General features: G+C 45.9%; 3 protein-coding genes across 4 annotated transcripts; 2 read left to right on the forward strand and 1 right to left on the reverse strand.

The window, feature by feature from the left end:
• Window positions 1-15,191: 15,191 nt before the first annotated feature.
• On the forward strand, window positions 15,192-22,203 carry LOC146198870 (uncharacterized). Of its 2 annotated transcripts, none has more exons than XM_084594339.1 (4): window positions 15,192-15,527; window positions 16,716-17,208; window positions 17,835-17,920; window positions 18,735-22,203. In XM_084594339.1, the coding sequence occupies exons 2-4, from the start codon at window positions 16,769-16,771 to the stop codon at window positions 18,953-18,955; spliced, it is 747 nt and encodes a 248-aa protein (XP_084450465.1). In that variant the 5' UTR covers window positions 15,192-15,527; window positions 16,716-16,768; the 3' UTR covers window positions 18,956-22,203. The 2 variants fall into 2 exon arrangements, with proteins under 2 accessions (XP_084450465.1, XP_084450467.1); XM_084594341.1 differs by lacking the exon at window positions 15,192-15,527 and adding an exon at window positions 16,131-16,376.
• On the reverse strand, window positions 22,174-78,437 carry LOC146198871 (uncharacterized). The gene is made up of 18 exons (XM_084594338.1): window positions 78,107-78,437; window positions 77,933-78,018; window positions 77,776-77,849; window positions 76,489-76,655; window positions 58,939-59,018; window positions 58,530-58,603; window positions 58,224-58,339; window positions 55,743-56,378; window positions 53,464-53,525; window positions 52,431-52,501; window positions 50,739-50,881; window positions 43,307-43,380; window positions 41,463-41,533; window positions 38,556-38,734; window positions 35,429-35,514; window positions 35,099-35,181; window positions 30,106-30,221; window positions 22,174-24,296 (listed from the first exon to the last, which is right to left on the reverse strand). The coding sequence occupies exons 1-18, from the start codon at window positions 78,153-78,155 to the stop codon at window positions 24,283-24,285; spliced, it is 2,181 nt and encodes a 726-aa protein (XP_084450464.1). The 5' UTR covers window positions 78,156-78,437; the 3' UTR covers window positions 22,174-24,282.
• A 57,802-nt stretch (window positions 78,438-136,239) lies between these two features.
• Window positions 136,240-137,354, forward strand: fd102C (forkhead domain 102C). Its single transcript, XM_084592670.1, has one exon. It carries the CDS (start codon window positions 136,240-136,242, stop codon window positions 137,347-137,349), a length of 1,110 nt encoding a protein of 369 aa, XP_084448796.1. The 3' UTR covers window positions 137,350-137,354.
• Window positions 137,355-144,179: the final 6,825 nt, after the last annotated feature.

Below are 144,179 nucleotides of genomic sequence, written 5' to 3' on the forward strand. Positions count from 1 at the left end.
CCGGGGTCGACCTTGGGCGTGCGAGATACTTCGACCGTAGCGCCAAAGCACAGCCTTAATTTAATTACTATCCTTCTTTCCCATTCATTTGCAACTGCTCCCCCCTACATTTGGCCAACACCAATTAGTCTAGGCGGTACAGCAGTGACACAGAACCAATGTATGATGCTGCTTGCTAATTATCGACGATGATTTCACAGGCTGCACCTATACCAATGATAACAGAACAGAACTACGGAAAAATAATTCGAGGAAAGTCGTAATTTAACACGACCCCGCCGGGGTGGCGCTGTGGTTACGGCGCCCGACTACAGTTCCCAAGGACGCGGGATCGAATCCCGGCCTCGGTGGCCGCTTTTCGATGGAGGCGAAAAGCGAGGTGCCCGTGTGCTATATGCGATGTCAGTGCACGTTAAAGAACCCCAGGTGGTCGAAATTTCCGGAGTCCTCCACTACGGCGTCTCTTATAGCCTGAGTCGCTTTGGGACGTTAAACCCCACAAACCAAGCCAACCGTAATTTAACACGGCCGCAGTTCTTCGGCCGTTACCGTCGTTACATCGTAACAGAGACGAGGGTATCGCAGAGCCAACTATGCCAAATCGAAGGCAGAAGCTGCGTCCAATAGAGGACATGCGCCAAGGCGTATCATGCGGCTTCCTCGAAAGCAAGATGCGGTGCGTGCGATACGACTGCCGAAGGATGAAAACGAAGTCGTTTCTTTGCCTTTCTTACCACTTTCGCCTGATTTGGTTCACCTTCACTTCCTGCGCAGATAAGGCTTCCGTTCAACTTATAGGCGGCCCAGACATCGCGACATCGCACCATAGACTAAAACAGTATTCAGGACAGCCATTTTTGTTCGCTCGTGACTCGGGAAAGCACATCGCGAGATTACACAGTTACACCGTTTCAAGTCGAAAACAATTCACTTGCCTCAGAGTGGCGTGAGCAGGAAGTGTGGACGTGATTTCTTGTCAAAACTGTGACGCAACCGTTGTTTGTGCAGATTTCAGGGTGGTGTTCAATTCATTTAGCGTATCATTTAGTCTACCTGCTAGCGAAGTTAGAGACTAGATTGAAAGAAAACGTTTGGCCGCAGGTTTGGCTCTCTGCCCGACATTCAGCGTGGAAATCTAGGTGCATGTTCCGGTGTATCGGTAGAATGACCAAAAGCTCTCGAATATGTTTGGGAAGGTCAGTTGTCGTTAGTAATTTATGCCTGGTGTGGACAGAATGTATCTGCAAGTTGATGCGCCTGATAGCCGCTCGTACTGCGAGATGGTGACAATTTTAATAATCTCACTTAGGGTGAACACCGAAGCCTAAGACTATCTCTGTCGCCGCGTGAATGGGAAACCAAACTGCTTGTTTGACACATTTTATTATTACGGCTATCACTTTCTTTTTCAGCCGACTTAAGATCTAAGCAAAGACATATGTAGGCTATGCGACTGATCACAAAAGCTTGTGCTAAGCGGATAGTAGTCTCTTCCCTCAAGCCGGAGTGGCGGTTAATAACGTGGCGAATAAGTCGCATAATTTGCTCCGAAATTCAACTGCATCGCCATTGAAGCCGTGTTCTTGTAAGGTACCCAGGATTTTAATTTTGGATACTTGAGAAATGAAGACTCCGCGAATATTGAGTTCGATGGCCGCTTGTAGTTGCGCAAGAAATCTGGTATTTTGCGCCAAACCAGTTTTTACGATCTTGCATTGTCCGGCATAAATGTCATACCTTTGTGACTAGTCCTAGGACTGGTCACAAGCTCCTTACAGCTATAAGGAGCTTAAACAGGTTTGTACCGGACCAGTATAATGCTTGAACTGGACAGATCGGTCCGGTATGGAGCTAACACCGGACTGCCTTTTCAGATATGCATGATCTGGAACCGGTCGGACCAGTCAGATATGGAGCTTATATACCGGACAGATATTGTCCGGTTTAACTCAAACCGTATGAACCCCTCATTTATGCGGTCACAAATAGGGCGGCGAAAAATTTGGACTACTTCGTGTACAAACCCGCAAACTTTATCAACAAATGATGAAGAGAAGTACCGAGAAAGTGGAAACCGCGAAGAAGGTACTCATCATAAAACGCGGCCAAGCTTCTAGGTTAGAGAATCTGACTCCAATCTCGCTTACTTCAGGCGTGGGCAAAGTAGGAACATGCATTCCTCAATCGGGTAAACACCCACCTCGAAGAAACAGGTACCATCTTTGCCAAGTAACCAGGCTGCACGGTTTGCTCCATAGCCCTGTAGTGCAGCGTTTATGGTGTATCACCAATTCTCAATGGCTTGTACGAGAAGAAAAATAGTCACCTCTATCTTGGAAGACTATTTTTTCCTTAAAAGCGTTAATTGCTGGGCTAGTTGGTGATCAGTCTTAAAATTCGTCTTGTTAGCGCAAAAGGACAGGACACACAGAAGGAAGACACGTACACCACGTAATCCATTTTGGGAAATATCAAGTGCTCTAAACATGGCTCAGAAGCAAACCCTGCAGCTTGGTTAATTTTGGCAAAGACGATACCTACTCACACACAGTCATCGGGTTTCGGCCTCGCCTCTCGATTCAGCACGCTGTGCTCCAGCTGAAACATCACATCGTGGATAGCAAGGCCCGCTTCATCAAAGCCACCCTTGGACTCGATCTGGGAAGCGCATTCGACAGGGCCGCCCATTCGGCGATCCTGGTCCAAATATCGCTCATGAATCTCGAAAGAGCCTATAATTACGTAAAAGACTATCTCCGACAGAAGGGTGCTCCTAACATCAGATTTGAGGTGTAAACGCTGGCAAGCATCGGCATCCTGCAAGGATCGGTCAGTTCACCAATGCTCTTCAACCTGGTAATGATTGGCCTTGCGTACAAGCTCGAAAACGTCCGTCACACGATCTACGCCTGAGACATCACGATCTCGGTCAACCGCGGGAGCGGCAGCCAGCTCGAATCTTCGCTGAAGGATAATGTCATGGAAGAATATCTGAGAAGTACGGGTCTCCGCTACTCGTCCAAGAAGCCAGAGCTCCTGCTGTACCGCCACATGAATCCAAGCAGAAATCAGAATGAAATCAGGTCAAACACGAGTGTAGCGGAACCATCTTCATCGTGGAAAAAAAAAAAAATCCTAGGCCTGATCATCCAATCCAACGGCGTAAACGGCGAAACTGTCAAACTCATTCACAGGACTGTCAATGCAATGAGATTACTGAAGAGAGTCATCAATAGGAGAAGTGGCAAGCGGGAGGAGAGCCTGACAAGACTCCTGCACTCCTGCACTCCTTCGCCACATGCCACATAACCTACGTGGCCACTTTTCACAATTTGTACAGGGCGGAGAAGAATAAAATAGACATGATTATGCGCCGGACGTACAAGACGGCTCTTGCATGGAACGCCAGCCTAGACTGCACAGAGATCCTGCTACAGTTAGGAATCCACAACACGCTGGATGAACTTGCAGAAGCGCGGCACGTATCGCAGCGATAAAAAGACTGGCGACCACCGCAACTGGACGACATATACTCGAGAGGCTTGGCATCGCCTTCCCGCACAAGCGCCGAGAAGCATAAGCCCCACGCGTAATCAAGGCAGAAGACAGGCCCGAACCGCGGCCCTGCTGTGCGGCTATACGGAGAAGCGTGGAAAGTGCGCTTCGTGGACGTTGCCGAGTGTCAAGGCTATCGACGATAAGCCGATCAACGATAACGCGTCTTCCGAGGCATTACAATGAAAGCTATACGAGCGCAAGAACTCAGCTTCCAGCACCTCGTGGCCGTCTTGTGAGCGTGTGAGAAGGGACGCTTCTGGACGTCGGCGCCAAGTGCTCGTTACGGCTACTGCAAGGCTGCAGATAAAAGCAAAAAGGAAGCTGTCAGGCTGTTCAGTACGCTGAGCGCGGTATTACTGGTATTACTAATTATTGGTAATAACAGTAGCAGTGCCAAATATAGTGCAATTGCATATAACGCAATAATTACACATTGCAAGACGAGTTAACGGCTCTTATCAATGATGCCAACGTCGACCTCCTCAGTCTACTCCTAAATGAAAAAGATGGCCACCACAACAAAAATCCAAGGAGGTAGCAATGCATCCGCCCTTGCTCTCATCCGACGTTGTCTAGAATGTCAGGTCTGCCCTATTTGTGCGTACTGGAAAAACAGGGGTCTCTCTTTGGAAGTGTTAAACTCTCCGTCTGTCCCTCTAATCAGCTAATCCTATGAAAAATACACCTACTATCTGTCTAAGCCGGTTTATAGTTTATCACAGAAAGCTTTCCAAAAACGCTATCGCCCCTCCCCCCTCTCCCTTCCCTACCCCCATAATCGACTTGGACGGACCTGTCTGCCTCAAAACGCATCTTTCCTGTCAGATCATCACATAATGACAAAAAAAAAAAAAAAGAAGTAAGAAACGAAAGCAAGAGATGGGTTCCAATGAATGAAAGGCTGCATTGATGCACGGGCGTCCGCAATACACCTGCTGTACAAGCCGCCGAAATGTAACGTTGACCCAGAAACAGCCACCACTGCTCTTGGCGGAGATAAGGAAACTGGTTTCCTCCGGAAAACACAAGAAAACCGCCTGCCCTCACCGCAACGTTGTCCATCTGCGTTGGAAAGCAAGAAAGACACCTGCAGAAAGAACATTAGGAGAATGGGGCGAGGAGGAAGCCGTGGTGCGGAGCGTGATATCGAACGCCATCGTCGACGCCGGTCGTCCGCGCGGAGCATCTTCCTTGGGACGCTTTCCCTCTCCCTCTCAGCTCTTCGCGGTGTCAAGACGCGCACGCGGGAACTGGCGGTGAGGTGCTCTCCCGCGCCGCGGCGTACAAGCACGACGCTGCACTGTGCCGTTTCCGCAATGGACTCCCGTGCGGCGCATAATACGAGAAGTAGGGGTCGAAGCACCTGCCGGATGCGTGAGAAGCCTTGCCGGCGACCACGTTGCACACGGGGCCAAGTTCGCTTTTGCTTGTTATTCGCGCGTGCATTCTGCACAGAGCTGGGGAATGGCGGCCGCCGGTATGGAGCCGTGACTGCCCGTCTTCTCGTGGACGCTGCAGGCCCGTATGCTGCAACGAAGAACATCATGGACAACCGGAAAGGCCGAACATTGCGACCTGTACCGGATTCGGATCGAGGCTTGGGTGTCGGTCGAATGTAACGCGTACTTGATAGTTCTTCATTTCCTTTATCCGCATGTCCCGCTAAGTACATGAGGTTGCGGCGTTCAACACATATGTGCCGCCACAGCCGCATTTTTATGGACTCTGCAAATATAACTGTGCTCGAGTGATGCATTTTTTTTTTAAATCTGTATTAAGAACTGCCTACCCCCAACCCTCTTTTGCTGCGCGCTAGCCTGTTTGTGCTTGCGCGCGAAACTGGTAACCCTTCGATACTTTCCAGGCCTCTTTGTTGGGCCAGTGAACTTAACTGAGCCGGCCGAGGCTTTCCACCGAGCATGGTCTAGTTCGCGAGTGTTCCACACACACACACACACACACACACACACACACACACACACACACACACACACACACACACACACACACACACACACACACACACACACACACACACACACACACACACACACACACACACACACACACACACACACACACACACACACACACACACACACACACACACACACACACACACACACACACACACACACACACACACACACACACACACACACACACACACACACACACACACACACACACACACACACACACACACACACACACACACACACACACACACACACACACACACACACACACACACACACACACACACACACACACACACACACACACACACACACACACACACACACACACACACACACACACACACACACACACACACACACACACACACACACACACACACACACACACACACACACACACACACACACACACACACACACACACACACACACACACACACACACACACACACACACACACACACACACACACACACACACACACACACACACACACACACACACACACACACACACACACACACACACACACACACACACACACACACACACACACACACACACACACACACACACACACACACACACACACACACACACACACACACACACACACACACACACACACACACACACACACACACACACGCACGCACGCACGCACGCACGCACGCGCGCGCGCGGTTTTTTTCTCTCACTGCGCCAGGCAGGAGTGGGGTACAGCAAAAAATACAAACAGAGCACTGCCGACGCCCTCGTATATATATATATATATATATATATATATAAGGAAAAACACTTTTTGCTCAAGAGAAGTATAAACGCTGTAGAGGTGCCGCGTGCACTCATCTATCCGGGTGACTCGAATATTCAAGCAAGAACCCTTTTAGCGATGTTCGAAGCGAAATAGAGATAAACGTTGATCAGCGTAATTAGCATGTGATTCTTCACTTCACATCCGCGAATGTCATTCAGGCATTGCGGAATCAAGGTGTAGGTGAGCTGTATTTGAAAGTACTGAAAGATATCTATAGTGGATGCACAGCAACCATAGCTCTGCATAAGGAAAGTAAAAATTGGAAAGGTGTGTGTTAGGCAGGGAGACACGATTTCCCCAGTACTATTCACAACTTGGTTAGAAGTATTCAGGGACTTAAAATGGGAATAGTTAGGGATAAGTGTTGATGGAGACTACTTCAGTAATCTGCGATTCGCTGATAACATTCAACTCAGGGGATGAACTACAAAGAATGATTGATGACCTATACAGGCAAAGAAAAAAAGGTAGGCCTAGAAAAACATGCAGAAGACTAATGTTCAATAGCTTTGGGGAGGAACAGCAGTTTACAATAGGTAGCGTGAAGTACTGGAAGTGGTAGGCGAATGTATACTTAGGACAGGTAGCAACCGCAGATCCGGACCATGAAAGGAAAATATCCAGGCTAATAAGATTAGGATGAAGCGCATTTGGAAAGTACTCGCAGGTTATGACTAGCAGCTTGCCGGTATCGTTTAAAAGGAAAGTACAGTTGCGTCTTGTACTCACCTATGGGGCTGAAACGTGGAGGCTAACGAAAAGGGTTCTAAGTTGAGAACAGCGCAGAGAGCTATGGAACGCAAAATGGTAGGCGTAACTTCCAAGAAAAAGGAAACGTGCAGAGTGGGTCAGACAAACAACGTGAGTTAATGGCATTCTAGTGGAAATCAAGAAAAAGAAGAAATGGGCATGGTCAGGGCATGTAGCGCAAAAAGAGGACACCGATGGTCGTTAAGGGCAGCGAATTGGATTCCAAGGGAAGGGAAACGTAGCTTGGGCGGCGAAAAGTTAGAGGGGCAGATGAGGTTAATGTTCGCAGGGGTCAAGTGGATGCAGCTAGCACAGGGCCGGATTAATTAGAGTAATAGGGAGAGGTCTGCGCCATGCAGTGGGTATAGCCCGGTTGATTATGATGATGATGATGATGATGATGATGATGATGACGAATCCTTTATAGCCAAGGAGAACGAGTCGACTGATGTATTCGCAGTCTCGGGCCGCAATGCGTTCCAATGCGTGGATCAGGAAAAGACGGAAGAGCGACGTACTAGTGCTCCCAAAATAAAACGGAGCACGTGCCCGCGTGGAAAAGTTGCTCTCATTCGTCCGGACTGTTTATCAAGCGAACACCAAGAGTGTCGAGCTGAACATCTGGGTTTCCCACACGCTCCCAAGCTATGCACATGCGCATCCGCTTACCAGGCGCGCCGCGAAATGAATAGTTTTCCATTCTTGTACTCCGTTTTATTTTGGGTGCACTAGTACTATACACCATTTGGATTCAAAGGCACCGTCACTTTTTATCATGTTTCCATCAGTCTGGCTCTGCTGAACCTCATGAAAGTGCCGAAACCAATTTTTGTTGTGTTATTGCTTATACTTCCAGTATTTGAATGGATGAATTAATGAAACGCTAATGCAGAGCAATAAATTGTGAGTAGGATCCTTAGTCAAGGGACCCATGCTCTGTACTTTCAGGCGTAGGCTGGTTGGCATGCACCCTCTGCTCATCTGAGATTATTTGTGTCCTGTTGTTTCAAACATTTTAATGAAGAACGCGGAGTTCTAACGGACTTGAGAAATCCAGCAGGCTTGAGAATATAAATATGGCAGGCGTTTCAGGGAAGCCGATTACTATCTAAAAAGAAAATAGGGTTGTTGAGGCAGAAAGATGTTTGCGACAGAATAGTACCAATGTAGTCGTACACATCGCATTATCAGATCCTAAAAGCTGATATGGCTATTACTAAAGGAATGCTGGACCGGATCCCGACAACCGCGGCCTCTTTTCTATGAAGGCGAAATGCAAGGCGCCCGTGTGCTGTGCGATTTCAGTGAACTTAAAGAACCCCAGGTGGTCAAACTTTCCGGAGCCCTCCACTACTAGACGTTTTTCATAATCTGAGTTTTTTTGGGACTTTACACCCCACAACCCAAACCAAACAGATAGACCGAATATATCTCATCAACACAGAGTACCAGCGAACGCCACAACCTGAACAGTTTCGGCATTCTCATCCCGGCTAAAGACCCCGCGATCCTCTCCATCCTACGCCCTGTCAGTTCAGCCTCCTAGTCAAACCTTTTCCCTGAAATGCCCATCTGCAACAACACAAGCCCCGCCGCCAAACCTGGGCAAAGAAGCATACCGTATGCCGTATGCGTAGAGGCTGGAGCGAGGAAACGGCAGCAGCCGCAGTGGACAATTCCCTTCAATCTATTTTTTACTCTCCGCATTCCCTCGATCACCTCATCAGAAATGGCCGAGTGCAGCTGTCACCCTTGCGATTGTCGAAACCGAAGCTCGAGTAAACTCACAAATCCAAAAATTCCACTAATAAATTTCGCACGCAGGTGAGTATGCCTGTTTTATTATTATATATATATTTTTTTTTCTGCAAGCTTACCTCGCCTGCTGTCATCATGCCCCGCCACGTGGGGCTTGTTTGGGTGCCTGCGCATTCGGAGAATCAGTGCGCCTGCTTATTTGAATTTTCTACAAAAGAAAAATATAGATATAATAAAGCTTACTAAATACAACTGGCAGAAATACCTTATTCTAGAAGACATATGGGTTTAATTATGGTTGGTTGGTTGGTTGGTTGGTTTGTGGGGTTTAACGTCCCAAAGCAACTCAGGCTATGAGAGACGCCGTAGTGGAGGACTCCGGAAATTTCGACCACCTGGGGTTCTTTTAACCTGCACTGACATCGCACAGCACACGGGCGCCTTGCTTTTCGCCTGCATCGAAAGACTGTCGCCGAGGCCGGTATTCTATCCCGCGTCCTTGGGAACATAATTAAACCACCCCGGCGGGTGGTGTAATTATGTTAATTTCTCCAACATCAATTGCTTTTGTACTGCGGATGTATTGTAACCTTTTGTCATCGTCTACTTTCCTGGTACTAGTACGTGAACTTCTGTGCATTCGATTGTATCAGGCTCTTTGGAGCTGCTGGCGCGAGTTTCGTTTTCCTGCAAAATATGTTTCCTTCGTTTTCTGACAGTTTAAATGTATTCGAAAAATGTATATCATAGTCTGTGACGAGTTAATACAAATACATGCGCATTTCTTGCATCAAAATTATTTTAGACATAGCACCCGTTTATACTTTACATTCTTTTGCATACTTTTTTCGTTTGTTCTAAGTGCATATATGTAATAACGTGACAGTCTGTTAGCCATGTCAATCAGGGGTAGGAGCCTTGTCAAGCTACTGCGTTTGTAGCTTTTTGCTCCTACCCTAGCATTTCTTTTCTGTTCATTGGGACAGAAAAAAAAATTCTGAATAAAGTTGATTTGATTTGTTTGATTCTGGCGGCGAGGCTGCCAAAAGCTTAGCCTGCGGGGCCTGATACGCCGGACACAGGCGGCCCTCGCGTCCGATTTCTCTTATGCGCATAGGCACATGTTCAGTGAGTTGACTCGGGCTTACATGGTCGAGAGACTGCTCCATTCCCCCCTCCCTCCCCCCCCCTTCCCCCTAGACAGTAGCCTATGGCTCCAAGCGCTATGGCTCCACCTCCAGAGCTAACCCTCCAGTCGGCACATATTAGGTCCTACTGCCACCAGACCCTCAGCAGAGTCCTTCATTCCCCCACCAAACCCTTCTGCAGCCTCTGCCACCACCCCACAGCAACCCTCGCTGCCCAGCGGATCACCCCCCGCGTGATCTGGAGCACTTCACCACCTGAGGAGAGTGGGAGACATAGGATCTGAGGACCCGGTTTGACAGGAGACGGATGGCAGAGCGCTGACGTCACAGAACATGAACCTCTGAGTGCAGTGGGTCATGTGGGGACTCAGCGGACTGCGTGCCCCAAACTACTACTGTTTCTGGAAAAACAAATAGCCGTCATAAGCTGTGCGATGTGAATGCATGCTTAAATATCTCCAGATGGAAAAATATTCCGGAGCCCATCACGACGGCGCCTTTTAACTCTTTCTTTCTTCCACCCCTCCTGTATCCCCTCCCTCAGGGAGCGGTTGAAATGTCCGCTAAGGATCGAAACACTTTCATTTTGTCACGTCAATCTATAAACTCCGAGAAGCAGCAAAAAGCAATTATAATCAACCTTAGGCCACCGAACGTATGCATGAGTGTAGGCCCGGCTATCGAAGCTCCGACAAAAGCAAAAATATGAATAAGAAAACAATCACTCGCATCCGGCATCGTTCGAGCACCAGCGCAAGAAATGAAAAACAGAGCGAGAGAAAGGAAGCGAGGTAATGCAGACAACAACAAAAAAGAAGAAAGATATCCGGCCTTCCTGTCGTCCGCGAGGCTAGACGATCTCCAATACGCCGCCAGCTGCATGCTCCGAGCTATTCATAGCACGACGCCAACTGCTCTAGCGACCTACCGACGACAGCCCGGAGTAAGTGTGCTTCTAACTCGATCTCTCGGTAAGATTTCGGGCGTTACGCAACCGTACCTCTCTCTCTCCCCCCCCCCCCCCCCCCCCCTTCCGACGTTCCTGTGAATTCCGCAGTGGCGCTATCCCTCCCTTTCCGCCGCCCCAGTTCAGGTGCTCGTTTCGATGCAGGATAGCCGGGCTTGCAAATATCTTTTTACTTACATCTTTGTTGTCTTTAAAAATAAACCACATACATATAAAAATCTGGCGGCCTATCTAGGTTGTCTACGTTTATAATGTTGCTTAGCTGCGTCGCTCACCTGCAGCATTAATCTACTAACAATTGACAAAGCTCTTCGCCGACTGTCGTTCGGGTCTATTAGCTATTGAAAAAGAAAACTGTCACCTAGTGTGGTCGATTTCAACAGGCCGTGGTTCTTTCATTTTGGCCCCGCCGTGGTGGCGCAGTGGTTGCGGGGCTCGACTACGGTTCCCAAGGACGCGGGATCGAATCCCGGCCTCGGCGGCCGCTTTCCGGTGGAGGCGAAAAGCAAGGCGCCCGTGTGCTCTGCGATGTTAGTGCACGTTAAAGAACCCCAGGTGGTAGAAATTTCCGGAGTCCTTCACTACGGCGTCTCTCATAGCCCAAGTCGCTTTGGGAAGTTAAACCCCACAAACCAACATTTTTCATTTTGCCTCCTCCGAAAAGCGCAACGTCAAGAAAAGGAAGGCAGATATATGCGTGAAAACAAAACAAAACATAGTATCTTAGATGTCTCCTAAGAGGCGAATGGCAAAAGCCTATCCTTCCTCTCTTATCATTTGCCTCTCATCGTCTGCCTTTTATCTGCGTTCGTTGCTTTACAGGAAAGGAAAGGTGCAGTATCTGTCCAACTTTCTCCGGCAAGTGTGAGTTTGGACGGTGCACCATCGTTCCTGTCGCATGGTGTTCCTTGGCGCGCGTTCATGTGTGGCATTGCAGATGGCAGGAACGCTAGACAAGAACACACCTCGCGGAATCTTGCGGAATATGACAGATCTCGCGCACTACTCTCGCGCACGGGATTTCGTTCCATGAGCCGAGAAAGAATTTCGCCTTAAAAATTAAATTCAGTGCGCCTACTGCTACACTATATCCTAACCTGGTGGTATGAGTGCGTTTTGTTGCCCACACCACGATGTGGAGCAGCATCTTCGCCATCGAATGGGGTCCGGTACGTTGCACCTGTATGCATTAGGAATTCAGAGACCAACACAAACCCAATGTTTCATCCCCCTCTCCCCCCTTTTTGTTTTACTCAGCGGTAGGCCCCAGCACTAAATTTAAGAAAACGCTGTGCTGTGCGATGTCAATGCACGTTAAAGATCCCCAGGTGGTCGTTGTTGTTGTAGCTGTAGGAAGAAGGAAAAGAAAATGCATGGGCCTGCTACTGGCTCTGTAGCTGAGCCACCTCCGCTGCCTCGTGCGGACAGAAGAGAAAATAAAGAAAAAAATTGGAAGTGGCTTACCTTGGTTAAGCCTGGTAATTGCAAAAGCAATAGCTATGGCTACGCCTAGGTTCAGCTGGTGGTGTAGCTGGTTGTGGTGATTGCGCATCTCAGACCCCTGACAAAATCCGCTTTTCTCTGGAGCACACTCCCCGCTGAAGCGTTGTGTGTGCACTAGGTGTGAGTGTCGATCGATGCGAGCGAGCATCACGCGATAGCTTTCTTTGAAGGCCATTAAATAACGCTATGAAATCATACCTCATTGAAACAGCGCTGCTAGCCATTTTATTGCGAAAGCAAACTACTTTCACTTTTCAGCCCTTCGCGTAGCGAGGCGGTAGCTACCATTAACCTTTAGCGTGACTAAATTTTATTTGTATTTATACATTTCGGGAAGCGATGCGATGACTGAGGTCTCGGCTAATCTATACGCAGAGCAAGAAGGAGCTGAAAAGCTTAAGAAACACGCAAAATATCATGCATTACAAGCGCTGTGTGTTGTTTTTTTTTCTCTCACGGGCCTATCGCTCGGTAAACTACTCTCTTCCTTGTCTCCTTTTGAGTGATTACTTTGTAAACATAGCATGTGTGAAAGGAAATTAAACGCACATTCCTGTAAAATGATCAATTTAATGCTCAGTTTTGAGTTCAATCATTTCAGGCCACCTTCCTGTCTTGTAGTAATGCAAGGACATGTAGCAATCATTATACTGTTTTAAATTAAAATATGTTGTTCCTCATTATGTGTACATCCTCCAAAATCATCAAGCAGTAATAGTAACGCACATGTAGTGATGGTCGATAATTTCTTTCTATACTGAACTGCTCAGATTGCACTGGGCACCGTGTCCTCTCATTGAGTGGTCGCAATGACCGAGAAAATACACATCATACTTCCCGTTGACTTTTCACATTCTGTGCATACACTATTAGCAGTTCACAAAAAAACAACAAAAAACTTTGATTTTCAAAACAAGAAAAAATAATGTGAAATGTCAGCTGAAAATCTGGTTTAAGGCTGTTGCTAAAACACAGAAGGTATTGAATGTCTGTTGAGTTCCTTTGTACTCATTAAGAAAACATTAAGACCAAACCAGAAACTCAAAACCCATTTTCGTAAGGGCGCGTGATGCGCTCAAGTGGCACCGCTGAAGCCCTGTTTCTTTTTTATTATTGTGCGAGGTTTTGTTTAATACCGGTAAAGAGCTAGTTTGCATAAACGCTAGCTCTGTGCAGACATTTCAGTCCGCTGTTTTTTAAGACGTTCTTCAACTTTTGTACTGCCACTTAGTTCCTCAAGCCAATAATTACAGCTAACAGGAGTCTGTACTAAATGTTAAATTTTTAAGAGCGAAAAAAAAAATACTGCAGACTCGGTCACGTGAGTCATTAGCCTTCCGATGATTGCGCTATATATACGTTAGGGGACAGTGCCTTTTTTTCAAAGCCTTGGTTACATTTAGCTGGGACGCCTGGTGTATGAATGCGACAGTGGAGCTGGACTTGTGTTATACTCTTCATGAATCATGCCAGCCTCCGCTTAGTTATCACGCAACCATGCTGAGAACAGCTGCGGCAACAGCAGATATAAAACCGCTCCTTTTGCCTGAATGGCATTTATTTCCTAATGTACAGGGTGATCCACTTCTAGCTATAACACGGTTACTGCTTTCAAAGCAGCATTGCGTCGGATGCAGGCGCTTATCGATATATGCACAGTGGAACGCGGAGGTGATGCTTCGCATGGCCTGCCGCCTAGCTTTATGGAATGGCCGGGTCAGACGCACTGATCCTTTGAAAGCAGTGGCCGCGTTATAGCTAGAAGTGGATCACCCTGCACATCATGTTGCATTCTTCCGACTCATCTTATTTCCGTAACAGCATGAAAATGGCACAAAAAGCTCTCAAATGAGAGCACAATCCACAGTACTCTGTACAGTACGACCGATGTCTATCCTGAAACTGTAACCAAACCGGAACCAAACCAGGAACGGTATTACAGAACTGCGTTCAGTTCGGAACGCTCTGCGATTGGCTGGGAGCACTTCCGCTCAAAGCCTCTCGGAAGGTGCCGTGACGTAAAAGCGTTCAATTCAGCGGCAGCGCTTCTAACCAATCACAAAGCGTTCCGAAATTGAACGCCAATAATAATAATTGGGTCAAAGGAAGGGAAAGGCGCAGAATCTGTCACACTTGTGCCTGTGGACACCTGAACCGCGCCGTAAGGGAAGGGAGTAATATGGGAGTTAAAGTGGAAAGAGAGAAAGAGGAGCCGTAGTGGAGGGCTACGGAGTAATTTCGACCACCTGGGGATCTTTAACGTGCGCTGACATCGCACAGCACACGGACGCCTCTTCGTTTCGCCTCCATCGAAACGCAGCCGCCGAGGTCGGGTTCGAACCCGGGAATTCCGGACAGTAGTCGGGCGTCTTACCACTGTACCACCCCGGCGGGGCAAAAAACTGAACGCCAACTGAACGCAGTTCTGTAATACCGCCCCAGGCTACACCAGAGGCGCGAATTCTACACGCGTTTGCGTAAACAAATGACACTTCATCTGTTCGTTTTCACCTGTTCGCATTTAGACTTCGAATCGTACAGAACACACAGTTCTGCAGCAACTCCACCTACGATATCAGGTGATATACCGATAAGGTAAGCAACCTAAAGGTTATTTCAGCTCCAACACCGCCACCGTAACACCGCGGAGCGGTTAACGAAAAGCAGCAGCAGCGCCACTTTTTCTGAAGGCCGCCGCTGCAGTGGCCGCTCCCCAGTTCGCAGCCAGTGAGTGCGAGTCAGGAGAGTGGAGAAAGGTAAGGAAGGGAGTGAGTGAGAGGGAGGCAGCAAGAGAGGGCACGCGCAACGGCGGGCCCCTCAAGAGCTCCAATCGAACCGAGTGGCCCGTGTGGGGCTCTGATGAGGCCCCCCCCACCTTCGGCCCCCCGACAACCCAACGGCTGCCTCTGGCCGTTGTCTCGACGTCGCGTAGTCCACGAATGCAAGAAACTCGAACTCAGTGAACCAGTCCATTAACCATCGGAAGCGCACCGTTGGGGATACGCACACAACAACGGAAACGACGGTCACCGCGCTGCGCTCAGGTGAGTTGCCACAGCCGCTGCGCCCGCCATGAGTCCACGCGTGCGTGCAACGGTCGCCTTTGAAATGCCGCCGCCACTGTTTTGGGGTGAGAGTGCGTATTGCTGCCGCTGCTCATTCTGAAGTCTGAGGAGCGCTCGCCACCTACGTCCTTCGCCGTCAGCGCCCTACTCGCGTACGAAATCTACGCGCCGTTGCGTCACTAAAATACGTTATCGCCATCGGTAGCCCGCTGCCATGGAGTTAATATACTGCCCGCTGAAAACAAGTAGTAGTCAATGCCGTTGTCGCGCCCGGGCGCCTATTGATTTCGACGGACGGTGACTACACCGTGCCGATGCGCGCTTTTCGACATAATAAAGTACAGTGTTTATGTATGGTCTAGCTGTAACTGAGAAAAACACAGAGGCGCATTTTTGTCAGTGTTCTGTCATTTTAACGCGTTTTGTACTAAATAAGAAGTTCACGCGCACCGTTTTTTTACCTCATCATCACATGACATACATTTTAATTCCAGTAAGTACAACTGGGGCGTTACAGACATTTTATCAGAATCACAGTGTGTGACGATCGGTCCGTATCCGGGACCATACAACGTGTGCGTTCTCTAGCGCAGCAAGAGCTGCACGACGGTTCCCTTTAAGCCCCCTGATCGCCTGGCGGTCGGCGGGCTGGTAGCATACCTGTACGCTTCGCTGAACACCGTGTACTCTACATACTCCGCGCACAGATGGACTCGCGCAACGTCTTTCCGGTGCCGTTCCATTTCCGCAAGAACGGACGCTGCGAACAACCGACGGCGAGCCGGTTGGTCGATCAGGCGAGAACGAGCTGCTGCACCGATCGCCAAGGTAAACAAAGTCCGTATTTAGAAAAGCGTAAACACAGGTCGCTGCAGGCGCACACCGCCCGTTCGCAAAACGATGGGAAAGAAAGCACAGCCACGAGTGGGAGCTTTAGTCAGTGTGCGCCCCGAGTTTAGCCCCTCGAGGAGCGTGCAGCTCGGAGGGCCCGTCACGCCGGACGGCCGATCAAGAGCCGTGTACGGCGAGCGCCGTTCTGCCCTCTGGCGTGACGGCCGACGCATTCCGCGGGAGCCGTTGACCCGCCGACCGAGGCTGCGCAGGCAGCGGCGGCGGCCGGCTGACCGGTGTGTGTGCGTGTGTGCAAGCCGCCTGTGCCCTGCGCAGGATACCGGCCTTGAGCCCTGGGCCATGGCCGGGACCTCCCGGGCGGCGCCGTGATGTCGAGCTCGGCGAGCCTCGAGGCGTCCGCCACGCCGCCAACGCTCAAGATGTCCAGCCGGCAGCTGCTTAACGTCAGCTCGCTCAGCAAGCACTCAGCCCCGGGCGGAGGCACACCGCTGCTCGTGGCTGACGCGCGCAGGCGCCTACAGCTAGCATCTGCGTCGCGCCTGGCCGTGCACCAGCTACTGGGCTCGCTGGCGCTACTCTGCCTCCTCTCGCTACTCATGGCGTTCCTCGCGCTCTTCTTTCTGCAACGCGTGGCCAGCGCAGGCCCGCAAAATTCGAACAACAGCCCGGAGGAGCATCTGGCCCTCTACCAGGTGGCCGTGGCCATGAGCACGCTCACCATCTCGCTCAACTTGTGCTGCCTCTTCGTCTGTTGCATCCAGTTCCTGCTCGGTGTCAAGCTGCTACGCACGCCGAACGGACTGGACAGGTCGGAACACAACTAAATTAGTTGCCCTCATAATTACGTCAACTTCTCTGTAGTGCAGTGTCCATACATTGCTCAGGTTATTAAATTTCAAACATAAGTGCCTCCTTCCCACCTGTCTGTCCCCTTTCAGCTTGACTCATATTTTACCTTCTTAAAAGTCATTAACCAGCTCATGTCACTGAACCTCGGAGGCCTCCATAAACAAATGCTACGCTTGTTGAAAGGTGCAATGGCTACTCTCCAAAGGTTTCTTTTCTCGTAAAATGCCACCACAGGTTACTATAACCCAAGTTTTTAGACTGGTCAAAATTTTGAGGACAGTGCCACTGTCCTGTGGAATCGTATTTCTGCTTACCTATTACCAATGCTTATACCTAATGATTAAGAAATATGCCCAGCTTTTGGCATATCAATCTGCAGCTGTTGCCAGCTAATCTGAAACTCAATGGAGAATGCATAGGGTACTGTGCTGAAAATGCGCAGACCAGTTTCGGGAATGCATTTAGGCACATGACCATGCAAAAATATTGTTACCGAAACTGGTGGTTTGTATAGTTCCATCTGAAACAGCATAACTTAAATTTTCTTAGCGTTCTACTCAGCATCGTTTTGCTATCTTGATGCAGGACAAACATGTTCATCAAGAGGAGTTCACATACTCGAGTGCTGGCTATTGCTGGCTTCTTCTTGTCAATACCAGTCTTTTTCACAGGTGGGTAAACCTTGGTATACTTATACATATCGAAGATTGTGCACGCTCTTGTTTCAGCAGAAGTTATCATACAAGGTGTACAAGTTGATTCGAAACTGCGCAAATATAACACAAGGCAGCAAACATCACAGGTACTTTTGCCAACTTCTTGACAGGGCTTTGTTCCATTAAAAACTTCGTGAGCTGTTTGTTCTCTCTGCACTACTAAAGTTCTAATCATGTTGTGCAGCCTCTTATAGCAATACTTGGTGCATCAAATTCAAAATTTTGTGGTTTAAAGTGCTTATATCAGTCTTGCTGGTAGTTTTTGAAAGGTGAATCGATGCAAGGTGCCTGGTACTTGCCATCGATGCTGTTTTTGTGGCTGGCATGCCTAGTCTTGCACCTGTTCAGTCCCATGTTGCCCAATCATTGCCTTTCTAGCTCTGCTTTACTTCCCAAGCTGTCTGATGCAAACAAACCTCCTGGATGCTCTTTTAGTTTATTTTCATGCATTTCTTTCATGCACTGAATGTAAAAGATTCCTGAGCTATGGTCAGAGAAGAAAGAAAACCCGAATAAACTTGCCATCTTTATAGCTATTGCACTTGAAAACACTTTCTGGCACATTAGAAATGAAACTGATTTGCTAAATGCCATACTCTCAGTTCAGATTACGATACATTTACTTCTCACCAGCACCTTAATTGGAGCCTACTGAAAACATTTAATGGGTTTACTGGAGGGATATAGCAGATAATGTTTGTTCGCTATTGGCCGCATTGCGGCTGCCGTTGCCACTGATGATGATGGAGACATTTGCTCTGTCTTGCAGGAGTAATCCTCTTCACATTCATCCACTTCCATGAGCTGCCAGCCATTGTGACCAGTGTTGTGATTGGACTGGGCATTGTCTTCTGTGGTGTGGCTTCGGTTCATAACGTCTACCTCTGGCAATGGGAGAAGACCTGTGCCACTCGAGAACTGGTCGAGAGCCGAGCGTTGGGTGTACAGCCGGACTTGACCCACACCCTCGAGCTGTCGACACTGGTGTGAATGTGGCCGTGTGAGACATTCCATGAGAGGCAGTGAACACCACTTGGGATAGAAATCAGTGGACAGAGCAAGACCCATCATTGCCAGTGAACGCCTCTTCAGACGGTGATGTGTGTGTTTGTTTGCCTGGAATCTTTTTAGCGTGTGATAAGGGAAGCTGATCAGTACAGGCCTCTCCTAAGGAAAGCAAGCCATCATCAGCCTTTGCAGGCAGTCTACACATGATGCAGTTACTGTGCAGACCTTCCATGGCCGAGATAAGACATAATTAGTTACACGAAAAGAGAAAAAGTTATTTCAGTCCCGAATTTAAGGCTACTAAGTACTTGACCATGGAAGTGTTGCATGCTGCTTTAAACTCATTTAACTTCTTTTGCAACGAGTCACACTTATTTATTCCGATCTTCCAGCCATGCTGCAACATTTGTATGTAAAAGTGAATTGTGCTAATTACCCGAGGCAGCCAAAGCAATGAAGCTTGGCATCAACAAAGCTACGGCTAAAAGCATTTTTTCAGTCATCCTTGAATGCTCATGAAAAGACTAGCTTAGATAAAGTATGCCACGTGTATGCAGGAATTAGCTTTTCTATAGAAGACTGGGCACAACAACCAGTACTGTTGTCAAGCTGCTGAACACTAAAAGAACTTGTGCTGAAGGATCACTAGCAAATTTTACTTACTGCTGCAAGCTGCACACTAAGCCCCATAAGTTACTATTTGGCCTTTCATACAAATTCTGGTGTCAATCATTTATTCGTAAAGTGGAAAAGACATCTGGTAATGCAGGCAGACAAAGATAAGCATCACATAACTAGTGCCATGATGTGCTGCTGCATCTCATGCACAGTTCACACTACAAATATTTTAGTCCTAGAGGGTTGTTCTTGAGATATACATTTTGCTATTTTCACACATCTCACTTACAAGAGCCTCTTGGTGTGAAAACCAAGTCAAAGTATCACTTTTCTTATTCAGCCTTGATGCAACTTCATTCAAAATGATGCTGTGATGTTATGAACAAAATCATCTATTTTATGTGTGCGAGAAATGCTAATGACCTGGTTGTGGGAATGCTTTTCTGGGAAAAAAAGAATTAAGCCACACTTGCAAGGATGCATCGAAAGAGGCCTGAAGGCACAAAATATCATTTTCACAGTCATCGCAAATGAAACTACTATATATACCAACTCAACCAGTTTGTAGCGCCCCCTCAAAACTAGACAGCATACTTTGCCATTAAAATTCATAACTTGCCAAACAGACAATAATACCTTACCCTGGAGTACAAGCAGTTAAAATATTAGCTCATGCTACTTAGCTGATAGATCAGTGGAATGCAAATATGAAAGAAAAACAAGAGCAGTCTTCTCTCCCCCTCCCCCATCCTTTTTGGCCTTTAGGGAAGAATTAAGCTGAAGTAGGTCTGTACAATTACTTGCTTGGTGGCCAACTTAATAACCGAAGTTATTGTGGGAGTTGCATGTACTGATTTGCTTTGCTTCGACCTCTAGCATTCTTCTAGGCCTGTATAGCTGTACTTGTAACACATGGAAGCTTGCAGATGCAGGCACTTTCAACAGGGTGTGTGAAATGCTGTGTGAGAGACGTGCTCATGCTAAAGGACAAGAGATTATGGAATAGCTTGCGTGTCATAAACACAGTAAACGCGATGTAAATGTTGGTATTTATGCACACACACCAAATTAATGAATTGTAGCCCCTCTGGTACTGTACATCAAATATGCTTTACGGGGGGGAACACAAACAAATTATCAGCCCAAAAATCGAAAATTGTTTATTCTGTCATCACAACATATAAGGTTTGCCTTCATAATTTTCCTTTTAAGGCTCCTCACTCTCATTTGTTGCATGATGAAACAATGAATCTTATCCCCTTAGGTAAGCACCTGAACGAATGCCAGACACAGTTAATGCCACTGCTGTTTCTACATTCACGAGCTGAAAGTGCTCGTCAGATGTGACCTATTGTGCTATTGTTGGTTGACTTGCGAGCGCAGAAGCTTCACATTTGCAGAATCATGTATCAGTCAGGTGCAGTATGGAAAGGGTGCCTATTCATTCAGCAAAAGATCTGTGCTGTTTCAGATGCAGTCACTGAAGATCCACTTAGGTAAACTTAACACCTATCTTTGATTACTTATTGCAAATGTTCCATTCTTTCACACAATGAATGCACTGAGAACAACTAAGTTTGGGGAAACATAATTATGTCTACAAAAGATGCTACACTAAACAAAATGTGAATGCAAATGAAAAACAAGCATGTTGCATGCATACCGACTATTGCATTACTACCTAATCGAGATGGGTGTTAACGTTTCTCCCTGTCCCACTCTACCCCTGCACAACTTGGACCTGCTTGTACAGAAATTTTACTTAGCAGTAGTATTCCGCAAACTGTTCTGCATACAATGTTTGGCTGTGGTACTTGCCCAATTTGTCAAAAGAAGAGCATTGTGTTGTTTACTGTGCCATACAGGAAGTGTACAATATCGCAGCTCAAAAAGTAAAGTGCCCTCTGTACATAGGCTAAATGCAAAGCATCTGTTGCTCCCCGCTTTGTTTTCTGGCAGGGCTTAGTGCTGTTCACAACTGCATTACAGTCGTTTCTTATGCAGTAGTGTGTATATTGTTGATAAAGGCCACTTGAATGCAGTGGCAAGTGTTTGTTCGTTTGACTCAAAGAGGCAAGTACCCCATACAAAGTTTGTGTAGTCAAAATGCAATGCAGGTGCGGTAGAATGCCGTAATCCTATTCTAATTCTATCCCATTTTCCTTACTTTAGAAGTTTGGGTGCATCCTTTACACTGGGTCAGGCAAGGGTACTTGTGCCGGTCTCCATTACCAGCTCAGCAGTGTGTATGTTGTTGAGTAGCATGAACTAAGTGAGTTGGGTGGCTAGGTTGGTGTTGATAAAACATGGCTCACTGCTGCACGTCCATACCTCTTGCCTTTGGGACCTATTATATTGCCTGAAGGTCGCCTTACATTTGTTGTAAATTATGCATTGTGTGCCTTTGTGAAAGGCCGGCTTGTTGCCATGTTGTGTGTGCCTGTTGGTAGCGCTGCTGTTGTTGCAAAGCTATAATAGTCAAATCACATTGTGCCCTGTACAGAAGCGACTCTGTTCGCTTGCAAAGTATTTTATTTTGAGGTATCAACCACACAAGTCAGTGCAGTGAAAAAACAAATGAAAAAAAAAAAAAAAAAAGTGTTCTGTGAAAACTTCAACACACCATGCAAGAAAAATGGGTGATGCGTGTGTACACAAATGGCGTCTTCTCTGCACTCCTTTTGGTGCCGCTTCGACACATCTGTTGCAAGTACAAAAAAATGTTGCACTGCCTGCAGTGTTTGTCTTGAGAGCAAACACATGTACATACAAAGTGAATATAATATTTCCTGCACTTTGTCTGCTTGGTCTCCTGAGTGCAATGTGTCTAAAGCGAGAGTTCTTGTCTCAGACACAGGTTTTGTTTGCTGCCATTTTCCAAGAAGGCATACTAATTAATCAAACACTATGCACTACTTGTCATGGCAATTTCGAGTATCACATATATTTCAAAACACACAGCTTTATGCTCAAATGAGGCTGAACAACACCTAAACTTTCATCTTCTTAGAGATGAGGCATTTGAATTATGCTGTTTACCAGTGCGTTTACTGTTCCTTTCTCTATCAATTCAGACAGTGAAACAAATACTGCCAGTAGAACACACATGACAGTGTATACAAGTGTGAAGGAAAACAAATAAACACTCTACTGACTAAACAATCTAGGCTGAACTTGTGCAACACCAATGTTGCCAGCCATCACAAGTTAGATCCCTTTTCTTACAGTCCTAACAAAGCCAGCATCTAATGCCCTTTTATTGTTAGTTCCACAAGCTAGCTGTATAGAGTGTACACAACATGTTAGGAACTGCACTTCCATTCTTCTGCTTAAATTCAATTACCATGTGGCAATATATTGGGGGAAAAAAAATCTTAGCACCAAGGTATTCTGTCCTGAAAACTGAATGCCTATGCACGTTCTACCTGAGTTGTTTTGGCAAATACTACCAGCCAAGTTCAGCTAACACCCCCCTAGAATATTTAGAGTGTTGGCAAGATGACTACACCTCAGAAAAGAGTTGCATATTAGGCACCTTATTTACAACGGTAGCCACGACGAAAAATTACTTGTTCTCTTTGTTTTCACAGCACTTCTAAAACCAGGCTCTTGCCCTCATGTTTCCATTGAGCAAGACCACAAATGCACAGAACTACATGAAGCACTGTGCATCAATAATGTTATAAAAAAAATGGTTCTATTGACAGCCACCACCACAGGGCACCTCCAATGCAGAAAACACCATGCAAAACAGGTGTCATACATGATCAGAACTACTGTAGCGTCACTGAAGCTACTCACTAGCCTTCCAAGAAGCACTCTCTAACATTCCAAAAAATAAAAGGACATTGCGACTGTAATAAAAAAGGGTAGTTTCTATAGAGAAATCTTGCAGCTAACTTATACACATCTGTAGAGTGTGAAGGTTCACGGCTGCTACACATGATGCCAAAGGCATACACGCAACACATACTGAGGAAAGACATCTGCTTGTGATGCCACTTCACTATGGACATAAGCTGCTCATGAAATGGCACACTTTTGCAAGGAAACAGCTTGCAGTGGCTTTCAAGGAGCCTTTATGACTCTCTTCTTATAATCCAGAAAATAAATCTAGGTGCATCACACACTGAAGGCAATTGCCTCACAATACAAACTAAGTAAAATTCACCTGACAAACAGCATCTGCAGCTAGCATGTGCAGTAGACCAAGTTGTCACTGCATTTTTCACAAAGAGAAAGTCTAAGCAGTAGGCAAGAGGAGGCTCCCATATGAAAGTACAAGAAGAACACAAAAGACCGAACTATTGCTTTTGTGCCGGTGTCCATACTACCTGCCGATCCTTTGCAAACATTGTGTGTGTCAACTGGCACAAGAGGCAACATAACTGCAGAACACACTGTGCCCAACAAAAAAGACACAGCAAAGCTAACTACACAGTATCTTCTCCAGCAACAAGCATAGGGCACAATACAAACAGTCAACTTCAAACTTAGCAGTTGGCTAAGAAGAAGCCACACAATGGCCCTAAGGACACATCAACAAGGAAATTGGAATGTCTTCAGACGCACTCACAACACCAAGCACTAGGGCAGGAACGTCGAAATCGGATTTCAACAGAAGCACGCACTGATATGGCCCGGTGTCAAGGAATAAGAACGCAGACTTTGGTGGTGGCAGAACCCGTGGATCACTTTGCTTTACCTGAAAGAAATACGAATGAAAAGCAGGCACGGAGAAATATGGGGAAAATTTTTAAGCAATGCAGGTAACGCAAAGATAACCAGAAATACAACAGCTACGATACGTGACCTAGTGAGTTTTGGTGCAGTCGTATCCTAAAAACCCTGTACATGAGAAATGAAACAGCATACAAAATTAAAATTCATAGTATTAACTGCAAACAACCCACAAAACGTACATTTAGCTCCTATAAGATGGTGCATCATTCTCAGGGTCATTAATAATATCCTTTAGCCACTGTTATGTCCTAAAGATGATGTTTCCTTGCAGTGCAATGACTATGGCTGTTGTCCACCACCAATACACCCACATAAAGTGATGTGACTTGAAGATAGAATGGTGCGTGTTTGGTGTCACTCAATTGCAGTGGTGGAACCAAACAGGAGCCTTGTAGCAGCGTTTGTAACAGAAGAAAATGAAATCTGCAGCGGAAACTTTCAGGTTTTGTACAATAAAATACAATACACTTTAGTCAACAGTTCCTTTTCATAAAAATAACCTGCTGGTCAGCATAGCCACATTGCTTTTGTTAGGAGGAAAAATCACATTTTGTAGCAGAGATAATTGCACTTCAAGGCAAAATTTTGCCCTTTGAAAAAGAAGTGCCAACAAAACGCAAGCTATTGGAGGTAGAAAATTCCAAATTTCACTACGTCCGTCAGCAAAATAAAAATAAATATTCATAAACAAGTTTTGCCCTTGCAGTGCTCTTTAAAACCCTCAGGGTGAAAAATAAATCTATGGAAAAACCTGTACAATGCAAGCACGACATCCTTGAAGCTAAAGTCCCCCGGTTATACAGTCGAACCCGGTTATATCGAACCCGGATATATCGAATTTTGGTTATATCGAACTCACGAAATATCCCCTTGAAAATCCCATGTAAAAGTATAGGAAAGCCGCGTCATATATCGAACTCAATTTCACCGGTCGTTCGATATATCGAACTCCGCACCACGCACTGGAAGTGTGCCTTCCCCAAAGACGATCGCATTACCCTTGGCCGTTTGCCGCGTGACGTTTTCAAGCCACGCGCGGAAGGAATGAGAGGACAGTTCGGCGACGGCTGGTCTGGGCAGCGCCGCGCCCATTCGCCAAAGGCGCGCGCATCTGCAGTTGTCGTTTCCCGCGCGCCAACACATGACGTTTGCAAGCCATGTGCGTGGGTGTGCCCATTCTTTTGCTGAGCTTTCTCTCTCCTTCAGCACGCGCAACGCATGCGCCAAGCCAGTTCAGCCCGTTTTCAGACAGACGTCGGACGCTTACTCCAGCGTGTGTTGCGAACCCTCTGCGTGCGGCGCGGCGGCGAACCTATCTATGGCGCCTGCGGATTTTAACAAGCGGCAGTTTTTTTTCTTTTCTTTTTTTTTTTGCGAGAGATCCTTTCTTATCGTTGTGCTGTACGCGCGGCGTAGCGTAAGATATGGCGGCTGCGGACGTTAAGAAGCGGCAGGGTTTCTTTTCTTTTTTTTTTTTTTTTTGCGGGGATGTTTATTTTATTTTATTTTTTTATCGTTTATCCTTGCATGTATGAATCAGCGAAAGCCCGCGGTCAGCTGCTGCGATCATGACGCCCGCCCCAAGCGCGGCCTGATAAATCGAACCAAGCTTGCGCAATCAAGCCATCATGGGCACTCTGCCAAGTTCGCTCCCCGCCACCGCAGGAGCTATAAAAAGATAACGCGCCCTGACGTTATCGCTGCGCAGCATCTTGGCACGCTGCCAATGAGCTGTGGATGAGACGACCGAAACGAACTGACGCGCGCCATCAACATGCAAGCGAAAATGCTCGCGATTTCTGCCGCCGTGGCGACACAGAAACCTTGTTTTGAGCTGCCGCGGTGGCTCGAGCGGCGAGAGGGACGCAGTTCCAACAAGTTGGAAAATTTTCGCTCTGTCGCTGCCACTCGTCGCTGAGATCGCTCAGTCGCTAGCATGTGAGCGAACTGGCCTTAACGTTTTTTTTTTTTTTTTTAAATTCTCGGATGCAAAAGTGGAGGGTGGGTTCGTTATGCGAGTGGGTTGATTACGCGATAAATACGGTATCGCTTTTTCGCATCGTAAGTACCGTCACAAGCCGATTTCTGTATATCGAATTATCGATATATCTAACTATTTCGCGATCCCCTTCGAGTTCGATATATCCGGGTTCGACTGTATATATATTTTTTAATGATTCTGAAGGACTACGAAGTTCTTTAAAGTTGCGCAAGAAAATGTTTATGATGGTTTCACTAATTCAGTCACAAAGCTCCATACATATCTACAATACGTTTGAAACTTTTCACAAGAATGCCGGACAGCTTCAGTTACAGAAACCGTCGAGATATTTCAAAATGGTGCTGCCTGAATTTTACTGCTAGAGCTGATGCAGTTCCATCCTTGTACTAGTGACATGAGCGCGCACAGCCGGACACGCGAAAATGAAACTATGGTGACTGGGCTCTACGGCAGGCACAAGGGTGATCAGAAGTTACCCCCATTACTGAAATGTAAATCATTCACATCGTTTAGGTTTCGCCACAACTTCATGCCATCCAGCGGCTGTTATCGGACACACGTGCTGGCCAGTCGCGGCACTTCGGACGCTGCTTAATTGGCGCGTCGCTGTTCTTCATGCATCCACGTGTTGCTTCCAGTACACTGAGATCACTGAAACTGCGCATGTCCAACGCGCAGTTTTATCGCGCGACAAGGCACTGCTTCACCATGTGAACTGTGCAATGAAGCACTGTAGGAAAGCGATGGGGCTGCACTTCTTCAACATTCCCGGCAGTGTGCACAAAGTAAAGCACTTGAAGAAACCAGAAAAAAAAACCATCGCTCTTCGCACTTGGGTTTCATCTCAAACGCAGACGTGCATCATACGCGTGTTCACTAGAAACAATTACTGAGAAGCGAGTACTTTTCGGCAGTTTTTCAGGTCCATTTGATAATTCAAACTTTTTTTTTTCTTGTCCCTATATGGCGAAATTAATGGCAGTCTAGTATGCACCATCTCTCCCTCCGTATATGTAGCTTAAAGGTTGTTTGCTATGGCGATGCCGCGGCCATACCATATAAACCGGAATGTAAGTAGAGACCCCCCCCCTTTTTTTTTATTTCGCCCCTCGACTCATATAGCGGTCTTTAGCAGGATGGGAGGCATGGCACAGTCTGGCAACACGTGGTGAGCCTGCTTGTGAACGGAAAGCCAAAGTCATATTGACATCCTGCAGCTCCTTGCATTTTTATGTCTGGCACATGCGTCTTTGCGTGCTCTCTTTCGTTCAACCTACATATATGATTCCTTGATAGAAATGAAGAGCGGCATGCGGAGGGAGTTTACTGCGGGTTTCCAGTGACAATTTGGCGTATCAGAAAACAGAGTGCAGTATTGGCGTGGATAACACCAGCTCTTCGCATGGAACCTTTCACGAAATGCTGCGCGAGTAGCACGCTTGATAGAACTAGATAACGCACTGTGGGAGGTGGCGAGCGACAATGAGTCGTTTTCCGATGACGATGCTGAAAGTCTGGAGTGAGATCGTGGCTCCAGTGATGCAGGGACACAACCGATACTGTAAATACGTGCAGAAGCTTTTTTTTTTTTTTGACTGCAAGGTGAAAGGGTCGACCTATATTCCCACTCAACCAATAGAGTGAAATCTCGTTACTACAAACACCACATTAACAAATTTTACAAATTAACGAATTTTTTAAGAATCCCCGGCAAATTTCCTATGTTTTCAATGTAAAACTATTTCAGAATTACGAATTTCAAAATAGCGAATATTTCAAAATAACATACATACTTTATTTTTTCTTCTATGATCTAGGAACATCAGTATTACGAACTCTGGTAAAATTCGGGTAAGCTTGCAACTCTCGCGTGAAACGAAAACCGCAGTTTCTGTGTGTACGATCTATGGGCTGGAGCTATCATCATCAGCATATCTAGTACCAGCTCCTAGCACCACCACGAAGCTGTGGTTTACTACGCAGTAGCCAGCAGGCCTAGCCGCCTGCGTGCCATTAGCGTGCTGGACGGTATTTTTATTTACTTTTTGTCGCAGATTAATAACTGCGAAGTTTGTGCGAGATCTGACGATGATTGCAGTCAGCAAAGGTGCCAAGAAGATAGGAGAGCGGCTTTCGCTGCAAGAAATCGACGTAGGGAAAAACCTAATCGGCCTCTACAGACAGCTAGCATTGCCCCATCGACCGCCGCAATCATTTTGAAAGACCAAGACAAGGTTTTCAAGCTTCAGGGGGCACTGAAGATGGTCATATCGAATTCTGATGTTTTTTGCACATGGACAAAGTCCGTACTTTCCCTCGGTGCAATCACGCACCCGATCAGGTGTTGAGCAAAGTGAAATGTGGATGTACTGCAGTGGTGTAATATAGTGCGAGGTCGTGTTTGCTGCACGCAGCAGAAGGAAATAACTGAATTATTAAAATAAATCAGCTTTGAAGTTAGTGCAACATTTTCATTTGAGGTTTTGCTTGTCTGCACATATGCCTACTGCCAAGGTACGTCATTTTCATACCTAGGTTTGATCACTGTCTTATATTCGCAGATTTTTCATTACAACGATATTTCAAAATAATGAATAATTTTTTGTGGTACCGCAAGATTTGTTATATCGAGATTTGACTATATATACGATTTATACGGTATGCGGTAGTTTGCTACAGCTAGCGGAATGACTACTTTGCTCTGTACATGCAAAGTGCTCATGCCATGATCTGACTGAGATGCCATATCACCTGGCTCCTTTAAAATGTAGAAGCACCAAAACGCAGCCGTAAGTTACCCAACAAAGCATTTTTTTTTACCAAAACAAAGACTACAAGCCAGACAAAAGAAGGCTGGAATTCATGGAGCCAGCATATCCATTCATGACATCGTCCACACGTTTTGGTTGTCATTTTCTTTCCACTTACATTTGAGCTAGTTGCAACTGGTGCCTATTTAAGCACGCTGACTTCAATTAAAGGGACTCCGAGGGCTAACCGAACTTTGCCTGTATCAAAAGACTACCATATTCCAACTACAAACATGGCACCTCCACTGAAAATGGATATTTTATAAGCTAGAAAAGGTTAATGAATACGAAACACGGGTGCCACTACCTGCTTTTTTCAAGCAAGCTGCAATGACATCAGGACAGTTTTCACAAGCAGCTCCCCGAGGTTGTGCTACAGCACAGTTCAGCTTGAAATGGTGATCACAGAGCGTGTTTTGGTGCAAACACTATGAATTTGGATTGGTGTCAGAACATTTTTTAACAGCAATTCTTTCAGCTATATATAAATGCACCTTTCAACACTGAACGAGCATACACATCCCTGGAAGAGTCACAAGTTTATCGAGGACAAATATTGAATGAAATTGTCCTTGGGGTCCCTTCCATGTGTAAGCATGCATGAGCTGTCCAAGTTAAAATCATTAAAAACTCACTGCTTTTCTCGGCTAGCACAAGACACAATAGACATGCTCCGATTTGCGACACAAAGTACGCTAATAGCATCACTGTTCATACCAAATTGACATAAAAAAACATGCTGCTGGCAAGGTACACATAAGAAAAAAAATGATTAAATGTAGTTTTGCAGTCTTCAGAAACATAGTCACTGTTACTATGACGTCTATCTGATGGCTGGAGAATTCAGTAACACACTATTCATAACATCTTATCACATCTACCCTTCATGCAAATCCTATCGCGAAAATTAGCCACAGCAATTGGAAGGGTGTGAGTCGGGCTTACAAATGCCGTCTTACATTTTTCAGGCACAGGAAGAACTATGAGGACTCGTCCGCGGAAGTATGTTTCGTTAAGGTCGAGCACCGCTGCCTCTGCCATGTCTCTGTTTGCCAAAGTCACATAAGCATGTGGGCTGGAAGGCAAGAAAAAAAGACGGTTGCAAACATGAGTAAAAGCAGCCAAGCAAGAATTGCATGAATCAAAGAGCAAGCAGGATACAGTATACTGAAGAAAGTAGAAGGTCCGACAGCCGTCGCTGTAACTCAATAAGAGCACGCAACGGATGCGATATTGGGATGTCTCGAGTTCGGATCCCACCAGCAGCACATTGCTGCTTCTACTCTGTATTTAATTTATCTTTCTCCCTAAAATGATTACAGTACTAAACCAGGTCAAGAGCGAAAATATATTTTAAAAATGTCAGTCAAATCCCTGCTACACATAGGTCATTCCACCGCAGGAATGCATGTGTGCTGACCCATGTTCTGTTGCCATAATCAATTGGTACAGTTTTTTGAGGAAACTTACTTTTAATCACGCGTGTGCTCTGTGTTGTCGTGCAGGAAAGCAAGTAACGGCATGTGGTTACTGAACCAAGAGGCACACTGAAGCGAAAGCTTCACAACGCTAGGTAAAGCGGGTGTTCACATGGCACTAAATTTCACCTTTACCGAGTTAGAGGCAATCGCGTTCTTGGTGACCGGTAGCAGCACTCGAAGTTTCCACCCATGACAATGCCATTATGTGAGGCCATGGCGTCTTAGCAACGTAAGTGAAATATTCTAAACGAAAATGGTCGTTCAAGCACAAGCCACGTGCTGGGCAATTCAAAACATAAATCATGGTATTGGCGCCATATGACACCATTTGTCCGAAAGGTGGCCAAAAACTTCCGTGTATCACTCGGCGGCGGCAATCCTTTGCACCAGGGCATAAGCACTAGAAACTCTCCCAGACTAACAATCTCGTGCCTTCGCAACATCGTTCTAGCAGGTAGTAAACAAAATAAATTTTAAAAAAAGACGGTCTGCATTTAGTGCTACTTCACTTGACTCATTGCAATAACATTTCGAAAAACTCCTCTGAGAGTTTCTGGGCAGCTACGGAGGTCCTATAATTTTGGAGGACGGAACTGCGATGGACCATGGGGCTGTAAATATAGCTGTTTAATGCATTCCTGCATTTGAAAAAACTCCCCTATACTTGGCGTGGCCTTGCAGACTGTTTCAGGAGTGGAAGCAAACTCTAGCATTTTGGAGCAGGTCAGGCAGCAGTAATAAGGCCGTTTTGGAACATCTTTGGAGCAATAAAACAAGATTTTTGGCGTATGTTTCTAATGGCGATTTCCACTGGTCGCTCCGGAGCACATTTTCTTGCTCCGGGATGACGATTTCGAACTCTACTGGTTGGTCAAGATTGGTTACGCATATTCCGCTGGTCGTTTGGAGCAACGCAGGATCGTTTGGAGCAACGCGGTTCTTAAGTTTTTTGCCTGCAGCCATCAATATGTGCCGTGAATCCCCTCCCGCCTTTCCCTACCCACCATACACTTAAGCATGTGTCGCTTACCTCCAAGGCAGGTTCACAAGGCTCATGCCTACTTGTCATAAAACATGGGCTGTCGCAGGAATGGGGCACACATAACTGACGTTCCTCTGATATTCTAGCGAGAACTGAATGGCTTTTCCTTTAATTAGTAAACAACTTCCTACACGATCAAGGCTTTTGAATCTTTGTCATGTCTTTCTTTTTGCTAATCTGGTTATAACAATTACCGGTTAAAGAAATTAAGGGGGACACTTCAAGGGCAACTCCGGAGGTTTTTCAAGATTTGAATATTCTGATTAAAAATTTGGCTGAAGGCTTAGCTTGGTTAAGCCTGAAGATTGCGAAAGCAATACCGTAGCTAAGCTTAGTTCAGCTGGTAGTGTTGCTGGTGGTGGTGCTTGTGATTGAACTTGTGGTTATGCAGTGATATTACCTGGTTATTCTGTGTACAACTAGTAGCGATGCGAGAATTGCTGTGGCTGCAAACTTGGTTATAGGCGAGGTTAATGCAGAATGCATAACTGCTGCTCCGGCACCGGCTGCAATGGCATTCTTTACACCATAGAGAGCACGTTAGAAACACTCTTAGTAGCTGTACTGCCCCTGGTGGGTTCACCTCCTATAGACTGCAAGGCTACACCGCCTACAGAAGTAGCAACCGAAGTGCCGACAATTTTGTTGAACCCACCTCTACTACATGCATGAGGATGTGTCAAACCTCCAGTTCCAAGTGCGCTCGGCTGAACACTAAGCGAGGTCGGCCTTACTCTAGGTGTGTAAGGCTGTACTCGAACCGGTGCTTTAAATGTAGGTTTAAGGGGCAATTTTAAGATTTGGCCATTCTGTTTTGCAAATGAAAGATGCGTTGTATTTACTATAACTTCAAAATACACTGAGTAGTCAGTTAATCAATAGCAGATTCCTACTGGCCAGTGTTTCAAATGGTGCATGCCTGTTATTCTTATAAAAGGCTCCTCAGTTCAATAAGAGTTTCCCGAGTATTTACAAGCGCCACTTTAACTAAATGAACAGCTCTTCAAATTGTGGTGGGCCTTCAACACATAACCAAGTCCAAACTGTCCCCCAATGAGTTGTTGACGCTGGTTGTCATTGGCATAGTTCGCATTCTCTTCGAATTCTGCCGAGCGGCTTTCGTGGTCGGCGGCATCGCAACGTCTGGCCGGCGGCGCGCCGCGCGCCCGGTTTTACAGCAGATGGCGTGACGTCACACCGCTAGGCGCACCGCGAGTGACGGGCGCAGGAGTTAGGCAGCAGCCACCACGCACGGCCTCGCCTCGCAACGGCACAAGTTGGAGCCCTGCTCTTGCAGCTGTGACGTCACACCGCTAGGCATGCCGCGCGCGGCGGGCGCAAGAGTTAGGCAGCAGCCACCACGCGTGGCCTTGCCTCGCGACGGCACAAGTTGGAGCCCTGCTCTTGCAGCTGTGACGTCACACCGCTAGGCGCACCGCGCGCGGCAGGCGCAGGAGTTAGGCAGCAGCCAACATGCACGGCCTCACCTAGCGACTGCTCAAGTTGGGCCCCTGGTTTTGGCGGCAGATGGTATGACGTCCTAGCAGAGGTCAAGCTAAAGGTCAATGGTAGCTACCGTGGCCTCGCCACGAGAGGAGCTGAAAGTGAAAGTAGTATTGCTTTCGCAATAAAGTTTTACTATGGGTCGTCCTCTCCACCCTGACGTAGTCTACCAAATTTGAGCGCCGTGTGATAATTCGTTTGCGTGCAGCACGATTTTAAAATGTGCAGTTTTTGTGACTTCTTTTGAGACGATTTCTGTGGGCAACACTGTGTTTTTGAAGTCACAACAGTACAGCCGCGTTACTGCCCACTCCCTGCATGATCATGAAGTTTTGGGGCCTGTATCGGGCTACCTCAAACATATTAAGTACTCCCTCATGATTTCCATACCTTAATTCCACCACCCAAAGCGCTTGCGAGTGTTCTTCCAATACTGTATGTGACATCATTGTTTCGTTCACTGGAACGTCGTTTCTGGCCATGAAAGCAGTTTCTGTTTCGGCTTGCTGTTTTTCCTTTTTAAAAATAGCTCTACTTGGAATTTTGAAAAATGGTTTTTTGCATTGGAGTCAGGACACACTGAAGAAAGTAATTCAACTAAAAACTCAAAATGACGAAAAAATTCACTGGAATTGCCCTTTAAGCTCCATCCTTTAAGGGTATAACACAATAGCGCAGGCTAGCACCCTGCATATGAAGCCCTCCTTTAAACAAGCCGTATGAATGTGCCTGCATGACCTAGGGGTAACATGATTGCAAGGGTCCTCCTTCCAGGCCGATTCCAATATCACCCTCCCATACGAAAGGAAAGGCCCGAATTGGCAGCTCCTGCCAAACTAACGTCAGGCAACCCTATAGCCAGTCACTGCGTAGCCATGTTGACTGCCAGCTACCGCCTGCCAGCGTCATGCTTGTGTTTTTTCACTTACTACCCCAACGCCGCCACTGTATTTTCTAGTAACAGGGTCTTTAACGTTATCGTGTTAAAAAGTGACATTTCCTTAGCAATTTCCTTAGTAGTGTTTAAGTGGGCTCAACTGTAAACTCTATTGCAGTCCGTTTCGGGTGCAGGTGAACTTGGTGTCACAACTGCATGTGAAAAAGTGCTCATGGAGATTTTTCGTTATTATTGACACCTCACACACTTTTCAGCGACTCAGACCTCACTTGCTGTTGCCTTGCTCTGCACCCTGTGTATGCCTGATGGCAGTTGCTGGAAGGAGCAAAAAGGCAAGGCGCCTGTGTACTGTGCGATGTCGGTGCACGTTAAGAACCCCAGGTAGTCGAAATTTTCCGGAGCCCTCCACTAAGGCATCCCTCATGTCCAAGTTGCTTTGGGACATTACTGTGCAATTTTCCAATTAGCTCCAAACACAAGATGACTCACTTAATACGTTGCAGACAATTGCCATCAACATCAAAGAGGCATGACAATATATGCAAGTTTCGCTTTTATGAGGATGTTTTTAAAGTATATGGTAGAACATGCCAACAGCGCAGCAGGATTTTGTGATTATCGGTCTTACTTTAAAGTGATAAACCTCTGTACAGCTTTTCTTGAAAAAAAAAAAAAAAATGCCTATGAAACCTTCATTATTTAGGTATCATCTATCTATATACTGTGGCCTCCTTCCTTTCATTAAATTCATACTCCTTTATCTTTTCTTTTTCTTTCCACACTAGCAAAGCCAATCTTCCCGTTACAATGGTGGCTGTTACATTAAGGCAGATAAGGTTAACAGTTAACAGTTCTGCCTATTAATGACTGTCATGTAAAGATTGCGTGCAAAATTACAAAACAATGTCAGAAGAACAAGGTCTTAAAATCCAAATAGCCATTTTCTCTTTCTTTTCTTATTTTCTGCATGCTTAATTAGATTCCACAGGCTCTATCTATTGTCATAAAAGAAGAATACAATTACTTACTATGGCCCCAAACCTGATGACTCAGTTTTCCCCATGACAACTTCAAGGGGGTCCCAGCTTGAGAACAGCTCTACAATGTCACCCTGTAAAAAATACACAGACTAATGGTAAACAAACAGTCTAAGCTGAGAAAATGAAGGGTACTCATCTTACCTCGACCTTTTCATATGAACAATAAAAAGTGTCCTTTGTTACTCTTATTTGCAAATCTGTTGTATACATCCTCTATATGAACAGTTACTCTGTTACAAATCTGCATTATCCATTTTGAGTCGCATAAAATGCAACACAGATCTGGCAACTCTCTCCTCGGAAGAATGATGCACATACCATTTTTGTTTCCGGTGGAAAGTTTGCAATACACAGCACCACTGGCGATGATTCAAGAGGTTGGTTAGGAGCTGGTTGGTTAGGTACTGCAATAAATAAAGAGCCAATTTCATCATCAAGCAAAATTGACTGGAGCCTTCCTCAACACACACAGATAACATGTTTGCTTGCAGTCGCAGAGACCTTTCTGTGGCTACGCAGTGGAAGCTGCAAGCGTGAGATGCCAGCATTCCTAAGACAGGGACACAGGCATATAAGCTGGTGAAGCGTGCCTGAGCTTCGGCTTCATAGCCGCAGAAAGGTGTTCGCCACTATAATGACAAGCACACCACTAAATAAAAGACTGTGCATACAACTTAAAAGAGCAAGGCTATAGAGTGCACAGATTCCTCATGAAAATCGCCAGGCTGAAGTTTGCCTTCTACCAAGTGGTACAGCATTTTAATTTACACAACACAGCACAAAGCAAAGAAGGCAAAATGGTGCCACGGTGCTGACTGCGCTCGATGGCTTCAGGGTCGAGCCGCTGGTACTGCCCCTCCAAGGAAACAGGGAAAGAGAAATGAAAGGCCCAGGGAAAGAAGTGCCCCTGCTGCACACAAAAAGCTACAAGTTGTCAAGGAAACAATGCACTTTCCAACAGTTTTCGATTTAACATCAATTGTTTTTTTTTCTTCACGTTTGTTTCTAAAAAGAAAAGAAGACAGCCTAGGGAAGCAAAAAAAATACACACAGAAAAGAAAGAATGTGAAAAAGGGCTGCAAAAAGCACGTTTTCAAGGATTTACGGCCTGTCAGAGAGAGAAGGTGGCACATTTGTTGCCATGATGCAGCCAGGTGTTGCATTGTTGCTTTGGGTTTTGTCCATCCTCTCCCCGTTCCTCACAGCTCCCTTCAAGAGGCGCTTCTATAGTAGCTACGTAGCCTTGCCTTTCAGAAATAAACCAGACTGACCATAATATATCAAGGAATTTGAGAACGACATCCAAATTCAAGTAGTTTCAAGTCTCCCTGAAGCATATTTTGGATATCACAGGTGCTCCAAGGGTTTCAAGGATCCACGAAATGAAGGGAAGTGGGGAGAACAAACACTGGAAATTTTTCGCTCAATGAGGAAAACAGTTCTACCAGAATGTGGAGTGCAGAATTTGAAGAAGTGGTTACAAGGAACCTGATATTAGTTGTCTTGCATGGGAACACTCCCATATGCAGTACTTGGATGGGCACCACCCTAATGCAGGCAGGGTCATCCTTTATACAGCCTGTGCATGTGTGTACTAGGAGGTCTAAATGTAAGCTTATATGCAGCTTAATGACAAGCCACTTTCACTCCTTAGGGAGGATTAGGGAGGAGTAGAAGTGGTGTTGCAGCTGCCTGAATAAAGCTGCCTTCTCTCTCTGCATGACTGAGTTGATTTCAAAAGAAATAACAGTTACAGACGAAAATTTCACCCAATACTGTATACTGCGGTGTATACATTCATTCATTACAAATAAGAGCTGATGCCCTATAAACTCAAAACTCGCAAAAGGAATTTGGCTTCAAATGAGTGCCTCCCTAAAATTCTTTATGTACTAATACCTGGGGTCTTGATTAGCAATGAGGCAAAGCGTTGACAAAATGCGACAAGACTGCTTGCGAAACTGAAGAAGAGCGGTAACCTCAGCAACAACACTAGTGGGACCATTCCTTTCGCGCTCTGTCATGCCTGAAAACCAAGTGCAGTTGTGTAATGTTGTATGAAACGCAGTGCTCACGAGGACGCACACTCCGCTCTCTCTGGTATCAGTTCCACCAGAATGCAAGCACCGTGATGGGCCTCAACCACTCGAACACCGTCGTGAAAACGACTGTGTTCGAGTGGTTACAGTGCCCCGGAGCATGCACTGCATGGTTTGCGATGTGGCCGCGCAGATTGGCTTTGAGCCCAACGCTTTTGCCGCAGGCTTTTCTTTTTTTTTTTTTTTCTTGAACACTGTGGCCTAACATGGGTGGCTTTTAGACTTCTGACTAAAATTGGGGACGATATAAGCAATCGCAGTGCAAGAACTGCAGTAGCACATGAGCGCCACAACTTCGACCGGGCCCCTTACGCCTTCCTTCACAAGCCAGGCCACTTCTGTGCTCGTGCATACGGTGATGTGCATATGGGTGCCACTCGAGATCACAGCCAGCTGTCAACTGCACCATGGCTAGACACACGGATGCGCCGCGTGGTGCTGCACTTTGTTTCAGAGTGAGTTCGCAGCAGCCACGCAGTGGTGGCTCTCAGTCATCGGTGTATTACCACGTGAGCTTTTGCCACATGCTAGCAGTTGCTTCGAGGAGGAAGCAGCAAGCTAAGTTGTGTAGCAAGTGCAAACTTCCTAATGTCATCCACCCACCTAACTTTCTGCCACCACCTGCTACGCTTCCCTCCCTCTGAACACATTCTGTGACTTTTGACGACCAACGGTTACCTTGCCTTCGCATTACATTGTCCTTCCTGCCTGTGACCATTTCTTCTGCTCGATTTCTACTAGAATGTCACTAGCTCCCATTTGCTCCCTGACCGGTTTAGCATGCTTCCTGCCTCGTAATGTTATACCCATTTTTTCGTTCCATAGCTCTCTGCATGGTCCTCAATCTAAGTTCAACATTTTTTCTTGGCCTTCATGTTTCTGCCTACAGGTTAGTACAGGTAAGTCCCTGGGTAAAGTGTCTTATTCTGTGTTGCGCCCTGCTTTGCATAACTGCGGTGCCCCCATAGAAACGGCCTCACAATCTCACAATAGCACACACGTGGTGTGTACAACTGTAGGCTTGCAGTTTGCAGTTTAGACCCCAAAATAAGGTTCAAAGAGATGTTAAGAACTTTTCACAAGTTATACTGCAGATAGTATGATATCTTTTTCTACATAGAATTTAGCTAGAGCAGCAAAGCTGCAATGCTGTGACAGTTGGTTAGAATAGTCCAAGCACTGGTATAAAAGACATGTTCATACACTTAAGAGTGATTGCTTTCCTTGTCAACTTGGCCTGTGTAGAACTGTTCTGTTGCTGTAATATGGCAAAAAATAAAGTTGGGGAGAGAATTTGTGCCACCCCAACACAATGGTTCCAAAGATATATAAGGTTTGGAACACACCATTGCAACCACCACCAGTGCTGGGGGTCTTTGAAGAACTGTAGGGCTGAGGGGTGCCAGTACCATCCTTAGATGCTGGCAGGCCAATGAACAGCTTGTGGTCTTGATACATAAAGCCCTGCATCTCTTTTTGAGCCCTGTTGAAGCTTTCCTCTGATGTCAGAGTGACAAAAGCATATCTACCAGAAGAAAAAAAAAAAAAAAAAAGCATCAATACAGGTTTAGCAGCTTCCTCCACACAGAGTTCCCACTTACACCAGGACTTAATATGCGTGGTGTACCATGCGAGAAAAGGGCGGGGGAGGGTTGAAGGGAAGAGGCGCATGTGGAATAGCAGAAGCGGTAGAGAAGGAAGGCCAAGCTGAGTTTGGAGCTTTGAGTTCCAAGCAATTTCCTCAATTTTTATCAGGTAGGTACCGCTTTTCTGGTTCGGTGCAATTTGGCACGCAAGGGTGGCATCATAGTATGCAGCATACTCCTGAGAAACAGTGGTTTTTAATGTAGCATCACATTTAAACACAGTTGATTACAGATATACTTAATCACTGCGTCTATCAAACTGTCTGAATATGCCCTTAAAAATCCCGAGCAAAAGTATAGCAGTGTTGCATGCATTTATGGAACGATCGTTAATGAAACATTCCTTATACTGAACTGTGCACCGTGCCCTACAAGGGCTACAAGTGGCTCTTTTCCTAATGGCACTTCCAAGATACTTTGCGCTGGCAGTGTTAATGCTGCAAAACCATGTGAAGAGGAGCAGGTTGAGTCCTCTTGAAAGTGGTCTTCCGCCTGGCGTGTTGCTCTCAATGCGACGCTACCGCTATGCAGAGAAACCAGCGTTTGGTGCATTAGCGTTGTGTGGTGCCTGTTTCACTGCTGAAGGCTAAGTAGAAATCAATTTTATCCTATTTTAATTAAGGTATACCTGCGTTTGGAGTGCACCAGTAACAAATTTCGAGCTCTTATGACCGACGATGGCTTTTTTTGAAGCACCATCCACTGCAGCTTTGATGCGAGCCCCACTCAACGCACTTGTGCCGCGCGGTGCAAGGCACAAGCAGCATGAGAAACGAAGCTCTGATCTGGATCATACGACGGCACATCATGAGCGTCCTCCTTTGCGAGGCCTAGCGAGAGGTCTACCTGATGCACATACGCCTCTAGGCGAACGGTTTGCTGCCAGCATGCCCGCATGCAGCACGTCGCCGCATTATATGCAGCGCAGCACTAACACGGGTGCATTGTATTTACGCTTCCAGGTTAAAGAGAAGCTTATTTGTTGGCACATTTTATATAAAGAATTATCAATATACTAAACTAGTTCATGATTCTCTTTGAGTACGATATATCCAGGTTGGACTGTACAAACAAGAGTACTTCTTCCTTCTTTCGTGTTATATTCGGAACTAAAGTATGAGTGTAACACAAATGTTTTCCTCATCGATTTATGAGATAGCTGCAGCAAGCTGGAGGATAGCAGCATCCGAGCAAATGCACACACCGGTGTGGGGTGGAGGAGGAGGCTAGTTTCTGCACCACAAATGCGCGTGCCACCGAAGACAGCCCACCGAGTGGAGTAGGAAAGCGTCTGCCAGCACCGCATGCGCAAGGCATGAAAGTAGGTCCGGCATAGAACGCCAGCGCACTCTGATGCATTCAATGGAACACTAATTCTGTTCAATGTACCACTTAGTCACCCATAGCCAAAGCTTTCGTTCCACATTCGGCTCAGCAGCGTTGAACACCCCCCCCCCCCCCCCCTTTTTTTTTAAGGGGGGATGCCATGCATGGGCAAAGGAAATGGTGGCTATGAGCGTCAAAAAGAGGCATCGCAGGCTGTTGTGAAAAACAAGGCATCAAAGAATCATTGATCAGGGTTAGGGAAGCGAAAGAAGTGCAAACAAGCATAGGATTGGACAGCATAAAACTAAAAGCAGTGGCCCTAGCACGGTTACTGTTGCGCGGAAATGATTATGCACTAATGCATCAAAACTTTTTCCACGCATCGGGATCGCCACACATTTCAGAAGCTCTGTACCTAAAGTAATATCAACTTATCTGTTGCATTTATCCCTTGTTTACAAGTTACATGAATAGGGTGAGACTGCAATATTTCTGATATATATATATATATGGTTTGTAGGGTTTTACATCCCAAAGCAACTTAGGCTATAAGAGACGGCATTAATGGAGGACTACGGAAACTTCGACCATCTCGGGCTCTCCAACGTGCACCGACATTGCACAGCGCACGGGCACCTTGCTTTTCACCTCCATTGAAAAGCAGTCGTTGAGGCCGGGATTCGATGGTTTGCTGTTGATGGTAGCACTGTATGATTTGCTGTGAACATTATAACTATGAACGCTGAGAGTGATGATGAGGCTGCGTGCGGCAAATAAAATGCTTTAGCGACTCGCGCTTTTGGCAACCCAGTACTTCTATAACAAAAGTAAGTTCAGCTCGAAAGTGACGTTTTGGTTATATATACAACAGCTGGCCAGAGAATCCCGATTCACATATAATTAAATTTGCTTTTAGCACTCCAAAACATTTGCTCAAAAGTTTTACTCGCATAATTATCGCACCCCCCAACTTCGCATCACGTTTCTGCGAAAAAAAATGCGAGCATGATGCGAGTAGATACGGTACATTTTCAACAAAATAGATATACTGTAATATGGCATCCCTGACATTATATTTCGTTGCACTTTACAGAAACATTTTTGTTTATGAACACAGGGTAAGATGTATTATAACGTCACAATAACCTGTGTTTTGTTCATACAAACTCTTTTCCCAAGAAACCCCCTGATTCTAGTTTAAACACTGCAAGAATGCAACAGCCTATATCAACAGGCAAATATGAAACAAACATTAAGAATAATTTCAGGAAAGCAACCTACGGGACTCCCTTTGTAGTGATGAGGAAAACCTCCTTCACACCATACTTGTCAAAAAGATGCTTGACATCCTCCTGCAGGAAAAGAAGGATGTGCACATATGCAAAGTGACACCAGTTGCTCATTAGCACATGTAGTAAGAAAAAAAAAAAGAAAGCAGATAGTTTCTTTATGCACTCAATTTACCAACACCACTGATAGTGGCACTCAGAAAAAAACTAATTAAGGCCATGCATCATGCAAGTTAAGTGCATCTATTGGACAACTCCAACCCTTAAACGGAATCACACAAGGAAAACGAGTAGCCTAAAGTACACAGGGTGGTTTTTTATCAATATATTAAAAGAGAATCAACAGAAATTTTTTTTTTTTTCTGGCAAATGAAAGCTCCTTTTCCAAATAAACAGCTGTCAGATTGTAGCACTGAGAAACGCAGCAAAACAGACCAGTTCGATATAAGCAGTTGAACCCCTTTTTAAGAGACATGCACTGGGGAACAGTTTTTGTCTCTTATATAAGAGGTTTCTCATAAGCAGGGTACCACGTTTACATTTTCTAACCAGACCTTCTTTCAGCGCAGGCATCCTATGGCTAAAATACATAAAAAGGAAGGGTACACCAAGTCACAAAAGTGTTGTTATAGCTTTCATTTGCATATTGCATTTCCTTGGTGGACCACAACACTAACCACACCTCGTAACTTTCTTACGTTTATTTACTGCTGAAATATCATATTGCCGCGTACAAGTCAACGTTGATTTTTTTAAATGTCCTTCCAAAGTTGGGGGGTTATAATCGGAGTCAACCTATATGCAGGGTCAAAAGTAATTTCAACCGAGTCGCGGATAATATCACACCCCGTGCACTCGCAATTCCATAATAGTTGTCAGACACGGTGCGAACATGGATCTCTTTAAAGAAAATTTGAATTTAATTAAGATATACACCAAAGGTTGGTTTTAATATGATAGCAACTTGTTATCGACAAACAGCGGTGTATGTGGTTTGTGCTGCTGCTTGACGGATGCCTTGCAAGATGCCGCCACAACCTCTTCAACAGTACAGCGGCGCAGCTTTTAAGCGGCAAGTCATCCTCTACATCTAGTCGGAAAACAACGTCGCAGCGGGGCGGAAGTTCGACGTCTTAGAAAAGTGAAAGAGAGGCTGGAGAAAACAAAGAAGCAAGCTTTTCAATGGTGCCTAGGCCTGGGAATTCTCACAACTACGTTTTAACCACGACTAGTTGGTATGCGGTTACGTATCAATGAGGTTTTACTGTAATAGAGAACAGAAAGTGACGAAAAGAAAACTGAGGAGACAGAACACTAAATTGTGAGGCATACCATTTTTTTTTTTTTTTTTTAGGTAGCCTCACCATAATATATGTCTCCAGCCCCATCAGTACCCTTTTTGTTGCTGCAGCTGACTTATACAGCACTAGTTCCGACATTGCAGCCACTTCCTCAAAAGCACAAGCTAGCCCAACTTCCTCTTTTAATCACTCACCTACCCAAGATTCCCACACATGGTACCAATAGTTAGCTTCCATAATACGAGTTCCCTACTAGTTAAAGCTCAGCTACTTTGGTCATCTGATGAGACGAGAGGAGTCGCTGGAGAAAGATTTGATGTTGGGAAAGGTTGAGGGTCGCCGGAGAAAGGGTAGGCAGCGAACGCGATGGTTAGATGGCATTCTCGAGGCATTGCAGATGAAGCTATGTGATGTTAAGAAGATAGTGAGAGACCGGAAAGCGTGGCGTGACATGGTCCATAGGGTCACGAAGAGTCGGACACGACTGAACGCCTGAACTGAACTGAACTGAACTACTTGCGATACAAGTGCATACCTTTGTTATTTGCTGCGGAAGGTTTGCCACAAAAAGCTTGTTCACATTGCTGAAGCCCTTAGCAGCAAGCACATCTGTAAAAATCAAAAAGAGAACCAGACTTATTCTAAACAGAGCACTGTGCTTAAAATATGATTACCTCCACTGCCATTTTTATATCACTTCATGAGATTAAGCTCCAAGTGTGCAGTCTGTTAATTCAGTTTTGTACAACCCTTCTGCTTAGAAGATACCAGAAACACTTTAGTCTGTTCTTTGCACCTCTCAATTTCCCACCTCCATTTTGACTTTTGTAACATCAGAATGGCTTCCATTGCACTACCCAGAGATACGGCACCCTGTGGATTTCTCGACATAGGGTACATCTGCATCACTGCCAAATGGCTGCAGCCACTCCCTGTGCTGTGCCAGACCTGCCCTCCAGCATCCAATAGCAAAGAGAGGCTCAAACGCAAAATTTGTCAATCAAAAAGAGGATATTGCAAGCTCCTTTAGCAGCACAAAATTGCCAAAATGCAACTAGGCTACTAAATCACTCCCGGCTAAATTGTATCTCAACAGGAAAGAGCAAGCTAGCTGAGTTTCTACATGGCACAAAATGTAATGAAAAAGGAAAGACTATTTTAACACACTGCTCGATAGTGCAATGACTTGAAGTACACTGTGCACTGAACACAAGCAGCTTAACTTTCGGACAAGTTTTTCTGGCTACAGGGGTGGAGCTTTCATCATGGTGTCAATACGCCACGTAGTTTTGGCTGGCCTCAGGTACGATTTTGGTTTCACTTCCACCTTTACTTGAAATAATGGCTTCCGAGCCTCCAACGTTGCAGAAATGTCTTTCTTTACACTACTTAAGGTCTATGTGAACGTTTATTCATGGTTAATAAATATCGCATGCTACGTACGTTGCTGAAACAAGTGCATTGTGAAAGCAAACAGAAACCGACGGGTAGACGCAGCATCAGCAGCTGACATACACTTCGGGAGGTTCCTGGCAGATGGCGCAGCCATCTCATTTGCACTGTGTCGTGTACTGATTTTAAAATGCACTACACTCACATTGTACTGGCCTCTATTGTAGTGCAATATTGATATAACAACATAACAATTCTGTAAAAATATAATATCCCAGAGCACAATCCGCGTAATTTATGAAGGGACTATATTCTGCTGTGCAGCGAGCTGATGCGTTTTGGCTCTGTAGCTCTGGCTGCATAGCCACAAAAACTTGTCAGGGAGGGACCCTAAACATATACACAGCAGCTGAAACAGAAAACACGAAATGCAACCAGCCACAGCTACTCTAGCTTTGGTCTGATTTGGCTTTGATTGGCCGCTTAGCTGCTGGTGCTAGTGCAGCCGCTGGCGAGTCCCTGGGCAAGTTTTCAGATAATTCAGATAAGTTTGAAACCTTATCAAGTGAATCTAGCCATTGATCAAGTTGCCATTGATGGTGACGCTGGCAATGATTACCATGCAGCTGCAGATTCTGCAAGAACCCTTCTTGCACAAGCAAAGGCAACTTATCTGGATATATAAGGCTGTGGTCGTACAAATGGACAGTTCAGAAAAAAAAAATTCTGAATCCTCTCAGGTGAATTGGGAGGGTTGGCAGGTGCATTTTTCAGACAGACTATGAGAAATAGACAAAAGTTATCTGTCAGAGTGTTAACAGCTATAACATATGACCTCTCTGCAGCAAGGTGAGGCCTGTGAAAAGGAGCAGCAAGGATGGCAAGCTCTGAGATAACAAATAAGCCTAGATGATGCAACAAACTATGGATGCCACCAGATAAGATGATTAGCGGGGTCAAGAGAAAGACAACACGAGTGCTGAATTTCCAACTGCAAGTGGATGTGCGATAGACAAAACTCGCATAAATGAAAACCCCTCATAAATGAAACAACTTCAAAAAACAGGTAACTAGTTTCCTAGATTATCCGCATCATGCTCGACAACCGGAACTGCATTTTGCATGCAACACTGATAAACAAAGCCAAAACTAACATACACTGCATTGACATCGGCACAACCTTTGTCGATGTTGATCATCTAGAAGCCAAACCAACCTCTTGCACACTTTTTTGTTTGTTTTGACACTATTTTGCACTTGTGTTCATTGCTTTTCACGTGCGTGCAGCATGCGACTGTGAAAAAAACGTTCCTGTAATGCATTATCTTTATAACTAAAATGAAAGTCCACCAATGCTTGAAAGTGTGGTAAAGAATTGAACGCCATCTTAAAATGGCACCGGATCCCGAAATGTACATTTTCGAGGATTCTGATCGGGAGAAGACTTAGACAGCATTTAACAGCGGCGAATTCGACCCCAACAGAAAAAGAATGAGTCAGGCTGACCATGAGCAGCTCAAGAAGGTACTTTTCCCATGGGTTAAGCATGCCCGAAGCTCAAATATTTCAATAAGCTAGCCTGTTATGGAGAAGGTGAGTGAGATCGGACTCTAAATGGGAATCGAAAATTTTAAATTCAGTGATGGTTGGTTAAGCTGTTTTAAAAAGCACCACCACGTTTTCCGCACCACAGCAGGTGAAAGTGCTGCTGTAGACAAGGATGTTTGCATGGACTGGCACGAGCAGAAGCTCCAAGACACACTTGCGAATTATGATACTAGAGACATTTTCAACATGGATGAAGTTGAACTCTCTTATAAACTTCTCTGAGCTTCAAGGTGAGAGGTGCACAGGAAGAAAACACAGCAAAGATAGTATCACTGTCCTGGCTGGAACCAACATACACGAGTCAAAACTAAAGCATCTCGTTACTGGAAAAGCGAAGAAACCTCGAGCTTTTCAGCGACTCAAAGAACTGCCAGTAGTTTACCCACGAATACCACGGCGTGGATGACACAGGGCATTTTTTGAAACATGGCTGGTGCAGAGGGATGGAGAGTTCACAAGGAAAGCCAGGAAGGAAAGGCAGGAAGGTTGTGCTTATTGCAGACAATTGCCTAGCGCACGGTGAAGTGCGAGGCCTCAACTCCGTTCAGCTTGTGGGATTACGCGGCGTCTGCAGGCACAGCCTGTGCTGTCCCTGCGACACATGCGAACCCTCTTCCGTGAGGCGCGGCAGTACTTTGTCTCTACCCGGCTGCCCAGTGCGCTCTGTGCTGGCCCTCTCATTGGGCACCATGAACGTGACGTAGGCACGGGGTTGCGTCCTGGAGGCCGGGGTTGCGGGGCGCGGGGGAGTTCGGATGCGGAGGCGACGAGCGTGGGTCACGGGTAACGGGGGCCAGCCGCAACGACAAGGTATGTGAGCGACCATTTCCGCTGTTCCAAAGGCCTGTGCCGACGGACATTCACGGGCCTTGTCGGGCTGGTTCCTTCCCTCGTATCTGCCGTGTGGCCTCCGCTGCTGAACGGCCCGGCGACTGGGTTTTTCCCGCCGCACCAGTCCGCATTCTCCAACCGTTGTCGGGGCGCGCTGCCGCAGTGGTCCGTTACGAGGAGGTGGACGCCTGGGAAGAGTTACTTAGGGGTGTATTACCGTACAGTGTTTTTGTACCGTAGCCCTCGGCGATTAAATGTCCGTGTCGTGAGTGTCGCTGATTCCCTCGGTGTGAGAGTGCCCTAGCGCGGTGAGAGCAGACCGGACCCCTTTCAGCTCGGTGCTCGAACCCTGCGGTGGGTCTCCTTCTCCGCACGGCGTCGGTATACGCAGAGACCCACTTTTGGGCTGCATGCGAACGCCGGACGCGGAGGGATCTAATTAGACGCCCACAAGCTGGAGTTCCCCCGTGCGAACACGACAGCCATACTCCACCCCAAGATCAGGGCATCATTCGCAACCTAAAGGTGTTTTCCCGTCGCCACGTCCTCAAAAAGATGGTGCTCTGTATGGACAGAGGCAAAGAGTACAGCATACATGAGATGAAGTTGCCGCAACTGCCATCCAATGATGCTTCCATCATTCCATCATGCTGACTTCGACATGGAAGCGGTGGCCATAGATCAAGAAGAAACTAATGACATCGCAGAACTGCAAGCTGTTTTCAGATTTCTGGCTCCTGGGTGAGACACTGGCACGTTAACTATGCAGGATTATGAGATTATTGATGATGATGATGCCATTACCTGCAGTGAGGACACAATTTGAAGAGGAAGTGAAGAGGAGATCAGCCATGACAACAACCAGGGTTGCCCAGCGTCAAAGAACGAAGCAAGCCAGGCAGTGAAGGGGCTCCAGCGGTACTTTTAACAAGAGGGGTGCTTACAGTACACACGCAGCCTAAGCCGATTGAAGCACACTTGGTGAAGAAGCGCCACTACATCCTGAAGCAAACCCTAAACGAAACTGTCGACAAATGAACTATTTTTCCTTGTCCCCATCGAATTTCGTTTAAAGAGGTCCACTGTATGTCTGAATGCCTCGTGTCATTTTCAAATGCCTTCACCAGCATTTAAGAGAGGTTGTACCAAAACTGCACGTTAATGGTCTTTTTTAAAAATGGGAGGCTCCCATTTTTGCTTTGTTAGTATACAAAGAGCGCTATCGTGACCAAAGCACGCCCACATTAAACACGAGCATTTCACTTTCATGTAGAATGTCAGCATGACAAAAATCATCCAAGCTTGGCACATAATTCTGCATGTGTTAAAATTTGCTGAGTTTTGTACTCCTGTAATATTACAGTGGCCACAGGATTGGAGGAGGTCAGTTTACATCCCCATTCCAAAGAAAGGCAGTGCCAAAGATTGTTCCAACTACCGCACGATCGCGCTTATTTCGCATGCTAGCAAGGTGATGTTGAAAATCCTCCAAGGTAGGCTGCAGCAGTATGTGGATCGGGAGCTTCCGGACGTGCAAGCTGGGTTTCGCAAGGGCAGAGGAACTAGAGACAAGTTGCCAACCTTCACTGGATCATGGAAAAAGCAAGAGAGTTCCAGAAACCCATCTACTTCTGCTTTATTGATTATGCGAAAGCGTTTGACTGCGTAGATCACAGCAGATTGTGGCAAGCTCTCCAAGAGATGGGAGTTCCAATTTACCTCATCTGTCTCCTCAGGAACCTGTATGAAGGGCAAGAGGCCACAGTCAGAACTGGGCATGGTCTTACTGATTGGTTTCCGATTGAGAAAGGAGTGAGGCAAGGCTGCATACTGTCGCCCTGCCTATTTAACCTATATGCAGAGTGCATCATGAGGAAGGCCGGTCTGGACGAGTCTTCAGCTGGAGTGAAGATTGCTGGAAAACGTATCAACAACCTTAGATATGCGGATGATACCACTTTAATGGCAGAAAGTGAAGCGGAACTCAAGAGACTTCTGATGCGCGTACAAGAAGAGAGTGAGAAGTTTGGGCTTAGACTGAACATTAAAAAGACAAAGATCATGGCGTCTTGCCCTATCAAGTCCTGGAGCATCAAGGGACAAGAAGTGGAAGCTGTGACAGATTTTCTCTTCTTGGGCTCCAAGATTACCTCGGAAGGAGACTGCAGCCATGAAATTAGGAGACGCCTGCTTCTGGGAAAGAGAGCAATGGTTAGCCTTGACCGCCTAGTAAAGAGCAGAGACATTAGTCTGCCAACAAAGATCCGTATAACTCGTGCTATGGTCTTTCCAGTTGTGATGTATGGATGCGAGAGTTGGACTGTGAAAAAGGCTGACCGCCGAAGAATTGACGCGTTTGAATTGTGGTGCTGGCGAAGACTCTTGAGAGTTCCTTGGACTGCCAGAAGATCAAATAAGTCAATATTGTCGACCATAAACCCTGACTGCTCATTGGAGGGTCAAATTCTAAAGTTAAAGCTGAGCTACTTTGGTCATCTGATGAGAAGAGAGGAGTCGCTGGAGAAAGATTTGATGTTGGGAAAGGTTGAGGGTCGCCGGAGAAGGGGTAGGCAGCGAACGCGATGGTTAGATGGCATCCTCGAGGCACTGCAGATGAAGTTATGTGATGTTAGGAAGATAGTGAGAGACCGGAAAGCGTGGCGTGACATGGTCAATAGGGTCACGAAGAGTCGGACACGACTGAACGACTGAACTGAACTGAATATTACATGTTAAGCTCATGCATGGTGTGGCAATGAGTAGTGTCGGGCAATTAAAAAACTTTCTTACATTAATATATACAGGGCGTCCAAAAATTAGACTTTACTGATTTTTAAACAAAAAGCAAAATGCCAAAGGCTAATGCCGTTTTTGTACATTGGTAATGCGGCCAGGCGGACACAAATTGGGGTATTGTCCCCATAAACTCAGTAATTAACTAAAACTAAAAATTAACTTTTTATTTGCTGAAGTTAGCGTACATATTTATGTTGATAACTTGGATGCAAATGCTTTTTAGGGCTATTCCATTTTGTAGAATTGTAGAAACGCGCCCGTGTCCCAAGATGCGCACGTCTAAAATTTCGTACCAGTTCCTCTAATTACGCATGCGAGACTGCGGCTCTCTGCGTGAAGCACCTCCCACGTGTGACGCAGCTGTTGCGTATGGCACTCTGCCTTGCAAGGGTGTGTAGCGAGCGGCGACGTGGATCATGAATGTGGAATCAGTTCTAACCGTGAAAAGGGATTTCACATCTGCTTGTCTATGTGGCTTGCACTAGCACTGCTATCGGGAATAAAAACGGCATATCATGGCCCATTTTATCTCATCCATGTTTACACGGCGGCACCAAACCTAGTTGCTAAGTTACAAAGTTATTGCTCGCTCTAGTCCGCTAGCACAGTGATTCATCGCTTTCGCGCGCCAAAAAATAAACGCTGGCCGAGAACAAAAAGTGATCCGCGTCACCGCTCGCTACACACTCTTGCAAGGCAGTATATGCAATAGCTGCGTCATACGTAGGAGGTGCTTCACGCCGAGAGCCGCCGTCTCGCATGTGTAATTAGACGAACTGGGACGAAATTTTAGACGTGCACATCTCAGGACACAGGCGCGTTACTAAAATTCTACAAAATGGAATAGCCCTAAAAAGCATTTGCCTCCAAGTTCTCAATATAAATATGTATACTAACTTTAGCCAATAAGAAGTTAATCATTGAAGTTTAGTTAATTACTGAGTTTACGGGGACAATTAATACCCCAATTTGTGTCTGCCTGGCTGCATTACCAATGTACAAAAACGGCTTTAGCGTACGGCATTTTGCTTTTTTTTTTAATGATCAGTAAAGTCTGATTTTGAATACGCTGTGTGTGTGTGTGTGTGTATTATATATATATATATATATATATATATATATATATATATATATATATATATATATATATATATATATATAGTATAAAAATGTACTCGATAGTGCAGTAAGTAATGGATGGCCACACTCTATAAGAAACACCAGGCCCCCTTACAACGGTAGAAAAGATCCCATACATGGTACTGCCAGAGTGCCCTTCATATAAACAAACATTCGCAGGACTATAATATTCAACCAAAATCAAGTTGTCACTGGAGTACCTGCTTTCGGATGCTGGCTTTTAGGCTTGGGACCATCCGACTTGCGAACTGCCAAGTTATGCTGATTCCCCACAGATGCGCCGTTCAAGTCCTGAACAGCACGCTCGACACTGGCAGCATTTTCCAGCCCTACAAAACACACACTGGAGAAAGAGAAAAGCAGAAAAACAAGTAGGTGCTCATCAATGTGGGTAGGAAAATGGACAGTGGCTATATCACACAGGTGTACTATCAATGTCAAGTGAAGTGAGGAAAATAAAGTTGAAAAGCAACCAGAAGACAGCAAATGTGTGAGGCTAAATACTATCACAGGCAGTTTAGACCATCACACCATCAGGAATGTCGTTGTCAAAGAATAATGGGTTCTGTCTACTGTTTATCTCTAGCAGCGAATACTCTTTCTGTGTTTTTGTTTCAGACATCCTGCTCACATTTAACTTGACACCAATGGAACATGGAAAACAAAGGCTACGATGTGTAACATGTTTTCTAAATAAGTTTTTCTGGGCCCAATTTATCATCTCTGTTGATTAATTTGAAAACTAAATTAATTCAAACATTTTCAAGGTTCTGATGGCATCGAAATTAATAAGGCTTTGCTGTTGTAAAACGGTCTGCTAGATCCCGTTACTGTATTGGTCCCAATATAAACAGGGGAAAGGGATGGTGGGAAGTAAGGCACACACCTATTTGCAATCCCAGAGGCATGTTGCAAGTCCATAAGGCATGCATGAATTGGCAACAATGGCAAATGGCAGGTGAGCTAGCTATCATTCTGCATTTTCTCATAAAGTTTATAAATTTCCCCCATCCAGCCATTGCCAATTATGAAGTTATGGTAGAAGTACTGACCACATAATACCCTCTTGAATTTGGTGGTTCAGCAACAGCAAAAACGAACAAAGAATTAGGTCACAAGCAGTTTCACCACAAACACGGGGAACATAAAGTGTCAGAGAGACCAAAAAAAAAAAAAAATAATAATGTGGCACTTCTGGACCCATCCACTAGCTGTGGTTGCAACGGTTCCAAGGAGCATTGAGCGTAATGGCTGAAAATAATTAATACCCCCCCCCCCCCCCCACACACACACACGGACAGATGGACACAGGAAAAAGTATGCCAAGAATGGCAAGTATGCAAGCACAAATGCCTTCAAAACAAAGAAGGTGAAATGTTTTCTTCATACCGACTCTCAAAAGTACAAAAAAAAAAAAAAAAAAAAAGAAATTACAAAATGAAGCTTCTATTCAGCGGTCTTTTTCCTCCTCTTATGAGGAAAACAAAAACCTAGGTATTGTAACCTTGCAATGCCCATCCAGCCCAACTTGTGTGATATAAGACAATACAAATACCTTTCAGCTTCATTAGCAGAAACTTTATAAGGTACCACAGAAGGTTCATTTCAAAACCCATCTATAAAAGCAGGGTTAAGGTGCAAAATCCTGCTGAAAGACCACTTCTTCCAAAGCCAGGCCTCAAAGCAAAACTAAAATCTTCAACAGGTCTACCGCTACATCAAACTCAAATGAAGAGACTGATTTTCATTAAACGATCATATTTGCCCATGTTTATATGAGTGCACTTCCTTTCTTCTTGCAGCTGGGGCTCCATAGCTAAAAAACCATTTAACACAAGCAGTGTCCCTTCCCCACACTCAGTCATCACAACAACAAAGCTCTGACAACTTACGGCTTTGGCCCTTTTGCTTTGAGAGAAATGCTGACTATGCCATACTTTTCAAAGATATTCCTAATTTCATCCTAAAAAAGAAAGCAAAGCGATAATAAATTCAATGCAAGAACAGGCATGCGATACAACCTATGGTAATCTGTATTACGAGAGAAAAATGAAAGTCAGAAAGGCAAGTTCATTTTTAGTAGCATTTAAAAGGCACCTCTAAACAGACATGCCGTCACTCCATGTAAAAACAACAGAATTCTAACTTTAGCACGTTCTGATAAAGAGAAGGCAAAGAGTTTCCATGAGCAATCATTTTCACTTGCCATTATTATGACAACGATTAAGATGCTTAAGTGCAATAACTGCAGGGTAGCACAAGATAAAGCTTATAAATAAAACTAGTCATAAAATCATTCGTAGCAAACAAAAAAGGCACATACTTCATTGCTGAGCAGTTCACTACAGTGCCCATGAAAATTAAGCTGCAAGTTGCACTACACAGCTATAAACCATGCTGTACTCCTTGCCGAAATTAAGCAAATTTTCTCAGAAGTGAGTAGGCAGCTATACTAAGTGGATCAAACATGTCTAAAGCACTTCAGCACTGCTGCGCAGCAAACGAAGCAGAAGTGTGAAGTAGATACTATTTATTTGCACTTATAATATCTGCGTTCGAGCGCAACCAAACATATATTAAAACGACACAGGCACAATTGCCTAACCTAAAACAGTAGCTATGGCAAGATCTCATGTCATTAACTAATTGCTCAAGTTGCCATATTTGGAAAGAATGAACATGGCATTCCAGTGGCTAAACGAGGAGATAAATGCAAAAGAAAGTAGAAGCAAAACTATCAGGAGCCAAATGAACGCACCTACAACTGATGATGACAGGCAGACAGCCTGAGCAGGACCTTTTTCCACGCGCTCCGATGTTTGCATTTCTTTGACATCGATAATACATCATCAACATAGACTATTGCATCCATCTTTATTTAGCATGCCCTAGAAGCGCTGAAAACATCCACCGAAGTAAACTTACCTCTGTAACACCTGCCTTCAAATTTCCCACAAAAACTTCGTTTTGCAGAGAAACACTGGGACCTGCAAACATTTCGTAGTTTTCAATACACTCTGGCCAAAGCAAAGCTATTCAATTAAATGGTTGAAAACAATTCTTCATCCCAACCTCCAGCAGCAAAAGATTACTCTTTCAAGGGCTTAAAACTGTTCATGACTGCAGTCACTGTACTGCCGTCAAAGTTGCTCCTCCTTCCTCTAAATGCTTAGTAAGGTTTACTTTTTGTTATCAGTTTATTTTTACCACTGCATTCTCACCCAGCTGTTTCAAGAATAAATAAAAATACCTGCTTTTGGGTTTTTCTTACTTGCCACATTACCACTGCATTACTGATGTATATCTAGATGTCATATACACTCATGTAAAGGCCAATCCCTGGAAAATGTCAACTCATAACTGAAAGAATAAATAAACAAATAAAAATCAGAAGACAGCATGGTATGCCTTACAGTCAAAAGCATCATGGGCCCACTGCAGTGAAGCACTCCAGATTAACTTCAATTATCCGGGGGTCCTTTAATGTGCTCCGACACTTCACAGCACATTAAACTCTAAGATGTACGAATGTTGGCTAAACTAATGTTTCAGAACAACAAACTTTCAAAATTCCCTGGCAGTTCTCGTATGCATCCTATACAAAAATGTTTCAGTTAGTCGAATTTTAGAAAAGCGAATAATTTCAGTTCAATGAACTTGATCAGTGGACTCTGGCTTAGTTTTGCTATAAGTTTACACTCTGTAAGGCTGGTGTAGTAAGCTAAAATTAGGAATTAGCAATGAGGGCTGCTGCCGCAGCAGCAGTGCCACGCTCTCCGCGCTATCGCAAAACGTTTCACTGCTTCTATAACCTTGAATAATTCTGGTTTAATGTGAATACTTTCAATGTGGTTTCCCTAACAATCAATTGTTAATCTGGTTTTCGTTCTGCATTGTCCTTTTGAGTCTCCCTGAGAAAACTGCATATAACAAAAACCTGGATGTAATGAAAAATTTGGCCATTTTAAAATTTCTTTATAACCAGGTTTAGCTGTATATCTGGGGACGACTGTTTACTTTTTGTATTTCTGCAAATGTTTTTCTGTTATTTCAAAAGCATTCTTAGTTACAGCTTTAGACGTTGCAAAGAACATTAATCGAGCTAAAACTGTTACGTTGAATTGTACCTTGAAAATATTTTTGCTAAGAATGAAAAATTATATCAAGGACACACTTCAAGCAATATCAAAAATTTTCAGGCTTAGAAAGCTCTTGAGTTAGTTTCAAACATTTAGGACCCAGTTTCTAAACTATGAAATCATTTTGTACATGACAATTTTTTAAACAATTTTATATAAGATATTGCCGCAAACTATTCAAAAATTTTGTTGCTTTTGAACAGCCGCCGGAATGCGGCCTTGTCCCTGTTGTTATGGCGCACGGACTAATTTTGTGCTCTTTGTTCATGCTCGGTATCGTGAAACTCTCCTTTATTGCTTTCTGTGCAAGATCAGGCTGGAATGGTCGCAGGCAAACACAAGTGTTTCCGTAATGTTCTGGAGTTTTTCCGCATCTCTTGGCTGGTTTATCTAGAAGTTTCTGTGGTGGCTTTACATTGAAGCACTGCCAATTACAATGGGCATTTTGTAGTTTGACTTCCGTCGAGCACTTTTATTGTTATTGCTGTCGACGAATTGCTTAGTTATTTAGCGGGTGCAAATCAGCCTAAAAAAAAAAGAGTTGATTTGAGTGCAACTAAGCCTGTCTGCTACTTGGTGCCCACGGCATTTTCGCCACCATGTGACAACATTACCTTGCCAATATAATTTTTAACCTCAACTTTTTCTTTATGGTTGGCAATTTGTTCTGCAATATTATTTTCAGTCAAATAAATGCCTTCAGAAAGCAAATTCTTTCGTCCCTGTTCATATATTCTATGCTTTTTTTTTACACCTCCCACATTTCACAGAAAAAAATTCTAAAATGCTTTTCTACCATAAGGAAAGAGCTAATTTTAACACGCTCCATTCATGCCTCTGGTTAATTTGCACTGACGTTTGAATTGATGTTTTAATCCCCGATTACAAGCCAATTAAAAGGGTGTCCTTCTATCGAACTGCACATATTTCTAACTAAGTTTTGGTCCTTTTCATGAATTATTGACAGCCTACTATATATTACTGCGATCAACATTTTTTTTTTTTTTTTCACCAAGACTGACAAAAACATAAATAGAATTAGCCCCAAGAAAAAATTTTCCATACCGTCATGTGGCACCTCATGGGCTTCACGACGACTTGAAACACGTGCCAGTGGTGGTGGACCATCACTTGCCCCGGTCCCATTTGCCGTCCACTGTGGCAAACGAGGCCCATTGACAGCTGCCAGCAGGCCTCTACCCTTGGACGGCATCAGGGGAAGTGAAGTGCCGCCAGCTAAGCGGGCATCTGCAGCCCGACCAAGTGGCGGGGGACCTTCGAGGTTCGCTGATGGGGAGGGCTTTTCAGAGAGATTGTGGCTTGGCGCATGTGACGTGGCGCTGTCTGATGAAGCTCCAGACTTGCCACCCTCGGAAGAACAGTCTTTTCTCCTGTTGGACTGGTTGGCCGATGAAATGTGGCTCGACCCAGATGGGGGATTGTCCCAAGACTCATCAGAGTCCTTTCTGTTTTGTGTATTCCTGTTGGGCTGGCCAACTACGGTACTGTGGTTCGGCCCAGATGGTGGGTCATCCCAGGACTCATCAGAGTCCATTCTGTTTTGCGTGCTCCTGTTGGGTTGGCTGACTAAGGCACCATGGTTTGCTCCGGATGGTGGGTTGTCCCAAGACTCGCCCATACTGCCACCCTCTGCAGAACGCTCGTCTCTGTTTGGTGCGTTCCTGGATTGACTTGGTGGCCCTGGTGTGTTAGAGATAAGGTAAAAGAAACTACACTGAGAATTGTCGCCTACAGGAAGAATAGCATATCAAATATTTTTTCTTAATTCCATACCTCTATTGGTCTTCTGATGTCCTTCGGCAATGCACACAAGAGAAGCAAGTTTTCAGTAGTCACATTACAGAACAGAAGTAACAAGCTCATCCAGTGAAATATCAAGATGGCATTACACATATGGTTCCCTAGTGTTAACAACAGCAACATCTTTACATGACTCTATGATGGGGCCTCAATGTGATGCCAAATAACTGCCCACCAGCAACTTTCTAGTTAACTCCAAACCAACGTACGACAACCTTGTGCTGCATTGGTACACCACTAATTACTCTACATTAATTACAAAACATTAACATGGGCACTTTGCTAGGTATGAGAAAGAAATAACAAATACAATGTTAGGCGCACTTTTTTGATATAACAAATATTAGCGATGTTATAGCAGTCTCACTGTTCCAAATGTGGGTACCCTACTGTCTGATAAAGAGCAAAACTGAAAAACTATAAACTGCTACAACATTGCTAATATTGTTATATCAAAAAAGTGCTCATAACATTGTATTCGTTATGCCTTCTCGTACCTAGCAAAGTGTCCATGTTAATTTTTTGTACTGCGGTTATTACTTTATTGTTTCCGCAAATTATGGACTACTAATCTTATCTTTTGAACTAATTGGTCCATTGGAAAAATAGTTACATATTTGAAATCAGTGCAAGAAAATGAATCAGAATATTAGGTTTTATCAAATTTGGTCAAAAACCAGCAAAGTAGATTTAAGAGCCATTGTTCCCCCATAAGTATCATTATCACTCTGCGGCGCCACTTCATGGCTCCGAAGAGCCACTGTTTCATTGATTTGCAGCGAAATTGGGATCAGGCATTGCCACATAGCATCCCACATGTCTTTATTTAACCAGACCAGTGCAGGCCACCGCATCGAATATCTAGCCGAATTTACATAGGGAACTAAAGAACAGCAAAAATCCTTTGGATTATTCACCATTAACCAAGTTCAAATTATTCAGGTTTTACCATATGTGCAAGTCACAGATGGTGGGCTTGCAAAGCAAAGAAGTCGAGCACACGGAAATATGGAAATTTTTTCATGCAGACTGCTTTTTATGCAAAGTGCCATCCCCCATGCCAAAACGTTGGAGAACAAGATGGTTCTGATGAATGCCTGTCTACATCCTTAAGCTTTAGCAATAAGTCTGTGGTGCAATATGCTGGCAGACAAAACAAGGCCTTTCTTGAAGCGTGCCTCGCATCGTGTGAACCGTGATGGCCAGGGCAAACAAAGAAGCTTCCAATCCAGTATTCAGATATGTGTATCTTCTCCTGTGTTTGTGTTTGTTTGCGCCACATATCTGAATACGATGATGCACCAACTAGCCCCTCAAGCCGTTATTTTGAGATACCTTTCCAATCCAGCTTCAGTGGTATCGTTTCCGAATACTGACTAACATTCTGCCTAAACACCCAACTATTCGGCACCCTCCTCTAAACACCTCTATACTGTCACAAAACTCACACAAGACTTCTCCAAAAAATGCGGGCATCGAAAACGTGGTATCATTGGTATCATGGTATCAGCTGACTTCATGCTTCCATCTAGATGCAAAAGGCAACACGAGTGCCAGAAATACTTACTGAAAATGCAAGAGAGACAATGCTGCCCACTTCAGCAAAAAAACAAAAACAAAAGCAGGGAGCCGCTGTGGATGAGATTCAATGACATCACAGGTCTGAGATAAGACCAAAGTGATAAGACTGTAACTTAGACTTCAAAAGGGCAAACTTTCACTCACCACTTTTCTGCCCCGAGAACTGTACACTGATCTTCCTTCCCTTCAACTGGTGGTTGTTCAGCTCGCTGACAGCAGCGGCAACTGCCTGCTGGTCTCGCAGCGTCAGGAAGGCAAACCTGTACGGGAAAAATTGCTTCGTGAAACAAGTGCAAAAAATGGACGTTGTTATGGTGAAGCTACTAAAAACAAGATGGAACTAATGCAACACTGCCAAATTCTAATGGCCAGAATACAGCAGGAAGAAGTTGTTCCAAACAGCGTCAAGTCCAGGAAATTGAGATAAGACAACAAATGCAACAAACTTACGGTTTTTTGTTGTCTGGCTTTTTGAGCACTACCTTTTCAGGCCCAAACTTCTCAAAGAGTCGAAGAATGTCATCCTGTAAGATCATCAAGATATGTTACGCTGTGCCCACCAGCCCTTAAAGTGAAAGCTCAAATTGTTAATCAGCAATGCTTTTGACGAATTATGCAGAATATATTTTATGCTCAAGTTGTGTAAAAAGAAATATAATATATATATATTATTACTATTTATGTACCATGGCCTATGGCCCAAACAAACATTAGAATTACATAGCCATAGCAACATTGATACCAGGAACATTGCAAAGGAAGTATGAGTAACTATAGTGAGGATTAAAAGAGCAAGAAAAAAGTCTCTGCTTGTGTCACTTTCGTAGTATGGAAGTATGAGAATACTTTCTAGACTGACCTCCTGAATTTGGTCCGGCAAGTTTGCTAAAAAAGCTTCTTTCTGTTTGTCCTTAGTTTCAGCACCGCCATCCTTAATACCTAAAAAAAAAAAAAGAAAAGAAAATTAATAAATATCATCACATTACAGAGCATGAAGCACGGACGAAAAAAAGTGATGACTGAGACACTTGCAAGTAAGGAAGCAGGCTCTAGCATGTTGGAGCAGCTCAGAGAGCAATAATAAAACCATTCTAGAGCAATAATAATAGAATTGAACATTAGCTAGTTGGTCACACATCTCTTGGAAGAAGGCAGCAGAGCAGGTAAAACTTTTTGTTACCTGCTTCTTATGTTTTGTTTTGTTACCTGCTCTGCTGTCTTCTTCCAAGATATTCTAGAGCAGCTCTGGAGCAATAAAAGAGAGTTTTGGAGCCTTAGAATGATGTTTTGGAGCATGTTTCTAGGGTAAAATGCTTTTAATAATTGCAATTTTCTCTTCCTGTTATATAAAAAACTACTATTTGATTCCGTTTTGGTTTGGATTGGTTTGGTTTATCCAACATCCAAATTTTTACTTCCTACTCACATACATTTCACCAGACAATACAAACAGCCAAAACATGTACAGAAACTTAAGTACAACAGACCTGAGCGACAATTTGGAACAGACTCAGCCAACGAAATGCTTGCTCATACACTTCATAAATGAACATAAAATCTGAGTAAACGGTTTTGGCTATTTTTACTTGATTCAAGCATAGCTTTAATGCACTCAAGTAACACCGGTAGTTTGGAGTTCACACGAATGAGTAGCACGTTCTGGCTATCTTGTGCATATTGTCACGATTCAAGCCCAAAGGAGCCGTGAAAGTACACGTAGGCGAGAACCCGAGAATCAAGTCGGCTTCCAGCATTGATATCAGAGCTCAGCCCCCAACGCGCCTCTCAAGACAACAGCTGCTTCGTTGTCGTCATCCCTAAGCACGGTGGCTGCGTGATGCTAGGCACGTGGCATTATTCCCCTCCGCGAAAAGAAAACATCACCTCGATGACAAGGTGAGAAGAAAAAAAAATTAAGGGTGAGGTAAACTGTACCATAAGTGAAGTCCTCACTAGCGGGAAACGTCAAGGTTGCAAAACGGAACGTTGACAAAGCACTCAGTCACGTGTAAAGTACGGCTTTAAGCGCACCACGTGCACAATTTCAGGTCGCTGCTGTCAAAGACTGACGATCACACTACCATCAGGACCAACTTCGTAGTTGATGCTGTTTAGGTGGCGCAGGACTTTACACGGTCCAAAATACCAATGTAGGAGTTTTTCGCACAAGCCTCTGTGGTGCACGGGGGTCCACACCTGCACTTGGTCCCCTGGTTCGAACTGCCCAGTACCTCCACCCAGCACCTTTACCAGTATCATGACTCAAGCCCCAAGGAGCCGTGAAAGTATGCATTAACGAGAACCCGAGAATCAGGTCGGCTTCCAGCACTGGAGTTCAGCTCCCAGCGCGCCTCTCGAGCCAACGGCTGCTTCGTCATCATTGTCCCCAAGCGTGGCGGCCACGCGGTGCTAGGCACGTGGCAATAGATTTACTCGATTTGGCTGAACTAGCTGCACTAGCTCATTGAGTGCAGCACCTTCGTAATCGTTTTTCCAGTGCAGCGCGTGACTCCTGCACCTTGCTATTCCTTTTGCAAAAGTGCAGGTCTAGTTCAGCGAGAGTTCCCCCGAAACTCTGAACTGGCCAGTTGCCAAGTGCAGCGAGTGCAGCAAGCGTGCAACACCAGCAGCGCTAGTGTCACGCTGCACTTGAACTAAACCTGAACTATTTGAACTAGCGCTGCACGCTCTCAGCACCCCCTTGGAACCTGCCAGAACTGGTGCAGAAAGTGCAGAAAAAGTGAAAGTTTCACTACGCTATGTAAAGCCAAAGATTGTGCATGCACCGTTGCCATGACAACCGGTTGCACCAAACCACATTGTGCGCCATGCGCCGCCACTCCTGTGTTGCCACGCATGAAGCCATTGCCAATTGCGCACCTCACTGCGCGTGCACCGTGTTCTTTATGCAGCGGGAAAAAGCCGTAGCACGTGTGCTCGCTTGTCAGATGCGCAATGAATGAAGATGCGGATTGCAAGCATACCGATGTGTAAATAAAGAGGTTTGCCACGTATAACCATGAGCAGTGAATCTTTTGCTTACACACTAGGCCGTCCAGGAAGATACCCCGAGCTACAGTGGCTAGAATACTGAAGTGTGATTACCGCCAAGCGGCGCCTATGGGGAGCGTTGCAGCCGTTTGGTGATGCCTCCGCTAGATGGCGCGCCCACACGCTTACACGTCAGGTCAGCACATGAAATGCGTGCTTGAACCCTTGATTGCGCGCGTAATTGCATTGTTTTTTGGTGCAAATTCTGCTAGACATTGTATGATGAGTCAGCGACAAAGTCATTGTTTTGTACCTCGTTACAAAAGCGGGTACAGATAGTACTAAGAAGAGTTGTTTTGTGTGCCGAAATTATTGAAAAGCGCAACGCTGCCGTTTGCGAGCTTCTTTAAAAAAAAAAATAAATAAAAAAATAACATCACCTTTGGCACGTTATTTACGACGCAACTGCAAATGTTAATTGATAGAACGATCGAGGGCGGTCGCTCTGAATGTGCGTTCCGGACCATTTTTCTGATCGTGCCAATTGCAACACATGTGTCAAAACCCGTTTCAAGAAAAATAATCATAAGGTGACGCTGTGCCCATATTACGCCTGCACGGACATAAGAGCGACGACGTATAACGATCAAGGGGCTACGGCCACTTATGTGAGGAGTCTGATATCACGCAACGGCCAGTTCTGAGCATAGACTTGCTTTTAATCCATGCATGCACGCACGGAATTTTCTGTCACGTCATAAAGCTTCATTTCATGAGATCAGTGGAGTGTCATCGAACGTAGCTTACAGTGTGCGCCTAATTGCGAATCTGGATCTCCTGGGCGTCGGTTGAGGAACGTGTTGTTCGCTATGTAGTAAAGTCGAGTTAAACTATTGAAGAACCCTGGAGACGGCCTTGCATTCTGAAGTAGTTAATATAATATATATGCACCTGGGGTGTTCAGGGGCAGATGTTTTGAAATGTTCACAATCATCGAACGTGAACGCGAAATGAGCGCAGCTATAGAATTTCATTTAAGCATATCCTGCAAGCATATCGATTCTCGAGGTTTTCCCGATTAATTTAATAATGCCGCTGAAGAACTAAAACAAAAAAAAAAAAAAACAAATGGCAGTAATTTAGAACTTTTTTCAATGCTTTAGTGCATGTATGCTAATCAATGGAATGAATTCATCTTCTGCAGCAGAGGTGTCTTTTTCTTTGCTCACAGAAGCAAAACAGCCAAATTAAAAGGCCCAAGCAAAATCGGCAGCGTAGCAACACATTAATTCCGAAAACAAAATTACAACTATCCCTAAGTTGTAATTCCTAAGCTGCTCATCTATCTACTCAGAAAAGAAAACTCGCGGTGAAAAAAAAAAAATATAAGCGGTGGTTTACCTTGGCTAAGCATGGATATACATGCAGTGTTTACAGCCAGTGTTTAGGGAAGTATTGCTTTGTTCTACCACGCCTTGCCACGTTTAGCTAAGTACCGGTTCCTTGGGTTTTCGATAAGATTAAGGAGGCCTAATTAACGTCTTTAGTACCACTGTGTCACAGAAGGTGCAGCCAACAACCTTCAATGCGCCCATTGAAGGACTGGCAGCTTAACACGTGAAAAAAAAACTTGGTACCTAGATTGCGCAGTGGTCCAGCGCTAGCGCTTTACCTTTACTTTTTTTACCTCGGCCCGTGTCCGCAACTTACTGGAGGCAAGTGTTTTTTGGAGTGATTGCTCGAAGGTTTCAAAGCCACCCAGGCGAAATCCCGCTTAGAATGCGGGTTGTAATTCTTCCATTCAAAACAAGACCATTGTAAAGAATTATAAATTTACACCGGCATCACTTAGATATTTGGTTAATAAATAAGAATGCTGTGTAAAAGCAGAAGTTATAGTAAGAGCAGAAAGCATGCATCGGATCTTGAAGGAGTTCTCAAACACGGCCGATTAACCGCGCAGCGAGCAGACGACACGCTATGACACGCAGTGATCGGACGTGTAAGCGGGCGTCAGCGCCACCTGGATCTCTCTCTCCAGAGCATCGCGGAAGGGCATCAGAGCCGGCAGCGCGGTCCGCACACTTCCCTATTCTAGCCACTGTGCCCGAGCTCCGCCAACGAACCCCGCCGGAGATAAAGAGGGCGGCTTCACTGAGGCTCCATGGACCACATAAAAAGGAAGCACATCATCCAGCACAGTTTTCAGACCCGGCTGTGCCATGAGGCAAGTGAACTTCTGAGTTCATGCACAGGAAATATTCTTGCATTAACGCCTATTCATGTGTGACTGAAAACCTATGACAACGATTTACGTGAGCTCAATGAGAAGGTGCAGGCTTTTAAAGTCGACGTTTGTGCAGAAAACATTGCATCTGCATTAGAGTTTGAGGAAACTGCCACACGAGCAATGACGCCCCTTCGCCGCCCCATCGAGGCCCTTCAGGCGCCTACTCCTGTTGAAGGCAGCCGTCGTTTGATGGAGACAGAAGCTGAGCTCCCTGCAGCCCCTGCATCATCTACGAAAGCAGCTTTACCGAAAGAAGTTTCGACTGCTTCAGGAAACCAGAACATGACTGAGAACAAGGCCTTTGGAAAAGATTCACCGAAGTCGACAGATGCCAACAATACCTCATTTTCCATCGGAGCCCAACGCACAATGCCAGAATACTGCAGCGCACACTGGAAAAGCAATACTCATTCAGCAGACAATGTTTGAAAAGGTTGAAGGATCCACCTACCAGGACAGCTACATAGTAGCGTGGCGTAGAGTGCTGGATCCATCAGTGTGAAGGATTTCCAGGTGTTCCCAAAGATGTCGACTACTGATCCTATTATTGCTGCTTTCAACAGAACCCCTTTGAAGCTTCAAACTCTGTTCAGTGAATCAGCATTCGACCTAACTAGAGAGCATGCCATCGAGCTTAAGGAGACACAAGTGGAATGCTTCAACGACTTCACACCGATGAGCGACTTCCTTTTACTCAAATCAGCTTCCAAGGCATCATCAAAGGACGATTGACCAGAGTGACGAATTCCAGTGGTCTCAACGTGATACCACCAGTCACTGAGGAATGGCTGGCTTATTCTTCGACACATGTTAAGAAATTAACTTCATTGAGACATCGACTGAGACTACAGAAAGGGTCTATCAAGTAACACGTGTTCTGAAGTAGGCAGAGAGGTTCCTGAGGAGTTTCCCAACAAGAGTGTTTATGGGCCACCTACACAAGAAGATTTCAAAAAGAGTAGGTTCGTGTTCCCTTGCTAAGCAACATGCTCACGGTGCAATACTCCAATGAAATTGAGTCCCCCTTCTAAACAACATGCTCACGGTGCAATACTCCAATGGAATTGAGTCTGTCAGCATGCTGAAATACCCCAGAAGGTGGGAGTGGAAGCAGTTGAAAAGGCATTTATTGGATCATAGCAAGCTGAAATACACAGCAACAGGAAGGAATACTAGACGACATTGAAGAGTTCTATCCGGCAGCCTTTCATATAAAGATCCAACAGCAGGAAGCCGCAATACTGACTGCATCCGGAGCACAGGATGCTCTAAGGATTATAGAGAGAGATGACGCTCTGAAAGAGGCCAAGGTGAAGAACAAAGAGCTCGCCTCCGACATTACAAAACAGACACAAGAAGGGAGTATGGAACCCTGAGAGCACTTGTGCAGCGCGCACAGTTGCTGAGAAAAGAGAATGACTCGTCGAGAACATTGGAAAAGTGGCAGCCACTGTTTCACAAGCACAGAAAGAAAGAAAGAAAGCCCAGTGCGCAGAAAAAAGACACGCTGGAAATCCAGAGTGCTGTGTCAGAGTGTGAGTGTGGGTCTAGAACTTCGAGCTGCAGCTATGAACTTCCAGCGTCACGCTCACAAGTTTATTATGCAGATGAACAAAATCACAGCTGATTATGCTGACAGTGAAGTGGAACGAAGCCACAACAAGACCTTTGCAGAAATGGGATTTTTCGTTCCCAAGCTGAGCATGAAAATCCATGCCAGAGAGCAGGACTCCAACAAGCAGATGGCATCTAAGTCCTGCACCCTGTTTCTGTTGCAGCAGCGTTTCCACCTTGGTGTCATCGAGACCTAAAGGGAGGGTCGCTAAGAATACGGAGCAAGCCGGAACCTTAACACTTTCACTGCCTTTTTTTTTTTTGTCATGTTAGTTTCGTGACAATTTTATGTTAGTAACACAGTGCGATGCTCTGCAGAACATGTAAACACTTCTATTGAAAATAACCTTATAGATATTGTTCTAAATACAAAAAAATTACAAATAATTAACAAAATAATTATCTGCTAATTAGAATGTCCAAGTGTTTAGAAAACCTTTTTGGTGTGGTATTCTTCAAAATAAGGCACCACACAAAGCGGCACCTCGCAGCTAGCGCACAGATAGCGAGACTCCCTTTGTTGCTTTGGTCGATGCTGCGTGTCAACACCGACTCCGCACACTCGTGCTGTGTTCTGCTTCCCAATAGTGATTGGTACCAGAGACAAGTGGCGTGCTGTCAGCACTGTTGGGTCTTCAGCCTTAGACTGGCGTCCTCCCTTTGGCTTCGAGTTTCCCTCATTGTACTTCTCGATTAGCTGGCGAACTAGCTCAAGTCGAAATTCTGCCATGCTGCTTCTTTTGTCAGACGCTGTCATTTGAAGTATATTGCTGTTGAGGATGGTGATGTCCAAGAGGTGAAAGAAGTACTTTTTGTACCATTTCATGCTCTTCCTGTCACTGTACACCAGTCACGGTCGCAACCATGTCGACCTTGTCCACAGCACCCATGCACAAGTTGTACTTGGAGATGCACAGGGGAATATTTTGGCCCTCGCCCGTTTCTCTGTCCACCTTTGTGGACTTTACCATGCCCCCCTTGTGCTTTGTTGTCAGCATTTGCACTTCACATTTGTCCTTCCAGCGGAAGAAGAGAAGCTGATCAGTGCCCAACTTGCTGGTTTCCCCTTCCTCCAGTCTTTTCTCTTCGCGTGGGATACCCTTCCTGTTCTTCCGTACTGTACCGCAAGCACTGGTCTTTTTTTTGCATAAGGTAGATGAACAGGGCGGGACTGGTGTACCAGTTGTCAACCCAGAGGACGTGCCCCTTGCCCAAGTACTTGTCCAATAAAGTCAGAAAAACTGATGCTCCATATCCCATCCCAGTAGATCTCAGTTGAAGATCAGGTGTACAGCACAATGCCCAGCACCATGCCTGTCTTCACATCACAGAGAACAAATGACTTCAGGCCAAACCTGCTTCGTTTGGGCGGAATTTATTGCTTGAATGCCAATCGCCCTTTGAAAAGCAGCAGGCTTTCATCAATACAAACATCCTAGAAAGGCAACAGCGCCCCTTGAAAGTTTTCCCGCAGCGTCAGGAGAATTGAGCGCACCTTGTGCAGCCTGTCACCATGAATCTGACCTTCATTATTGGAGACATGAAGAAACCTCAAAATGAGAAGGAAGCGATTACGACATCAGCTTGGACCCATGGACCAATACTTAGTAATGCTATCTTTCCTTGCCTGCGCCATCATCCATGAGCATTAGAATGCTTGTTCAGCTTTAACAGTTTCCTTAGCTCCCAATAAGCACCAACATGTTCCTTTACTTCGCTGATGGCTTGTGAAGATAAACTTTTGACTAATCAATGCGGCACACGACGTAGCTATCAAAATAGACACGAGTTACGAACGCGTTACGAATTCGCATCTGTCAAAAAGAGACGGCCCCACCGCTGTGGTCAACGCTAATAGAAGCTGTGATAACTCACGTGGAGTCCCATCTTTCCACTGGCGTATACAGGATCCGGGCGCCAAAGTTAGCGCGGTGTGTACTTGGGGCTGGAAAATGTTCGTTTGCTCCACAATTGCTTCCGCAATGTCCAATTAATTTATTTATTTATTTATTTATTTATTTATTTATTTATTTATTAATACTGCAATCCCAGGAAGGGATTTTCACAGGGTGAGCATACAGAAAATAGGTAAGTACAAATATTAAGAAAAAAAAAGTACAAAGGCCACAAATTAATAATAAGCAACAAAACACAACAGTAAAAATGAAAGGCTCAATGACGTAACACAACAAAAAAAGTACACTAAGGTTTGGGGCATATAAATACACTACTATCAAGTCATCAGTGAACATGGTCAACAGGGAATTAATTAAATGAAGAAAGAGCACCAGAACGATCACAATATTAAATTCATTCAAAAATGGGAACCGGGAATGCATGACAGAGGACATTATTGTGCACTGAGGTTGCCGATGAATGATGTTACAGATAGCTGTAAGACTTCGTCGTTAGTAAGTTGATTCCACTTCGTTACTGTTCGCGGAAAAAAGGAATATTTAAAGCAGTTATTACGCTGGGTGAAAGGGGTGATTGTAAAATTGTGACGTTGTCTTGTAGAATAACCTGAAGGGAAAGATATTAGTCCATCAATGTTAATTTTAAAAATGTAAACCAACTTTTGAAAACTTCGAGCTCACTGGAAGACTCTGCGATGTTATTGCAGATTCCTGAATAAGATGGGTCGAAAGCATGCTCCTAAGGCTTGAGCTCTTTTTTCTTCCAGCAGAGATGTCGCTCGTCGGATTTGCTCTTATGCGGATTTTTCGGAGGCAGGGGCTGTTCATCACTTTCATCGCTCGACAAGGCGTTTAGGTGGGCTGCTTCCTCGTTGTCCCTATCACCGAAGTCCGAATTCATAAGCAGTTCTTGAATTTATTTGTCTGTCAAACCGCGGACGCACGCAGCACGCTGCCTCGCCATGGCTGCTCTGCCGAGACCAAAAGAAACGCATGAAATAAAATGCGCCCCATCTGTTGCTTAAAACTTACACTACATGTTCTATGAATTTATGTGGATACTCCATAGATGGTGGGACATGCTTGCATCGTTTTTTTCCACACGGGTATAATCGGGAGCAGCAAGGAGTAAGTTAAAAAGTCAAAACGAGTATACTCGGGAGAAGCAGGGATTGTGCATGTGTGGTCATGCGAGTTATCTCGGGAGTGACAGTGAAAGGGTTCAAAAGTGAGCCTCAAGCCAGAAGTCCAGCAGGAAGAGGATGAAACCATCAGTGCTCTGGTCCTCAAGACTGTCACTGTTCTAGAAAACGCGGAGCAGCTGAGTGAACCCTTTGCTCTCGAAGTAAAGTGGACTCCCTTTAATCAAAACTTGACGGGGACAAGAAAATCTGTTTCGTTTATTGGCAGTTTTGTTTAAGGGCCGTGGCCCTTAAAAGCTTGTTAAAAAGCGGTATTTCGTCCACGTTGAAGATCTCGCTCGGCTCGTAGTTTGCAAGGACGTCTTGAAGCTTCTGCTGCTGCCAGTCAGAGCAAGCATCATTATCTACCATGGCGCTTTCACCTGCTATTGTGCGGAAAACAAGGCCGTGGTGCTTCTTGAAACGGCTTAACCAGCCATCGCTGAATTTAAAGTCTTCAATTTTCATCTGTAGTGCAATGTCTCTCGCCTTCTCCTCCAAAATAGGCCCGGTCACTGGAAGATTAGAACTTCGAGCACGCTTGAACCACAGGAAAAGTGCCTTCTCAAAGTCCTCATGTTCGGACAGATGCATTCTTTTCCTATCGGGGACGAACGCACCGCTGTTGTATGCTTTTCCAATCTTGTGACGATCCTTCAGAATCCTTGAAAGCGTGCACTTTGGGATGCCATGCCTTTTCGCGATAGCAGTTTTCGACTCCTTGGCACACTTCACATCAAGAATTTTCATCTTGGCTTTCAAAGACAATGCATTATGGGGACGCTTTCTAGCAGCTTCTTCCATACTGCATGCCGGAAAGAAGTCACGAAACACAGCCACGGAACAGAGCAAAATGGCGCCCGCACAACAAAAAAACAAGGCGTGCAAGGTACTGCATTGGATTGGATTCTGGATATCGACATCGACAAAGACGACTCATGCACAATTTCGGTTTCGTTTATCCATGTTGCAAGCAAAATGGGGTATCGATTGTAGAGCGCGACTCTGCACTGATTTTATATGAAACCAATTACTTTTTTTTGAAATTGTTTCATTTAAAAGGAGTTTTCGTTTCAGCGGGTTTCATTTGGCGCGCGTCCACTGTATGATGTCACCTGGAAGCAGAGCAAAAGGTGTCACAGTCGATACAACGAGGGGTAGTGTCCTGGTCCCCATCCAACAAAAATGGAACCCCTGTACATCATTTAACACTGATGACGGCTCCATGGCTACAATTCTTCTTCTTCTTGTTCCCCAGCCTACACCTAAAGCCCCGCTTTAACCAAGCCGTATGAATGTGCCTTAGTGGCCTTGAGGGCTAACGGAATGCCAAGGTCCTGGCAGGCTGATTCTAACATAAGCGTCCCATGTGAAACGAGAGACCCAAGTTGGCAGCTCCTGCCAGCCCACATATAAAGCCCCTCTTTAACCAAGCCGTATGAAGTGCCTTATTGGGCTCTAGGAGTAATGTGAATGCCAGGGTTCTGGCAGGCTGATTCTGACTAACCGTCCCATGTGAAATGAGAGACCCAAGTTGGCAGCTCCTGCCAGCTTGGGGTCGTCTACGGGGGTCGTCTAAAGGTCAAAGGTCAATGGTGGTCACCGCCGTTCCACGGCTCTAACTGCGAGCAGTATTTTATTGCTTTTGCAATGAAAGCTCTATAATTCAAACGTGAGTCTGTTCCACTATGGATAATTCAAACTATGCGGCACCACGTCTGGCCAGCCTAGCGCCCAGCACATGGTCTCAGAAATGCCTCCACGATAGAAGAGCATAGTTACGCTACTGCACACATCCAAAACAGAGACTAAGGAAAAACCAGGTAAAATCATGGAAGAGTTGATAAAACCCAACTGTCATGACTGACTGTGCCGGATGGTAGGGGGTGGAGGCAGTGGCTTCTTGCTGTGTTCCGCACCACCTCCGAGACTTGCAATTCAATGCTGATAAATTCGACCTCCATTAATTCAGAAATAGGCATAATTATTTTTGTCGGCGTGGTCCCAGCTGACGCCCATGTAAGGCTGTGGTATCAGATGGATTCTACAGGTCTTGCACCGGTTAGGCTGCGCCTAGTTACAATTGCATGATCGTCAAGATAGCACTCCTCAAGCCTGACCTACATGTTGCGCAGTAGACCAGGCACCTCTTATGCATGCGCTATGGAAAGTATGACGAAACACAAACGGCCTCATCCAACACCCCCTTAATAGACAGACTACATACTTTCATTTTCACTTTTATGCGCCAGCCCGCGGCAATGGCGATCTTTGGCCACGTATCACCCTGCTAACCGATCGCACTTCGGACGGTTTTCTACACGCTCGCATCGTGGTTTTTCCCGCTGCTCCTAAAATATGCACTCATCAACTGCCATTCAGCTCGTCATGCAGAGAAGCCTAGCACTTCACGCAGGCTGCCTGTGAACACTGCCGTTATACCGCGTCACACTGTGATGGATGAGTGCCAGGGACGAATGAAGGCCGCTAGCACTCTGCCAATTTCGCCACCCCTCCCATCGCTAAAGCACGAAAAGATGTTTGTAATAATAGCACTAACAATAATATTAATAATAATAATAATAACTGGTTTACAAAAAGGCGCAGTGTCTGTGATACTACACCTGAACCGCGCCGAAGGAAGGAAGGTGGGAGTGAAAGTGGACAGAGAAAAAGGTGCCGTAGTGGAGGGTCACAGCGACAAAAGTAGGGGATAGGTTCATTATGCGAGTGGGTTCATTACTCAAGTAAATACGGTACATTTACTCTAATGAAAATGGATCTTGTCAGATTTTTAGAGACCATTCGATAATTCAAATATCGGACAATTTGAACTTTTTTTCCGGTCCCATGAAGTTCGAATTAACAAGCTTTTACTGTATGTTGAACAGTTCAACCAGCAGGTAGACAATTACACGAAACTGAAGCAGGTGCTGAATGAGCACTATCAACTGCCAATCTACAACTCTTATGACAGCACTTTGGACGCCATCCATCAGTCACAAGTCATCAATCACAAGAGGTGCCACAGGCTGTGGGAAAACTACCTAGGTGCCATAGTATATACTGTACTCATACACAAATCAAGGGATTGATGCCGAGTGCTGTATTACAGTCACTCAGCCCGCGACGAATCAGTGATGACTCCATTGCCAAGTGTATAGCAGAAAACTCTAAAGAACTTAGACAGAGTGTGCGCCACAGTGTGCGATTCAAATCTGTGCTGCTACTTCGCTACGGATCCACCTTGTCCTGCACAGTTGGTGTCCTATTGCGGAAGTTGAAGCCGGTCTTCGTGGAGTATCTCTTGTCAACATTGATGAGATTCACAAGCGAGATGTCAGTACCGACTTCATCATAGTCATCACAGACCATTGATATGACACTGTTCCAGGTTAGGGGCTCCAGTAACTGCACGAGGTACATCTCACCTTAGGGCGCTGAGCTTGTTGCAGACTTGCATATGTGTCTGCAAGTGCTACGAGATGGAAGAAGAAGAGGTTTGAACTGAGGGCGCATGGAAGACACTGAGCACCACTGTAGGCATAATGACAGCCGGGAGGATCGGGGTATTAAAACCAGTTAGAGGATTCCTGGCTCCTGCCCTACTTCTCGTATAACTGAGCCTCGATGGTGAAGTACCTGCTTGTTTTCACAACTACAGTCAAACCCGGTTATAACGAACTGCGTAATTCAACGCAATTTGTTCGCTATATAAAGTATTTCGCTATAACCAAACCCGTTTATAACGAACTTCAGTACCAAATTCGTTATACACGATGTCCAGACAGCGCAGCGAAAACGCACTAACTAAAGAAAAACCGTGCCGCTCACCATGAATCTACAAAAGAAATTTATTGCAGATAAATACTCACTTATTTGCAGTAGGCAGTGATCTTCGCTTGAACACTGCATTTAACTCCATCAGCGAGAATCGCACTCTCCACACGCGACATCATTTCCACAAACTCCAGTCCGCTTCCCTGTATTCCGGAGCAGTATCGGCGCAGCAGATCGGTAGCAGCGAGGGCTTCGTGCAACGTCGGGCGAGGGCGATCGTCCTCCGGCGGCGGCTCCTCGGTCTCCTCGTTCGCACCAGATGCCAGCATGTCGGCAACAATTTCCGAGTCCAACGGGCTCGCTGTCACGGCTGCGCTGTCGTCAACAGTGAGAAAATCCTCCAGGGCAACTTCTTCGGGCACAGCATCCGGAACATCAGCGAGTTCTTCCCACAGCGTGGCAACATCGCTGTCATCTTGCACAGTGCGTGCTTCACTAGCAGCTTCTGCATCCTCTCGACATAGTCCAGCATGGTGGAAGCAGTTGCGGATTGTGGATTGCGTCACGTCTTGCCAGGCACGGTTAATCATTTCTATTGCGGCCAGCAAATTAATCTTGAGCTCGTCGTTAACCCGCAATTTCACCAACAGCCGCTCAACAACGCGTTTCCTGTAGCCCAGCTTAAAAGCGCGGATGATCCCCTGATCGAGGGGCTGCAAAACCGCTGTTGCGTTCGGTGGCAGGAAACAAAGCTCGATGTTCTTGAGCGTGACGCCGCAGTGGTGCGCAGAACAGTTATCGAGGAGGAGGCAAATCTTTCGCCCGCTCGTTGCAAGTTCCTCGTCCCAGCCACGCAGCCACGCTTCGAACAACGTTCTGGTCATCCAGGCCTTAGAATTTGAGTTGTATGTGACTGGGAGTGAAGTGCATCCTCGCAGGCACATAGGAGGCTTGAACTTGCCTATGACAAGCGGCCGCAGCTTTGATGAACCGTCCATGTTTGTCGTGAGAAGAACGGTGACTCGGGCCTTATTCAATTTGCCGCCATGGCACTTCTCATTCTTTAGCGCCAAGGTTCTGCTCGGCAGCAGTTGCCAAAACAAGGCAGTCTCGTCGGTGTTAAAGATATTGCACGGTTCGTATCTCTCCGTGACAGCACGCCACACGTCTTGCACCCACTTTTCAGCACTCTCAGCGTCCACTGCTTGGCTTTCACCTGCAACCACCTTCCCGGTGATGGAGTAGCGGTCTTTAAATCGTTGGAGCCAACCACTGCCCGCTGTAAACCCCTCGACGTCCAGGACGAAGGCAAAATCTTTTGCCTTCTGTTGTAGCATGGGGCCAGAGACCGGCAGATTTCGCGCGCGAACGTCCAAGAACCATTGGTACAGCGCTTTCTCTACTTGGTCGAAAGCCGGCTTGCGGTGGCGAAAGCAGTCACCATTTGGTCATTCCTGTGCATTGCCTCTGATGGCCGACTGGTTTTTCAAAATGGTGCTTAACGTGCTCCGCGGAATCTTGAAATGCGCGGCAACGTCAGACTTTTTTTCACCGCGGCCAACGCGGCGAATTATCTCCAGCTTGTCGGAAAGCGGTAGGGCACGCCGCTGCTTCGTCGTCATCTTGCAGGATGTAGCGCCGGAATGCAAGCCAGCAGCAACGTAGGCACGTCCGGAATCGTGAGGATAGCAGCAGCACGACTTGCAAACGCGAACAAAGAAAGCTCCGAGGATGCGGGAAAGTTCGCCACTGACGCGTTCGTTGTTCGGAGGCTGCCTTCCCTTCGCCCAAACTTGAAACCAGTTCTGGCCGGTGTTGCTTCTTTCTCGAAGCGCAATAGGTCCGGAGCTGCTCGAACATCTTTGATCACATGGTAGGCAGCTGCCGAATAGGAGCGCTGCAAAGAGAGGCTGGCCGATGGCGCGGATTTTAAAGGCTACTCACGCTACTCCGGGCAACGGCCGCGCATGCGTACAGGAGGGTCCCTCGTGGAAGCTGCTGTAGAGAGCCCCTCCTGCGTTTTACGGAAGCGTGGCATCGGCGCAGAAGCAGCAGAAGCACCCTAGCGGGCGCGTGATGACGTATGCGCTGTGTGAGACCTTGGGGAACGGAGCCGTCGCCAATCCCCCTCCCATCTGACAACGGCATGCGCTAGAAGTATTGCGGCCCGGCAGCGTGGGCTGCCCAGAGAGAACTCGGAGCCGGCACAAAGGCCCGCCCGTTGGCGGGCGTTTGGCGACCGATCGCGCGCGCCGAGTTCGCTATATCCGATGTGTAGTTCGTTATAAAAAATACATTTTATATGCATAATGCTAGCGGAAATTCGAGTGTTCGATATAAAACATAATTCGCTCTATCCGAGTTCGTTATATTCGGGTTTGACTGTAAACCATTAGAACAACTCGTGTAGTTCTTTGTAGCCAGACAAATTCCCTAAAAGCTCACGACACTTTGCGGCATTTGCTGCTTTGCTGCTCTCACTTCTCTCATCACCAGTGATTCAAAAAGCTAGGAGACTGTGCCATTCATGTGCACAGTGCTTTTTTTCGCAATTAACTCCCTCCAATCAATTGTGGCTTATTTTAAATTTACTTGCAAACAAACATTTGTTGTGCTCTATGCTTTTCTAGTTTATGAAAATTTTATATGCATTAGGCACATCACGACATGCATTATACTTCTGCCATCAGTGTGCTGTAATCCTTTCAACTATGGTGGCCTTATAGAGTGTACACACATGCCATTGCCCTGCTGCGCTCCTTGTAGTTCATTAATTGAATAGCATCGGATCGCATTTTCGTAAGGAAGAACCATTAATTGGCCCATTAATGGTTTTTCCTGCTTTTAATGCTGTGCAGTAAAACCAGGTTCTGATAAATTTGATGGCAAAACATCAAAGCAGCCAGTCTGCAGCAGTTTTGGAGCAGGATGTAGAAGGGACGGTAGTTTGGAGCAGAACAGAGCAAATGAAGCAGCGTTTCCACCCCTTCACTTGTGCTGCCCCATATTTCTTGCTTCAAAGAATGACATGTAGTTGATGCAATGCTCATTAACCCTTTAACCGCCAACCTCGAGCTGTACTCGTCATGGCAGATCGTACCACAATCGCCAATGACGAGTTACACTCGATATTGCGGTGCTGCCATATTAGAGGAGCAGACAAAACTTTTGAACGAAGCAGTACCTCTCGACTTGCTGTCATATGCACGTGTTAGTCAGACTTGACCATTTACGGCTGGTAAAGCTTTTTTTGTAAAACTACGTTCAGTCTGGCCACGACCAGCGCACGAACGCATGTGCCGCTGCCACTTAAGTCCCGTCAACACAAAACCTAAACGCGATTCGATTCTTCTCTGCATGTCCATAGCCAACAAGAGCCTCCCAGTCGCCGTCTCCATCTCGCTTACCTCGCAGCCGCGCGTGCAACTGCGACCGACTCCCGAGCCTCAAATTACGTTTTTCTAGTGCTTCTCCAGCAAATAACTAGTGAATGCTTCAACATAAGGATACACGATTTAGTATTTAGTCTGTGAACCCTTAACTCCTGCAGTAATGCGGCGATTCACGGATTACGACTGCGCCCCCAGCATGTTTGTTTGCATAGCTTTCGCAATGTCTGGATGTATGCTGCTCGTTCGCACGGCATAAAATACAAGCTGAGCTAGCAATGCCAAAACTATCCACTTCTTTTCCCATTGGTTGCCCCTTTATTTCTTCACAAACTACAACTGCACTGCAAGAAGCGCCGTGGATGCTATGTCCCCTGCCTGCGTCGGGTATACACACAAGCAGCGTCGATAGCTGCCGGCTGCACTCGCTAGACAGGGTCACATATCGACGCTTCCTGCTCAATGCGCACTCGCTTTGTGATGTAAGCAATCGCCGATTTGGCGTCGCTACTGCCACAACTACACTCGATAGCCCCACGCGACTGCTAAAGCTATGAATGCGCGTTCCGTAATCACTAGAAATCTATATCCAAGCCGCGCGTACTCGCACTAGACCTACTCGTCACTACCGTGTACAGTGTAGCCACCTTCTTCCTCTCGTTCTACCCTGGACAAACAAACATATTTGTTCAAGGAAAAAAAATATAAGCGAGGTTGATTTACACCTCTACAGGACTATCTTTCTGCTTTTAAAATAAAATTTACTCATACTAGTATTAAGCTTTCCCTGGCTAAGACCTTCTCACTGAGCAGTTTATGCTTCAATTGCCAAGTTCTTTTGTATATTTAAGGCTAACAATACATTAGTATTGTGGCAAGATTCTTCTGTGCTTGTTGTGCTCCTTTGTTGTCCTTATGTCGTAGTGCACAATGCGCCTTGTACGTATCACGCTTGACAGACTTGCCCAACAACACACTCTCATAAAGATTCTTCATGTTGCGAGTCCTCTTTTCACCCTCTGTTCTATCTACGTTGTGCTATTTTTTGTCGACAATGAGGGGCAAGTGAGTTCAATATGTTCAAACATCAGTGCATTTTTGAAAACCCTGGACACAGAAAACGACACGAAACACTGCAGCGTTTTCTGTGTCCAAGTTTTTCAAAAGTGCAGCACTTTTCGAACATGTGAATCAACAACTAGCCCAATTTAAAACCCTTTTGATCTTCAGTTTAACATGCACACTTACCTTCACCTCGATCCCGAAAGGTGGTGGCTGACCCCGAGTTGGAAGCGCTACCTGCTTCTGGACGTGGAGATGCAACCTTGACAGCAATAGGGTGGTTGTTAAGCATGAAAGATCCTTGCAAGGCCTCTTCTGCTTCTGCCTCCGTCATAAAGGTGACAAAGCAGTGCCTGCAAATAATTGGAGAAGTAAACTCTTACCCAAAAGTGAAACATCATCCATATAGGCAATGGCAACAGCACATTACAGAAAAAAGGAAAACAAGATGTGTTGTTTGATATCTCTGCCATGAACATATACTTTGCTGCACAAAAATGTCAACAGCCAAACCCGCTTATGACAATACCGATAAGGGTAATATATTCGATATAACAAGGTAAAACCGCAGGCGCAAGAGCTCTACCATGTGTTATAACCGATTATAACAATTGAATCTTGTCCCCGAGAGCCAATATTAAAAAAAAAAAATCACTGCTGCAACCACAACAGCCAAATCAGGCTTGCAATGCAAAAGTGCACACAGAGCTGATGGGCCGATAAAGCCGACACAACAGATGCGAAAAGAGCATGTGGAGCATATGTGTGCAGCAAAATAGGACAGAATAGCAGGGCATGTGCCAGGGGCGCATTTGAATGCTCTTTTGCAATCATTCACAGTTAAGTAAACTTTGTATTGTATGATTAAACAGTGTGTTCTGCTGCTTTGGCTGTGTGATGGTGGTCATGCTCACACATTCCCGTACATCAACCTATCGATTGCCACCAGTATTTTTTTTTTTCTTCAAATAATCTACCACTTGGCTATGTGCAGCCCTTAGATTACCTTAAAAAAAAAAAAATATGTGAATATGTGAACAAAGCTACTAGGGGGGAGTGAACTCTGGAGGATTATGGATTTCTTCCTGGAGAAAAATGAAGTTAGTGTAAGCCACTTTCATGTCATTAAATGATATGAAGTTCGTCACCTTCTTTCCATTATTTTCCAGTATAAACCTGGTTATAACAATTATCGGTTATAGTAATAATATTTTCTTGCGACTTCGATATGGTTATAAGTGGGTTTGAGACAAAATGCACAGCTTATTACAATCGGGAACTGGTGACACGTGCAACTCTTACACAACTATGGCCAAAAATCGTGACGACAAAAAAGAATAAGACGAAGAATTATTATTCCAACAAACTCCTTCTAATCGCACGCGCGCATCGCTTGATGCAGAACACACTAGTTTGCAACGAACCCCACTATTACGGCAATTACGAATAAAATGGCACACTTGATTAACTTACGCCTTTTTTTCTCCTGTGAATCTCATGTTAACATGCTCCACGGTGAATTTTTCGAAAACCCGGCGAATGTCATCCTGCATGAAAGCGCACAGTTAAACGACTGACAACTTCCAGTAAGGTATTCACAAAAATCAACCAATAATGCAATCCAGTGTACCTCTGTGGCTTCAGCGCCGATGTTCCCGATGAAAACTTTCCGCTTTCCAGCGTGATCTGGCTTTGTGCTTCTCTGCTGCCTCTGGTCTGCAGGAGAAAACAAAGCAGCGCGAACAAAACTTCGCTTCGTTGAGGATTGACAGAGTTGTACGCAACAACAAAACATGTCACTCACCGCCCCATCCACCACGGTTACCTCCACTTCCTCCGCTCGAATTGTGCATCTTCGATGTAATGTTAACAGCCTCTCTTATGCTATAAAGTCACAAATGAGGCTTTGGTAGTAGGTCGAACGAGCTGACAAGAGACCCAAACACAAAGGATAACAGGGACGCTTCGCGAACGTGAGAAGCAGCAGCACACCACCGGTTTTACTTTACACTACGCCTAAATGCGCCGGACCATTTTATGCACCTTTAAATTGCGGACAAACTCCGTGAATATGCAAAAATGTGTTCGTCGATGCTGTCAAAACTCACATCCACAGCGTCCATGCGCGACCATGTGCGAGGGACAAAAAAAAAAAAAAAAAAAAGAGAGAGAGAGGGGCACTCAGCGTTAGCAGACGTATCTTTGCTCACTTCAATATTTGACGGCGTGTAGCGCGGCGTTGTGCACAGCACATCACAATAAAGAAGCAAGCGATTGCAATAGAAAAGAAGCAGCTGATTAAAATTACAAGTGCTTCATTTAAAAAAAGGAAGAGTGGAGCCGTAACATACTAAGATCAGCTGGCGCATTATTGGATCATGAGTCATATCAATTTTGCGAAGCTACTAAACCAAGTTTTCTTGTGTACTTTTCCTGTAATAATGCACACACAATTACTGAATATGATTCAATCCGTGTATTGTGCGAAAAAGCAGTAATAAATTTATACTTGATTTCGTTTCTCCTATTTAGTTTCGGTTTTGTTTTCAACTGCAAAAACATGACTGTGACGTCATAGAAGTGTTGAGGCGGCTGAAGTCATATTAGCACAGTAAGGAGTAGAAAACCTGCGGTATTTATCTCTGCTTTGCTAATTTTAACTCGCACAAATGCTTTAATATGCCTACCCAAATGCTAAAATCATAAAAAAAAGAATAAGCAACGATTATAATTTAGCTTTTTTTCATCACCGCTTCATCTACATCATCTACATCATGTAGACGTTGTAAATGTCGCAGCCGTCTCCCAGTAGCTTAAACCGAAACTACATAAAAAAAATTCTGTTATAAGTTATCTAGACAGTGTAGGTAAATTCAGGGTGGATAATCATACACATCACAGTCGTGCGTCTATTACAAAGAAAGCACATGCCTGTCAAAAATTTCGATGTCTCTCTCTACTCCTTTAAAAGAGCACAGGCACGAAATTTAGATGCAATTTGTTGTAGCGAGAGCTATACTAGGCTATAACTAGGCTAGCAGCTGCGCATTTCACGATTCTCAGCCGTAGCCACATCTGCGCATGCACTGTTACCATGACAACCTGTTGCACCGAGCCGCGCTAACTAACGCCGATCATGGAGGGAAAAAAAACTAAGGAGGGAGCGCGTGGCCCTTGAAGCCTAGTCATAAAAAAAAAAAATAAAATGGAGTGAATCAGTCCCCAAGTGATTAGACCACGTGATAGTGTGAAGTATCTACTACAGCTGAGTGCGCGCGCATGCGCAAATCGGCGCAGCGCGGAGTCTGTCGCGCGCGCGCAGCACTGGGGTACTGGGGAATCTGCGTGGTACATGCATGCTCGCCACTACTCGGCACTGAAGACCTCCATGACTGCAGACAGCCGCGCACTAAAACATACCGACATTAAAACATTAGAGACTGACTCGGAGAGCAAAAAAAAAAAAAAAAAAAAAAAGAAAACAACGGGGGAAGAAACGGCTTTCTCGGCACTTGGCTCAACGTTACTAGAACTTGTCTTGCAAAGTTGGCTGCGTGACGTCACGCTCGCGCCGGTCTCGCGGCACCCACGCGCGACGTCCCGATCTGCATCGTGACGATCACGCTGCCTACCGCGCACCTGAGAATATAAGCCGCGACGCGCGTACTCACTAGATAGGCTAAGGTATATGGACAGACGCACGGTGGTGATAACATTTTAATCTCCAACAGATACAGGATAGGTGTCAACATATCCGTCTAGACGGCGATCTGGAGTCCTTGGACCGGGCGGCGTGTTCGGCCATCGGGCTAGACCTAGCTGAGTTTCAGGATGTGAACACGACAGTAGAGTCTCCCAAAATTCTGATTTTATCGCTTGGTTTATACTTTCGATTTCTGGACACGTCCATATCATATGTACCAGATCCACCCTATCCTTACATAGTTCGCATCTATGGATGAAAAGGCGGATGACGGGCGCAAGTACTGTGAGAACGGCGTCAGCAGAGGCTACGCGAAGCATTGACGGAACGCATGGCGCGAGGCCGCCCTACAACGTACGAATAAAGCAAGGAAGGAGTGAGCGTCGGGGACGCCTGAAGACAGGAAAGAACGTCTCGATAAGCGGCGGCGCCAAGTCTCGAATCGGCAAAGACGCCCGCTGCCGAACTACAAGAAGAGCCCCGTCCAACGGTACAGTAAAAACAAGTCGAGGCTCAGGCGAGGTACGAAGGTGAAATTCTACTGCAACTCGTCATCGGATACTCACGTTCAGATTACCCAATGGGAAACCGCTATTGATATGGTGTACGAAAGAGACCATCATGTCTAGACACTGTATCCAAAATTGAAATGGTGGCAAGCTACTTTACAGACTACCGATCGGTCTTCGCGACTCTAAAGTAACGCCCCAGACATAGTCGTCCTAGGGACATCCCAGGGATTCCGACTATGGGAGATTGGGATGTTCTAGGGAAGTCCGGAGAAACCCCCACAAAAAACCCCAAAACATCCCAAATTAAACAAGAAGTTACTTCCTCAGGACATCCCAAACAATAAAGCCATGGGACATATTTGGGGTATTTTGTGAGCTTATTGGGACATTGTTTAGGAGGGTTTCTCCTAGGCTTGTTATTTCAGGCCTTGTAAGAAGTATGCAATTATATGTTGTCTTCCAAAAATGCTTCGTTTCCAGTTCTCAAAATAACTGAGCTCATGTTGGTTTTATCAGCGGACTCAAGATGCCATCTTTAATTTGTATTGGGACAATTAGGACAGGGCTGGTGTGGGAAGAATATTGAAGCATAGTTGAATTTCAACGAAAGAGTGCTGGAGCCGTGCTAGAGCACTAGCAGAGAGAAACCGTGCTAGAGCTGACATTTCTGGTAATAATTATTTTGTGTTGAATTCAGTGAGTTGAAATAGGGGCTGATTCAACACATGCATAAAGTTGGCAAGAAATTCTTACATAGTCAATGAACACCCATGTGCAGAGGAAATATTCGGGGGCGTTAAACACTGCATGCTGCAGCCTGTAGCTTTAACATTATTCAGTGTTATCTGCACATGCCTAGTACTGGGTGTCTTTTAGACACACAGACAATGATACATGCTATATATAACACACAAGGGTAGAAACTTTTGTTTATTTATGGCCGGTTCTTGGCAAATTACACATACTCTAATCTTGCGCACACATTTACATATTGCAAACCAAACAGAAGTCATCATCTTGAGATTAGCACTTTTCTCAAGCACTTAGATATATACTCCTTCACAAGGGTGTCCCTGGTATGTGCAAGCACTAGACTGCATATGAGCAGAGCTATATCAAATAATCTCTTGGATATTATTTCCTTTGTTTGACAACAGTTAACCAGGGTAACAAACTGGATTCCAAGGGAAGGAAAGCGTAGCAGGGGGCGGCAGAAAGTTAGGTGGGCGGATGAGATTAAGAAGTTCGCAGGTGTCAAGTGGATGCAGCTAGCACAGAACCGGGTTAAGTGGAGAGATATGGGAGAGGCCTTCGCCCTGCAGTGGGTATAATCAGGCTGATGATGATGATGATGATGATGAACCAGGGTAACATGCAACATTCAGTTAATTGAACTCCTTCATTGCTTAGTCGACAATAAAAATAAAACGATTAGTTACAGCTATTTTCTGATTCTCAGAGAAGTTGGGCGCCACGTGCTAGCTGGACGCCATGAAGTTGGACGACGATAGTTGGGCGCCACGTTTAACTGCTGCGAACATGTGATTTCCATTGAATCTTACCTCTTATTTCGACCAAGGCTTTCCCTCCCTGTAAACTAGGAGAGGGAGGTGGTGAAGGGGGGCTGTTCCTGGCCCTACGGGGCTGGGACTGATAGGTCAACGCCGCTTGCGGCGGGGGTTACCTGCTACTGAATTTTGATATGTCGTAGGCCGTCATTGCGCCCGCCATCGCTTAGGTGGTGGACGACGGCTGTTGCGGCGCGCGTCTTTCTCTCCCTCTTTTTCTTTCTTCTCTACTTTCTTTCTTCTGGTTGGTTTGGTTTGGTGTCCGCACGAGGCAGCGGAGGTGGCCCAGCTACAAAGCCAGTAGCAGGCCCGTGCATTTTCTTTTCCTTCTTCCTACAGCCACAACAGCAACATACCTCTCATTTCATGGTAGGCTGCATTTAATGCAGCATATTTCGTGACCGTCTTTTATATATTTTCTAAAGGAACCGATTTCCATGCATCAGCTAATGCAATTATGAGCTTACATTCGCTGTTCATATGCTCTGAAAAACAACAATGAACAATCACTTGCAACCCCCCAACAAAAACTCTTGAAAGAGCGCAACCGAAATTTAATTAGCAACTTCTGAGTATCGTAGCAGGGACGGCGCATTTGCCTTTTGTTTTAGACATTTCAAACGAATTTGTGTGGCTCTCGTTCACTCGCTTTCGTACGACAGGGGGCACATGGCCACCGTTCGGCGCCATCTTGTTGCTCAGATTGGTTGTCAGAAAAGTCACATGTTTCAAATTTGTGTCACTAAATTGCGGTCTGTCGAAACGGCTTTTTGTGGAGACGTAAAAATGACGTGAACGTGAAAGTAACTATGGAGGGAAAACAGAGGTATAGAGGACAAGAAAGGGAAGCAGAAAGGGAAGGGCTAAAATGAACTGCCCACTGCCACGAGCCGCCTCCTGAAATCTGACTGGCTGGCGTTGTGAGGCGGAAAATACGTCATGCATAAACATTAAATGATGACGTCAAAATGGCGTTTCATTACGTAAGAGATGTTCTGCCATGGCGAATTCAACGTGCAGTGTAGGCGGCTGTTAGCTCACCGCAGTTTGGTAGACTGGTTGGTGGTGATGTAAGCTGAGTAAGGGAATGATGACCCCAATGAATGTAGCATGAATGGACGCTGGCGGTGCGCAGACAGGAGGGCGCCTCGAGGTACCTGGCGAAGCACGCAAAGCCATTTAGGATGACGAGCGTTACTAGAGTGACAGTCAGTGAGTCCTCGAAGTGGGAGATATAGACGGCATTGTGAACACCATCTTTCGTTTTTTTCTGCGTTTATCCCCCTCTTCACGTGTATGGTATAGCCTGAGCATCGCCTAAATAACCTTCCTGCTATTCCGATCTTGTGTTTCTCTTTATCGGACATCTTTTGCGTTTCGCAAGCCAGCGCATGAAAATTTAACCACCTATAAGGCCCAGCGTATGCTTTCCGCGCGCGCGCGCGCGCGCGCGCGCGCGCGCGCGTGCGTGCGTGCGTGCGTGCGTGCGTGCGTGCGTGCGTGCGTGCGTGCGTGCGTGCGTGCGTGCGTGCGTGCGTGCGTGCGTGCGTGCGTGCGTGCGTGCGTGCGTGCGTGCGTGCGTGCGTGCGTGCGTGCGTGCGTGCGTGCGTGCGTGCGTGCGTGCGTGCGTGCGTGCGTGCGTGCGTGCGTGCGTGCGTGCGTGCGTGCGTGCGTGCGTGCGTGCGTGCGTGCGTGCGTGCGTGCGTGCGTGCGTGCGTGCGTGCGTGCGTGCGTGCGTGCGTGCGTGCGTGCGTGCGTGCGTGCGTGCGTGCGTGCGTGCGTGCGTGCGTGCGTGCGTGCGTGCGTGCGTGCGTGCGTGCGTGCGTGCGTGCGTGCGTGCGTGCGTGCGTGCGTGCGTGCGTGCGTGCGTGCGTGCGTGCGTGCGTGCGTGCGTGCGTGCGTGCGTGCGTGCGTGCGTGCGTGCGTGCGTGCGTGCGTGCGTGCGTGCGTGCGTGTGTGTGTGTGTGTGTGTGTGTGTGTGTGTGTGTGTGTGTGTGTGTGTGTGTGTGTGTGTGTGTGTGTGTGTGTGTGTGTGTGTGTGTGTGTGTGTGTGTGTGTGTGTGTGTGTGTGTGTGTGTGTGTGTGTGTGTGTGTGTGTGTGTGTGTGTGTGTGTGTGTGTGTGTGTGTGTGTGTGTGTGTGTGTGTGTGTGTGTGTGTGTGTGTGTGTGTGTGTGTGTGTGTGTGTGTGTGTGTGTGTGTGTGTGTGTGTGTGTGTGTGTGTGTGTGTGTGTGTGTGTGTGTGTGTGTGTGTGTGTGTGTGTGTGTGTGTGTGTGTGTGTGTGTGTGTGTGTGTGTGTGTGTGTGTGTGTGTGTGTGTGTGTGTGTGTGTGTGTGTGTGTGTGTGTGTGTGTGTGTGTGTGTGTGTGTGTGTGTGTGTGTGTGTGTGTGTGTGTGTGTGTGTGTGTGTGTGTGTGTGTGGAAGACTATATTTCTCCCTCCATCTCTCTCTGCGCTGCTTTCCGCGCTCTACACAACTCAAGCCGACACAATATGCTCGAAACTTAAGCTGACTTGGTGACCTGACGGTAGCTGGTCATAACGCGGCTTTTCGAAAAAGGTGGGTAGCACAGCACAATAATTGATACTTTGAGACTGCAAGCAAGACGCCTTTTAAGCCCCCTTTTTGCATTTTTGCATTTTTTTTTTCAATTCTTTCAATAAATTAATTCTTCAGTTGCTCCCTAAATTTTGACACGCATTTTAACACCTTTGAATCGCCTTTTTGTAATTTTCGCATTTGTAAATTTCGTTGATTCATCAATTACTATGTTCTCATAAATTCGCCATCACCGATCACACGCAAATTAATCATCAATCACTATAGAAACACAATTTTTTTACGCAGCCCACGTTATTTCTGGCACGCGGACGCCGGCGGCGTTTCAGTCGAACGAGCTGCTATAGCTTATAAAACGTTGCCTGCGATTGCACCAGGTCCTGGGGAACAGAAAGAACCCTGTCCTGGGGAACAGAAAGAAGCGAGACATGAGGACAAATGAAGTGGTGGTTTGGTGATCAGAGGTCGGGGGCGGGGTGCTAGATGGTGTTGCTTCGTAACATCGCACCGGGCGTCATAAAACCGGGTGCCACTGGCCCTATAGTTACGCCCATAGTGAACTAGAATAATATTCTAGTTCACTATAGTTATGCAACTGCCCGCAAGTAGCATTTCAGGCGCCTTTTAAAGGAGTGCTCGAAATGTTCATGGACTATGGACCATTTTAGTCTCGCTGCCCAGACGCCAACCATCTTATATTGATGGTGGTGCCCCGTATGATAAAAAAAAAAAAAATCCGAACCGGCTCCCCTTGACGCCTACTTGGGCAGTGTGTACGTCGTTGGTGCAGCGGTAGCAGTCTCTTATCTAAGAATGTTGTAAGCGGAAATGTACTACCTCTATATTCTGGGCTACCAGAGAAGGCAAGCATGCAGCGAGACGCTAAAACTGAGCGGACGGAGGCATGGTTTTTTCAGAGATATGGTGGCCTCGGTTGTTATAGGACCGGGTTATACGGAGAGATAAGCGGGATTCTTTTATCCTGCATTAGGTACAGTCATGCTGCTGGTGGTAATTATGATGGTGACTGATACAGGATGCGCGTGCGGCTTGACATAACCATCGGTGTCAGTACGATGTTCCCTATAGGACCACCACAACGCAACCTCTAGGTTGCACTTTGGGTTCTGTTGAAGTAAGAACGGAGACAACACGCGAAATTCTGGCGAAGACCTTAATTCTGTTCTGCCTGATGGGGGAAGACCGAAGATGCGTTCACTCACTGGCTTGTTGGAGAAGTCGGTCAGGTCCCGGTGCTTCGCTCTCGTCAGGCGAGGTGGCGTTCAGCCCGTCAACGTTGGTTGCGGCCCGGGTTCGACGTTTGAAGCGATCGTTTGTTCTCCGGAGAGTCTCGGCGGGCGTCAATGTGACTGCGTCGGGGCCTCGGGATTTACAGGCGTATCGGCTGGCATTCAGTTTACAACTTCAGTGAGGCCCGGCATCGCTGACTCGACCAGTGCAATCTTCCGCCCTTCTTGCTCGCCCATCTCTGCTCGACTCCCTGGGCGGTATTGCAAAACTGCGTTCAGTTTGCGTCCAGTTTCGGAACGCTCTGTGATTGGTTGGAAGCACTTCCGCTGAACTGAACGCTTTTACGTCACGCAGGTTCTGAGAGGCTTTGAGCGGAAGTGCTTCCAACCAATCATAGAGCGTTCCCAACTGAGCGCGAACTGAACGCAGTTCTGTAAAATCGCCCCCTCAAAGATTCACGACTGCCTCGCACTGTCCCCTTTGGACGATACAGGTCCACAAAAATTCTAGGGGACACTTTGGACCGCTGAAGTATGATGAGGCGAAACAGTGCCTCCTGGAGCGAAAGCATCTGTTGCGCGGTGGTCCGAAGCCCTCCACAACGGCACCTCTTTCTTTTTCACTCTCACCTTCCTCATTTTCCTTACAGCTCGGTTAAGAAGACCTTGGGCCCCGCCGGGGTGGCAAGAATAATGTATTTACTTCAAGTATTGTATTGTGCTCGAAGCAATATACAAAGGCTCCATCGTGTATTTGCGGTCTTCATTTGGTCGTCCGACTGGGAACGAATTAGCAGAGATAATTTCTTCCTGCGAGTTAAAGACGGAGGGTTGTCTGTAATGCATCTATATGTGCGGCAGATGGTTTTAAAGTTTTGTTTCCTACGTGACCAAAAAGATGCATTCCTGAGAACCTTTATGCAAATCAGGCTATCGAGTGCAATTATAGTCTCTTCATGCTCTGTTCGGGGATACACTGTGTCATGCTTCCTGCGAGAAGTGGTGTGGTCGTTCAAGTTTTTGCGCGTGAGTTACTCTGTAGAGTATTCAGCGACAGTACCACCTAAGCGACTGTACAAGGATCTTATTTCACAATTGTTCCCAGCTCCATTGTACAGAACCTTATACTGTGAAGGCCCAGGGAAAGATGTGCTCAAACGAGTTAAAAACATGACTGTTGCACCGGGCGTAAAAACGTTCTTTTTTAAATTGCATACAGGAACCCAGTCAAAACATGGATGGAAGAAAAGGGCCTTTTTGTACCTTGGGGCTCAAACTGTCTACTATGTAGGAAACCTGAAACAGTTGAGCACGTGTTCCTGGATTGTTGGGATGCGGTGTTTTACTGGGATGTGTTACAAAGGACACTTAAAAAAGACCTGCCATTGACGCCACGTGGAATTCGGTACTTGACAACTATTAATGATGATTTTCAGTATGATCTCATCATGCTATTGGGCCTTCACAGTATTTGGAGGAGTAGGATGGCTTATAGACACTGTGATGTCGATGCACGATCTGTATGTGAATATTTTGTTGAACAAGTGTATAAACTAAAAGAAATTTTGAAGCAGCAAGACGCTGCGGAGGAGGTCTTGAGTCTGATGGGCGAACTTGTGGTAATGAAAGTCCATTAGACACGGTTGTCAGCCAAGGGCATGGCAACCACGATTTTTACTGATGTATTTGTACCAATTCATGCAATAAAGAAAAAAAAAAAGCCGGGGTGATGCAGTGGTAAGACGCCCGACTACTGTGCCGGAGTACCCGGGTTCGAACCCGACCTCGGCGGCTGCGTTTCGATGGAGGCGAAACGAAGAGGCGTCAGTGTGCTGTGCGATGTCAGCGCACGTTAAAGATCCCCAGGTGGTCGAAATTACTCCGTAGCCCTCCACTACGGCTCCTCTTTCTCTCTTTCCACTTTCACTCCCATCTTCCTTCCTTCCCTTACGGCGCGGTTGCGGTGTCCACAGAAAAACAAGTGAGACAGTTACCGCGCCTTTCCCTTCCTATAAATAAATCAGAAAAAAAAAGAAGACCTTGGCGGAGAATTGTGACAGATACTGCGCCTTTTCTTTCCTGTAGACCAATTTGAAGCTGTGTGGTGCGGCGTTCGGGGCTGAATTGAACACCCGGAGGGGTCAGCTTCGTTCAGGTGTCCACAGAACAAGCTTGACAGGTGGCGCGTCTTTCAATTTCCCGCGAACCAATTTAAAAAAAATTGGCAGTGGCTTACATTGGTTAAACCCAGTTAGAAGCGAAAGCAAGTCGGGGTGAGTATACTACCACTGGATTTAGCGCGGCGTTCGGCTTCTTGACGTCTTTTCGCGAGGCGTTCCTCTCGTTCCGGAGTCTGCGATGCGCGTTTCTCCTTGGCTCGTTCTTTCTTGCGTCGCTCAACGTCCAATTCCCAGGCGACTATTTCTGGACCCGAGGAATTCATCTTCTCATCTTTCTGACGATGTCGAAAGGCAAGGTCTCGCTCCCTTTTCTCCACCGCTGCCGCGTCTATGTCGAGCACTCCAGCCTTTGCAGAGCGTTGTTGTTGTGGCTGTAGGAAGAAGGAAAAGAAATTGCACGGGCCTGCTACTGGCTCTGTAGCTGAGCCACCTCGATTTATTTATTTGATTGATTTATTTATAGGAAGGGAAAGGCGCAGTAACTGTCTCACACTGTTTTCTGTGGACACCTCACCGCGCCGTAAGGGAAGGGAGGAAGGTTGGAGTGAAAGTGGAAAGAGAGAAAGAGGAGCCGTAGTGGAGGGCTACGGAATAATTTCGACTACCTGGGGATCTTTAACGTGCGCTGGCATCGCACAGCACACGGACGCCTCTTCGTTTCGCCTCCATCGAAACGCAGCCGAGCTGAGCCACCTCCGCTGCCTCGTGAAGACAGAAGAAAGTAGAGAAGAAAGAAAAGGAAGAGGGTAGAGAAAGACGCGCGAGAACTTAAGCGGTGGCGGGTGCAATGACGGCCTACAACAGATAAAAATTGGTGGCAGGCTAGCCCCCGCCGCAAGGCTAGCCCCCGCCGCTACCATCTGTCACGAAATCGGCGCCCATTTTCATCAAGCCGGCACGGCGCGAAGCCCGCGCGGCGTCGCGTGGAAAGCATGTAGAGAAAAGCCCCCTTCCCCGCGCGGGAGAGCGCGTAGCTTTGTACGCGTTGTTGTCACCCTCTTTCCCCTTGCCCGGGGAAGACGGTGGTTCATCGGCCTGGAATGTGCCAGGCCTTTCGAGAACTTTCTATGGGACCTGGCCAATGACGACGCGCGGCGCAACGGGAGGAGAAGAGAGCGCTATAACCAGCGAAGCTAAGTGTGTGTGCGCGCTAGCTTTGGCGCGTGTTAACAAACAGACGCCGCGCGCCCTATTTAAAGCGACCGCGCCGTTTGTTGAGTCAGTCAGTTAGTCAGTCAGTCAGTCAGTGTTTTGCGGCGTGCTCGCTTGTGCTTCGGCTGGACTCCCGGGGATCACCCGCTGCTGGCAAGCCCACGGACTTTCAAGGGAGCGGCGCTCGTCTCGTATGGCGGCCACATCGTGACTCTTGAGGCGTCGGACTGCAACAGTGCCCGGTGAACAATTTGGTGTTTGTTTATGTAACTCTCTCGTGTTTGATCTGTTGTAAAGCCTGTGTTATTGAATCATTCTGTAGTTGCATGCTTAGCGTTTGTATTCTGTGAACCTCTCGTCTGTTGTATTTCACGTGATCTTGTGTATTCATTTGTATCGTCTCTTGCTCTACATAAATTGTGTTTTGTTTGTTACTTCCGACTCCGATCCTTTCTCTGGTTTGAACCGGCGACCGCTGGGCACCAAACGACCACCCCCTTCTGTCACTACAAGGTAGTCGAATTCCGGCTGAGCTTGCCACGCAGGTCGAGGGCATCTCCTTCGCGACCGGAACAGCTACCCCCACTCACTCTAAGGGTGTCTGGGAGTGTGCGCACCGTTAAGGGCGCATCGTTAATAATACCCCCTAATTATTAACGGGTGACACCATCCCAGACCCGTAGGGCCAGGAACAGTCACCCTTCACCATCTCCCCTCCGCCGTAGTTTACATGGAGTTTCCAGATAACCAGTTCAGGCACCATGGGCGCTCAAAGCATCATGGGCCGGAGATACCGGAGAGCAACCGAGTGCGGAACTACAACTTTTGCCCAAAACTAATGCAAATATAAACGTTGTTCTACCGTAAATAATGTCCTAACATTGAATATTGTGACTATAAATTGCAAAAAGAGAGAGAAACAGCATGTCAGTGTGAAATTTATCCAATATAAGCGATGGCTCTTTCTCCTATTGGCTTTGTTTTGAGCAGCACAAATACCAATATCTCGCACTAAATAGGCCCACTTTGAAAGGAAAAAAACGTTTTGGAAATATTTATGGCTGTGCAATTACTTAACGGAGTTTTTAGTGGCATTTCGAAAAACAGAAACCTTTTATTGGCGACGTCTGCTTTTGCGCCTTCGCTACTATGGCTTTTGCGGTATGTACGCACCTTGAGATGATGATGATGATGATGATGATGAAAAAAGAAAGGTCATAGTAACGCTACTCCATGCACCCGAGAAAAACCGACTGTCCCGCATCAAGTAGCACACCGGCCCATGATTATTGGCGCGCCCATGGTGGCTGAAGTGCAGCGCCCTCAGCTCTCCCTTAGTGTAAGAAACTCTATGTCCTCCGCAGAGCGCGCATATTATAGAGAGTTTTAGTTTAGCGTTAGCGTAAATAGCGGTGCTAACGGAAATAAAGTTAGCGTGCCGCAAACGACTCCCTGTCGGACCGAGTTTTAGTATAGCGTTTAGCAAACGCCACACAATCTATTTTGTATGGAGGTATCAACAGCTACCTGGTAGCAAAGTGTTGACTGAAATGAAACAATGCGGAGCCGCAGGTTGAGCTGCAGCGAGCCGATACAAGCTCATCTTGAAATCGCGAGCAAAGCGAAACTTTTGGAAGCAGACGAACAATTACGTGCGCTTTCTGCGCGATGTTTGGCCTCTTCTGAACTGTCTACCATTCTGTCGGTGCCTTTCAACTATGCCGTCAAGCATCTTGAATGATTCGCGATATTTATCGATGTTGACATGGGCAGAGATTGACGAACTGCATCTAGGAGTGCGCGCTCGCGAGCTCGCTCGTGCTGACTTGTTTGAAGCGGACAATTTGGAACTCTACCTACAACGCAAAAGTGAGCCGACCATATACCGCTACCGTTCGAAGAAAGGTTTATTGGATATATCTTCTGTGGACCCTGCGCTGTTTAGGTTGCAGTTCCGTTTCGAAAAAGAGGATTTTGAGCACCTTCACAACTGCCTTGCTCTGCCAGGCACTTTCACTAGCGCCCAAGGCGTTAAGGTCCCTGGCCGACATGCACTTTGTATTGCACTAAGGCGGCTTGCGTATCCCAACCGCTGGTGCGATTTGGAACCGATCTTCGGTTTGCATTCGTCAGTGATGTCCAGCGACACAACTCAGACTATCAGCTACATTGTTGGTCGTTTTGGACACCTTTTGAGAGATGTCAACAAGTCGCGGCGGTCTTTGATAGCACGAGCTGTGAACGCTTTCTCCGTAGCAATTGTTGTACGTTGCTCGCAATTTCTGGTCATAGCGACGAGTCCCTAAATGGATTCAGGTTCCGTACTTCTCGCAGCATTGCGACGTCATCATGAGCAGTGAACCGTATACGCATATTTACGTTGCACCGTGCTCCGACTCTGGCACTGGACATTTTGATTACGGCGCTTGTCGTCTGCTTTCGTCTGCTCTGCAGATTGATGGACGTATGCTACAAGAACCTCGCCTGCATGCCCCCTTGAAGTGAGACTTTGAACGTAGAAAAGATGCAATGCAAACTTCACAACGAGCTCAATACTCTCGCATAAAATGTAATTATATAATAGCCAAAATTAGTAATAAAATATAGTAACCGCCGAAACGAGACTTTAAACCAATTCGCTGCGTTCAGAGTGGATGCATCGTTGCAGGCAACCCCATTAGGCCTAGGAGCATTAGATTCCAGACCGAATCTCCACAACAAAGCTTCTTTACACCCTGCACACCATCGTCGAACCAAGATTAGTCAAATCGAATGATGACAGTACCAGTATATGTCCGTAAACGTGCCAACCGGAACTGCAACTACTATTTGTTTGTTTGAAGCGGACGGCTGCCCGATCCACGGACGCCGCCATGTTTTCGCGCTAAATGCGCAAAAGACGATCGCTAAATTCTCAAAATTGCGTGGACGCGCAAGCGCTATTTCTATGCTATAGCGTTCAGCGCATGCGCATTTCCGTTCCGCTATTCCGCTAATCCCGCAATCACCGTAAACCCCTCTAAACTAAAACTCTCTATTTATACACGCGGTATAATCGCTCCTCGCCAGATGCGCAGCAGCTCCGGAGGCACGGCGCTATCTCACGTGACGTCACGGACATGCGCAACGCAGCTTGCTGTAGGAGACGGAGGGGGGCTGATCCTGGCCTTGATGGGGCTGGGACAGGTTTGTCATCGCCGCTTGCGGCGGGGGCTAGCCTGCCACCGAATTTTTATCTGTTGTAGGCCGTCATTGCACCCGCCACCGCTTCGGTGGTGGACGACGGCTGTTGTTGCGGCGCGCGTTTTTTCTCCCCCTCTTGCCCCGCCAGGGTGGCGCAGTGGTTACGGCGCTCGGCTACTGTTCCCAAGGATTGAATCCCGGCCTCGGCGGCCGCTTTTCGATGGAGGCGAAAAGCAAGGCGCCCGTGTGCTGTGCGATGTCAGTGCACGTTAAGGAACCCCAGGTGGTCGAAATTTCCGGAGTCCTCCACTATGGCGTCTCTCATAGCCTGAGTCGCTTTGGGACGTTAAACCCCACAAACCAACCAAACCAACCAACCTTTCTCCCCCCTTCTTTTTCTTTCTTGCTTCTTGCAACGGTATGCAATTGTTGCCACAGCAGCCGCAGTTCCTAACTTGTTTTATTGCGAAAGCATGCAATACTACACCAGGTTTCGGCCCGTCGCGTAGTCCTTGGCCGCAGTCACGAATGACCTTGAACAGCCGCGAAGAAGATGGTGGAGATGAAGAAGAACGCTCGGTCCTCCGCAGCTAATGCTTTCACTGCTTGGTGTTCATAATTGTGATTAGCACTGGTTGGCTTTCTCCCTTGACTGGTTTCCACCGCGTCAACAGCCTTGGCGCTTTGCGATATCTCCTTCATTTGATGCATTGCTTGTTCGTTTGCCTTGTACAGTTGTATGGTCTTGTCAAGGTCTATGGAAGGGTCTGTGAGGAGTCTCTCTCTTTCTTACGTTATTGTTCCTAGATAATTGTGCTAAATGTTACAGATTACTGATTGAAACGTTAATAATAAAGCAACTATGTTATTCAAATGCTTTGTATTTTTCTCTATGCATTATTTTTGTTGCTTAACTAAGGTAACCAAACAAGTATACGCCAACGATGACGTGATCGCGGAGTAGCTATTCTGTCTGGGTTCCATAGTCGCATCTGCTGGCTTGCAGTTGTGCAGCTGTTACGTACTCGGAGATTGTTTCTCCGTCTTTCTAAACAATTTGGTTAAACTTGTAGCGCTCGTACGCGCGGTTGATGCACTGCGTGAAATGCGCAGCGCTCACATCCTCCTCTTCTTGTTCTGGAAAGGAAAGACGCAAGAACTACGGTACAAAGCAGAGAAGTGGAAAGGAGCCAACATATCCATTTTCGCCCGAGCTACAGTATGTAATCTTTTTTTCTTCAGCAGACTACGTGTTGCAAGTATTGCATTGTTCGCAGGTAAACTTACAAAAGCTTCACAGGAATTTTACCGGCGGAACGGTAAACGCTGCAACAGAATGAATCTGTTCCGGCAGGTTAAAGATGGGGGTTTGATAAAAGAAATGTTTCTAATTATTAGTGAAATGAACAGAAACCTCTTTAGTGGCTCTTTCGTTAATTTTGTAGTTTAGGGGAGGAGGAAAGGGGGCGGAAATCGGTGTAGCTCGCACGTCGTCCTGTTACGCTGTTTTGGCTACATCGATTATTCTTCTGAATCTAAGTAATGAATCGAACGGTAGCTAGCTTCCCTTTCGCTTTTCCTTTTACTTTGTTTTGTTTTATTTTTCATGTCTATTGAACGCGCTGCGCTGCACTTGTAGCCTATATAGACGGTTATGCTTACGAGTCTGTTATAAAGACATCTCGCATCGAAATCCACATATACTCTCTTTTTGTGCTATACTACATAACTCTCCGATGCACCCTCCGACAACGAAATAAACAGGCTAAAAGGAAATAAGAATAAAGAAGAGAGCAACAGTGCATGGGGGGGCAAGGGAACGATTTCACGATCCACGTGCGTGAGCTTTTCATGGTCCAGGGAAGCAGCCGGATCTTCTACCTCCCTTACCCGTTTCTCCCGCGCTTTTCTGAAACGGTGCGAGCCGGAAGGACGCCGTGTTCGAGTTTCGAAAGCACCGTGCTGGCAAAGCGCTGACTGCAGTGTGTACCAAACGGCGAACGCGCACTCGTCCCTTTACCTAACGAGGGGTTGGGGTCCAGAGGGTCGGCCTTGCCTCGCGACCATTTTAACAAGCCGCGCACGCCCCACGGATCATCAAAGCGACGCATCAAAGTAAACACAGCGCGTCCCTCGCTGTTCGGGAGCCACCGCAGAGACATCGTCGCTGTTGAGCACGGTAGCCGCTATCACATAAAAAAATAGTATGCCAAACAAGAAAGAAACAACGGGTGAAAGGGACGGACGACTGTCTCCATGCAGACGGTCGACTTCCGGTGTCTTGGTCCTTCCTTCCGGTACTTGATTGGAGAGAGGGACTGAAAAAAAAAAAAAAGGAAGAGGGCGGAGGGAGTGGGTGGAAGGGGCGGCAGGGTCACGCCACTACCTTTATTCTTCTTACAGGTCTGATTTTTTTCCTCTGTATGTCTTTTATGTTTTTAATCCCTTCCCGCCGTCCCGCTTCATCATCTTCCTTCTCACGGCACGCGTGTAGGGAGAGGGGAGCACCCGTGTATCACATAATGATGCCCGCCTGTCGTGCCGCCCGTTGCAGAGGCGATCCGGATGTGCGCATCGGGAAATGTCGACGCGATACGCACGCTGATGCTGCTTCTCTCGGTTTGTTTTCCTTGCGGATCGAGGCAGGAAAAAAAGAAAGAAAAAGAAGGGGGAGGGGGGAGGGGGCAACTCCGCTGTTCCGAGTGTCGGGAATCTTTCGAGTCTGTTGTAGTCACAGTACTCCTTATATAGCATGACTGGCGTTACGCTCGTCTTTTCCCGCGAGAACATCCTCGCCCCTCTTGTGTCCAACGTATAAAGACAGGTGATTCGTCCCTTCCTTCTATTGCTTAGTTTTGCGAGGTTTGTGCAGTCAGCTGTGAAAAATGGTGTGCCCTGCGTTTCCCTAAATGCTTGGCGAACCCGTGGGAGGCGCAATTTTAAGGATACCATTACAGAGCTCCTAGCCTCCCACACGTAAAAACACGATTCCGTGCTTCAGTGGCAGTTCGGTGTTTGATGAGGGTCACAAGTGCTAGCGCTGTGTAGAGAAACGGGCATTTCTAACTCGTGCCGTTCATTTGTCAATTTTTTTCGAAACAGAACAGAATACGAATAGAGTAGCTAAAAATCGAATCGAATATTCGTATGATGTTATACGCTGCTCGCGCTCACAGGCATATATAATACTGATATTCATGTAAAATAGCGAATAACTTTAATGGCGGCGCTATATCTCGTAGAGTTGAACTAGTTTGTAAAAAGCCGCAACAGTGATCTGAACTCCACCTGTAGAGGCCCCGCAACGCAAAGCCAGCATAAAATCTTCGACCGTCATTTCATGCTCATTCGGAAAACACCTTCTGCTACCAACTGCGACGGTCAAAAACTACAGTGCATCATATTAGCTGGTGAGAGAGACGAGAGTGAAATCCAGGCCTCCAGTGTCGGGAATGAAGGCAGGATTTGCTAAACTGTTCGAACCTTGCGCGTATAAAGGAAAATCATAGATGGCGCTACACGAATAAACTGCATCGCGGCGGAGCACGTCGCATCTCAATCGCTGCATTATTCTCTGCATGCTGTACGGCGTCGAAATGTGTCCTGTTCTCAAAATTACTGTGAAAGAAAACTACGGGATGCCTAATATAAATTTCTTCTCTGATATCCGCAAACTATTCGAAAACTTTATATCGCATTCGATACGTTCCTAATAATTTTGAACGTACAATATCGATTGGTTCACTTGATCGAGTAGGAGGATATTCGATTTGATATCCGAAATTTCCAAACCACTATTCGCATTCCATTAACCATTGCTCTCATTTTTTTTACATCGAGCTGTTTAAGTTTCCGTAGTCATCCGGCATGACTATCAATTAACGTAATATTAGCCGCATCAAAGAAGAAGAGGAAGAAGAAGAAAAGAGGAGGAGTACAGGAGGAGGAAAATAATCAAAGTTGCAATATTATAAGTATACAGTGTGTTCCACGTCACTTGAATGAAAAAAAAAGCGAAGCTTGTACCTGGCTGGGGCCAACGACATATTGTTTGTCGTCATGTAGTGCTTCTCTGTTTATTTTATATGCTGCTCAATTAGCTAATTAACTAAAATGAATTATGCAAAATCTTTATTATTAACTTTTGGACCAGGTGCACTTTATTAAGTTGTATAGGGGGTTAAGACACAAGCCGATCAATTTTTTCTATAACCTACCTCCTACGAACATGATCTTTTGTAGCGAGAGCTACACTGGGCTACCAGTCAAGCATTTCGCGGTGGTCGGGAGAGGCCAGTTGTGCGCGTGCGCCGTTATACGTACATGGCAACCGGAGAGGAGTAGACCGTGTATACCAAAGAGAAGCGACCAAATCGAAATACTGTATAGGAAAAATTGAGACCGCTACATGCTACTTCACACATCATGAGACAGTTTTCCTCTCTGTCAAGCAAAATGAATAAATGGTATGTACACCCAATATCTCTCATTGCTAAACATACAGTGACCACAACAAGATGTCAGGGAAACGTACCTCTCGCTGTATTCCTGGTATAGCCAAGCTAAGCCCATGCCATTTTTTTGTTCCAGCATTTAAAGAAAGCCCGCGAAATATTAAAAAGCGCCACATGACTGCGGTCTTTCGCTACCGTATTGCAGCGCAGAAAAACTGGGCTTGAATTTAAAGAAGTGTGCAAGTTCCCCGTCTCGAAACGAGCGCCTGACGGACGCTGTTACCGGAGCACGGAAAGCCCGAGCCACGATTAGCGATAAGCGGTGGGCAGGCCACGGACAACAATCGTGGACGGAGATTTTATCGAGCGGTCAACAAAAAGAGAGAAAAGCGTTCATGTCGCCTAATTCAAAGCAGGCTCGTTTGTGCGTGTGTGCGTGCGTGCGTGCGTGCGTGCGCGTGTATGTGTGTGTGTGTGTGTGTGTGTGTGTGTGTGTGTGTGTGTGTGTGTGTGTGTGTGTGTGTGTGTGTGTGTGTGTGTGTGTGTGTGTGTGTGTGTGTGTGTGTGTCATGGTGCGGCCCGTAAAATTAGCGGCGGCAGCTTCCTTGGGCATGGTCTCAGCTTACGTTTTGTTCGTCCAAACGTTGTTGGGTTGTTGGGAGCGCTGCAGTATTATAACGGACGGGCGCAGTCACGTGACATTTTTATATTTAGCGGGCTTTTTTCAAATGCCGAAAAATATGGCCACGTTAGGTAAATTGGCAGAAAAAAACTGTATATGTTGTTTCCGAACCCCCCCCCCCCCACATCTTGATGAAAACCACATTTCCCAAAGTGAACGGCTGACGGCATTCGTGGAGTTTTCTGTGTACTGCATAGCCTCCGAGACTCTTATCTATCTCGGAAGCTATCCTACGGTCCTACAAATGGTGTGTAGAGCTACTGCTAACCAGAGATGCCGGCGCATATTGCAAAATGTTGCGATTGTGGCGGTGTTGGTTTGTCAGGCACTGCCACAGTGCTCCAGGTGTGCCGTCAGCCGAAGACACCATTAGTTAATTACCTAACCGAGCGGAATGTAAAAATACTCCGAGGAGCACTACATGACGGAAAATGGTATGCCGTTGATTTCACCAAGCTTCGCTGCACCATTCTTATTCTTTTTAAATCCTTGGTTCAAGTGATGCGAAACACTCAGTATAAAACCATCCATCCACAATAGCGTCCATCTCACTGATGACAGATGTTAAGAGGAGTGGCTATACCAATAAATTAAAAAAAAATGCAAGAAAAGTTTATTTGGCCAGTGTTATCTTTGTGTACTGCTGCTGCTGCTGCTGCCACGCTGTTTGGTTGATATATGATACCACTATGTATGTATGTATGTATGTATGTATGTATGTATGTATGTATGTATGTATGTATGTATGTATGTATGTATGTATGTATGTATGTATGTATGTATGTATGTATGTATGTATGTATGTATGTATGTATGTATGTATGTATGTATGTATGTATGTATGTATGTATGTATGTATGTATGTATGTATGTATGTATGTATGTATGTACGTACGTACGTACGTACGTACGTACGTATGTATGTATGTATGTATGTATGTATGTATGTATGTATGTATGTATGTATGTATGTATGTATGTATGTATGTATGTATGTATGTATGTATGTATGTATGTTGGTTGGTTGGTTGGTTGGTTTGTGGGGTTTAACGTCCTAAAGCAACTCAGGCTATGAGAGACGCCGTAGTGGAGGACTCCGGAAATTTCGACCACCTGGGGTTCTTTAACGTGCACTGACATCGCACAGCACGCGGACGCCTTGCTTTTCGCCTCCACCGAAAAGCTGCCGCCGAGGCCGGGATTCGATCCCGCGTCCTTGGGAACAGTAGTATGTATGTATGTATGTATGTATGTATGTATGTATGTATGTATGTATGTATGTATGTATGTATGTATGTATGTATGTATGTATGTATGTATGTATGTATGTATGTATGTATGTGAGAGAGAGAGAGAAAGGGGGGGGGCGGAGGACACATAAAACTGACGTTTACGCACCCATCCTTCAAAAAACGTCCTCCAAAAGCAGGTCACTGCAGTCTCCTTCGTTCGTTCGCGGCGGTGGTTCACATGGACTAGCCGGTGGTTTTTCAGCGATCCAGCTGGACGGCGGAATTGTAACAGCTGCCACTAACGGGCAGCTTTGGCGGTGCGTAAAATACACTATGCATAAGCTTTTTGGGGGGCTCCAGCAATATGCGCTCGGATTAGTTCCAAACCACAACACTCTCACAAATGCGTGACAGTCGGAACCCAATATTAGTGTCCCCCCAGTTCACTTGCATGCGTGCAGAATGGGCGACGACGCGCGTCGAGTGGGCGCGCCCTCCCGCGACGAAAGGCAATGCATGGGCGAAACAAGCAGCTCGAAGGTACTACATATCGTGCCTGTCACCGGAGAGGAAGGCTGCCTCATTTCACAATTGCATACATCACACGGGTGTTATTAGTACACCCGCGCTTCTTCCTGGGATGAATGGAAAATACAAAGAAACGTGGCTTTCTCGAAGGCAAGGCTCTAAACTGAAATGAGCCGCTAACTCCCCCCTCCCCCCCCCCCTCTTCCCGATATAAATTTCCCCTCAGAGTGAGCCACCTGGCGTGTTAAAGGCGTCATAACTATTTGCAGAGATGATCGTCACAGCACGTTGCGAATCACATTCGATGTAGTGCCTAAGTTTATAAATGCTGAGGATTTGTCGGACCGGTGCGTTATCCACCGTTTCCTCCAGCAAGACAGCCACACTGAGGCTACGAATCGAAAGTAGAGCTCCTCCACCTTAGTTGAGCTGGGCGATGCGTTGCAATTCCAAAATTCGCTTGCATGATACTGTATATATAGCTACGAATACGGTGTTCTGCATTTACAGATATATGGAAACATGCAGTTGAGTTCTGTTCCTCCAGGCTTGCGACTGAAAAAAGGAAAAAGAAAACAACAACGGGAGATTCGGGTATTCGTCTTTACGTCCTGGTTTCATGAGGAGGCGCAGGGTTGTCACGTCTTTTCTCTTCTCGCTTTCCTCTTCCCACACCAACAGCATAACTTACGAGATCACTGCCATTGGCATGGCGCACGAAGCTCTGAGCACAAATATCTGTAGGTTAGAGCTATTTCGAGCTCCATTTCCGAATCGGAAATGCTGCCGACGTTGGCTGCATCCTCTCACGACGACATCCACTCCAGGGAGGAGAGACTATTGAAGTACTCCATTACTTGCTCTCTGGGACAGCTACATAGTTACTCTCCCGCCTGGATGCACCTCGGACGCCTCTCGCTCCCTCCGTCACCGTTTCATCACCAAAGGTCCTGCTGCGAGCATTCGGATCCGGGATATCGGCAGCAGCCTTGGGTGCGTGACAAGAGTTCTGGCCCCCGAGTACTCTGTGTGCACGCACGTATAACAGGCTCCGCTGTTATGACGTGTGAAGAAACGCTTTCTAAGTGGATTTGGCTATTGTGGCGACTTTCTGCTTCCCACCTCAGTGCCGCCAACGGGGCGGATATAATCGGGACCTCTCTCTTTCCGCCTCAGCCGAAGTAAGTCGCGTACCCCGAAATAGAAGTTCACTCGACGGGTGCGACCCGCAGCATTGAAGACAAGCGCCACAAGGGCGTGTTGGTGAAACCGCGAGTTCGCATGGATGAACAAGGGCGGGTCTTTGGCGCCGCCTTTGACGCCTCGCGCTATTTGTACCGCTCGAGATGAATACATATTTTGCTTGGATATTATACTTGACGTCCGAGGCTGTGCTGACTCAGAGGGAGGCCGTGCTCCTCCGTAGAGAAGCGAACAAGAGAGAGATTGGGCTTTCAGTGGTGAGGGCGCTCGTAGTCCCCATTCTCGTCATTAACAGTTCAAGAGCAACCACGCCTCCCCTCTCCCCCGCTTTAGCAAAGGAGTGCGGGAAGCGTTAATGCAGAACGACTTCTCTCCACTGCTTCGCCCGAAGTGCGCTTTAAAATGAAATCGGGCGAGAAGGAAGAAAGTGCGCGTGGTTGGTGGCCATGTACATTGTGCGCACACAACCGCACTAAAGACTGCAACGGAGAAGCGTGCGCGCTTATGTAGCCGCGCGCTCTTTGGGAAAATTAAATAAAGATAAGAAAATCGGCCAGCTGTGGTGCTTGTAAAACCGAATAAGTGGCTAGATGGGTGTGTGTGCGCTGGGTGAAAAGAAACGATCCACTTTCGGGAGCTCGTGTTAAAAGTATCCCGCCCTCCCGACAATGGCTCCCGGTTCGCGGAGAAAAAAAGTTATTCTTGTGCGGCGGTAGTGCGCGGGTTGTACGCGACAATAAACACTTCAGTGCGCGTTACACGGTTGCGAACCGACGACAAGTGGTTGTGAACGTAGTAAACAGAAAAGATATGAAGAGGAGAGTGCGACGAGGGAAATGAGACGGGATCTGTTTATTTAGATTGCGCCGTTCAGTGCGGGTACGTGTAACGTTTGGAGAAAGATATCTACGTGAAGACTCGAACAAGTTATTGACGTTTAGGGTGAAATACTGAAGAGCAAACCAACTCACCCAATACATATAATGAGCAGAACCGATAGACGGTATGATACATTATAACAAAGCAAAGCAGAACCTTGCGAACCGCAACGTACATGATCAGGGTTGACCGACAATGAAACGGAGCGAAGGGCACAGGGCTCTGTCTAGGTCATATGATTTTCAGATTTTATTTTGTTTCCAGTAGTAACCTGATTGATTCTTTGGCTAAAAGCCGCTTGTGTAACTTTAAAAAATACGCAGAAACCGATTTGGATGGCAGCAGTAGGCACTTTTGAGTCATCGCGTTCATAATAGCCTACCTGAAATGTATGCAAATAAGGACAAAGTGTTATTTTCCCTTCTGCCGCATAAACGTATTTTTTTAGTCATTTTGGTAAATAATTTGTTTTTGTGTTTTTGCGGTCACATGCCCGTGCCTCTCAGGGGTTCATTGTTGTATTTCAAAGGAGCTGCTTAAAAGTTTCTGACTGAGCCGATTGATAGCATCAATAAAAAAAAAAAAAAAAAGAACCTGAGCAACTCAGGTGTTCTCTATACATAATGGCTGCCCCAACAAAAGGATATTCGTATGATGCGCCAGTACAGACTAACATCATCGTGAGAGCATTAAATATTGATTCGGTGAATTTTAGCTGTCCCGTATGAATAAGTATGCAACAACTACAAACCGCATCACTGCTCTGCCGTTAGACGAGAAAGCGTGAGCTCCGTGAAAGCTCGCTGCCGCAATTATTACCTAAGAAATAATGATCAGATGCCCTTGCATATACGCTCTGCGCATACGCCCATACGAAATGTATATTATGTTCAAATATGAAAAAAGAAAATAGGTCTGTAAAGGGAAACAGCAGGTAACAGTGATGTGTTACAGCATATTAGAAATTAGGAGGAAAATTGTGCAGAAATATTTTCTGGTATTCATAAGCTTCAGGCACCTTTAGATCCGCGCAACTGCGTACCGCATTATTTGCGGTGTTCCATGATGGCCACAGATAACGTGAGATAAATCAATGTAACGAATCTATGACTAAATATGCCTGGGGCCAAATAAGAAGACCGCAATCAATGATGCGATGTACTCACGTCCGCCAATCTGAAACTAATTATATGCATACCATGACGTACGAAGGGCCCTCTGAGTATCGGTCAGATGAAGGCGGGAGACGCGATAGCTTGCCAAACCTAGTACGCGCAGGTTTGGCAATCTATAGGTTGCCTCGTGCACAGTCATGCATGCAGTTACCCGACTCTCACAGTCGTTTAGAAGTCTCTCTGCTGTCCTGATTTATAAAACGTATAGCCAACCGATAGCCCTACTGATGGACCTTTCGATCGATCGAAACAATCAGTAAGTCAGTCGGTCGGTTGGTCGGTCATCCAGCCAGAGTAAGTCGATTATTCAGTCAATCAATGTTGATCAATCAATCTATCAATCAATGTTTAGCAATCAATCAATCAATCAATCAATCAATCAATCAATCAATCAATCAATCAATCAATCAATCAATCAATCAATCAATCCGATCTACCAATGCAATCACGGAGTTAAATTTTCAAGCTGATGAAATCAATATTTAATGCAAGAGAACTGAGAACTCAAACCTGTATGTTGATGGCCAAAATTATGAAAAGTGCTCAATACCGGAGGGTTTAAACACAGCACAAAGGCGCTGCACAGGCCTTAGAACTGCGTCACATGCAACAGAAGTCCGGGACTTTTTGAAACCGAGGCCGCAATCCACACTTTTTGCACCAGAGTTTTTAGCTGACTTCGAAAGGTCTGCGAGTGCTCACAGAACACTTTGAGCTCAAGTTTGGAAATACATTTTGTTCGGCAAAAACAGCTGGGTACACGTTGCAGCGTTCGAAATACACATTCCGAGCGCAATGAGTTCTCAGTTCGAGTTCGCAACGGCGGCTTCTAACGCGAAGAAAGCCCATCCCAGGCGGATCGATGTTTTAGCGCGTCCTATGGACCGAGCAATTTCTCCGTGTTACAATTTTCATGAGGCACCGTGGTCATTACAGATACGCCACGAAACTGTGTGCTTCTCACCAGCTTGGTCTGTTGCGGTTGCAGCTTGGGAACACTCGCATCCAAAAGTTGGGTGAGAAGAAATCGGCTAAAAAAGGATATACTCCGCTGTTCGCCCGGTGTAGGGCTGCGGGAAAAGGGGAGTAAACTCGGGTGGGCGCCCTATGAATGCACCTCGCCGAATGACAGAGCTACGCCGTTTGTTCAGACCCCGCTGCTCAAAAGTTGCGTAACGTCGTTATGTACTACACGCGGTCGACTGCCGGACCAAGCGTTGTTGTTTACGAGGCAAGAAGGGGCTGCGGTTATTTACCGAAGCAGGGAATAGATGCCGTGCCGCCGCTTTAGAAAGAAGTTTCGAAAATGCTTGGGCATGCTCGATGCGAAAGCGGCGGGATAAATTGCGCGGTTGAAGAACCGCAGATGCTTTTGTCGAAAGGATGGCGGGGTAGAGCTTTAATAGCGGCTAACCACGGGCACCGTTTCGGCGAAGAAAGCTGCTCGTGGAAAGAATTTCAGTATGGAAGGGAGGTTGCATTCGAGGTCTGTTCGACAAACGCGCCTTCGCCTTATGTGGTAAACAAAAGTGCGTGCCGTGAGAGCTGCAGTGCGGTAACTAACTAGTTTCAACTTTCCTAATCAAAAATTGCGCAGCGAGCGCTTTCTTTATCTTTTTCCACCGCCAACCTTGCGCATTTGCGAAAGTTTTGAAAACTGCGGCTAGCAAATCGGTATGCATGAATAGAAAAATCTGGACGGCCTATGTTGGCACCAAATTTGAACACGTCGGCAACTTTAATTAATTGGAATAAAGAATAGAAACAGAAAATGAGGTAATCAAATATGAGAGGTGCACCTTTGCGACCTTCCGACGGGTTAGCAAATCATTTATGGGCAGAGAGCTCGCGGTGCATGAAATAAATTCTCGCAGAAACGTTTTAACGCAAGAAAGGGAAGTGATGTATACCCTGAATCGACAATGATGAGTGCAGTCATGAACTTTCATAATAATTATTTTTTTTTGTTCTCGCTCAAGTATGTCGGTGTCGCCCAACAGTTCCTTGAATGCAGTAGAACGATTGTTTAGCCAGCTGATTGCTGTTCGATTGATTGATCGATGCCAGTGGTAATTCATGAAATTCGAGTTGAAGGCAGCGGTCACTCTGCAGGGAGTAACTTGCGGCAAAACACAATAAACGCGACGTAGTCCGCACGCAAGCATCTATTCCTAATGATGATCGAGCTCTAGAAAGGTGTTGCAATACAGTCGATTCAGCACTTGTTAAACTCAAAATGGATTAAAAATAATTAAAGAAGCAATATTTGAGCTTATTTTCAGCCTAATAGGAGAAAGACTACACAGCGCCCTCTCTAGTGACGCGCTTATTGGAACGATATGCCGCTCTCCGGCATGCTGGCGCCACACAAGTATGCCGGCAGGTAAATACTATAATAACAAGGCTAAGTCTAAAAATAAACATATGCAACGCAGCGTTGGCGGAGTGTTGTTAGTCTTAAGGCCTGTTCACACTTGCGACTCGCAGCGGTCGCCCGACCGTTTTGGTCGAAAAGCGACAGTCGCAATAGTCGCATCGGTCGAAAAGCGAGTCCCGCGGGCCGTTTGGGCACTGCTCGATTTCCAGTCGCGCGACTGCTGGTCGCAAACTGTTAAGCCAATCAACGGCTCAGCTGACGTGAAAGTAAGTTAGCTTTACTCTATGTGGTGAACAGTCAAGGTAGACACGATGTGGAAAGTAACCCGCAAGTCACATTCGCAAGTGTGAACATCGGTTGCTCTCTGCATGGTCGCATGCGACTGCCGGTCGCGCGCCCTTCGCGAGTTGCAAGTGTGAATAGACCTTTAGCCTTGTTCGCATTGAAGCCGCAGTAGACGGTGCTCTAGAACAGACCACTAATGCCTATCTCAAGATATTTAATCCTGTTACCAGTGCACTATAATTTAAATAGTTTCATTAAAACTAATATACTAAAGTTTCCGCAACACCTTCGGCAGCGAAGAAAGCAAAACATGGCAGGCAAGGGCTGCCGCCTAGGTTAGTGGTGGCCTTGTGAAAGAGCACCCGCCTCGCATTTGGGAGGTACTTATAGGTTCGATCCCCTGTGCCGCCGGGTACCCACCGGTTTCATTGGTGCGAGCTTTCATCCGGTCTGGTGCTCGGCTGTTTAGGGTGAAATGCTTGGGAAAAGGGGTCATGGCCCAAATAGTTGCGCAGTGGCACTCCCTGTTGCGTCGGTTGCCTGGTTACACTCATCCCTATGGGGCCAAGGAGTGTTGGGGCGGCGGGGGACAGGCAGAAGCGTCCATGACGTGGGCATTACTGAGCGCAAGGTGCCGAGGTCGACTCTTGGGACTGCGAAAGCAGTAAATCATTAACCTTTAGCTTCTTCCGGCCCTTCAAATGACCGAGATAGCTCCGGTACAGCATGACGTTGGGTTCGCCGCTCATTTCCCGACCGTTCGACCATGCTTCTGCTTTTGTTATTTTGTTGCGGTTCTTATTTTTGTAAGTGCTGTAGGGAAGAGGAGAGGAATAGCTCTTCGGGACGGAATTTGGCGGGAAGACGAGAGAATGCGTGTACTTCGCGTCTGGAGTTAACTTGTTTTGTTTATTAGATTCAATTAGTTTCTGCGTGGATGAAAACTAAAAAGTAATTTAGGGGTAATTGAATTATTAAGCAGAAGTAATTGTAATGCAATTTCATTAATTTCTTGGGAGCAGTAATGGGTAATGTAATTTAATTACCTTTCTGCGATTTTCGCACAGTAATTAGTAATGTAATTTAATTCCTTTTTAAAAGTAATTTTGCCATGTATGCCTCCAACATTGTTTTGCTATAGTGTAGCTCGTGTAATAACGAGCCTCCCTTCCCGTGTGCTGCGCATTGCTTGAACGTCAAAGAACCCCAAGTGGTCGAAATTTCTAGAACCCGCCACTATAAAGCTTCCTTATAGGTCGAGTTGCTTTGAAGAGTTATTACCCTACAAAACGAAGCAAACCATTCAATCTCAATTTGTCATCCATGGCAACGTTAAGCAGAAACAGTGCCACCGTGTGCTATAATATGCAACCGGCTTTGGTTTACAACTGAACTCGGTCATTCAAGCTGAAGGTATTTTTTGGCAGCCGCGGGCAGGACGTCCCAGAAGCATTTTTCAGGAGCCTTGCCCAGTCGGCACACTATATATTATTCGAAGAATGCACTTCATTCTCTTTTTTTTTTAATATTCGGCAAACAGGCATGCTAGACTTGCACCTCGAGTAAATGAATACAGCGTCTTCCAGTTTCAGCGAAGCGTACTCGCCACTAATACGGAGCATGGTGAAGAACTATAAAGCCATTGAAACGTTATCAGAGGCCTTCTTCTGCTTGTACATTTATTCACCCCCATCTAAAATGCGTATTATGATAAACAATGCACTTACAGATGTAATCTCCCTATCCCATACTCCCCATCTCCAGTGCACAGACCTTCGTGCCAGTTCTTAATAAATTTGACTCAACTCCCGAAAAAGGCGGTGGTGCTGCCATCCGTAAGTTGACCTCGCGGTGAATGACAAAAAGCAGTAAGAGTCCAAGTACAACGTACGGACGTATTTTTCTGTTACTCTAAAATATGTAAATGAAACACCCTTTTCTTTTGGTACCTCAAAATTTCGGCGTGGTTCCAAAGATAATAAAGTAAGAGCAGTGTCGAAGAAAGAAACAAGTCGCTTTGAACACATGAACAAAATAATGCTCTGCTTCGAAACTAATCACGAAGATACACATGAAATAAAAAAAAAATGGAAGAAAAACACGAAAAATATAATAATAAGAAAAAAAAGAGAGCACTACGACAATAGGTGGATATATAGGCAGAATTCTGTGCTGAAGAACATTGATATCTGCTTCCACAACAATGGGCTTCGCTGACACAGCGAAGCCAGCGCTGTTGCGACAAAAGACAGGCAGCGAATCGACCTTCTCGAAACCATTGTTTAAACCTCCACCGTGGTGCGGGGATCCGTTCAGAGATTCCCCTGGCTGTTACAGGTATACACACAATACGCATCTAGCTCAGTACACCAGAAGCTGTGGGCGTACGGTTTGAAAAGGTGCACGAGAGCTTGAGTCGCTGAAGTCCTTGCGAAGCTGAAGCCCAATAAAATGAAGCAGCTTAGGCTTTTTTCATTTACTCTGTCTTTTTTCCTTTACCGTGCCGACTAAAACATTATCTCATATAAACTCTCAGCAAATTTATAACAAAAAATTGAAAGACAAAGCATGAACCCCGCAACCACACGAGAAGAGTGGTACTGTACTTTCCAGATTATAACAAATTATTTTTGTTTCGTTGAAATTGCTAACAGTACTTCCTTTACTGACCGTAAAGGTAGGCAGTTTGGAGCTGAAGGCGCTCACATATTACGATACTGCTAGTGTGCAATGTTCTCGTGGAATGACATTTTGACATGCGACTGGTGGCCATGGTCACCATGAGCATTGCAACCGCTATAGACTATGGGACAAATGCGTCTCGAACATTCCTTCTATAATAACCCGTCATGTGCCCGCGCATACGACTACTCTATACCTGCGAATATTCTAATTTCGTCCACCCTGGACTGGACTCTCTGTAAAGCTCCCTGCTGCGCCTGCTTCCACTTGGAATCCGTTCCGTTATACCTTTAACGACCATCGGTTGCGTTGTATTCGAAGTGCATGCTGTAAACATAACTATTTCTTTTTCGTGATAACACCTGTATCGCTAACGCATCTTTGGTCCCCGGCCAATTCTTCCAGTTTTCCGTCCTTCAAAGTTACACCCCGTTCCCCTTCCTCTATAGCGTGCGCTGTGCTCTCCTAAAATTCAAGTTTCTGCCTCTCATCGATTTGTATCATCATCATCATCATCATCATCATCATCATAATAATAATAATAATAATAATAATAATAATAATAATAATAATAATAATAATAATAATAATAATAATAATAATAATAATCATCATCATCATCATCATCATCATCATCAGCCTGACTATACCCACTGCAGGGCGAAGGCCTCTCCCATATTTCTCCACTTAACCCGGTTGATTTTGTAACAGGCAAGTTGCAAATTGCGTCCCCCACCCCCTTTTTTTTTTAGCAGTACTTATCAGGTGATTCATGAACTGAAAGTGCATGCTTGCTAAATACGCTCTGCTTCATTCTTATCTGCCTTGTTATTTCAGTTTTCAGTTTCGTGGTCCGCGGTCAGCGTTGTCTGTAGAAGGTTGTGCGTTCCCTGACAAGGCACAATGCTTTACTGCCTACCCGGAACTGTTTTGCCCTTCCCCAGTATTACTTTAGATTCCTTCATTTTGAGGCCCACTGTATAGATTCCGCCTTCTATAGGTTCTCGATCATGCTTGACAATTCGCCCTATTTGTTACTTGAGGCCCACTGCTAGATTCCGATAGGTTCTCGATCATGCTTGACAATTCGCCCTATTTGTTACTTAGCAAGACAAAGTGACCAGCGGGTCGGAGGTTATAAAAGTGTTTTTCCATCATTCCCAACTCCTCCCAATACAATTCTTCAAATACATTATGCAAACAAGACAACAAGTGTAGTTCGCGCCCAGCGACAGCGAGAGACAGTGTGATAGCAACGGAGCGAAAAACTTGTATAAATGCAGGCTTTGAAAAAAAAAAAAAAGTGTGTGGTTTAAGGTCAGTCCTATGTATCTATAATTACATTTGTGATTATAAAACTTTTCAGTACAAACCACAATGTTAACGTGAAAAGTAAATGCAAAAGCAGAGACGTTGTGAAGGCGTATGCATGGACTTGGGATATTGTTGATATGCTGTGATAAACCTGCCTCGAACATACCTACTATAATTGCTTGCGTCTGTATTAAAAAGATACCCCTGATTCACTTCGTTAAGTTATATACGACATACGCGCAAAAGCGAAATCATAAAGATTAACAAAAATGCACACGAACCTTACCAAAGTGACTGCACTAGCGAATCTTAGTCGCATTTAGTTTAACAAAGTAAATCAGTGCTCTTTTTTTTTTTTCCCCCACCGTATATAGGGAGCATGCGCCTAGCTACGCCATAATGGCGGCCATTTTGTAGTGCATGAAGCATGGAAAAGGGCCGCAGGGACTGCTAATCGGCTTAACATTACCTGTTTCGGCTTGCACAATACTGAAGCTGTGCCCGTGACGTCACTTGAATACCATTTATACCACGCATGCTTGTATACAGCTCCACTCGCCAATCACGCTTCGAAAGAATCAGCAACTCAAATGTGCGCGCCACTCGTTCAAGCATTCGTTACAGAAAGGTTTATTTTAGAACGCCCGCAGCAATCATGGAAAGGTCTGTTACAATTTTTGTAAGGGATGAGCCGCCCCAGATGTGCGCAGCGGGAGGTCAGAGGCGGCGTAACCTCGGTTTATATATAGTTACTGGTTGTTCACTGTTTGCACAGCCGGACACGTATAACAGTATGTGCATATTGTATCACAAGCACTCCCCGGTGGCACACTCAAGGCGCTATTCAAAGAAAAACGTTCAAGTTGTCTCAGAATGCTTCACCTTTTGGGATGTGCTTGCTGCCCGCGTTTGTCACCGCGTGGTGATCTGCTCACAAAAGCCATAAGAAGTTACAGCAGCCTGTGTAGACATTCGACGTTAAGTGGATTGCGCTGTGAGCTTTTGGCAACCGTCAGGCGAACGGAGCTTATCCCTGAACAAACTAAACTAAACATGTTTTCCTCACTGACGCGAGAGAGACGGACGCAGGTACGCGGTTAAATCGTCGGTGTATGCCTGTAAGACGGCCTAATCCTCGTTTCGTACACAATGCGATGCCCTAAGCGGATTTTCTTTAACTCGGCTGACGAAAGCTGACAGGGATGTATACAGTGCTCGCCGCCGCGCCCTTTGGCCAGGTGAGGTCGGAAGGCGAGGAGCACGGCGGGCGGCTGTTCGCTGAAAAGGACGCCGAACACGTATAGCGTTGATGCTCAGAAAAGGAATTTCCCTTTTTCCCTTTCGCAGCAGCCTCAGGGGTCAGAAAGCTTCAGCAAAACAGATAGGAGAGAGGGACAAGGGTGTCGATTTAAATATCTAAAAAAAAAAAAAAAAACTGCTTCAAAAAGAAACGAGCCAGAATGGTGGACCACTTTTGCGGGTGCATGATATAAAATTTCATGAAAACGTGCAGTCTCCACATATATTGTTGTACACGCACACATAACAAGGTCATAATTAACTTTTGCGTCTACGGTAGAAGTGCGGGGCGAAGGATGCAAAGGTACCATAGCGGAGGCGGCAGTTACAGACGCTGATAAAATACGTGGAATAGCTAAGAAGTGGCTCGTTTATATTTTGGAAGCACTACTGTTGATTACCGATGTTTGTTTCCCCTGCTTTTCTACTGACATATTATCGCTACGTTCTGTAGATGCCCTTAATCACGCACTAGAATTATACCCTCAATTACTTAACATCGCAATGTCATTAGCAAACTGAATGCTAATCCATGAGGTGCTCCCTGTTAACTCATGCTTTTGTTTCAGTCCTCCTCCTTGAAACGTCCAATCAATGTCCTTGGAGGTATCGTGCCTTCTTAGGCTGTTTCTACTTTTGTTGTACATAAGAAGAGGAAGCCAACAGCCACTATCACAAAAGAAATCATAGGTTTTTGTTTGTTTTTTTATTGCGAAAGCAATACTACTCTAGGTTTCGAGCCTTCAACATAGCGCGGCGGTAGCCACGTACGTCTTACCCACGTGACGCTGTGACATCACACCCCTCGTGACACAAGGGTGAGAGCTGGGCTACCAACTCTAGAGGACTCTAACCAACTCAAGCGGTCGGCGTAGCGCGGTGGTAGACACGTCTAACCCACGTGACGCTGTGACGTCACACCCCACGTGACACAAAAGTGAGAGATGGGCTCCCAACCCCAAGCGGTCGGCGTGGCGCGGTCGGAGCCGCGGCTCAGTTTGCAGGAGCGGCAAACTTGGGTCTCGCGTTTCGTTTCAAGTGGGACCGTTATGTCAGAATCAGGCTTCTAGGACCCTGGCATTCACGTTACCCGTATAGGCCACTAAGGCGCGTTCATACGGCTTGGTTAAAGCGGGGCTTTATATGTGGGCTGAGGAAGAAAAAAAAAGAGAACTCTCGGTCACCCGCAGCTAATGCTTTCGCTCAATATTTGGTTCAACAGCGTTGAACTCTTGCAATTTTTTCTCGTGTTAGTCGACGGTAAGACATAATGCAATCTGGAGATAATCAATAAGAAAGTAGAAGAAATAACAATCGCATGTCGTCGGCACAGGATCCAAACCCACGACCTTGGAATTTCGCGTACGGTGCTCTACCACCTCAGTTATACGGCGACGGCTGTTTGATATTCAACATTTGTAGGTAGTTATGTTTCGTGTAACCTATCCCTTAGAGTGTTCACCAACGCCACACTCCTCCATAGCGGAGGCGGTAGAACGTCCTGCGATATCGCGGGAGCGCCACGTAAACGAACGTGATCTAACGAAGAGGGTGGGGGCTGTGTGATAACCCTCTTACGATGACTATGACGTCAAGGCCGACAGATTCAAAGCTCCCGTTAAGCTAATCACAAATGAAAAAATTAAGATGTGGGACTTTCTTTTTCGTTAACATCAGAACGAAGGCAACAACCATTGATATAAGGGAAAACTTAGGGCGGTGGCGAACATTGTCGAGAATTACACGTAACATAAATACTTGAACAAGTTTAAGATTAAACAGCCGTCGCCGTAGTTCAGTGTGTTCTTGGAAAGGATGGAGTGAGACGCGTATTCAGCCTGTTGAATGTGGATTGTACATTCTTCTCCAACATATTGGTTTGGTTTGGTTTGGTTTGTAGGGTTTAACGTCCCAAAGCAACTCAGGCTATGAGAGACGCCGTAGTGGAGGACTCCGGAAATTTGGACCACCTGTTGAAAAGAATACGAGTCATAAAGCAAATTGTTGGGCCGCAGCAGAAGTGCGGGAAAAGGACGAACCATTTTTACAAGTATTCATGCGGCCAGAAGTGTCCCAGACTCCCAGAGTGTTGCGATGCATGGAGAGCGCGCGTCGCCATGATTCAAATAGATTTAAAGCAAGCCTTTGATCGCGTTGCCCGCGAAATTTTGTATCTGATATAACGTGTTACCGTTGGACCAGTAGCTTTGGAAGTTGTTCAGATGGCATATTCAATGTGTTCTACGAGTCTGGTGGTGAATGAGAGTGTCACAGCACCATTTGAAGTATTGACGTCAATGCGGCAAGGACGCCCGCTGTCCTTGTGTTTCACTCTTAAGCTGTTTTGTTTAAAGATTATGTAGAGTGAACGGGTGAGGGGTTTCAGTCTAATGGCAATTGATATTAAAATGCTAGCGTACGCCGACAATGTAGCTGATTTTCGTATGCGACGAAGATGAATCATTGAGACAGTAAACATTACAAACATATTTTCTCGAATGCCCGGAAGCGCCGTGAATTGGAGCAAATGCTTTGGACACGAGAGCTGGGAGACCAAACCTTCTGTGTTCCAAAATATCCAGGTGTCTGAGACACCAGTAAAGCACCTAAGGGTGGTACAATAGATCACTACAAGGATGCAATACAATACTGGAATAGTGAAAGCGACATGCAAGACACGACAGAAGACTCTCAGCTGGGGTGGATGCAAACTTTGAGTGCTTTCTCGCGCGAAGGTGTGCAACTTGCTCATAGCCGCGAAAATTTGGTACGTGCTTCACGTGTTGTGCATAAAGAGAGTAAACGTGCAGAAGCTACACGGAGTCTTCGCGGTCCTTGAGTGGGGATCTACCTGGAGCGAACTAGTTAGACTAGTTTGTTTCGCTCTGTGAAAGAAGGGGGCTTTGGACTGGTTAATCTGTTTTTACGGCAGGTGTTGTCTAGGTTTCTGCTTTCACGCGATCAAAGTTACCCATTTTTGTGAACTGTGGTACAAGTCAGGCTACGGGAAGTTTTACCTTACTTTGATGGGTCGACGTATACGACGCAAAGAATACAAGTGTTCGAGGTTTCTTGCGTGAGGTTGTTTCAGCTTTCCAGCTTTTGAAATCTCGATTTTCTTTGGAATATATGTCTAGTGTTTCAAGAAAAATACTTTACAAAGATTTATGCGAAGCTCTATTATCGGAGCCCCTATATCGTTCCATTTACGCTGCAGTTACAGGAGGTGACGTCTTATCGGTCCTCATAGAACACCTTCTTCCAGCTTCACACAAACACGTTACCGTTTAAGCCCTGTATAGAAGATAAGGGCATTTTTATTTCTTGGTCTGTAAGTTGTCTTCTCTGTAGAAAACCGGTTACCAACGCATATCTGTCTTGAATGCTGACACGGATTTCGTATGGGACATCCTCCAACGAACTAAAAGAAAAAAATGATTTCCCGTTGTCGTCTTGTGGCATCCGGTTCCTACATTGTTAAAAAAATAATAAGAAGAAAGCGTGCATGCCTTTGGACATGTTTATGCTACTGGGAATGCACAGTCTGTGGAAGATGCGAATGACAGTTAGCAATCCGGACGTGGATGTTCGCCGTTTGAGGCAGTAATTTATGATGAGTATTGTTTATATAAGAGATGTTCTCAGGCGCCAAAGTGAACCACCCGAGTGGATTTGTAAAATGAATAACTTTGCAAATTTAAAATGGCGTTAATGAACGCTCTACCAAGTGGAGCGGAAGTGTATATTTTTAACGTACGTTGTGCAATTCTTGCTGAAAGAAAAAAATTTAAGTCACCGTAGCTCAGGCGGTAGAGCACCGGACGCGAAATTCGGAGCTCGTGGGCTCGAGTCCCACTGGCGGTATGTAGTTGTTTTTGTAGCGAGAGCTACATTGGCCGCAAAGTCGCATTTTCATCGTGGCGGTGGCCGAGTGGTGTTCGCCCCGCTCATCACATCTGGCGAGCTCGCCTAATTAGCTCGACTAATTACTAACTAGTACTAACTAGTCATTAGTCATGAGTAATGACAATGACTGGCTATGACGTCATCGCATGGTGACGTCTTATAACCAGAAGTGACGTCATAATGCCGTCACATCCGGTGATGACGTCACCAGGCGATTCACGAAGTTGACCCCGCCGGGCGTTCGATCCAGGCGTTCGTGCGGCGTCATTCATCTGACGCTTCGTAGAACGCCGCACCACACAGCATATAGAAGCAGACTCAGTGCAACAGGTATCAGCGGCGTTTCAAATTGGTTTACAGGAAAGAAAAGGTGTGTATCTGTCACAATCCTCTGCGGACACCTTAAGTCGTAAGGAAAAGGAGGAAGGTGGGAGTGAGAATAGAAAGAGATGCCGTAGTGGAGGGCTTCAGACCGCCGCTCAACAGTCGCTTTCGCCTCATCGCACTTTAGAGCGAGTCAGAGAGTTTGAAACAAGCCAAGCTGAGCTGTCGGAACGAAACCAGGCGAAGGCGACGAGTCGGAGAGACCGAGGAAGAACGCCCAGAACGTCTCGATAAGCGACGACGTGAAGATGCAGCTCGACGGGTTCGTCTAGCCTCTGAAGAGCGGGAGGTGGTGAAGGGTGGCAGTTCCTGGCCCTACGGGGCTGGGACGGTAGGTCAACGCCGCTTGCAGCGGGGGCTAGCCAGCCACCAATTTTTATCTATTGTACGCCGTCATTGCACCTGCCACCGCTTCGGTGGTGGACGACGGCTGTTGTTGCGGAGCGAGTCTTTCTCTCCCTCTTCTTTTTCTTCCCTTCTCTACTTTCTCTCTTCTGTCCGCACGAGGCAGCCTAGGTGGCTCAGCTACAGAGCTGTTGTTGTTGAGGCTATAGTGTTCTAGTGCGCTATAATAGTGTACTAGAATAGTTGTGGCTGTAGGAAAAAGGAAAATAAAATGCACGGGCCTGCTGCTGGCTCTGAAGCTGAGCCACCATACATGCTCTCTGACGAATATAAAGTTTTTCCATCCATCCATCCGCTGCCTCGTGCAGACAGAAGAGAAAATAGAGAAGAAAGGAAAAATAAGAGGGAGAGAAAGACGCGCGCCGCAACAACAGCCGCCGTTACCACCGAAGCGGTGGCAGGTGCAATGACGGCCTACAACAAATAAAATTCGGTGGCAGGCTAGCCGCCGCCGCAAGCGGCGGTGACCTACCTGTCCCAGCCCCATCAGGGCCAGGATCAGGCATCCTTCACTACCTCCCCCCTCCAGCTACAGAGACAATAGCAGGCCCGTGCATTTTATTTTCCTTCTTCCTACAGCCACAACAACAACAGCCTCTGAAAGGTGCATCGACGATGGGGGACAAGGAGGTCTAACTTGTTTCTCGCTACGTATATCCTGGCATAGCTGAGTTAAGCAACAGCCAATTTTTTTTCTTCTATTCTGTTATCGATTATCTCTACGATTACACTAGACTTCACATTGACTAACACGGGAAAAAAAAAGTCCCATATACTTCCCTTATAGTACCAGCGGCTGTTGGCTTCCTTCTTATGTTTATCAAAAAGGAAATCCCTTATTTTCCTTTAATCTTTTTGCCTGAGTACTTGTATTGTCACTCCGTCTGTAAGTCTATGTTCGAAGCGTAATACAAACCAAAGCTGTTTGGTCATATAGACACCAGCTCTGATAGTTGTGACAGCACAAAAGCTGCGCCAATTTTTCGTTCCCCGTATGACGACCAATCGATTGGAAAATAATTTCATGGATATGGTACCACAAGGTCGCAGATGACAAATTTTTGTGACACAATGCGAAGGTCGTTTGCAAGTATGGCATTGCCTTTTCTTGAGAGAATATAAGGCCGTTGCAAAAATAAAAAAGTTAAAAGACAAAACAGTCCGAAGGTAATGTAAATGTAGAGGGTGGTTGATATGAGTTCGATCACAGCCGGAATGTGTCCCACTCTGAACAACCAAGCTCGTATACTCCTCACCCACCAGTACATCTCCTATCTCCCTCATTCCCAAAGAAAGGATGTGCCTTACACATACGCACAAAAATCAAAAGCAGCCACCTACGCCACAGAACTCCTGGTTGGTAGTACTTATACAGTTACCCGATACAGCAGCCCTTGAAACTATAATCATTTGCCTCTTATGGCGCAGACAAGATTTTTGCCTGCAGCAGTCGATTATCCGGGATGTTTGAGGCAGTGCATATAGTGCGCACTGGACGGCGTCTTTTTCTTAAGAAAAATGACACACACACACACACACACACACACACACACACACACACACACACACACACACACACACACACACACACACACACACACACACACACACACACACACACACACACACACACACACACACACACACACACACACACACACACACACACACACACACACACACACACACACACACACACACACACACACACACACACACACACACACACGCGCGCGCGCGCGCGCGCGCACGCACGCACGCACACACACACACACACACACACACACACACACACACACACACACACACACACACACACACACACACACACACACACACACACACACACACACACACACACACACACACACACATGCGCGCGCGCGCGCGCGCGCACTAAAATGTTATAAATTTCTGTCTTAAACAGGTACATTAACAGATCGATCTGTTTCTATACAAAAATTACTTTGCAATACGGAATGAGATTGAGCTAACCTTTCGCACATTGTAGTCCATCCAGATTCTCTGCCCAGTGCATGAATAGCAGTGGCTGTAGAGTTTGAATGGAGCTGCAAGCAATAAATAGCAATTACAGGTAAAATAAGAGGAACAAAAAACGACACCAAACGGGAAAGGAAAAAAGAATAAAAAAGAAAGTGGCCTTACATTCGAGCTACTCGATAGCTATAGCTTAAAAATACTAGAAGGTCGCTTTTCTAGCCAGATTTGCAACACGTTACATGTAAATTGATTATGTGTAGTAAATTAGATTTCCGTCAAAATTTTTAATGCCTTGATTACTTTCGCCAGTTGCAACGTTCTTGGAAATCAATCTCTCTTTTTTTTCGTTAATAAAAGTTGCTGGTAAACTCCTGCTAATATTCTTTTTGCAGTAAAGTTGTAGCCACCGATACGACTTCGAGAATCTGAATCTATCTGCGAGGAATTCTCTAAAGCGACTTCGCACAGTAAAGCCCGAGTGGCCTTCAAACGACTAGCCCCCTTTTCGGCGTTTTGCATTTCGCATTCCTCCACGACTACACATATAAAATGTCATGTTTAGTGATCTTATGGGACTCTGCCCTTCAGAGCGCTAGCGGAGGCGAAGGCTTCGAAGCACCCTAGCAAAAAGCAGTGAGGCGCCTTGCATAACTTCGCGGTGATGCTCAAAGTTTTAATGTTAAAGTGAGGCGCTTGTTTCGGGCGTGCAATATCTGTGTCTCCACTGATGTGTTCACAAGGAAATGTGTAAAAGATGCCGAAAAAAACTAAATAAAAAAATCTGTTGATGGCATTCCAATTAATGCGCTATATATCAAGCAAGCCACAACAGCTCATTTTGGGCTGCGTATATCTTTGCTAACCTAATCGAAGATGGATGATAGATAACATATTAGTAAACGATTACTTCTCTGTAATTGTAATTTACTTTACATTGTAACCGGTTACTTGTTTTCTGAAATGCGTATATGGGACTGGTTTCTATAGCGTATGGTGCCTCACGCGGAGCTGCTTTCACAGATACTCTACAGGGATAAAGACAGAGTAAGAGGAAAGAATTTTTATTGTCTGACAGAAATATCACCTTCTCCCCCCCCCCCCCCCCCTCCCCTTTCCCCCCAGCCCCTTTTCCGGCACTAAACTGGGGAGGCAGGAGGCCCCGCTTTAGATGCTGGCAGGTAGATCTTGCGTCTTGGCGGCTTCTTCAGCCAGTCGGAAGAGGCGGAGCTCAGGGTCCGAACTACGCAGAAGGGTCTTTCAGGGCTCTTTTGAATCGATATTTAGCGCCCTCCCAGGAGAATTTGGTATTCGTAGATTATGTGGTCAAGGGACCCTCTCAATCCGCAGTGTGTACACCCGTCAGATATTACATCCGGGAACATATGGTTCGCCAGGATCGGGTGTGGGTACGTGCATGTTTGTTGTCGTCTCCACACGACTACCTCCGTATTATTTAACGACGGGTTTGGTGGGGGATACCAGCCTAGGTTCCAATCAGTAATATTGGAAGGATTTCCCCGCATTTTACCATGCGTTAGCGAGAAATCGGGAGCTGCAATAATAATAAAAAGAAAATGCGTTTGTGCTTCTGACATTTTACTCCCTTTTTCAGCCTGCTTTCAACCGAAGTCTGCTGCGGACCCGGCAGCATGTATGGTCTCAGAGGTCATACACACCTACAGCTGGAGTGCTTTGTGTACGCCTACGAAGACGCGAAGAAGAGCGACAGCAGAGTAAACAACCGCGCGCCAGAGGCCGCGAAGCACTCGGGAGGCGCCATGATCTCGTCGAAGCAACCACTTATACTTTCAAAGAAACAAAATTTTCCTCTAGGTTAGACATTTTCAGTGACGGGTCACTTAGATGGTCAAGGCGCGAACAATGCCACAAACTCACCAGAGCAAACAATAGCGCCCTAAACGGGCCTTCACGTATACGCCAAACCTTCAGCACACAATGCACTCATTTCTTTTCTTCTTTAGGGGGTTGGGGGAGGGGGAAAAGAAAGCCGTGTGTTTACGCTCTACGCATACCGAGCCCCACAATGCGTCGGTTTTGCACACTAGTGCCAGTGCCCCCGTCCCCCTTTCAATAATACATAGCGCACTTATGCACTCCGTCTATTCGCAAGCTCGTCTAAAGTAAACACTGGACCACTTACGAATTGAGAGCAACTGACCGCATCTCCCTCATCTTCGCCGAAGGAGGAATAAATAGAGCAACTAAAGCGTTACGGTTTCCCAGTTGACTGACCACAAATCTGCCACTTCACCTACCTTCCTCACAGGTACTGAAAAAAAGAAAAAAAAAAAAAAAAGAAGTTAAGGCTCGAAAGAAACGTGAGTAAGGCAGAAGTCGAAAAAAAAAAAACACAATGGATGAAGTAAGCGGAAAGGGAAAATGGGCGGCCGGGGAGGATCTCCGTGCTCTGAGGGGGCTTTCTGCGTTGCAGAAAATAGTTTTCTAAGTGGCGTCGCACATTTTTTCTTTCTTTTCCCATGAAGACCGCTCCCCTGTACCGTTTATCGTCGCCCCAGCAATGGCCACACAAGTTTTGTGTTCTTAGTTTAAAGAACACTCCCCCCAAAAAAAGAAAGAAAAAAAAAAAACAACGTTGCGGGGTGGGGAGGAAGGGGCGTGTGCTTACATGTCTCGTCCTGGCGTGATGGCTTCTCAGCTCGACCCCCGTCTGAGAATGTCGATGGAATCACCACCGGTATGTCCCCCGTGGAGTACAGCATATCTTGGAGCTTAGAGGTGCTTGGAGCAGAAACGAGGATATCCACCTCCCTGATATACCATGTCGATGGTTGAGACCTGTATATACTCCTTTGTCAAAACTCTTATAATCTTCTGATTAACAACTATACATAATACGAACAGGCAATGAGACAAAGAAAAAAAAAAAACGTCTAGGTGGTCACATTTTTATTAAAAAGCAATATTTCATTCCGTTTTTGGGCGCGTTAAAGAATAGAAGTATTGTTTGAAGCTACAAGTGCACTCTTCCGTTATTTAAACTTTTTTTAACAGGTTTTCGTGTCATAAAACCATGACATTTAGGGCGACGCTATTGACTGGCGGCTGGGAATTGATTTTCATCACAGGCGGTTGTTTCAGATGCGACGGAGACGCAAGAAAACCGGATGAAATGCGTTATATATGCCCTCCTAACTATAGTAATGAATAAAGGGTATCTCCAATATGTGCGCAGTTTAAGCCGGCAAAGAATTTTCGCGACGTCATCCGAAAATTTTGCTCACATGGCGCAACGCGCCTGCCCGGTTAGCACAACGCGGCACAGGTAGGAATTTTAAAATTTGCCCCAGAGCGCGACTAAGAGATTGAGTATTTGCGTAACGGCGTATGACGTGAGAGCAGCGTGTGATGTCATGGCCGCTCGAGTGCGCTTCCATCGAGCGGCCGTGGTGGTGTTATCTAACTACGCACATACTCATTGGCATGACCCCGCCCTTAACCCATATCCCATTTTCACAACTAAATGTTTTTTTTTTCTTTTTTTTTCTTTTTTTTTAGATATGCTCGCAAATACCACTTCATGTGCAAGACCGCATGACATAGGAAACCCAAGTTGAAGTTTGCTTCGCGTCGCTATCATGCGCAGCTGTCGCGCAACTCACGATTGACTGCGGAGTCCACACAGCCCGTGCGGCGCGCAGACGCGCGTGCCGATGTGCATAAGATGCCATGCTGGCCAGGTGCCGCCGCATTCGCCCACGGAGGAGGAGGAGGAGGAGGAGGAGGAGGAGGAGGAGGAGGAAGAACAGTTCGTGAGAAGAGTGTAAAGACGGAGGTTTTCGCGGATACAGGAGCTTTAGTTTTCGTCAGTGGGGCTTCTTATTTCTGCATTTTCGGTTCCTCGGCTGACAAAGAAGTTGGTTGGAAACGTGTTTTTTATCGGCGTGCTCGAAAGCGAGCCATTATGAATAACTAATAGACTGTGACCATTGCGTGTCGCTTCAGGCCATGAAAAACGAGCCGCAGACATTGTTTTCAAAGCGCGCGTGTTGGCAGGATCTGAGACATTAAAAAAAAGCATGAACGCGGAATCACTATTTGAATTTCTCAACGGTTCATATTCTCAACACTCCGAAAAATACTGCAAGAACTACAGCTTCAGTCAGGTGAGCCACCCTATGTCGCTGAACTCCTGGAGCTTGAGACGCGGAAACTATTCAAAATTGCACCGATCCCTAAGAATATGCGCCCGATTCATGACAAGGAACGAAGACAGCATAGAGCAAAATTTATTCGAAGCAAACTAATAAACGACCCTCCTGAGGAATCAGCTTATTGCGATGCTGCCTGCGGGCTAGAAGGGGCCGCGGTCATAGCAGTGGTAGATGGGAATCACTCCCAGAAAGTAACTGGATCTATTATTACGCGTAACGCTTTAATAGCTGAAGAGGCTGCGATAGCGCTAGCATGTACAGGCACTAAAGCCAGAACTGTCCTTTCAGATAATAAGGCGGCTGTTAGGAACTTCGGCAAAGGCCTAATTTCCAAGCAGGCGGCCAGTCTACTGAGAAAGCACCCGCTAAAATGGCGAGAATTGGTTTCACTGCGCTAACACATTGAACGACCCGCTAAACCGGGAGGTTTCAGTCATCTGTGTACCAGCTCACGAGGGTTTACCAGGCAATGAGGCTGCCCGTCGCCTCGCTCTAGATGTATACACCCGAGCGGCCATCGAGACCCCGCTACCCGGAGACAAAGACCCCCTCATCACCTACAAGGAGCTCTCTGAGACTCCCAGACTAAACAGAAGGATCTATCCACCACCAGATAGGTCCCTAATACCCTCAGAATGCAGGGCCTGGCGAAAAATTCAGGCCAATCGTTTCTTTCCTTATGTTACTCTGCATAATGAGTTGACAGGGGACCCAAAGGCTTGCAATCTCTACAACGTACCTCTGAGAGAATGCGGAGAATGCCCCGATACTCCGGGAGCTAAAAAAACTGATCCCCTTGATCAAATTGCCTAGGAGTCCTACATCCGCAGCCCAAATGTGTATGAACAAAATATCATCCTACGCCTGGCGGAGGAGGCTTACTCCAAGACCTTCTCTGCGGCCACGGCGCAGGAGAGCCGGCAAGGAGACCCTCCCCCTGGCTGAGCCCCTGCCCCGAGGTCCATGTCCTCGGTCCATGTCGGTGTATATAAAGTCTTCTCACTCACTCACTCACTCACTCACTCACTCACTCACTCACTCACTCACTCACTCACTCACTCACTCACTCACTCACTCACTCACTCACTCACTCACTCACTCACTCACTCACTCACCTACTCACTCACTCACTCACTCACTCACTCACTCACTCACTCACTCACTCACTCACTCACTCACTCACTCACTCACTCACTCACTCACTCACTCACTCACTCACTCACTCCGTCGTTTGAAGATGTGGCTTCAGGCAAACATGAGCATCTTTAACTGAACGTCCACAGCAATGTTAGGGTTGGTGCATCGCGTATCACAGACCGCTTTGCAAAAAAATAACGATAAAAGAAACAAGAGGGCTGATTTTCTTTTGTGAAATGAGCATCCGCGGAAACTTAGCACACTGGTATATGCTAAATTATTTGCATCAAAAGCCACATTTGGAAACGATGCCTGTGATCGTGACGTCTACATCTCGCTTACAGCTACTTTTACGCTCCATGACTGGCGCTGTCATTCAAGTTATACAATATTGTAAGATAATATTTGTGAGCTCACCTTAACCATACGTTCAAAGCATGAGTTATGGTGTAACATCCACGTCATTAACCATTTTTTATTCAACAATAACAACTAACAACTTGAACTTATACATACTAGAATTAAACATAAAAATTACACACTAACGAAACGCACAGACAGCATATGAATCAACAACTCAAGAACAACCTAAACATACAGTTCATAACATCAAACAAAACATAACATGCGAAGATAGAGTCCAGGAACGGAAAAGAAACCATCAAACCCAACCCAAGAAATATGCTATAAAATAAAGCGGAGAAGTATAACTGAAAAAGGCAAATTACACAAACAAAGAAAATCAATCTGAAAGTTGAACGGAACCATGCAGCCGTAAGAAACAGCTACATGGAAATTTGATAAATGGAATAAGGGTGAATAATGATTAACGTCTTCTCTCGAAATATTTCCGTCTTAGCTACGGATAATGCAAGAAAGATCACTGCGAAATAATATGACCGGAAGCGAAGATGAATGCCAGAGTACTACCACTGATGCATGTAAACATTTGTCAGTTATGTAGCCACCGGGATGTTCGTAAGGATGACTCAGTTGAACGGGGCGGTGCTGTACACATGTCAACGAAGTAAGCAAAGAGAAACTGATCAATGGATATCTATTGATTCAAGGCCAAGGTCATGTTTTATATGTGTTATGATTGCGCTGCAATCAGTTTTTGGTTATAAATCTTGCGGCACGATTCTGGAAGGGTGCATCTTGTTATATAAGTATTGCTGATGAAAGCTGCAAAGAAGATGCAAACTCGAGTTGGGGACATACAAAGCGTCGGTAGACAAGTTTGCTGATTTTAGAAGGTGAATTACACAAATTTAGATACAAGTATATACCCCAGATTTTTAGAAGACTAAGCGCAGACCGGTTGAGCTTTCAAGCAAATATTATGTCACTTATGGCAGTATGAAGTTAGTTGACACTAAGTGTCAGCTAACAGTGCCCCAGCTAAGTGTAACCAAGGTTTTAAAAATACGGCAAGCCATAGCGCAGTCAAATAAATTAAGAGCTGTTCAGAGTCGCTTATGCTAATCTGCAGTATTTTTTGTTCACTAAAGTTATTTAATCAGTAAACACCAATTGACTATTTTATTTATTGGCTTGAGAAAAAAGTTCTGATGCAAATGTTGTAGATTTTCTCGAAAAACAGCTAGCTACGTTGTTTCCATCAAACTAGCGTTTACGTAAAGTGATTTTTTTTTTATTAGCCGAAAAGACACTCGGCCAAATAAAGAAAAAACTTGCTCGTGAATGCGATGTCACTTTAAAGCCTCGAGACGCGTCCGAGATAACAAAAACCGCGTTTCTGGGGCCGAATTACGCACCGCGCTCTAATTATCTCTTATCGTGTAGCTTGCAGTTCATACAAGTTAATGGAATTGGCCGTTAATTACTAGGTGAGTGCCTAGATCCGGTTTTATGTATTGGAATAACCTCAGCAATCTTTCAATCAGCTGGTAGCTGCCCATAAGAAAGTGACTGCTGAAAGATAAGATAATAGGATTCAGCTAAAACTTGAAAAAGTATTTTTTAAGATTTTCGAATTTATTTTATCTACGCCAAAATACATTGCAGTTTTAAGGTCAGCAATAAGGTGAGCAGTCCTTCAGTAGTGAAAACTTATGGGTCCCATATGTGTGCAGTATATAGTTCTTCTAAAGAATGAACGCTGGGATGATCTTTCTTGCTAAATGTGTGGACGAGAAGAATACGTGATGGGCATTCTGTGTCGGTAAGAATGCTATCACCATCGCTTTGTACTGATACATGATTACTGTCCTAATCAGGAGATATCACTCCCCAGAATTAAGCAAAGAAGGTAAGTCGTTGGAATAATATTTATGTTTTTGCAACAGATATTGCAGAGCATTACTGTTTAAAACACTGTTTTTGCAGATGGGTTAGACGTAGCCTTTGCATTTTGATATCAGCGTTTGTTTCTTTACTCCGTAGTTTTCGGAGGGATTTAGTAAATCGCGGGTTATTTTTGTCGTTCGAGAGAATAAAGCGAGTCAAGCACACGTTTTTATCGTATTATCTCTATCATTTTTCCATGATCCATTTATATACTCTGAACTGCTAGGCGTGCAGATGTTTCATTCATGCATTTGAAAATATGCGGCGCAGTTATAAAGGGAAACTGAATAATATTGAAGCTCCCTGCCTGTCCCGTTTTTCACCCATCAATGAAATAAAAAGCTGAGTCAACTATCACTGAAAAATTTCACAACTGCCTTATTTCTAAGCAGTGTTACCGACTTCCTCCGTTCCAGGAATTCCTGTCGTTTCAGGGTGGGTTTAGCCAAGCCCGTTTGTCAGTTGGGTTCGTATTACCTCGATAAAGCGGTCGTTAATCGCTTTGCATCCATACACACAGAACCACAAAGGCGCGCTCCCTTCCTCTCCCTTATCACGCACGAAGTGCTACATTGTGCTTGAACAAACTAGCAGTCCGTGTAAAGACAGGCCGGCCAGTACTTCGCTGCCCAAGCACCCGTACGCCCCAGTCAAGGCGACAGCGCCGCGGGGTGCGAGAACATTTGCGTGTTTTGCTTGGGCCGCTCGTCAGACGTCGGTCAAGCAACCCCACCGATTCCCCTTATTCCTCCTTTGTATGGGGAAGTGTCCCGCCGAACTGGACAGGAGTCCCTACTTTGCCGTCCGTTCGACAAAGACGAGCCGGGGTGTTGAATTAGTGGCCAGTGTGAAGTGGACAGTGGCCGCAGGACGCACGACCATAGCACAAGGAACAGGCCACGCAGCGAAGGAGAGAGGGATAGAGGTTAGTTGGGGGTTAGTGAGGGAGGGGGCTGACGAATAGAGGGGTGTGCTACTTCTCGGATGTCCCATTGTCGCCCTTTCCGGTCCAAAAAGTTGACGAAAGGGGGGGAGGGGGGTGACTGGTGGGCAGAAAACTGAAAGAAAAGGTGGCCAGAGGAGGACACATTGTGATAATCATTGAGAGGAGTTAACGGACAGCTAGGAGCTATGGCGCACCCCCCCCCCCCCCCCCCTTCCCCGCCTTTCTTCATATTCCACTGCCCGGCCAACTCCCCGAACGCCATGTCCACACGCCCATGCTTCATTCACAACGCCATAGTATACGCTCCGAAAGCTTGCGGCCGCTCGCGCATTGACCAGCAAAAGGGTTGTTGTCGTCACTCGAGACAGACATGAGCGCGGATTCCCCGCAGACGTGCTTGGCACAGGAGGGGGCGATGAAGGAGAGCGGGTGGCATGAGAGAGCTTCTCGCACTCCAACTGCTCGGTGCATTTCCCAACCATCGTCCCAGCAAGTGTGCGAAGCATAAAAAGAGGAGGAAGTTTGAGTGTGCCGCCGGAGAAATTCTAGCGTAAACTTTCGCGTGGTCATCGTGTACGCTGGCTCTGGCGGCATCGAGAGCTTCACTGCAAAAGAGCAAAGCGGACACTTTAAGTGGCCTTTCGCGTAGCCCGCGGTCGGGATGCCAGTCCGCCACGCCCCGCGCAGTCTAGTGGCTAATGGATGTTGGCTCCTCTTCATTGTCCACGCAGGGACGCCTTCTCGATTCAGCACGCAGGAGGTCGGAGCACTCGTTTAGTTTCTGACAGAGGAACGCTGTGCAGAACTGTCCGTGAAAAGGTACCTCGTCTATGCGCTTTTTTGTGCGGCTTTTCATTCGGTGGAATATTCTCAGCTCTATATTGTGCACACTTGATTTTAGAGCACGAAGAAGTAATTTATGCAGGTCAATATTCTGTCGCCTGCAAGCTTCCGTGCTTATATAGTGCATGGATGTTTATCAGTGGCGTAGGCAGAAATATTTCTCGGGGGGCGGTATACGCCACCGGTAAAAAAAAAAAAAGGATAAAAAAAGGGGGGGGGGTTCTAACATCAATTCCCCCCCCCCCTTTCCCCCGACCACGGCTACGCTCCTGATGATAGCATAACTGCAACATTGCTTTAGTTATATAGAGCTGATTTGTATCAAACGTGAGGGCGATTCTCCAGCGCTCCATGGGCCAGCCGCACCCTTGGGTAGTTCACTTTCACACTACAAGAGTCAAGCTGACGTCACGCTTTTCGTCTAATTTTAAAATAGAAACATAAATTGCAGGAACACACTACTCGACCGGCGGACACAATTTACTGCAGAGCTCTCCTGACCACCATCATCATTAACATCAGCTGATTAACTTGGTCATATGTGCTAGCTGCACCCACTTGACCCCTGCTTACTTCGTAACCTCATCCGCCCACCTAACTTTCTGCCGCCCCCTGCTACGCTTTCCTTCCCTTGGTATCCAATTTTCTACTCTTAGATAACATCGGTTATCCTGTCTTCGCACTGCAAGCCCTGCCCATGCACATTTGTGCTTCTTACTTTCAACTAGGATGTGTGTAACTCGAGTTATTTCTCTGACCCTCTCCGCACGCAGTTACACCTACCATTTTCCGTTCTGTAGATCTCTGCGTTGTCCTCAAAGGGCCACGGCCCACCCTCCGGTAGAAAATAATTTATTCCCCGATGACTGCGAGGCTTCGCCCCCAGAACGCAAAGCAGCAAACATTTTTTTAAAGAGTAATTAGCAGCGCAGTTACAGCCACCGTAATCAACCTATCCTGCCGTGTTTCTCCCCTGCAGTCCCCTCGCAGAGGGTTTTCCCTCTCCTGCCTGACCGTCTAGCCTCGGCCATGCCTCCACTCCACCTTCTTCCTCTTTCGCGTTTGACTGGAGGCGTGGTGTCAGTGAAAGGCTTTGGGAACGGCGCAGCACACAAAACGGCCTCGGAACAGACAGACCGCGTGCGCGACAATTAAGCGGGCGAGAGAGAAGCGCCGAGTGGGCGGCTCACACAATTAGTGGTTCCGCCTACCCTTCACTCTTCAGTCAGAGAGACATGCCGTCCTGACTAAGTCCTGGCTATTGACGTCACAACCCAGGATCGGCAGCCAGAGTAAAGAACAGCGATCGAAAAGGAGCATGAGAGCTAGCTTTGATTATTATTTTTGCTGCTTTTCGGCACGCGCAACGCTGTAGTATTTTGCAGATACTATCTGCGATACCCGATCGAAGCTTTGTGCGTGACTGTTTAAAATTATACTGTCATACCTTGGTTAGTGGCCCTTTAAAGAGAACCCTTTTCGTTAGCCTCCACGTTTCAGCCTCATAGGTGGGTACGGGTAAGATGCAACTGTTATATACTTTCCTCCTGAGCAATACCGGTAAGCTGCAGTCATAATCTGCGAGTACTGATCATGCAGATAATTAAGTGAAACCCACTAATTAGATATTTAATTACCGTAGTATGTTTGTTAATGCCAATGGGGAGCTTGAAGCCATGGCAAGGCGATGCCTTATCAGTTTTTGAAAGGACTAAAAAACTAATTTTCTAATGCACTGCTACGGGAGGAATTGCGGCTCTTCCTTCATCACGAAACCGAGTGACGTGTTGCGGTGACTGCGGCACCCAATTCTAACTGTGAGCGTTAGTGCAAAATTTTGTTTCGCTGCTCGGTGGGAAAAGCACAGTCATTGTCAACGCAGCAGCGAGATCTTTGTTATTTAGAGTGGCGGAGCCACCATGGGCGGAAAAAAACAAACAAACAATGCGCATAACCCAGCACAGTAGAGGCGGCATTCAAATTTGGCGCCGTATAGTCACTGCAACACGTGAGCTGCGGACGTCCCATCTGCACCGCGAGTTCTCTGCGCGACTCATGCGCCTGATTTCCTTTCGCTGCGAGGCTTTAGAAGTTCAGCTTTTCTTCGCTTTAAAAGCTGATGCGGTATCGTCTTGTTCACGGCTTCGAATTCTTCATTGGTACTAAGCAAATAAGTACCAAATGCGTTAATTAACGATAATTACATAGTTTTAGCTCGTTAATTTATCGTGACAACTGTCGAAGTAAAATTTGTCCGCCGACGCTGAGTGCTTGTTACTGCAAATATATTTTTGTTTTCTTTTAAGTCACTTTCTTTTTTAAGAATTTTCGAAAGTGCTGGCTGGCCGGATGGTCTTCATTGCGAGCAGTCTACATTTATACAACCTCCGTTCGGCGCAGCCACGGCGTAAAGGGCACATGAAGATACTAACAAGCAAAAAAAGAGCCGACTGGTTCCACTGAATACGGTAGACGAAGCGCGCACTCCCAGTCTTGAACTTATTTCCTCCTCCGTCTATATTCAAGTATCTTTTTTTCGGAAAGCGCAGAAAAACCCCAGCACCACCACCTCTATATACTATACTGAGCTTCGGTGATGTCAGACAGATACATACAGCCCAGGAAGCATCCGGGCAGCTGAAGCTACGATGCGGTGAGCAGTTTTCTTCGATGATCCACACGTGGACGGACCGTACAGCACGTAAGCCCGAGTGGCTGAGGCTTTTTCTGTGCTGCATGCTAGTACCGAGGCGAAGTGCGCACCCAGGGAGCGAAATTCGATTGTCGCCTTTCTTTCGCGGGACTGGCTGAGCGCGCTTTCAGCGGGCGTCCTGGGTGCTGAACTGTTTCACCTTCCTCTTTTACCCAAGACATGCTCTTTCGTTTTTCATTTGCTTCTTTCTTATATGCACGAAATAAATGCGAGCGAACAGTAGGCCCGCCTGCACAACTCTGTGTTGAGATGGAAAACTGAGGTGCGCGAATTCGTGTTTTCCGAGTTTTGTGTTCCGGTTGGCAGAGAAACTCACGAGGAACAAAGAAGTGCTATGCTTGTGTATCTTTCTGTGTTATGACGGGACAGCAGCTCGCTGTTGTGCGAGGCATCTTTTTTTTTTTTTTTTTTTCGCTTTGCTTCGCCCTGCGGGCCGAGACGCGATCGACGCCTTCCGTTCACCTACAGCGAGATATGGAACGAAAGGAGCAGTGGCGTTGAGGTGAGAGCTGCTTTTAGAGAACCCGCGGCGTGGGCCTGATTTATTTGAGCTGACTGACGTCTCCGGAGAAAACAAAACGCACGCCGTGCGCAGCACTTACGGTTGACACGCTTCTTCTCGGAGCGCTCTGTGCGTGCTTTCAAACTTCCGCAATTTCTTTCTTGCAAGCAATAATTTGATTGAAATTCCACACTGAATGAAAAATAGGCATGCATGCATTGCTGCTTCTTATACGCTATAATAAAGCGCTGTGTGGATGGTCCACGTTTAAATTTAATTCAATATTACGCCGCTTGAGTATCGTACAGAACAATTAAAGCCCGATCGCTTCTCTCGGACCCTGAAGAAAACTCCCGCCTATACAGCCACGGTAAAAAATGACGACGATGTTGATTTTTACTTCGTTTCGAAGTAGACCGCGTTTAATCTTGTATTGAATGAGGTATAACACGTAGTTGATTTTTGCCAGATGCTACAAACGGCTGCTTTTCTTCAATAACACAACGATCTCCCACGGGAAAGCTATGGCATCGCAAAATTATTGTAAGTGCTTGTGGAAGATAGGATACATGTAACATTACAGATGGCAACAACTTTTCCCGGTGAGTGAAAGGAACAAGCAAGCAATAAGTGACAAATAAGTTTCAAAATTGCCGTTTCGGACTATTCGCTGTTACTTTAAGACACCCAAGTAGAGCTGATCTCATATATCTATCAAGAACTTTTATTCCGTGTGACAGATATCGGTGCATAGAAATCTATTTTAAGGTTTAATAACACCCCAGGTAGCACATGTGACCGACCCGATATTGGAAATTGATTGGCGACGTCTGGTACACCAGTAGCCCGACGTTGCCAATACGCTACCAATAATGGTACAGCCATGCGATAACATTGACCACTCTTGGACCAGTGACTTACATGTTCCCCCCATGATTGGCATTCATTGGCTATCAACGGGCAATAATGACCTTGCGTATAGAATTGCTTGCAAACATTGTATACACAATGATATATGACGGCCAATATTACCCAGCCATTGGCAATGCCTTACCCATAATTGGCGAATCATTGCATACATTGGTAAATATATTTCTGCCAGTATAATATGACTTGTCGACATTGAATATAGCTTGCCATTCATTGGTCAATATCATCCCGCCAGTCTTAGTGGCTTGCCAACATTGTATGCATCTTCAGTTCCAGTGGCCGATATTTCCCAACGAGTGGTGGCCACTGGCCTACATTGGACATATCATGGCATGCGTTGGTAAATATTGCCCAGCCAGTATTTACTGCTTCTTAACATGGAATATATCTTGGCATACATTGGTCAATATCCCCCTGCCATTTGTGACGGCTCCCCGACATTGTGTATATCTGCCGATAATATGGTCGACGATGGCATACATGGTAAATATTGTCTTACCAGTATAGCTGGCTTGTCGACATTTAATATATCTTGGCATATATTGATTAATGTTATCCCACCGGTCTTAATGGCTTCCCAACAATGTATACTTGTTGGTTCTAGTGGGCAATATTGCCCAATGAGCTGTGGCGACTGGCCAGTATTGCACCTATCATGGTATACATTGATGAATTATGCAATGCCAGTATTGATTGCTTGTCGGTATCGAATGTATCTTGGCATACATTGGTCAATATCATCCCGCCAGTCGCCTTGGCTTCCTAGCATTGTAAATCTGCTATTACAGTGGTCTATGTTGCCTGACGAACTGTAATGGCTTGCCAAAATACAATACATCTTTACATATGTTAATCAATATTCTCTTGCCATCATTGATGGCCTGTCAACTCAAAATATTTACTGCCATACGATGGTCAATATTTTACTACTAGTTGAGATGGTTTCCCAATATTGTATCCATCAAGAATTAAAGTGGTCGATATTTTATGGGCAGCTGCGATGGCTCGCCAACATTGCACGCATCACTGTATGCATTGATTGACATGATCCTGTTAGTATAGCTGGCTTATCTACATTGAATACATTTTGGCATACAGTGGTCGATGTGGCCCGCCTGTTTTGGGGACTTTACAACAATGACTATGACTGGGTTGTAGTGGTCAATATTGTCCACTGAATTTTGACGGCTGGAAAAACATTGCACATAACATGACATGTGTTGGCCGGAATTGGCTTGCAGATATTAACGATCAATTCTCAACCTGTATATCCTGATATATTTTTAACGTCCCGAACAATAGTCGTGTCCTTCGCGATGGCTTTCAAGTATACGTTTTATACATCGTCAACGATATAGTAACAGTAGTAGAGAACATTTATTCAAGAAAAATGGCTTAGGCGGTAAGGGCACGATTGGTACAGGGTCCTTCCCCATTGCTCCGGTGGCTTAACCCCTGCCGGTGTAAGGTTTTATTTTCTTGTCAAACCCATGCCATTAGATAAAGACAGAGATTCTTTAGCGAAAACATTTAGAAAGCCCCGCGATGAATGATTGGGTGGCACAACGCATGCAAGCAGCCGGCACTGAAACAACGCCAACATACGGCAGTAAAAATTACAGTTCGAGATTTCATTGGCGCGTGCGTGTGTGTTATTGTTTTCTGTTTTTCAGCGTATTTACAGACACTGCATGGAGTTGGAGAAAAAAAACAACTAAAGCTTCGCAGTGCCTGAGCATGGCCTCTGAGGCCTGACATAGCCCGCACAGAGAGACCAGCCATCTGAAAAATGCAACACGTTAATGGTGCCAATGAAATATAAAAAAAAAAACGAGAGACATATTTGTTCCACACACGAACACACATTTGTCGTCTGAATGAGCAAATGACACATCACACATCATAAACCATGTAAGTACACTAAATTGCGATTAATAATTTCCACTAAACATATGCAATAATTCGGGTTCTGCATGCAAGACAACGGGGCGGGGAAAAAAAAAACACGCACACACTGCGCTTCTATAGAAAAGCGTGTATCCGAAAAAAAAATAATCAAGAGCATGTCGAACTTTTGTATTTAATTAAAATCACATTTTATTCCCCCACACTGCCATCAAACGCTTCTATTATAGCGCCTAAATGCAGTCGGGGTTCCAGCAGTTTTATTTCATGTTCAACTGCGTTAACAGCAAAATCCTCTTTCGGCGAAAAATCGTTGTCCGCTCGTCCAGGCATCCTTTGGATCCGAACCAGGGGCGGGTTAACAGTGATGAAGGTCCGATTCAAAAATATTTAAGAGGGCCCCATAGGGTGGGTACTGAAAATAGGGTGAAGACTTAAACTCAGTCTTTATGCATGTGCATTATAGGAGAGCGTATATGGCTCTATATTTGCAGGCTCCCCATGATCGCGTGCGTTCACTTTCCTTTAAAATATAGGTGAACACTTAAGTCGAGCCATCGCTTCTACAAGGCGAAGCTTAGGCGACCTTCTATTTTTTTACAGTAACATTGCATGCTTACACAATGAAGAAAATGTAAGTTTCAGTATTTCACGAAAAAAAAAAAAATTAAGGGGGCGTGTATTCGTACAACACGCCTGCTTTTTTCATTCCAACTTTAAGCGAGTGAATAAATGTATTTACGTTTCTATAAGCTTTTTCGAGTCCTAGCTGAGAGAGCTTCTTGATGGAATCTTCAACCTTGATCTGCCAGAGAAACTTCGTCACTCTCAGCAGCGACAAATTGTTTGTGGCGGCTGACAGCTATCAAAAGTCATAATCTCTAACTGACAATTTATTGCTTTGTCGCAGCTTTCATTGCTCAGATTAATAAAATAGACAATTGACCTCAACTCAGTAATGACAGAGGTCAGTTGGCTTTAGCTAACTCAATACATAGCCTCTAATTTTAATCATGGGAATCAGGAAGACGGTTTGACTATTTTTCGGACCGCCGCGACAGAAGCTTTTCCTTGGAGGCGAAAAGCAAGGCGCCCGTGTGCTGTGCGATGACAGTGCAGGTTAAAGAACCACAGGTGGTTGAAATTTCCGGAGTCCTCCACTACGGCATCTTTCATAATATCAGTCGCTTTTAAGCCATAAGCCGTACTTTCGGCCGAAACATCAAAATCCGCAATTTCCTTCCCAGCTTTTGGATGGAGGTGGGGAGAGGGCGCTAAGAATATGGCGCCTGGTTCATTCGAACCCTGGGTAATCCGGCCCTGATCCGAACCTTCGAAACTAGAGGCACAGGTGGCCGCTGGAAATGGCACAATACTCGTGCACCTCTCATCCACCTCTACTATTCTGATGGCATCATGCGCACTTGTAGCCATTCCAATCGTGGCAAAAACAAATCCAAAGTCGCAAGGGGAGTTTACGCGGTCATTATACAAGAAATATAAAACGTTTGTTGCCAATGCAGATGTATATATAACATGACATCGTATATATGTTCACCTGTAGAATATTAAAAAAAAAAAAAAAAGATTTTTGTTTTTCTTTTTTGTTAAGCGGTCATTTCTTTCTAGGAAAATTGTTTTTGGTGTTTGTCGTTTTGAAACTCTTTGCTAGCCACCAAGCGTCATTTTCTGCTCAGCATTACAGGAAGTCTTCATTAACACCTCCTTCTGCCCGCTTCCGAGAACAGGCAATTATGTAAAACAGTCTTCAATCATGTAAAGTGAGTGTGACTTCCACCGGAATACGATACTTCTGCTCTTCGGTGAAAAGTGGGCCAGGGAAGACACCACGGAATTCCTTGAATTGCTACCGTGTATACGAAGAGCGGGTCTGGCAAAGGTCAGGCTGTTACCTTAGTTCCTCGTGAACACGTTGTACACGCAAGGCCTTGCTGAGTAGCCCACTCAGCAGAGGTATGTGATCTTCCTTCATGCATGCGATATCACACTGCCAGCAGATGAATGTCGAGACTGTTCTGCGTGTATAGCGGAGGCTGCGAATTAAGCCTGACACAACATCCTAACATTAGAGCTGCGGCGCAGAGTCTGAACTTCCGACTTTCAGAACACGGTGTTACAGATCGATTTTTCCTTACTGGCTGCGACGTCAACTGGAAGAAACTGTGACTATACATGTATAGACTCTATGGGGAAGCAGAATATCATGAAATCAAAAATGTAGTGCGTTAACATGCTACAGCCACTAAAACAAAGCTATAGCATACTGTGCAGCGCTTATTGTCTCGAGCAAATAATTTAGAAGATTTTCGCGAACTGCGCACCGGTCCTGAAAATTATTCCTACTAATAATTGAGCGAAATATCTGCTTATAATACGGAAAAAAAATTGCTACAAAAACACGTCGTTCCTGCCTTCAGTGTTAATGAAGATGAACGCTGCCAAAACACTGAATACATGCATTCCACATTACCGCTCTTCGGCCTTATTAATATATCCATGTATGCACTATACAGTCGGTCACGACGCGTGAGTGGACATCTCGCATGCTCATAAATTTAACACCACATTAACTCCGCTTTGTCCTTACTCCGATATAATGTGCGCTCACATAGCGCATACCTGCGGGAAAGCATCTCATGGAAGAGGGCAGCATTAGGATACAATAACTCACAGCATTTCCAAGTTAAAATTTTGTAAAATATCATTGAAATGCGACTTCAGCAATACTCACGAAATAAAAATCTCAAGAAAAAAAGGTTATTTGCAGAATTTGATTCCCTGTCTATGACACAATGCTCCTTTCTACCTCGCTTTGAAAAGCCCAGTTTTGTCAAGCTTCGACGACGCTTATTTCGTCTCCAAGGATCAACCACGGTCCGTACGGCGCGGCGGTGGGTCCAAGTCCGACCGTGGCTCAACCCAACACGGACGACAGAACGTCTCTCCTCGGTTCTCCGGTCTGAAAAGAAGAACAGTTTCGAATTAAACACAGGATCAAACCGACGGGACATAATCAAAAACTGCACATTCTTATTCATTATCGAAAAACTCGGCGGCCAAGAGCAACTCATTCAAAGCTACCCTCCTAAGCTCGCCTTTGTTGGCTCCCCGCACCCGCCGAAAGCGAGTGAATGCGAAAGTTGCTCTCTTCCTTTCCTGGCAGCCGTACACAACGGCAAAGCTTGCTCGCCTCATCGGCTCTCGAAACGAACATAATGGGGAACAAAATACACCGCTGGAACCGGAGCGGGGACTGGAGGGCGAACCCCAGCTGCGCACGAGGTAAGGGAGCCCTCCCATTGGCCGCCCCAGTCGGCACGGACCGACCAACGGCGGTAGCGCGCGCCGGTCCATCGATCGCGGAGAGGCGTCGAGACCCCCCGGAACCAATCACGGCCTGTCATTCCGGTTTCGCTAAACCGGGCAATCTTCGCCACCGCAGTGCCGAAATCGGGCCGCGGCAAAATAAGCGTGGGGGAAAGACGGACCGCAAGCGGAGCACGCAGCGGCAAACACTAGATGACCATGTGCGCGAGTTCGGCCGACGCCTCCTCGTGTGCCCAGCTGGCCGGCATGAGGGGACCTGCAGAGCCTACGGGGCCTGCTAGCGCGCTGCCCATGTTCAGTTCGGGACATCCACCTTCCTTTGTCGAGTACCAGCGTCTACAACTGTTCGACTACAACCAGGCGGCAGCCAGCCGACTTCGCATCATGCAACCTGGCCTGCTCGGGGCATACGCCGGGGCTTTTGGTCCGTACCCGCCTCCGCCCGGAGCCGAGAGCCTCTTTGGTTTCCCTCCATTTTTCCGCTTCGACCCCAGGTCCCGGTTTGTCCAGGAAGAGCCCAAGCCCCAGCACAGCTATATCGGGCTCATAGCGATGGCCATCCTCAGCTCGGCAGAGAAAAAGATGGTGCTCAGCGACATCTACCAGTACATCCTGGACAACTACCCGTACTTCCGCAACCGTGGACCCGGCTGGCGAAATTCTATCCGCCACAACTTATCGCTCAACGACTGCTTCGTCAAAGCCGGCCGCAGCGCCAACGGTAAGGGCCACTACTGGGCCATCCACCCAGCCAACGTGGACGATTTCAAGAAGGGAGACTTCCGACGTCGCAAAGCTCAACGCAAAGTGCGCAGGCACATGGGTCTCTCGGTGCCAGACGACGACGACAGCCCAACGCCGACGCCGCCCCCGTCACTTCCCACCGTTCCTGTCGAAGCACAGCAACCTCCTGCGACCATCTGGGAAGACCCATCGGCCCCACCGGGCCTCACGCACAGACTGTCGGTGACGCTCAAGAGACGCCAGTTTGACGTCGAGAGCCTTTTGGCGCCGGACCCTTCGCCGCTGGAGCTTCGCGTGCAGCCACTGCAGCAGCCAAAGCAGGGCGGCCCCTGGGCTCTACCACCAACTGTTCCCTCTGTTGGCTGTCCCCTAGATTCACTCAGCATTCAAGGAGCATGGCCCAGCCAGCCGTCGTCCTTGCTAGCCATCCACCAGGAGCGACTATCGCTCTTCAGAGCTCAGAACCCGGAGCAGATGCTACAGCGCTGGTGTCCGCTCCAGGACCCGCGCTCCTCGCCATCTGTTTCGGACAGCGAAGCAGACAAACTGAGTGGCCCACCCTGAAACGGCGTCCAAACAACGACTGGTTCCTCCACGATGTTGTACATTGGATTCGGCTATACATGCGCCGCTTCATGAAGATGTTCGAAGTCTATCTGGCGACAAACGCCTCTCAGAAAGTGCTGTCATGAAAACGCCTTCGTCTTTTGGTGCGTATGCCGAACACCGCTAGTCATCTTCCAGGAAAGAGGCTCAAGTGGCGGACACGAACGTTGCAGTTACCTTCGGCATCCAGAGACCAGTGTGTTGTTGGACGGGAGCTCGAGACTGGCGGCCGCGGTTTTTGCTTCGCTTTGTGTAACACGGGTGCTTCGGACTCGGACAAGCTGTAAAGACGCGAATGCTAAGCAAGCCTATACGGAAAGCAAGCAATATGTAAGTGGCTGTTTCAATAAAACAGTTTTGTTAATATCTGCTGAATAATATATGAAACCTAGCGCTCAGGTTACATGCACTCCAATTATACTGGCTTCCTCATCAGTGCATACAAACAGTCAAATCTGTACGACAGTGCGACTACTCCCTTCTGCATCGTTCTAAATTATCGGCCCGCTAGCGCCTGAGCCTGAGTGGCAATTGACTGATGAAGGATTGGACTAAAATACAAGCGTTTTTATTTGCGTCGGTATAGCTTCACTGCTATTTGGCGCACATATACAGCACCACTTAGCTGCTGAAAAAGAGACATGAGACAAGAAATTCAATTATACATTACGCATGGAAGACGCCGTTCGGATTTGTTTATATATTAATGTCTTGTGCATCATTCCATGTGATGAACTATAGCAAGCAAAATGTGTGTCTTTATACCATTTCAGGCTTTTAAGAATTGAGCACTGAAACAAACATTCACAGTTTGTCAGCAGGATGATGCTGTACATATTATACCTGTTTATTATAGTACACAATGACATGTTTATGAGTGTATCGTCGATATGTGGGTAATTTAGTTCCCGAGCAAAACTGGAGGGAATTATCCATAATAACGAATTACAAAGAAAAAATTTAAAAAGAGAAAAGCACGCCATGTCCCTGTTCTGCTTTTCTGCATATAGCGGCAGAGTTAAGTTGAAATATGCATACTTTTCGGAACTACAAGTTCATTATCCTGGTTGTCGTCATACTTGAAATAACGTGGTACAGCCTCGCGCGTCTCATAGATAAATTAATTACTCTAACTACAACTGCTCATATATCACGAACCGCCCTTACACTCAATTTCACAGAAAGCGACTAAATGCGGCTTTCTATAGTCGACATATAAGCTAGAGAGGGTTTTCTTCAAAGTAATTCGTGCACTAATGAAAGTGGTATATATAAGGTGCGTCGACTGCGCAACATGACCACCAACGGGCTCTGTGTATTTTCCCCTTGTCCCCTGTCCAGAGAGCAGTTTCATATATAGGCGCGTAAAAGCACACTTGAAAAGTTTCATCTCCAGAAAAAATTCCATAATCTCGAGTCGTTAGTAATAACGGAAAGTGATCGAATTAACGAGGCAGGAATGCCAGTGTCACGCACACACACACAAATAATTAAGCAACCCACAGCACTTACATATTAATGGATCCAAAACTACCAATATATGCGGATACTTTTAAAGCACCCTGCGCAGAGTACACGCGCCACATTTCCTTTATTATTACTTTTTTGCCTTCCTGAGTTTAATGGACTAATCACCTCCTCATTCGATACCTTGTATGTCCAATAATAATACTATAGGGTGAACAAGAGACGATGTTTCTTCTCAGAGTCTGTTCACAGCAATGCTGTATGTGAACGCAGTTTGGCGGTATTTAATAATGAAGTCCTAATGCATAAACGTTTTCAAGTATGCAGCCGCGAACGTTTACTACTCTTAAGTGTCAATTACGCCAGAAGAACAACCCTCGCGTTTCTTCGTGTGTATAAAATCTTTGTACATACGGAATTGTTTATTGCCATATACAAGGCACAATGAGGGTGGTGGGAGAAGTCTCGATCCTCATGTCTATGTATACAGGGTCATCCACTTTTAGCTATAACACGCACACTGATTTCTAAGTCACATTGCGTCCGAAGCAGGCGCACATCGAAGCAAAGCGATACACCGAGACAGGGGCCCGCAGGTGGCGCTTCGTAGCTTTATTGCATGGACGGGTCGGACGCGATTGCGCTTTGAAAGCAGTGGCCTTGTTACAGTTAGAAGTGGACGACCCTGTATACCAAAAGCTCTCCGCGACATACAGTTATTGTTAATGGGAAAACTAAATTTGACTGATAACAAATAGCAGCTTGCCCCTACTAAGGAGTAAAGACTGCTTCCGGAGAGACGCATGTCTGTAGGACTATAACAAGGTAGTTAGTCCTCACAGCAATAATCCCCATGACACCAATACTCTACTCATAGCTTAGACAAATGGTGCAATGTTAAATGATGGGATCGAAAAGGCACCCTCGAAGGCCACTGGGTGAGGGCTCTAAAGAAACGTTTTGACGCTGGATGACACAAAACAGGGCCTATGCACTTTCTATAAACAGTCTCACTTGACTATGCCCGTGAAAAACAACGCATCGTTAGCCGTGAACTAATTTTCATCTATCTATATATATATATATTCCAAATGAATTCCACATTGCTATGTTCTCTCCTTTACGTGTGTGTGTGTGTGTGTGTGTGTGTGTGTGTACATGCGCATCGTTAGGATGGGAGAGATTCGTTGCTCACAGGTGGCATCGTGGCCGCATCAAACAGAAATTCGTGACCAGCGCATGTCTTGCTAAATCAGTATATATGGAATGGAGATCTTGTTCGGTAAGCTCACAGTTCTCAAAAAAATTTCACATTGGTTTTCTACGATAGCCTTAACGACTCGGTGCGAGCAAAGGACGACAGAACCATCTTGCTGCCCATTAGAAGACTGGACTATTCCTACCGATATTTTCATAGCAGTACAACATTATACACAATTCAATTCAGTTATTGCACACAATATTCACAAGTACAATTATGTCCAAGAAAGCTGCACTTGTGCAAAGTTGTGTACTTTGGCCCAATCTGCATAGGCAGTATGTAGACGTCTCACTAAATGTGGATCCGACTTAATGACACGAATTGTTCCCAGGAAATTTTAACAGACTGAAAGAGCAACGAAATGAGAGAGAGAGAGAGAGAGGTAAAAGGGTATATGCAGCCTTCGGCGGACCATCTTGACAGTGTGCCTGTTGATATTAGTAGATAAAAAAGAAAAATTATTTAAATTAAATCATGACACTTGAGAGAATGCTTGGGTACGGGTATAAGACAGGACACACACACACACACACACACACACACACACACACACACACACACACACACACACACACACACACACACACACACACACACACACACACACACACACACACACACACACACACACACACACACACACACACACACACACACACACACACACACACACACACACACACACACACACACACACACACACACACACACACACACACACACACACACACACACACACACACACACACACACACACACACACACACACACACACACACACACACACACACACACACACACACACACACACACACACACACACACACACACACACACACACACACACACACACACACACACACACACACACACACACACACACACACACACACACACACACACACACACACACAGCTACAGAAAGACCCGGCGTCTTAGCACAATCCACAAACGAAGCAAAACCTCACCTATACAGTCGTTTGTCGCAGCCCTGGGACAATTTCCAAGCTCAGCTTCGTGGGACACCATCTCGAATTGTTTGGTTGCTGCGGAATATCGCCCAATACTATACTACACACACGTTAATAGGGATCGTCACAGCTTCCAATGTAGCAAAAATTGGCTTTAGTCTTTCCGATCTTAGCACCACTGGCATATATATATATATATATATATATATATATATATATACAGTAGACTACGTTTATATGAACATATTTATAAAGCTGGTCTAAGCTTGAATGGCTAAATTTTGCTTCTGAAGTTTGTCCCCAGGTAACAAATAGTATTTAAGACTGTCGCAAAAAAAAAAAAAGAACAATGACAGTTATTGTGAATATAAATAGCAAACAATACTACAAGTCTTTCAAAGGACGATCCGAAGAAATATTGATTGCTATGGTGCATTTTTATAATGCGTGAATAAAAAAATCACGTTCAAAAGCTCTTTTCCAAAATTAGTCCATAATTTCTAGGCACCGGTTTTTCGTGTCTACGTTCTTGTGAATTTACCTGACATTGCATACTATACGGTAGCATAATTACTAAGCGCCATCCTCCGGTATATTATACCGCTCTGTCGTGTGTAGTGAAGGCTAAATAGAAGCGTTTTTTTTCGCTGTTTAGTTTTCAGGAACATGTTAGATTTTGAAGAAAAAACGTTCAGTTTTATTAACCTCACTTATTTCTCAGCTTATAAACAAGCATTAAGTGCATATTTGCTGCGAAACAAAGGGGCTACAATGCCTTCAAAGCAAATGTATACAGCGCATATCGCATATAGTACAATCAACACGTGATGGTTACTCCATTAGGCTGACTCGTCAGTGCTTAGAAGATTCTTGTTAAGGCACATTTCCCCACGTTGAGGTTCGAGGCACTCTCTTCCGCAATCCTGTTGCGCAGATACGCAGAAGCCAAAATGCAATCAATATCACACGACGCACACGGCAGTGGAGCTAACAAACTATATACGTCATCTGTTCGTTTCAATGTATTCAAAGACCGCTGTGTGGACGGTTGCAGATGCTTAGCCATTGCTTAGCACGTTCTTTAACAGCTACACAATGCGTACATAGATGCTACGGTGCTCCGCCGCGAAAGAACTGTTTGGAAATTTCGCTGTTTTTTATTGCTTATGAATAATAAAAAGTTAGAAAAGCAAATGCCTCTCCTCCTCCCCCTTCATTTTTTTTTTTTTTTTAGGCGCGTATAATCCCACAGATGGCGACAAGTACTCGTGCAGTAACTCTATAGTGCGCCGCAAGTTGTTTCATCTCGCGCTGTGCAGCAGACATCGTCGTCTTCGTCGTCGTGCCCAGACGCGAGTACACTATGATCACACACACAAACACGAGTACACATCCAGTACACTCGCTGTAGCCGATCTCGCCTCGTGTAAAACTGCAACACACTCTCGCGCTGTGCATTGAACATCGTCGTATTCATGAAGTTCCATTTTTACTTCACCAACACGTGAAAAACTATGTGATACGTTTGTAGCTGACGTTTTCAACTGAGAACCATGTGCTTATATGCCATCGCTTTGGAATACCTGCTACACATAAGTTGCCACTCTGTAAGTTCGTGCGCTTTATGTGCTCAATTAGTGGCTCTCTGAAACCAGTAAAGCTGTCCCGTTCGCTTCTTTTCCAGGAAGGCGCTGTAAAACATAGTTAAATAAAGCACTATTTGATTCTATTTGAGGTCTCTAAATAGCTTAGCAAGAGTGGCAGTATATTTGCATGAAATGGACCAACTGAACAGTGTCATAAATTTACCACCTAGTAATTTCACTGCCAACAGACCTACGCTATAAATTTTAGCTAATTTTCCGATTTTGCCTCTAGCTCGCATTAAACGGCGATTGCGATTTTTTTCCCTAAATTCCTCGGTAATTTGGTATTAAAGGGGTTATTTACATAAAACATTTGAAGGTTTTGGGTTTTTATTTTATTTAAACATCCCGTGGCGTACAGAGAATTCTCCGCCATAAAAACATATAGGACAGAAATTGTAATAATATGTGAATTAAATAGTTCGGGTGCTAAAGCTGTGGGAGCGATTGCAGGCTCCAAATCCCTTTGGACGACCTCAGGATATTTTTTTTTTTTTTTAGCAAGAAATTAGTACCCGAGTGCTTGCTTCTCCGTCGAAATGAAATCGGCGCGGACATAAACAGAAATAATGTTGTGAAAAATGACAAACTCAGCTATAGCTCAGTCAGGAAAATGCAGCCGGGGTATGGAATATTGCTGCACAAAAATAAAACTCCAGAGTTTGTCATATTTACTCTAATGTTTTCATAAGTGCATGTGTGCGTCATATGTGTAAAAGAGTATATACGTCTCTGTGTACAGCTGCATCCAGAGTTTGTCACAGAATGAATGAGAACATGCATATCTATCCAGTCATCCCAACTTTTTCTTTCGGCATTTTTTTCTTCCTTGGTACCGCTCATTTTCTTTTTTTACAAAGCGTACACGTAATTTGCTGTACAGACCCATCGCAATAGGTGCCCCATCCGTGGCAAAAAAAAAAAAAAAAAACCAAGCCTATGACAACCGCTTCATTTTCACTGATACGCAGAGCGACGTTATGGTCTCCGCAATGCAGCGACATGAGATAAGCGTGATAGCTTAAAAAACGAGATACTCCGAGCATTTGAGCTGTGTTCGATCCGGCACCGATCTCCGAAGATCGAGCGCGGGCATAACACGCATCTCATCGGGCTTTGAAAAAACCTGTTCGTAATGCGTTGTCCGCATGAAATGCTTTGCTATAGCTCTTTACATGCAGACAAAAGGGATATGATGTTTCTCATCCAATCCTTCCTTTAGATGCTACCTCATAGTCATGGCGAAAGGCATGCCGAGTCTGCTGCAGCGATGGCCAGCTGGACGGCGGGCCTGTTGAGGCAAAGACGCACTGCACCGCAATGCGCTAACGTGCGTCCGGAAAGCCGGAAGCGCGAATGGTCCGCTTCCGTACGAACAGCGATGTTCTTTGGGTATTTAGGGGAGAACTAGAAAAGTATTCAGCCTGCAGCTTTATCGTCTCG

The sequence above is a fragment of the Amblyomma maculatum genome, chromosome 2 (assembly GCF_055883805.1).
Source record: "Amblyomma maculatum isolate TAMU_Amacu chromosome 2, ASM5588380v1, whole genome shotgun sequence".
Classification (NCBI taxonomy): Eukaryota; Metazoa; Arthropoda; class Arachnida; order Ixodida; family Ixodidae; genus Amblyomma; species Amblyomma maculatum.

Coding starts and splice junctions, on each gene's coding strand:
- LOC146198870 (XM_084594339.1), top strand. CDS start 16,769: ATGTCGAGCTCGGCGAGCCTCGAGGCGTCCGCCACGCCGCCAACGCTC. Junction 17,209..17,834: donor ACGCCGAACGGACTGGACAG/GTCGGAACACAA, acceptor ATCTTGATGCAG/GACAAACATGTTCATCAAGA. Junction 17,921..18,734: donor AATACCAGTCTTTTTCACAG/GTGGGTAAACCT, acceptor TCTGTCTTGCAG/GAGTAATCCTCTTCACATTC.
- LOC146198871 (XM_084594338.1), bottom strand. CDS start 78,155: ATGCACAATTCGAGCGGAGGAAGTGGAGGTAACCGTGGTGGATGGGGC. Junction 78,019..78,106: donor TAACCGTGGTGGATGGGGCG/GTGAGTGACATG, acceptor TTTCTCCTGCAG/ACCAGAGGCAGCAGAGAAGC. Junction 43,381..50,738: donor AAGCCAGCATCCGAAAGCAG/GTACTCCAGTGA, acceptor TGATTTTTACAG/ATGTGCTTGCTGCTAAGGGC.
- fd102C (XM_084592670.1), top strand. CDS start 136,240: ATGTGCGCGAGTTCGGCCGACGCCTCCTCGTGTGCCCAGCTGGCCGGC.